This window comes from Bos mutus, chromosome 5 (assembly GCF_027580195.1).
Source record: "Bos mutus isolate GX-2022 chromosome 5, NWIPB_WYAK_1.1, whole genome shotgun sequence".
NCBI lineage: Eukaryota > Metazoa > Chordata > Mammalia > Artiodactyla > Bovidae > Bos > Bos mutus.
In genome coordinates this window covers 97,699,774-97,843,952 of record NC_091621.1, presented here as the reverse complement: position 1 = coordinate 97,843,952, position 144,179 = coordinate 97,699,774, and the positions used below count along the sequence as shown (strand labels likewise).

Here is a 144,179-nt window from a genome sequence, read left to right as displayed (position 1 = left end):
CCACCTAGCTATCCTTCCCTCATGGACAGGGTGTTTATCAGAGCTTCTACTAGGATGCTTTCAGATACAAGTATCAACAACAACAGAAATCCTGATTAATGGAATACTGTCCATCTAGTCAAAGCTATGGTTTTTCCAGTAGTCATGTATGATTGTGAGAGTTGGACCATAAAGAAAGCCGAGCACCAAAGAATTGATGCTTTTGAACTGTGGTGTTGGAGAAGACTCTTGAGAGTTCCTTGGACTGCAAGAAGATCAAACCAGTCCATCCTAAAGGAAATCAGTCCTGAATATTCATTGGAAGGACTGGTGCTGAAGCTGAAACTCCAATCCTTTGGCCACCTGATGCAAAGAGCTGACTCATTTGAAAAGATGCTGATGCTTTGAAATATTGAAGGCAGGAGGAGAGGGGGATGACAGAGGATGAGATGGTTGGATGGCATCACCAACTCAATGGACATGAGTTTGAGTAAACTCCAGTAGTTGGTGATGGACAGGGAGGCCTGGCATGCTGTAGTCCATGGGGTCTCAAGGAGTCGGACATGACTGAGCAACTGAACTGAACTGAAACCAGAAAAGTTTAAATTACGGTTAACAAAAAATGTAGAGGTAAGTGGTTCCAAAAACTTTAGTGGCTCAAAGCTGCCAGCGTTCCAAGTTTAAGTCTCTGAGATTCTCTTGACTAAGTCAAGAGAGTCAAGATGGCTACTATAGTTCCAGTCAGTACTTCTACCTACTGGTATACCTAGCAAAAATAGAGAGAAATAAGAAAGTACTTCCCTACCAAGTATATTCCATTGCCATAAATAGAACTAAGCCCAACATTTTCCCACTGGCAAAGAAGAACAAGATTAATATGACTCGCTTAATTGGTTATGGTTCACTTCTTACACCAAGTGACAGGTATAATCTCTCTAAGTCAATTGCTTTCTGTCTAATACATCAACAAAAGCAAGGATCAATTAGCTAGGAGAAAAAGAGGCATTGATTGCTAGATAAATGAATAGCTGCATAGGCCACAAAGCCACCCAAGCCTCTGAGAGGTTGTTGTTGAGCCATTCAAGACACTGGGATTCTTGGCATCCGGAGGAGAGGAATTCAATCCAGGGCCAGGGATGAGGCTTGATTTTAATATTACACAAAAGCTCTGAGCAATCAAGTCTCATCCCTGGTCCGGATTGAATTCCTCTCCTCCGGAGGCCAAGAATCCCAGCATCTTTCATGGCACAACAATGACCTTTCACCTCTCAGAGCAGGAACTAGCAGCATAGTGAGCATAATCCTATCTGCCCCACTTTATATCCATCATTTCTGCACATAGGATGTTCAGTAATATTTTGAATGGATGAAACACTTAAAGATGATGTAAGTAGGGTGGCAAAAATAAGAACAATATTATTTTAGTATCTGTATGTCTGGTGTTTGTGTTTGTGTAGTAAGAGGTATTAGGATTAAATACTTGAATCACATTGATCTTTGAAATACTGACTTTTTAAAAACTGAACAAAAATACATAATGAGTACAAAGACATAGAATAATTAATACTTATAGCTAAAACATTATATATGCAGTATATAGTAGTATATGATGTGATGATTACTTTTAGGAAAGACTTTTTAAGAACCATGAGTTTTCAAAAGGTGTCTGAAGAGAGAAAATGACAACTGAAAAAATGAGTGAGAAGAGCACCTGTGGAATGACTGAACTGGAATCAAGAATGTCCAGTAAAAACTCTGTTGTTACCCCTTTTTTCCTTAATGCCAATATTTTCCTTTCCTAGCAACCTCTTGCGGAGAAGTCAATGGCACCCCACTCCAGTACTCTTGCCTGGAAAATCCAATGGATGGAGAAGCCTGGTGGGCTGCAGTCCATGGGGTCGCCAAGAGTCGGACACGACTGAGCGACTTCACTTTCACTTTTCACTTTCATGCATTGGAGAAGGAAATGGCAACTCACTCCAGTGTTCTTGCCTGGAGAATCCCAGGGATGGCGGAGCCTGGTGGGCTGCCGTCTATGGGGTCGCACAGAGTCGGACACGACTGAATCGACTTAGCAGCAGCAGCAGCAGCAACCTCTTGTCATTCTTTCCAAACTTATTTCGTAAAGTCACTCCACACTGCCTCTACACCTCACCTCCTAGTTGACTACTCGATTCCAGGCAATTTATTGTTCTGCCAGACAGGAACAGAAAAGAAAACACTGTTAGAAGTTACTTAGTCTACAACCTACTACTCCGGTTCATCTAACCTAAAACATAGAATCTTATTCCAATAAAATAAGAGCCTTTCTCTAAATAAAAGGAGATACTGGAAGAAATTCTGAATTTTGCCCTAAAATATGTAGATGATCCAACACTGTTTGTAATATTCTTCTTCATTCCTCAATGCCAGTTTTGCTTACCAGAATTTAGCCCATTAGACTTTCATATTAACTAAATTGAAGTTATTAGGAAAGCACCTTAGCTCAGAAGACTTTTTATGGAAGACAATAATAGAAGACTATAAGACACAAGCCTGTGAAATTAAAAGACACAGCAGTAGTTTACACAAGGCAACCCCATTAATTCTATCTTCCTCTCCATTTCCCCAGCAATGATATTTGCCAGTTTCCCTACCTTCAGCCTTATCCTCTTCCAATATGTCTTACATACTACCTGTTATTTCTTCCCAAGTCCTGATAATCTCTTTTGTTTTCTTGAAAATATCCATTTATTGCTGAAGAAAATATGGATCATTTATGTTTTGAACCAGTCTACTCTTCCAGCTTTATCTCATGTTCAGTCAGTGCTTAATACATACTCATTGGAGGGAAAAAAGTATAGAAAGACCTAACAAAAGGACAACTATTATTGGCTACAATATAAATTTTTATGCTACCTCTGTTGTTCAAGTAGATATAGTTTTGTTCAATCCATTGTAACATCTGATTGGGTAAAATAAAACTGAAAACTCGGTCCTCTTATTTGGGGCCTTTAGATAATTTCATAGGGATTTATAAAATTCCCAGTATATCAATCCAGAGACAAACTCGGTTTAAAGCAGGGCAAAGCACTTTTCCTCATCTTTGAATTGTTTATTTCTCAAAAGCTAAAGAAAAATACTCATTAATCTCTCCCTATTATTCATTATATGAATGTGAAATGCAGAGGGATGCCTCATCACTTAGTCATTCACAAATTTTAGAACATTCAGCTCAAAAATAGATGATAACTCCTAAAAGTTCTCTCCATACTTATTATTTCTGATTATTAAAATGTCTATGGCAGCAAGTTCATGACACATCATGTCAGCCTACTGCTGTTTTTAGTTTTTATATATATTTTCCTCCTGCCAATTTTCTAAATGTGACAGCTTTCTACCAGTGACTTAAAATGAGTAAGCATCAGGAGTTAAACTAAGGACCAGTCCTTTCCCTGACTTATAAAGTGGTTAAATATATCCTTTTTAAATAAGATATGTTTCCTTTGCTTTTCAGATTTTAGAAGTATAGGATAGACATAATGAATAAAAATTAAGAAAAATGACATTTGAGAAATACAAAAGGAAAGCACATGTCCTGTAAATTGGTGACTTTATTCTACAGCTCTCACACTAGCACAGGGAGCCTGGGATCGGTGGCTAATCTAGATGCATACTGCTATTTCTTTTTTGAAAAAAATGTTTGTTTTTGGCTGCACTCAGTCTTCATTGTTGTGCCAGGCTTTCTCTAGTTTCGGAGAGTGGGGTCTACTCTCTACCTGTGGTGTGCTGGCTTCTCATTACAGTGCTTTTTCTTGTTGCGGACCATGGGCTCTAGGGCACGTAAGTTTCAGTAGTTGCTGCATGTGGGCTCAGTAGTCGTGGCTTGTGGGCTCCAGAGCACAGACTCAGCAGTTGTAGCTATGGGCCTAGTTGCCCAGAGGCATGTGAGATATTCCTGGACCAGGGATTGAACTGGTGTCCCCTGTTTCACAAGGTGGATTCTTAATCACTGCAGCACCAGGGAAGCCCCATGCTGTTGATTCTTTAACCAAATCTATTCATTGGTTCCACATACAAAATGATGGTCCCTGAGATGAAGAGACCAAGAGTGATCCCATTGCCTTTGTGCTTCTTCCTTAAAATTAAGTGTTCTCCTCTGCCAGTGTTTGGAAGAATCAGAGTCCAGAGTAAGTAAACACAACTCTCTTGTTTACAATTAATTGCTTAACTTCCTCTTCTTTCTTTTATTCATAATTTGGGAATGTCTTACTCTGTTTAATTTCCCAGATGGCTCAGTGTCAAAGAATCCACCTCTCATTGCAAGAAATGCAGGTTTGATCCCTGAGTCAGAAAAATACCATGGAGAAGGAAATGGCAACCCACTCCAGTATCCTTTCTGGGAAAATCCCAGGGACAGAAGACTGGAGGGCTGAAGCCCATGGGGTGGCAAAGAAGTGACTATGACCAAGTGACTGAGCATGCATGCATTCATGACTCTGTTTAAGTATCTATATAAAATGTTTATAAACTTAGTTATAGTATAAATCATGTGTCCCCAACCCCCAGGCCAGACTGACACTGGTCCATGGCCTGTTAGGAACTGTGCTGCACAGCAGGATGTGAGTGTCAGGTGGGCAAGCAAAGCTTCCTATGTATTTACAACCACTCCCCATTGCTCACATGATCTGAGCTCTGCTTCCTGTCAGATCAGTGCCGGTATTAGATTCTCATAGGCGGCCGAATCCTACTATGAACTGTACGTGGAGGAATCTAGGTTGCCTGCTCCTTATGAGAATCTAATGCCTGATGATCTGAGGTGGAACTGAGGAGGTGATGTTAGTGCTGAGTGGCAGCTGCAAATACAGATTATCATTAGCAAAGGTTTGACTACAAAGAGACCATAATAAATCAATAGCTTGCAGACTCATATCAAAGCCCTATCAGTGAGTGGCAAGTGACAATTAAGCTGCATCTGGTGGCAGGCTTTCAGTCCGAATCTGACACATTTCAGTCTGCTCGTGGCTTGCCCATTATTTTATTTACCACTTCCATCCATGCCTCTTTCCCACACTGTGCACTTGCCTCAGTCACAGTTTTGGTTAAGCCCATAGGCTAACCCTAGCCAAAATGAGCAAAAAACAAACATCACGGTAGGGCTTCTTTGAAAGGGGGGAAGATCCAATGATGAGAGATCAGAAGACTCTAAGACTGCCAACAACAACAACAAAAAAGCTGCATTTAAAAGAAAATACTTAAAGAATCCTACTTAAATTATGGGTTCATTGCAACAGGTGATTCATATTCTTAAAGCCTGTTTTGTATAATATGTGATAACTGGCTATCCAATGAAGCCACAAAACCTTCAAAACTGCTTTGCCACATGGAGACTAAGCACTCTGCATTAAAAGACAAGCCTTTGGAGTTTTTCAAAAGGAAAAAATGTGAGAAAAAAAAAAGAATTAATTACTGAAGGCCACCATTTCATCAAATGTGTCTGCACTAGAGCATCATTCTTAGTGGCTTAAGTGCATTGCTAAAGCTAACAAGTCCTTTACTATTGGTGAAGAGTTGATCCTGCCTGCCACTAAGGACATTTGCCATGAGCTTTTAGGAGAGGCTGCAGTTCAAAGTGGCACATCTTCCTCTTTCAGTTAGCACCATAATTAGACAAACTGTTGAGATAGCAGAGGATTTTGAGGCATGACTGTTAGAGAGGATTCATGAGTCACCACGGCATGCAATCCAGGTTGATGAGTCTGCCAATGTTAACAGCGGGGCAACATGGAATGTTTTTATGCGATATATTTTTCTGGAGGATGTTGTGTGCATGAGAATATGTTGTGTGCACTGTTGTTGCCAACCAACACCACAGGTACAGAACTATTCAAGTCTTTGAATGATTACTTATCAGGAAAACTGACTTGGTCATTTTTTGTGAGCATATGCATGGACAGAGCAGGTAGCATGACTGGACGGCTTTCTGGTTTCACTACTCAGGTCAAAGAGATGGATCTGAATGTGAGTCTATGCACTGTGTCATCCATAGAGAAATGCTGGCTGAACTTAACATTTTGCAGGATGTGATTATAATTATCAACCATGTTAAAGTACATGCTCTTAACTCACGTCTGTTTGCCCAGCTCTATGAGGAGATGGACAGAAAGCACACACATCTTCTCTTATACACAGAAGTGAGATAGCTTTCTAAAGGTAGATCACTGGCCAGAGTTTTTGAGTTACAAGACACTTCAGAGATTTCTTTTAGAAAAACAGTCACCACTGGCAGCACATTTCTGTGACACAGAATGGGTTGCAAAACTTGTTTACTTGTGTGACATATTCAACCTGCTCAATGAACTCAATCTGTCACCTCAGGGGAGAACAACAGCTAAGTTCAAGTCGGCAGATAAAGTGGCTGTGTTCAAAGCCAAACTGGAATTATGGAGGTGACAAGTGAATATTGGGATTTTTGACATGTTTCAAACATTAGCAGAGGTTTTGAAAGAGACTGAGGTAGAGCCTTGTTTCTCCCAGCTGGTGCATCATCACCTATCTCATCTTTTAAAAGAGTTTGAGCTTTACTTCCCAACCATGAGAGACCCCTGAACTGGGAAGGACTTAATCTGCAACCTTTTTGTGAATAAGCCAGGTGAGTCAACTTTGTCTGTGCTAGAGGGGGATCATCTGCTTGAGATCACAAATGATGGTGGCCTTAAAAGTACGTTTGCTGCTGCTGCTGCTGCTGCTGCTAAGTCGCTTCAGTCATGTCTGACTCTGTGCGACCCCATAGACGGCAGCCCACCAGGCTCCCCCGTCCCTGGGATTCTCCAGGCAAGAACACTGGAGTGGGTTGCCATTTCCTTCTCCAATGCATGAAAGTGAAAAGTGAAAGTGAAGTCGCTCAGTCGTGTCTGACTCTTAGCGACCCCATGGACTGTAGCCCGCCAAGCTCCTCCATCCATGGGATTTTCCAGGCAAGAGTACTGGAGTGGGGTGCCATTGCCTTCTCCAAAAAGTACGTTTGAGACAACTTCAAATCTCTATACATTCTGGATTAAAGTCAAGACAGAATATCCTAAGATTTTCACAAAAGAACTGAAAAGCCTGCTTCCATTTTCAACACCCTGTCTTTGTGAAGCATGGTTTTCTACAGTGACAGCAATCAAAATGAGATTACAGAGTAGACTGGACATAAGCAACACACTTCAGGTATCACTGTCTCCCTTCCTCCCCAGATGGGACCATGTAGTTACAGGAAAACAAGCCCAGGGCTCCTACTGATTCTGCATTATTATTAGTCGTACAATTATTTCACTATATATCAATATATAACAATAGAAATAAAGTGCAAAATAAATGTAATGTGCTTGAATCATCCCCAAACCATCTTACCCTCCACCCTGGTCTGTGGAAAGATTGTCTTCCATGAAATATGTCCCTGGTGCCAAAAAGGTTGGGCACTGCTACTATAACAGAGGTCACTATTTATAGGAGATCTTTGACAAATGCTATTATAAAGTAAAAATCCTAACAGCCACCTCTTAATTTATCTCCTATAAAATCTGATTTCCACTAACTGAGTTGCATAAAATGGAATGTATCAATAAACGTTTTTGGCCTTTAGAATATAAAGGCTTTTGAAATCTACTTTTACTTTGTTTAATTGAGATATTTTGAATATTGTTCTGTGAATACTAAAGATTTAGCTTACCACAATTATTATGAAGGGAGCTTTGCCCTTCATGATAGTCTATTGAGTTCTTGACATCAGTCTAGAGTATTCTCACTTTAGTCAAGTTCATAGTGCTCTCTTGTTTGTGTGTCTTATTATTTTAAACACAGTGACAGTTTCATCAGCATCATCATGCAACAATTTTTGCATTTTGAGTTTAGTTTAGGTTTTCTATCGCTTCACTGAAACTACCTGTTTCTATAAACAACTAAACAAAGGTCTATATTGGATCAGCACTCAAAGGATCGCATGGCAGGATCAAATTTTGTTTATTGTTTTTTTCATTCTTTTAGCATTTCCAGCAGTAAAATGTATAAGAACTAAAGAATGCATTCTCTAACTGTTTCAAGGAGAAAAAGGAAAACAATTCTATTTAAGTTAATTTGTTTAATATCAAAATACCAAATAAAAAAGGAAATACCCTATAACAACCACTTGATGTCACTACTTTAGCTTCTCTCTAGCTTTAGAGAGGAATAGAAGTTGCCTTCTTAAGTCACCAGAAAAGAAAAATTAGACAAACGTACTTTTAATATTTTTATGGACTTTTTTAAAAGGTAGTGGCTGTTTCAGTTTTAAATTGGGTTATTCCATTTTGTTTCTTTTTCTTGTTCTGCAGAAAGAAAGCAATTATGTGAAGAGACTGAGGCAAACATTACTGGACAAAGATAAATATTCCATTCCCATATCAGTTCAGTTCAATTCAGTCGCTCAGTCATGTCCAACTCTGCGACCCCATGGACTGCAGCACACCAGGCCTCCCTGTCCATCACCAACTCCTGTAGTTTACCCAAACTCATGTCCATTGAATTGGTGAAGCCATCCAGCCATTTCTTCTTCTGTCGTCCCCTTCTCCTCCAGCCTTCAATCTTTCCCAGCATCAGGGTCTTTTCAAATGAATCAGTTCTTCGCATCGGATAGCCAAAGTATTGGAGTTTAAACTTCAACATCAGTCCTTCCAATGAATATTCAGGACTGATTTCCTTTAGGATGGACTGGTTGGATCTTCTTGCGGTCCAAGGGACTCTCAAGAGTCTTTTCCAACACCACAGTTCAAAAGCATCAATTCTTTGGCGTTCAGCTTTCTTTATAGTCCAACTCTCACATCCATACATGACTACTAGAAAAACATAGCTTTGACTAGATGGACCTTTGTTGGCAATGTAATGTATCTTTTTTTTTATATGCACTCTAGGTTGGTCATAACTTTTCTTCCAAGGAGCAAGCATTTTTTAATTTCATGACTGCAGTCACCATCTGCTGAAATTCCCATATCAGCAGTTCTCAAATGTAGTTATGTATGAAAATTCATCTGGGGATCATTTTAAAACACAAATCACTGAAGTCCACCCAAGAACTACAGAATCAGAATCTCTGAAACGAAGCATAGGGATTTATATTTTAAATTTCTCAAAGTAATTGTGAATATCAGTAATGAAACTGAGCAGGACCCTGTATGGCTCCTGGGCACAGAAGTCATTCTGTGCCCCCTGCTCCATGTTTGTAGGGAACAGACTCCAGCCTCCATGACCCTCCCTGGGTCCCAAGGAGCAGGCTCAAACACTTGCTAATCAGGGAAAGGAGGGGATTCAGAGACAAGGAAAGAGCAGCCAAGAAATAATAGTGCAATCTTAGGGCAGGGTTCAGGTTCCAACCCAAAGGATACACATAGCAGTATCTTTCGAGTTTTTGGTAGAACTAAAACCCCCACTAAATGGAAGATGTCAGAATTTTTCACTCTGACAAGACAACCTGGGGCCAGATTAAAAGGAAACAGAGAAGCTCATCAAGAGATTGCCTGAGACCAAATTAAAGGAGTGCAGGCCCTGCACACACCCTAATCTTATCAGCAACACCACCCTTGAATTATTGCTATAAGACTCCTCACCAGATCCTCCCAGGTGGGACATACAGATTTTGAGGGCAGGAGCCTGCTGAGTCCCTCTTTGCCTGGCAAAGCACCAAAAACTCTGTCTCCAAGATTCAGTTTGGCACTGGTGCACAGGTGCCAAGTTTCAGCTTCAGGAAGGATTGGAAATCTCTGTTCCAATTCTGTCCTACACCTCTTCTGATTTATAACGTTAGAGAACATAAGTTGACCTGATATTCTATATAACTGAACAATTTTATATTTTCACATCTTCATGTGTCACCAAAATGAACTTTTTGGTTGCACTCCATTTCTCATTCAACCTTCTTTTATCTTATTTTTGTCATATTGCCTCTTTATTTTTCCCTTCTTTAAATATTACACAGCATACATTCCCTTGGGGCTTGCCAGGTGGTTCAGTGGCAAAGGATCCCCCTGCCAATGAAGAGACATTTGATCCCTGGGTCAGGAAGTTCCCCCTGGAGGAGGAAAAGGTAACCTACTCCAGTATTCTTGCCTGGAAAATCCCATGGACAGAGGAACCTGGACTCTCTCAAAGAGTTGGGCTACGACTGAGCACACACATACATTCCCTTAATTGCCATAATTTTTTATTTTGCTTTGCTGATGTATCTTTCAGATGAAGGAAAGCTGACTAGTTTGATCTTCATTTTTACGACAAGCAATAAAAACAAACTCTCTTGTCAAATTTACACAATGTTATATGTCAAATATATTTTAAAAACAACAATAGTAACACTCACTAAACTGGCCAATTACATGCCTAATCCTAACAAGACATATTAATACATACATGCATTCTCTCATAAAGCCATGTGTAAACAGTACCATTAATGTGTCTTTACAAATGAAGAAACTGAATCCAGAATATTGCCTCCTCCACCCCTGCACCTTAATCTGAAGGTCAGAAATTCTAACTCAAATACCTTCTCAGGTTTTTGCACTCTCCTTTAGATACTGCTTTGTCTTATCAGAAATATGATCACCTTGCTGCTAACCAATTTATGAAGTGCTTGATGTGCAGACCTCAAGGAAATTAGACAAGTTAAATACAAAGAGTCCCACATAATGGTGCAATATTCAGTCTTCTTGATGAGTCATACTGTTTCTGGTTACCAGGGAAGAAGGGCCAATGGCAAACCCCAGAACTGTGGGCTGGCAACTCTGCTCCAATCCATCACATATAGGACATTTCTCAAAATTCTGCTGACTGAGAGACAGAAGAACCTACCTCTTGGACAAATAACCTCATTACTGAACCCACTTTGGCTGATAAAATGAAGATTATGTTTTCTTGTGTTCTTTCAGTAACACTCAGTTCATTTCTACAGCTCTTCTCTTAAAAAAAAAAAAAAGTGAGCAATATCAAGTTTCTTGCTTGTTTTCAGACTTCAAAGGAGATTTGTGACTAAAAACAGACTTGCCCAACTGAATTATTTATATAAGAAACACTGATTCAATTTTAGCACACTGCCTAATTCTGCCTTTTTTCCTGAAAAAAAAAAAAAAACTAGGAAGGATATCAAAGGAAGAAATTGCACTGCTAATTCTGATAATAGCCAGAATAATGATTACCTAGCAACAGATCCTTGAAATACTTCCAGCAGAAACAGACATCATTGATTTTGTTTACTTAAGTACTACGGAAGAAGAGATTCTGAATCAAGGCCAAGTGAGAGGTCTTGTATCTCATTATGACCCAGTCATGATTTTTTCACTAATTAAAGTGATAGTCACATAACATAAAATTAACCATTTTAAAGTGGACAATTCAGTGGTATAAATTAGATTCACAGTGTTGTATGACCACCACCTCTAACTAGTTTCAAAACATTTCCATCACCCCAAAAATCACTGCAGATGGTGATTGAAGCCATGAAATGAAAAGACGCTTACTCGTTGCAAGGAAAGTTATGACCAACCTAGACAGTATATTAAAAAGCAGAGACGTTACTTTGCCAACAAACATCTGTCTATGGTTTTTCCAGTAGTCATGAATGGATGTGAGAGTTGATCTATAAAGAAAGCTGAGTGCCAAAGCATTGATGCTTTTGAACTGTGGTGTTGGAGAAGACTCTTGAGAGTCCCCTGGAGTGCAAGGAGATCCAACCATCCATCCTAAAGGATATCAGTCCTGGGTGTTCATTGGAAGGACTGATGCTGAGGCTGAAACTTCAATACTTTGGCCACCTCATGCGAAGAGCTGACTCATTTGAAAAAACCCTGATGCTGGGAAAGATTGAAGGCAGGAGGAGAAGGGGACGACAGAGGATGAGATGGTTGGATGGCATCACCAACTCAATCGACATGGGTTTGGGTAAACTACAGGAGTTGGTGATGGACAAGGAGGCCTAGCGTGCTGCAGTTCATGGGGTGGCAAAGAGTCGGACATGACTGAGCAACCGAACTGAACTGAACTGAAAAAGAAACCCTGTACCCATTAAGCAGTTACTTCCTGTTCCTCTCTCTCCAAGGCCCCACCAACCACCAATCTGCTTTATATCTCTATGGATTTACCTACTCCAGAAATCTCATATAAGCAGAATCATACAATACCTTTTGTGTCTGGATTATTTCACTTCGTGTGTTTTCAAGGTCTCTCCATGTTACAGCATGTATCAGTACTTCATTCTTCTTTATGACTGAGTGACATTTCACTGTGTGTCTTTGTCACAATTTGTTTACCCATTCATCTGTTAATGGGCATTTGATTTATTTCCTCCTCTTGGCTAACATGAACAGTGTTGCTTTGTAATGAACATGTGTGTACATGTATTCGAGTAGCAGTTTTTAATTATTTTTGGTGTAGCTCGAATAAGAGCTGCTAGGTCATATGGTAATTTTATGTTTAACTTTTTGAGGAGCAACTAATATTCCTTATAGCACATCTCTTCTGCCATCAACCCCCATTAAGATAGAAAATGACAGGAATTGGTGGGACAACTTCAATTAAACCAGCAGTTTTCAAACATTTTGGTCTCCATAACACTTTACACTCCCAAACTTTTTTCTTCTTTAACCGCAGGATGTTGTTAGTTTTGTTCCAGGGTGAGTGGGTTCCCATGGAGGGTAGGTAAGGATGGCCAAGGTCACCTGGTGACAGGATGCCCAGGGGTGGCCACAGGTTATGCAGGGGCCCTGCAGGGCCTGAGTCTCTGGTTTGTTTGGAACCTTCTCCTTCTGCCCCAACCTGAAGTAGGGGAGGCAGTCACTGATGCAGCAGTCTCTGTAGTTCACAGGGTTTGGTGGTGGGCATCTCGTAGGGCTTATTCTCATACCTGGTACCCAGCTGATGGAACAGGAAGCTTGAGGGGTCCCCATGGGCCAGAATCAGTACCTTGTTAGGGATGTAGATGGAATGGACACACTGCAACAGAGCCTTGGTATCCTTGGCCTGGGGGTCCCCACAGATCAAAATCTGCTTGAGGGTCTGCTGGCAGGCTGAGGGCACAGACAACTTTAGGCAATGCCATGGGGACATGGTGCATGAGCTCAGAGGAGGTGGTCAGTAGGCACACAGAGTTGTCCATCCAGTCTTTGTGGCCCATGAAGCCAAGCAGTGCAGGCTGTGCGCCAACACAGAGTTGGCACTGGGCTCTGCACCTTCCTGGTCATCCTTCAGATACAGGGGAAGGCCAGTCCCCAGCTCAGCCTCACTGCAGAAGTAGCTGCCACTCTGACCCCAAACATTTTAAAGAACCTAAAGAGCTTTTGATTTTGTTGGTCATATCTGTCAATATTTATTGTATAAGAAATTTAAATCAAGGATTTTTTAAAATAGTGGAGCCATTCCATATTAACATAAAGTAAGTCTTAGAAAGATAACTGTATTTTCCAAATGAAAATATTTAGTGACAAGAGAATTTTTTATATATTCACAGCTAATGTAAGACAGCTGGATTCTTATACCTGCTTCTATATTCAACCTGTTATGATAAGTTGTTTTATTGAAGTGTAGAAAAAAATCTAGCCACACACAGATATGTAGTTGAAAAGAGGTTCAGATATTTATAGGCATTTTCTTTGATACTACATGAAACCATAACAAATGATAGAATCTTAAAGGTTACTTGTGATGTGGAATCTGAAACTATATTAATGAAATTTTCCTAGCTGCTTACATTAAAATCCATTTTTTCTATTTAAGCACTTTGAATAGCTTTTTCATCCATGCATGATTTTAAAAATGTTGATTTACTGAGTTATGTCTCTCCTCAAACTGTTGATATATCATTATATATATATATATCATAATAACATTTATCCCATATATATGTTACACACATGTATATAACATACATACACAAATATATATAACATATATCACACATATACATATATCACAATAGCAAAAAATATTTACTTGTTAATATCATAATAAATCTCATTAGAAAAATATGCAAAGCTTTCAAAGTCCCAATGGTGGCAGAAACATTTTTCCAAAATTCTAAGTTTTACTTAAAAGTTTGAATCTTGTCATTTGCAACAAACGCTTGCAGCTGGTGTCCTTGAATTGCACACTTACTCGCTGATTTTTAAGAAAATACCTGCCAATTACCCAAATCTGAGTAATTATAGTTTGTCAATCCGCTTCTTACAAGTTGGTGGCAGTTTTCTATGATTCTCTCTGAGTCCTACAGTTTTATCAGTAGAGTCCCCAGAGATATTTTTCCCTTTTAAAAATATTCACACATTATTAAATTTAAGAAGTGCTGTTATATAAAAGACAAAACCTACTCTTAATATTTAAGGTCTTTGGAATTTATACCTCAACTAAATTTCTTGCTTTATAGTTCACTAACCGTCCTTACCTGTGGTTTCCAAACCTAGCCGTTCATCAGAATCACCTTGAAAATTTTTCAGGCTACAGACACCAGATGGCACCCCTTGAGATTCTGATTTAATTTGTATTCTAAAAGATTACATTTTAACTGAAATCTGTATAATTTTTAAAGTTCCTTCTTTGATTATAATGTCCACCTGGATCTGGGAACATGAATTGGAGTTACTCTGCTTTCCTAGTCAGCCTTCCAACTATCACAGTTTTCTATCTCCATGTGTCTGCTGCCCATCTTCTTATACGCTCTGCCCTCTTTCCACCTAATCAAGTCCTGCCCACCTTCAAGATGTAGTTCAATTAATACCCAATCACAGTCTCTACAAATATCTTTCCTGGTTGCAACAACTGGAAAATAACCTCTTACTCCCGTTAAAAAATAAAAAGAAAAGAAATACTGTTTGTCTTTCAATTTATTTGACACATCATACTGTATCACCTCCTTCATTGTTGCTTTGAATAACTTTTGACTTTTTTTTTGTTTGTTTTATTTTCCTGTCTACAATGGAAAAACCTCCAGCACAAGAATGTGTCTCATTCTTTTGATACCAAGTTCCTAGTTACTGTCTTTCACACTGCTAGCTTTAAAACAATCTGTTATTTGATGGCACATATCAAACATTCTAAGATATGCAAGATAATGTTTAACACTTGAGAGAGTCATTTCCTAGGCAGGTTGATAAGGAGTCTAGGGGTCCCCAAGGAGAGAGGGGTCTGGAATTCTCAAGGAGGAAGAAAGGACAAACTTTTTTTCCTTCTCTACATTCCTTAGGATTATATAACAATAATGTATCCTGCCTGAGGACAGTCTCTGGATTAAACCTTCTGGCCAATTCTGTTATCTTAAAATGTAAATTATGGGAGTAGACCTGATCTTTACAAGGATGTATCCTGCCTGAGGACAGTCTCTGGATTAAACCTTCTGGCTAATTCTGTTATCTTAAAATGTAAATTATGGGAGTGGGTCTGGTGAGGTCTTTATAACTTCCAGACATTCTTTGGATTCATTGGAGATTATATAACTTCATTGCTAACACTAGCAAGCGGGCACTCTTTCTGCCCCCTTCTGATGCCTATGTCAGAAGCTTTCTCTATCTCCTTTATACTTTAATAAAACTTTATTACACAAAAGCTCTGAGCGATCAAGCCTCGTCTCTGGCCCCGGATTGAATTCTTCTCCTCCAGGGGCCAAGAATCCCGGTGTCTTCGTGATTCAACAACAACCTTTCACATTCACATAATGCTTTAGGGTTTGCTAAGAAATTTTTATCAGTTATTTCATTTTTCACATTCAGTTCGGATCAGTTCAATTCAGTTGCTCAGTCTTGTCCAACTCTTTGCATCCCCATGAATGCAACACAGCCAGGCCTCCATGTTCATCATCAATTCCCAGAGTTTACCCAAACTCATACACATTGAGTCAGTGATGCCATCTAATCATCTCATCCTCTGTCATCCCCTTATGCTCCTGTCTTCAATCTTTCCCAGCACCAGGGTCTTTTCAAATGAGTCAGCTCATCATATCAGGTGGCCAAAATAATGGAGTTTTAGCTTCAACATCAGTCCTTCCATTGAACACCCGGGACTGATCTTTAGGATGGACTGGTTGGATCTCGTTGCACTCCAAGGGACTCTCAAGAGTCTTCTCCAACACCATAGTTCAAAAGCATTAATTCTTTGGTGCTCAGCTTTGGTTATAGTCCAACTCTCACATCTATACATGACTACTTGGAAAAACCATAGCCTTGACTAGATGGATCTTTGTTGACAAAGTAATTTCTCTGCTTTTTAATATGCTGTCTAGGCTGGTCATAACTTTCCTTCCAAGGAGCAAGTATCTTTTAATTTCATGGCTACAATCACCATCTGCAGTGATTTTGGAGCCCAAAAACTAAAGTGAGCCACTGTTTGCATTGTTTCCCCATCTATTTGCCATGAAGTGATGGGACTGGATGCCATGATCTTAGTTTTCTGAATGTTGAGCTTTAAGCCAACATTTTCACTCTCCTCTTTCACTTTCATCAAGAGGCTCTTTAGTTCTTCTTCACTTTCTGCCATACTGATGGTATCATCTGCATATCTGAGGTTATTGATATTTCTCCTGGCAATCTTGATTCCAGCTTGCACTTCATCCAGCCCAGCTCATGATATACTCTGCATATAAGTTAAATAAGCAGGGTGACAATATACAGCCTTGACGTACTCCTTTTCCTATTTGGAACCAGTCTGTTGTTCCATGTCCAGTTCTAACTGGTGCTTCCTGACCTGCATACAGGTTTCTCAAGAGGCAGGTCAGGTGGTCTGGTATTCCCATCTCTTTCAGAATTTTCCACAGTTTATTGTGATCCACACAGTCAAAGGTTTTGGCATAGTCTTTATTGATGTTTTTCTGGAACTCTCTTGCTTTTTTGATGATCCAGAGAATGTTGGCAATTTGATCTCTGGTTCCTCTGCCTTTTCTAAAACCAGCTTGAACATCTGGAAGTTCATGGTTCACGTATTGCTGAAGCCTAGCTTGGAGAATTTTGAGCATTACTTTACTAGCGTGTGAGATGAGTGCAATTGTGCAGTAGTTTGAGCATTCTTTGGCACTGCCTTTCTTTGGGATTGGAATGAAAACTACCCTTTTCCAGTCCTGTGGCCACTGCTGAGTTTTCCAAATTTGCTGACATTCTGAATGCAGCACTTCACACCATCATCTTTCAGGATTTGAAATAGCTCAACTGGAATTCCATCACTTCCACTAGCTTTGCTTGTAGTGGTGCTTCCTAAGGCCCACTTGACTTCACATTCCAGGATGTCTGGCTCTAGATGAGTGATCACACCATCCTGATTATCTGGGTCATGATCTTTTTTGTATAGTTCTTCTGTGTATTCTTGCCACCTCTTCTTAATATCTTCTGCTTCTGCTTCTGTTAGGTCCAAAGCATTTCTGTCCTTTATTGAGCCCATCTTTGCCTGAAATGTTCCCTTTGTATCTCTAATTTTCTTGAAGAGATATCTAGTCTTTCCCATTCTGTTGTTTTCTTCTATTTCTTTGCATTGATCACTGAGGAAGGCTTTCTTATCTCTCCTTGCTATTCTTTGGAACTCTGCATTCAAATGGGTATATCTTTCCTTTTCTCCTTTGCTTTTCACTTCTCTTCTTTTCACAGCTATTTGTAAGGCCTCCTCAGACAGCCATTTTGCTTTTTTGCACTTCTTTTTCTTGAGGATGGTCTTGATCCCTGTCTCCTGAACAATGTCACAAACCTCCATCCATTGTTCATCAGGCACTCTGTCTATCAGATCTAGTCCCTTGAATCTATTTCTCACTTCCACTGTATAATCAAAAGGGATTTGATTTAGGTCATACCTGAATGATCTAGTGGTTTTCCGCACTTTCTTCAAGTTAAGTCTGAATTTGGCAATAAGGAGTTCATGATTTGAGCCATGGTCAGCTCTCAGTCTTGTTTTTGCTGACTGTATAGAGCTTCTCCATCTTTGGGTGTAAAGAATATAATCAATCTGATTTCAGTGTTGACCATCTGGTGATGTCCATGTGTAGAGCCTTCTTCTTGTGTTGTTGGAAGAGGGTGTTTGCTATGACCAGTGCATTCTCTTGGCAAAACTCTATTAGACTTTGCCCTGCTTCATTGTACTCCAAGGCCAAATTTGCCTGTTACTCCAGGTGTTTCTTGACTTCCTACTTTTGTATTCCAGTCCCTTAAAATGAAAAGGACATTTTTTGTGTGTGTTAGTTCTAAAAGGTCCTGTAGGTCTTCATGGAACCATTCAACTTCAGCTTCTTCAGCATTACTGGTTGGGGCATAGACTTGGATAACTGTGATATTGAATGGTTTGCCTTGGAAATGAACAGAGATCATTCTGTCATTTTTGAGATTGCATCCAAGTACTCATTTCGGAGAATAAAGAGACTGAGCCAAAGTGAAAAAAACATTCAGTTGTGGATGTGACTGGTGATGGAAATAAAGTCCGAAGTTGCAAAGGACAATATTGCATAGGAAACTGGAATGTTAGGCCCATGAATCAGGTAACTTGGAAGTGGTCAAACAGGAGATGGAAAGAGTGAACATAGACATTTTAGAAATAAGTGAACAAAAATGGACTGGAATGGTCAAATTTAATTCAGATGACCTTTATATCTACTACTGTTGGCAAGAATTCCAATAAAAGAGTCCAAAATGCAGTACTTGGGTGCAATCTCAAAAATGACAGAATGATCTCTGTTTGTTTACAAGTGAAACCATTCACTATCACAATAGTCTAAGTCTGTGCCCCAAACCACTAATCCAAAGAAGCCGAAGTTGAATGGCTCTGTGATGACCTACAAGATCCTTTAGAACTAACACCCAAGAAAGATGTCCTTTTCATCATAGGGGACTGGAATGCAAAAGTAGAAAGTCAAGAAATACCTAAAGTAATAGGCAAGATTGGCCTTGGAGTACAAAACGAAACAAGGCAAAGGCTAGCAGAGTTTTGGAAGGGAATACACTGGTCATACAAAACACCCTCTCCAAACAACACAACAGATGATTCTACACATGGACATCACCAGGTGGTCAATACCAAAATCAGATTGGTTATTTTCTTTGCAGTCAGAGATGGAGAAGCTCTATACAGTCAGCGAAAATAAGATTGGGAGCTGACTGTGGCTCAGATCATGAACTCCTTGTTGCAAAATTCAGACTTAAATTGAAGAAAGTAAGGAAAACCATGAGACCATTCAGGTATGACCTAAATCAAATCCCTTATGATTATACCATGAAAGTGACAAATAGATTCAAGGGATTAGATCTGACAGACAGAATGCCTGAAGAACTATGGACAGAAGTTCATGACATTGTACAGGAGGTGATGATCAAAACCACCCCCAAGAAAAAGAAATGCAAAAAGGCAAAATGGTTGTCTGTGGAGGCCTTACAAATAGCTGAGAAAAGAAGAGAAGGTAAAGGCAAAGGAGAAAAGGAAAGATATACCCATCTGAATGCAGAGTTCCAAAGAATAGCCAGGAGAGATAAGAAAGCCTTCCAAAGTGATCAATGCAAAGAAACAAATGAAAACAACAGAATGGGAAAGACTAGAGATCTCTTCAAGAAAATTAGAGATACCAAGGGAACCTGTCATGCAAAGATGGGCACAATAAATAGGTATGGATCTAATGTCTGATAGGTATGGACCTAACAGAAGCAGAAGATTTTAGAAAAAGTGGCAAGAATACACAGAAGAACTATACAAAAAAGATCTTCTTGACTCAGATAACCATGATGGTGTAATCACTCACCTAGAGCCAGACATCTAGGAGTGCAAAGTCAAGTGGGCCTTAGGAAGTATCTTTTTGTAAAAAGCTAGTGGGGGTGATGGAATTCCAGCTGAGCTATTTCAAATCCTAAAAGATGATGCTACTAGTGCTGCACTCAATATGCCGGCAAAATTCAGCAGTGGCCACAGGACTGGAAAAGGCATTTTCATTACAATTCCAAAGAAAGGCAATGCCAAAGAATGTTCAAATTACCATACAATTGCACTCATCTCAAATCCTATCAAAGCAGTGGTCAAAATTCTCCAAGCTAGGCTTCAACAGTATGTGAACTATGAACTTCCAGATGTTCAAGTTGGATTTAGAAAAGGCAGAGAAACCAGAGATTAAATTGCCAACATCTGTTGCATCATAGAAAAAGCAAGAGAATTCCAGAAGAACATCTACTTCTGCTTTATTGACTACGCCAAAGTCTTTAACTGTGTGGATCACAACAGACTGGAAAATTCCAAAAGAGATGAGAATACCAGACCACCTTACCTGCCTCCTGAGAAATCTGTATGCATGTCAAGAAGCAACAGTTAGAACTGGACATGGAACAACAGACTGGTTCTAAATTGAGAAAGAAGTACATCAAGGTTGTATATTGTCACCTCGCTTATTTAGCTTCTATGCAGAGTACATCATGTGAAATGCTGGACTGGATTAGCACAAGCTGGAGTCAAGATTGCTGGGAGAAATATCAATAATCTGAGATATGCAGATGACAGACACCACACTTATGGCAGAAAGCGAAGAGGAACTGAGGAGCCTCTTGATGAATGTGAAAGAGGAGAGTGAAAAAGCTGGCTTAAAATTCAACATTCAAAAAACTAAGATCAAGGCATCCAATTCCATCACTACATGGCAAATAGATTGGGAAACAGTGGAAACTGAGATACTTTATTTTTGAGCTCCAAAATCACTGCAGATGGTGACTGCAGCCATGAAATTAAAAGACGCTTGCTGCTTGGAAGAAAAGCTATGACCAACCTAGACAGCGAAGACATTACTTTGCCAACAAAGGTCCATCTAGTCAAAGCTATGGTTTTTCTAGTAGTCAGGTATGTCTTTATAGTCATGGACTGTAAAGAAAGCTGAACATGAAGAATTGATGCTTTTGAACTGTGGTGTTGCAGAAGACTCTTGAGAGTCCCTTGGACTTCAAGGAGATCCAACCAGTTCATCTTAAAGGTAATCAGTCCTGAATATTCATTGGAAGGACTGATGCTGAAGCTGAAGCCCCAATAATTTGCCCACCTGATGTGAAGAACTGACTCATTTGAAAGGACCCTGATGCTGGGAAGGATTGAAGGTGGGAGGAGAAGGGGATGACACAGGATGAGGTGGCTGGATGGTATCACCAATTCAACAGACATGAGTTTGAGTAAGCTCTGGGAATTGGTGATGGACAGGAAAGGCTGGCATGCTGCAGTACATGGGGTCACAAATAGTCAGCAGGATTGAGTGACTGAACTGAACTGAAGGCTTAGAGAAGTCTAAAATATGACCAAGGTTAAATAAGTGTTAATTGGAAGAGTATGAAAAATAATCCAGGTTTATCTAATTCCAGAAGCTAAGTTCTGAGTTATTATGCTATATTTCTTTATATCTCATACCATTACTATTTACTTTTTTATCCCTTAATTTTTATCTTAAGTATATTACATATTCAGGAATACATTTGAGCTCTTAAAAATGCCATCTGTATTTCTCAGGAGCAAAAACAAATGATTCTAAAGAGCCTAGTGGGTGGAGTAAGGGGAAACCCAAGAGGGCAAATGAAATCAGCTTTGCTAAGAAGAGGAAGCATGAATTGGACCTTAAAAGATGGGTAGAAATAAACTAGGCAGCCACTGAAAATTAGAGAATGAGCACCATCAATTTTTAGAGTGTGATCACTCTACTTGAGTGATTTGAGTGAGAATTTGAGCTTGGCTACTTCAGAATGTTTGTGCTAGAGAGTCCCATACTTGTGAGGTAAACTGAGCTTGGTAGAGAGAGGTTGATGTAAAAGATCTTAAAATACCCGGAAGTTAAAGCTCTCTTAATCCCTTATGCAACCAGTTGTTAATGGGATAATTTCCTCATTTATGTGCTTTCCTAATAATGTGGAAATTTGATTTGAGTCAATTGATTTGTTATTTATGACCCGAAAGCTTGATATTTCTGCTGAAAGCTACAACACTGAAATGTTAGCAGGGTCAATCAAAACACCTGGCAAATCATTCTGAACCATTATATCAGAAGCTATTGCTACAGTCACAACTTCAGAGGGACTGCTTTCTTACCATTTCTTCTGTCTCATAGGGCCATCACTAGAATTCTTATTTGACTTTGGTTCGATGGCCAGATCCCCAAGTCAGTAGGTGCCCAATATGCTACTGGAGAAGAGAGGAGAAATAGCTCCAGGAAGAATGAGGAGGCTAAGTCAAAGAGGAAACATTAGACACTTGTGGATGTGTCTGGTAGTGAAAGTAAAGTCTGATGCTGTAAAGAACAATATTGCATAGGAACCTGGAATGTTAGGTCCATGAATCAAGGTAAATTGGAAGTGGTAAAACAGGAGATGGCAAGAGTGAACATTGACATTTTAGGAATAAGTGCACCAAAATGGACCAAAATGGGAAAATTTAATTCAGATGATCATTATATCTACTACTGTGGGCAAGAATCCCTCAGAAATAATGGAGTAACCCTCATAGTCAACAAGAGTCCGAAATGCAAACTTGGGTGCAATCTCAAAAACAACAGATGATCTCTGTTCATTTCCAAGGCAAATCATTCAATATCACAGTAATCCAAGTCTATGTCCCAACCACCTAATCCTGAAGAAGCTGATGTTGAATGGTTTTGTGATGACCTACAAGACCTTCTAGAACTTACACCAAAAAAAAAAAAGGTGTCCTTTTCATCATAGGGGACTGGAATACAAAAGTAGGAAGTCAAGAGAGACCTGGAGTAATAGGCAAGTTTGGTCTTTGAGTACAAAATGAAGCAGGGCAAAGGCTAACAGAATTCTGCCAAGAAAACACACTGGTCATAGCAAACACCCTCTTCCAACAACACAAGATATGACTCTACACATGGACATCACCAGATGGTCAATACCAAAAGCAGATTGGCTATATTCTTTGCAGTCAAAGACAGAGAAGCTCTATACAGTCAGCAAAAACAAGACCGGAAGCTGACTGTGGCTCAGATCATGAACTCCTTACTGCAAAATTCAGACTTAAATTGAAGAATGAAGGGAAAACCATGAGACCATTAAGGTATGACAATCAAATCCTTTATGATTATACAGTGAAAGTGACAAATAGATTCAAGGGATTAGATCTAACAGACAGAATGCCTGAAGAACTATGGATGGACGTTCATGACATTGTACAGGAGGTGGTGATCAAAACCATCCCCAAGAAAAAGAAATGCAAAAAGGCAAAATGGTTGTCTGAGGAGGCCTTACAAATAGCTGAGAAAAGAAGAGAAGTGAAAGGCAAAGGAAAAAAGGAAAGATACATCCATTTGAATGCAGCGCTCCAAAGAACAGCAAGGAGAGATAAGATAGCATTTCTAAGTGATCAAAGTAAAGAAACAGATTAAAACAATAGAATGGGAAGGACTAGAGATGTCTTCAAGAAAATTGGAGATACCAAGGGAACGTGGTATGCAAAGATGGGCACAATAAAGAACAGAAGCAGTATGGACCTAACTAAAGCAGAAGATATTAAGAAGAGGTGGCAAAAATGTACAGAAGAACTATACAAAAAAGGTCTTAATGACCCAGATAACCACGATGGTGTGATCACTCACCTAGAGCCAACATTTTGAAACATGAATTCAAGTGGGCCTTAAGAAGTGTAATTATGAACAAAGCTAGTGGAGGTGATGAAATTCCAGCTGAGCTATTTCAAATCCTAAAAGATGATGTTGTTAAAGAAGATGTGAGAAAGTGTCTTTCAGGAAGAGGAAAAAGCTAATGCACAAGTGTATTTCACAAAGAAAGAAAAAGGATACTACATCATTCAACCTCACCTGGAGAATTTTTAAATTGCAGTCCATGCTTCCAACCTAATAAAAGACAACAGAACACAATTGCTATGGTCTAAATGTCCCCCTAAAATTCATATGTTGAAACCTAATGTCCATTGTGATAGTATTAGGAGGTAAGGCCTTTTGGAGGTGCTTAGGTCATGGAGGTGAAGTCATGAATGAGATTAGTGTTTTCATAAAACAGACCCCAGAGAGATCCTTTCCCTGTCTGCAGTGTGAGCATGCAATGAGGAGATACCATCTATGATCTAGGAAGTGTGTTCTCAACAAGCACTGAGTCTTCTGGTATCTTGATCTTGGACTTCCCAGATAGAACTTAAGAAATAAATGTTTGTTATTCTACCTATTTCACAGTATTTTGTATAGCAGTATGAATGGACTGTGACAATAATGGAAAAGCAATGTGAAATGGGGTTGGACTAACAGTTGACTCTCTTTTCTTATCCACATGTTCTCTTGGTAAATATTGTTCTTTTGGATCACAGCAACAATATTCCAAGTGAATAGTATACTGTCCTTCTTACTATTGTAAAAGTGTTATGTATTTTTCTTTTATCATTATAAGTAGGAGTGCCACAATAAAATAATGCTATTAATCACTTTTGAGATTCAATATTTCATTTTTAATAATTAAGTATACTCTACATATAATCCAAAATGAAGATCACTGGAGCACCAGTGACATCACTGAGATGGTGAACAAACTGGAACTTCATCCACTTTTGAACCAGCAGAGGACCAACAGGGAATCCTTCAAATCCAGTGAAATAAGTCTGGATTAACAGCACTTGATTTCTAAGGGTAGCCAAGCTTCCTCTTAATAGAGTTTAAACTGTGCTGATATAATAGACAGAGAGCTACACATATCCACTAATCACAGGTGCTTTCTTTAGATTCATTCCTCCAGCCATCAAAAGGTAATAACAATCCTGACAACAATTCTGTCAACCCTCAAGACATAAGCCAGTTCTAAACAATAATGATAATAATGGCAGCTACCATTTATTGAGCAGTAAGGATGTTAGTCTGCAAAGTTGGCCACAATAAAACTTTGTGATCTCTCTCTTAAGAAGTGACTCTTCACCCTTTGAATCTGGGCTGGTCTTGTGACTTGCTTTAACAAACAGAATGTGGTCAAATGACATTGGACAGGTGTGAGAGCCTAGGCCTAAAAGGTCTATTGCTTCTGCTCTTGCTCTCTAGCAAGAGAACCAAACCAGCCACCTGGACAATAAGAGGCCACATGGAAAGAGAGAGGCAATCATCCTAGTTTTTCCAGCCATAGAAGTACAGGCCTCAGTTTCATGAGAATGGCCATCCGACACCGTCCAACCAGCCCCAGTCAAGCCACCAGCTGACTTCAGCTACATGAATGAACCCAGACAAAACCCATATAAGAATTGTGGAGTCAACAAAAATCATGAGATCAATCATTGATAAATGATACCCTAAACATGGCTTAGAAAAGCTAAGTGTTTTATTTAGTACCTAATTGATCTCAACAACCCTGTGTGGTCAAAGACACCACAATACAAATAAAGAACTGGAAGCTCAGTAAACTTGAGCAGCTTGTTCAAGGTCACCCAGTACACTGTTGGTGGAAATGCAAACTAGTACAGCCACTATGGAGAACAGTGTGGAGATTCCTTAAAAAACTGGAAATAGAACTGCCTTATGATCCAGCAATCCCACTGCTGGGCATACACACTGAGGAAACCAGAAGGGAAAGAAACACATGTACCCCAATGTTCATCGCAGCACTGTTTATAATAGTCAGGACATGGAAGCAACCTAGATATCCATCAGCAAATGAATGGATAAGAAAGCTGTGGTACATATATACAATGGAATAATACTCAGCCATTAAAAAGAATACATTTGAATCAGTTCTAATGAGGTGGATGAAACTGGAGCCTATTATATAGAGTGAAGTAAGCCAGAAAGAAAAACACCAATACAGTATACTAACACATATATATGGAATTTAGAAAGATGGTAACAATAACCCTGTATACGAGACAGCAAAAGAGACACTGATGTATAGAACAGTCTTTTGGACTCTGTGGGAGAGGGAGAGGGTGGGATGATTTGGGAGAATGGCATTGAAACATGTATAATATCATATAAGAAATGAATCGTTAGTCCAGGTTCAATGCGGGATGCAGGATGCTTGGGGCTGGTGCACTGGGATGACCCAGAGGGATGGTACAGGGAGGGAGGTGGGAGGGGGGTTCAGGATCGGGAACACGTGTACACCCGTGGCGGATTCATGTTGATGTATGGCAAAACCGATACAATATTGTAAAGTAATTAACCTCCAATTAAAATAAATAAACTTTAAAAAAAATAAAACAACAAATAAAATCAAGCTCTGTCTGGCCTCAAGAACCTATTTAGATCACTTTACTATTCAGGACAATGGCCTGGAGAAGGGAATGGCAAGCCACTCCAGTATTCTTGCCTGGGAAATCCCATGGATAGAGGAGCCTGGCAGGCTACAAGTCCATGGGGTTGCAAAGAGTCAAACACGACTGAATGATGGAGAGTGCACTCACGCAGCCACACACACCATTCTATAAGAACGTTTTAAAATATCATTCCATGACAATGTCTATGAAAGAGAAAAAGGTAAGTGGTGAGAATTTTAAATCCAAGCCAGTATTATTTTTCTACGTGGAATATAATACTTCAGTTTCTGGAATTGTAAAAACATAGTAATGTGCATGGGAAAAGGAGATAAATGTAAAGCACAGAAAATTTTGGACTTCCTTGGTGGTCCAGTGGTTAAGAATCTGCCTTCCAAATCAGGGAAGACAGGTTCGATCCCTGATCAGGAAGCAAAGGCTCCACATGTCTCAGGCCCATGCACCACAGTTAAAGAGCCTGTGTGCTGCAATGAAGACCCAGTGCAGCCAAAAATAAATAAATAAATATTTCTTTAAATACAGATAATTTATTTGTAATTGAATATGTATATTCATATATCAATCAACATCTTATACTCAAATAATTTTCAAGCACTTCAAAAAGTGTATAGTGCAATAATTTTTAAAATTTACACAATGCATGATACAAAGGCACTAGATTCTCCACAAAGTTACAAAAAGTCAATTCTACCAAATTTCTTTGATACATTCATAAGTTTAAAAAACACTAAACATTGTGCTTCCTTAGGCACTCAAGTCACTCTGAAATTTTTGTTTCATGTCAGGCCACCACCTTCAGGATCCTTTTGCTCAGCTGAACCTGGGTCCAATCAGAGGCAAGCTAATTAATCAAAATGCCTATAGATGAGAGGTTACATTCAATTAATTATTTATTGAGCACTTACTAAAAATCTCATCGCTAGGTTCTGTGGCAGAGAGAAAGAATCTTAATATTCATCTCATATGAAGCCAAGAATGTATAATGAAAATCCACGAAGTTGTTCCCTCCCTTCAGCTTCTCTGGCCATGAGACAAAAGATCTGACAACATTATGTAGCAGCTGGAGTCATCCACCAAGAACATAATATTTTAACTGATGTACCAAAAGCATACATGAAAAACAGTCATGAAAGGAACTGTTTTGCATGAACAAATTGCTCATTGCTAGCCCTCATGGTTGTCCACCTGGTTTCCATCTCCCACTCCATATTTGGTGTCTTTTAAAAATAAACACACTCATAATATATCCAAAATAACAGATAAAAATGAACATCTGCATTAAAGATAAATAGTCTAACCCTCACTGTTATTGAAAGTCCCCTTCAAAGTGTGGTGTTCAGCACTTACATGTTCAGAGCTTCCTTCTCCTCTTCTGATTCAGCCTCAATGCTTGTGGCTACTGATAAGCCTGCTACCATTGCCTTGGCAGCATATCTATTTGCTAAAACCCATGGTTTATATTACATTTTCTATCTGCTGGGTCTCTTACACTAATTTAGGAAATGTTTTACTTATTTTTTATTTAATCTGTGCTGGGCAGCTTGCAGGGATCTTAGTTCCCTGTCCAGAGATCAAACCCAAGCCCATGGCATTGAAAGCATCAAGTCCTAACCACTGGATCACCAGGGGATTTGGGAAAATATGTTTTAAGCAATAGATATCAGTAGCCTACAAACAGTAACAGGAAAATATTTCACAAGAGAAGACATTGATGAAAATGTGTTAGAGTTTATTTTTTAAATCTGAACCAAAGAGTTTGGGTGCCACTGAGGTTCTCTATGAAAATTTTATTTCTGCCATAGAAGATATACTGTGTTTAGTCTTACTTTCTGGATTTTTGCATATTGGAATTTATTTATGGTTAAAAACAGTAAAGATTATGCTGAGGAAGACCTAACTATAGTTTTGAAAACTATAAAAGAGTAGTGTTTTAAGGCTATAGTATGTAAATCAAATAAAATGCAAGTTTAAAACTAAAGAATTTTTGAATCCTTATCATAGGTTTCTTTGATGGAACCTGTAGCCTCATAATTGTTATCTGTTATTTATAGTCCACTTCAATCTTTCTGCAGTTTTACTTTTTTTCTTTTATCAGATTCTGTTGGTAAATGAAAAACAGAAGAGATGGAAGAGTTTTCAAAACTGAACCTAAATGCTAAATAGTAGCAGATTGTAGAACACCCATATACCACAAAAGTATTCATAGCATTTAATTTCCATGCTTCAATTTGTTGGGTAGAAACTACATTTAATAGTTATCTCACAGAGATTGCTCACAATTTAGGAAGTCACCTAGGCAACTTTCCCAGGAAATACAAAGAACATGAAAGGGCCTGCACTCTCCTGGAATAGAAGCACATTTAAGACTGTCTTGGAGCACAGTGCCAGAGTCTGCATTCCTTTACCCTATAATTAATTATTGATGTTGCAATAGGGTTCTCATCTCCATAGATATTCTTTCAATTAATTTATATGTTTGTCTTATTTTCAAAGGAATTATTCTAATGAATCATTGAATTCTGAAAGTATTCAAAATGACCTCATTTTAGTTGTTTTTTATTTACAGGGACTATTACATAGCTAACTAGTAGAATACCTAGAATACTAACAGTTGTTGAACACTCATTATATACCACGTAATTAAACTAAGTGCTTTTATACATGATTCATTCATTCATTCAACATATCTCTATTATCTACTATGTGCACTATTCTAGGTCTTGGAGACAACTATAAACAAAACAAAGAAACTGTTTTCAAGGAGTTTACATTCCAGTTGGAAAATAATAATCCACAGTTATAAATATAAAGCATATGTATGAAAATAAGTGCTGTGAAGGAAAATGAAGCAGAGAAGGGAGATAATGAGTGACTCTGTGTGTGCAAGCACATGTGTGTGTGAGAGAGAGAGACAGAGAAACAAAGCATCTCACCCAAATGATAAGTTAATATATGAACAAAGACCTGAAGGAGGTGAGGAATACAAAAGTGGAACTCAGTGGGATGTTTGTTAAAGAGTATTGAACAATGATTCACTGGGTTTTTCTTATGAACCACTTATTTAATTCTCACAGCAGCACTTCATGGTGGGTACTTTTATTACTCCCACTTTATAGGTAAGAGTATTAAGGCTTAAAAATGTAAAGACACTTGCTTAAGGCTACACTATAAAAGGACAAGCTAAGATTTGAACCCAGATATGCCTCATTCACAACTTGGTGCTTTTAACCATCCTGTCAAATCACCCAACTACCCATTACCAAGATTTCTACATTCTCAATAGGATATTAGGCTAGTCAACTACAACATCATACTTGAAAAAAAAATCAATTTGAGAGGAAGAAAGTAAATGAAGTTTGGACCAATCAAATAAATAAATGAGAAACATTCCTCTCCACTCCCCCACTGAAGGATCTATATGGAGGCAGAGCTGACTTTATTAGGCACAAAAACCAAGGAATGGCCCAGCTGACCCTGTGGGACAGGTACTTAAATTATCTTTCAAAGCAGCATTTACAGAGCTGCCAGAGGAGGCTACCAGGTGGGCGGTGGGGGGAGGAAGAAGAAGGGGACAGGAGGGAAATTCGATGTTGGAAGTCTCCATCATCACTTCCCCTTCAGTTCACCCCTCTCTTCTTCAGCTGAATCTCAGCATCAGGTTTGGATATTTACATCTGGCTATATAATTAAGTTCTTCACAAGGTATACGTACCTGTGTGCTAAGTCACTTCGGTTGTGTCCAGCTCTTTGCGACGCTATGGACTGTAGCGTGCCAGGCTCCTCTGTCCATGGGATTCTCCAGGAAAGAATACTGGAGTGGGTTGCCATGTCCTACTCCAGGGGATTGTCCCAAACCAGGGATCAAACCCATGTCTCTTACATCTTCCTGCGTTGGCAGGCAGGTTCTTTACCAATAGCGCCACCTGGGAAGCCCTCCCAAAACATAATCTACTTTAAGGCTATAGTCCTACTGGGATAGGACTTCCCTGGTGGCTCAGACGGTAAAGCGTCTGTCTACAATGTGGGGGACCTAGGTTCGATCCCTGGGTTGGGAAGGTCCCCTGGAGAAGGAAATGGCAATCCACTCCAGTACTATTGCCTGGACAATCCCATGGAAGGACTTGTAGTGTGCTTTAAGTGTGTGTGTAGAGACAGAAGGATATGCCATAGGAAAATGGAGCCAGGAGAAGCTCTGTTCTCTAGCCACCAGAAAACTGAATAAGTGAGTTTCTGTAATAACTGAGTGATTTGAGGGAGAGTGGACATAGAATCCCAAGTAATCAAATGGAATTTACCTTATTACTGGGGATAGATGTTTTTCCTTCTGCCTCTCAAGTCCAAAGAGGGAAAGCAGGATGAGTGACTTAATTTGAAAGCTTTAAGGTCAAGGGCTCTTTCTGTTGAGTTTAGCTCATCATGTTCCCTGTAGTTAACGAAGTGTGAAACACAACTAATAGCAATACATTGTGGAATACACGACTGAAGAGTCATAGACTCCTTCCATGGGATTCCTATGGAAGGGATGGGACCCCTATCATAAAAAGGACTTTAAAAGTATCAGCTATTGAAAGCTTGCTTGCTCTCTTATCGGAGCTTCTCTGTGTGGGAGTGTTCATAAGAGAGGAGTGGGTGAGCAAGAGTGTACTGGGTACAATTTGTGTATGTGCAAGAAAAAACAGAAACTCTCAGTAAGGAAGAACATATGTTTCCGGGACTGCATCTGCGCAAAAAGGACATAGTCCCTGAAACTGTACTAAGGGGGGAAAAAAACTATTTTAAAAAGTCATTTATTTTACACAGGTCGTCTTCTCGGCACATTTCTCTCCTACTGCCTTTTGACGCCTGATCAAATAGCCCTTCTCATCTCAGATCCAGGAAATGTTTCGAACAGTCTGACAGAGCCTGACGAACCAGACAGACTACTCCCTCGGAGATCCCAGAGGCAGACCTCGGCCCAAGAACAGCACTGACCCTCCAGGGAGCAAGTGCCTGCAGGTCGGCCCCGGCAGTCAGACGGAAATCACATCCTTCTCGAGGGCTAGGCGGAGGCCGGGCGAGACATAGAGAGCGGGGTGCGGCCCCGGCCCGCAGGATCCGAGGTGACTCGGAGAGCGTGCACGCCCTACGGCGGACCGCGCCCCTCACCCGCTTCCTTGTGAGCAAGCAGTTCAACTCGCCAGGTGTCGGCGCGCGAGGTCCGCTGGGCCCCAGCTCCGTAGCCGACTGCTAGGCGCGCTAGAGCCACGCCCCTCTCCGGCCTGAGACCCAGCTCCGGCCTCCAGAACCCCAGCTCTCCTCAGCTCGGGCCTCTCACCGGCGCGGAGGCGGGGCCGGAGGAGGGGCTGGGGCGGTGGGGCGGGGCTTGCATTGGTGCCCGAGGCTCCGCCGCAGCTTCTCCCGCAGGTCTCGCGGCAGGCAAGCGGCTTGGTCCCCAGCTCCGGCCTCATGGCTGCTCCCGGCTCTTCGGCGGAGTGCGGCTACATCCGGACAGTCCTGGGCCAGCAGATCCTGGGGCAGCTGGACAGCTCCAGCCTGGCTTTGCCCTCCGAGGCCAAGCTGAAGCTGGCGGGGAGCAGCGGCCAGGCGGTCAAGAGCCTGCGGATCCAGGAGCAGGTGCAGCAGACCCTGGCCCGGAAGGGCCGCAGTTTCGCGGGCAACGGTAAGTGGAGCCCCGCTGCCCCCTACACCGCCCTCATCCTGCCCTTTATCCCTCCCCTAACCCCCGTTCACCCTCAGCGCCCAGTTGCTTCCTCTTGCTTCTTCCTGAGGGTGCAGGACCCGGTGTTCTGCACACCTGTTGGTTGCCGGCCCATTGTACGGCCAGTCGCGCCTCCAGACTCAGACCAGCTTACTTTGGAAAAGCACTCTTTCTTAAAATAACGTCTTACTCAGATTTATCATGTATGTATCTTCGTATATTAAATGCATATACGTGTGTATATATATATTTGAAAAGAATTCAGTCCAAGATTTTCACCCCTTCCTTAACCTACTCCCCTAGGCACCCCACCCCCCACCCCAGGGGACTTCATCTGGAGGTTCCAGGAATTTGTAAACGCTTTGAAATTCTGTGCAGAAATTTGATATGATCACTTTTTTCTGGGAGAAAGCGCCCCTAGCTTTTATTAAAAATTTTAAAGGATCTGTGACCTCCATAAATATTTTTAAAAAGAAAACCTGGAAGTACTGGCTCTCCTACAACCTATAAATTGGGATTGTGGGCCTTGCCCAGATACTTCGGGGCACTCCACGCAGTGTATGGAGCGAGTGGTTTCATCGAGGAAGTGAAAGGTAGGAGACTTTGGGCTGGGGAGCCATCACACCACCCCGCGGGTTGACTAGGAGGAGGAGAAAGAAGGGGACTTTGACCCGGCCAGCAGCAGTACCCCCTGCCTTGCTTGCTGTGCCCCGCCAACGCACTCGTGAACACAGCGCTGTTATTTCCAAAAAAATTAAACTTTGGAAGTGAACAAGGTTTTGTTTTGTTTTGTTTTTTAATTATATTAGTAATTGATAGTCAAGGAAGTGGAAGGGGGAGAAGATGGCAAACCAGTTCTGAAAATTAGAAAACGTGAAATACCTTTTCTCTCTGGCTAAAAGTCATATGATCAGAGCCCCCCAGTAATTATTTTATTAGTTGTTTTAATTTTTTAATATAAAAGTATTCTAGGCTTATTGTGGAAAAGAGAAGAGGAAAGAAACAGTTAAGTTGGGTTACCAGTTGTTTTATGCAATGTTGAACTGTTTCTCTAGGAAGTTAACTTGAGAAATGACAAATGTAGAATCGATTAGGAAAAAGAAAAATGCTTGCAGATCAGATCAGAGATCTAAAATAGCAGAAACTGAGAGGCTGTATTGTTTTCCATTTGTGTAAAATAATTTTAAAGGGTCAGGCAATCAATATTGACATACGTGAAAGGTAAAGAGAAGCTGTTTAATGATTAGAGTTGATTTAATTGTATGCCTACTATGTGCCAAGAATTGGACTTTGTGGTGTCTATTCATTATGTTATTCATGTTTCCAGGGGAGGGAAAAAAAAGTGCTTGTGAGGTAGGTTGCTTTACTAAGCAGTTAAGTAACACCTAATTTCCCACAGATAGTAAGTAGCAGAAAAACTCCCAAGCCTTAATTTTTAAACTACTCATCAGTTACATTGTTAAGCTTTTTGGTAATTAATACAAAGTAGGATTTTTATTAGATCCAAGCCTGTCTATGGTCCATTCCCATTTTTCCTTTAAATATAATTGATACAGTTCTGAGAGAGCAGAGACATCTCAGTGACACAGAACTGCCATAGCACATGGAAAAAAAGAACATAATTTACATTTAGGAATCTGACTAAAGACCCCAGGACAACTGAGGCCAGTTTTTGACCACTGAGATCGTTATACCCCTTTAGTTTGTGCAGGTCCAGTGCTAAACTAGAGCCAGACTAGCTGCTTCTGCATAGGGGAACACAAGGAAGGCACATGAAATATTTTTCCTACCCTTTGAGAATGGCAAGGAAGAGCAACCAGACATCAACTATTCAGTAAATACAGGGAATGAACAAAAGGAAAGGGAGCGTTGCTGAGCATCTACTATGTGCCTAACCCTGTTCAAGATTACATTTGCATTTTATTATATCCTTCAAATAGTTATATGAGATAGATACAAGGATCCATTTCACATATGAAAAGTCTGTCAGTCTCTCAACATTTATTGGATGCTTAGTCCCAAACCCACACATGATTTGTTCTCTTGAAAATGGTGCATTCATGTTGTGTGGTGAATTCAAGAACTTTCTGTTGTGTCTAGTCTTCATTCAGGGCATTGTGCAGGTGCTGAACTAAACATACACTCTTTTTGCTTTCAAGCAAGGAGTTCAAAGTCTGTAGAAGGAAAATGGTCTCTAAAAAATGTGTTTATCAAATAAAAAATGGCAAGCTACCCAAAGGAAGAACAGCCTACAAATTATGGAGTTTAAAAGTATGAGTTAGACTGTTATCTGGAGGGAATTTTGGAAAGTTTTTTGGAGGAATTGGGATTTTAGGTCTCAAAAAATCAGTAAGATTGGACATAGGTAATGGGTTGAAGGAAAAGTGTTCAAGGGGGAACAGCATGAATATTACACAGTTCACAGAATTGATATGGTAGAACAAAGGGCCCTGTCATGATGCTTCTGCTGTAACTGCTTGAGTCCAACTAAGGAACAAAGCTTCTGAGACTCAAAGAGGAAATTAGCTTCAGAGGAATTTAGCATTAACATACTATGGGACAATTACCAGGGGTGGTTTGTGTATATCGTTAAAATTCTTTGAAAAAGTCTGGGGGCTTCTTAGGGTTGTGAGTGTTGTTTCAGTGTTACTGTCTTGTCTCTAAAGTTGAAACAGTCAGGGGATTGTTGAAACTGTGGTGGTCTGGAAAGAATCCTGTATCAACATAAATTCCAGGAAGAAGTGACCCTAATGTTAACTGCTTTTAGCTCCAGGGCCCTGGAGAATTCTGAATTGTTGACATACCTGTAAGATTGAAGCAGCAGATAATCTACTGAAAGCAGAGATGAGATAAATATGACCGATTTGTTGATAAATACCCTGCAGGGTTCTTTAACTTGTCAGCTTCTCTCTAATGCCTTTATATAAGTGAGTGGTTTTCATTGTAAATTACTCTAACTTTTTATGTTATTTTTAAATTGTGTTGAACATTTTAAAACTGGCTGTAACTCTTGGGGGTTGGGGAGACGTAACTGAGGTCTATAGCAGCATTGTAAGATGAGTCTGTATTGTAGAAAATTTTAATTTTTTTAATAAAAGTTAGAACTCATTTATGAATTGCAAGTACATTATTATATTAGCAAAGAGAAGAATTTTAAGTGTCCATATCCTATTTATTACATTTACCTTGAAAATACGACTACTTTACTTATTATAACAGTTCCCCCTTGGGTGCCTGGGTAAGGAAGTCATGTTTTAAGTTATCATATGTAATACTTATAAACACAATGAACAATAGCCTAATAAAATTTGCAACTTTGGAAATCAACCAAAGGCATGCTGTTTACTTAAACTGTTTTCCTTGCCAAGATGTTTTGAATATCTGTGATCAGAAGGATTTTGGGGGAAAGGACTGAAAATTGGCTAAGGTAGCAAAAAAGGCAATTAATAGGTATTATTGGGGCTGGGGTTGAAGGTGAGGGTTATTGGACATTGTTTAAATCCTGTGTGAATTATTTGTTGCCAAAAAAGGAATTCCAGGAATGAAGCAATTCTGGAAGCAAGGCGACTAGTCCTTTACAAAGTGGGAGAATTCTGGAGAGAAGGAAAAAAAGTTAGATGGTGGGGTGGCAGGAACATGGCCGTGTTGCTGTGAATGTAAAGTATCAGTAGTGCCACCTGATTTAATGTACTTCCTTGTCTGCCTAATATATAATATAGCCTAGTGTCTAGCAGATCAATTGCAAGGATTAAAAAAAGTGTTTTTATTTTTTTCCAGAAATTCTTCCAATTATAATTAGTCAAAGGAAATAGAATGTTAACAACATGGTGATTACAAAAAAAATTAACTCCTCATCCCTAGATAATGGTGAAAACACATCTTTTATGGACAAGGTCTTGAGTGAGGGCATGAGTAGCAATGCTTCAGAGTCAATTGATATTTAACAGTGTTTGATTATAAAAGTACATTGCTCTATGTCCCAGATAAGGTATCAGAAATTACCTTAAGAGAATACAGCTGTTCACTTAGACTTTTTAAAGACTGCATTAATGTTATTTATGTCCTGTGTTAGTAAGTTCCAGTCATGAGAACAGAGGGTAGCTCACTTGAGATAGATATTCTAGGCATATGCTGTTCACCTTCTCCTAACTGTTTTGTATATTAGCTTTAAATTTTTTTCCTATGTATTAAAATAAGGCTATACATATTATCTTCAAACATTAATTTTACATTCAAATTGAATTTCTGGTCTGATCAATAGAAATTATTAAAAACTTTTTAAAAAATTTTCTGAGAGAACAAGCATATCTTTGATAATAATGAAATACAAATAACAAATATGTTGCTAAAACCTCTGGAATTTATATATCAGACTTGATTAATATTGTCTATAACAAGATCATTTGGTACTATCTCAGATGATATTCAAGAATTTTAAATTATACAATTCTGAGGTAAATGTTGGACTCCAGCTATTTTGTGCATGTACACAAATGTATGAAGACATAAATATCATACTCCTGGGAGAGTAAATAGTAAAAAGAGTGTTGCAAATGGGAATAGACAATTAGTAGAATTACAATTAATAGAATATTTAATCTTTGTATTAGAGTGAACCATCCCCTGACTTATTAGGATAAGAACAATAAGCAGAATTTCAGGTCCTCTTATAATAGAATTACTGAAAAATCTATTGTATATCTTTTGTATAATTCCATTAATTGTGACCGGATATAGGACATAAAAACAGTTGCTCTGTTATTAAGAAAAGTGCTTAAAGATGAGCCAAGGAGCCCATTCAATATGTAGACTTAAATGAAAATGCATATTCAGAAAAAAGAACTTGAGCATTTGAAAACACAGTTTGCTATTACCATTAAAAGAATTCACATACTTGTGTTCTTGGAATAGTCAGCTTTAGGCTTAAAAGTATTAATTGGCCAAAGCATCATAACCAAAGTTCTGCAACTCCTTGATATCCAGAAGAAAATACTACTCACTAGAAGCTTAATAAATTATTCCCACTAAATCTTTAAATCTCACTAGTATGGTCACAGGATGGTGGTGAGGAAGATCACATCGTAATTATTGTATCTTGATGACCTTTTCTTTTGAAGGAGGAATATAAATTTAAATTTTTCTTGACAGATCATAGGAACTTATTATAGAATATCAAAATATTACAGATAAATAGACACACCAAAAAGATAAGAGAATGACAGTAAATATATATTATGCAAATGTAGAATCAACCTTGCCACAATGAACATAGTCCGCTTTTCTAATGACTTAGAAAGAGTCTGCCTACATTTCGGGGAAATTTTTTTCTTCTCTCTTTATTTCCAGAATGACAGAGAAACAATAGGAAATATTTGAGCACCTTCTATCCACTCTAAGACAAAAGCGTATATGCAACTGTCATCCTCCCATTTTGGCTCCACTGTGGTGATCCACAGGAAGGATTAAATGCAGATTAAATATGTGTAACTAGGATATTTTGAATGTACAAGGAAATATTGACTGATCATCCACTAACATGTCAAGTGCTGATGTAGGACTGCCAGAAATGGTAGTAAAAGATGGATTCTATGTTAAGAAGGTAAAAATTTACTTGGAACATAAGACCTCTTCCTGCTTATACTGGCCTTACTCCAATTCATTCTCCACCTAGGTAGTAAACTTTCTAATCTCAGCGCTCCATTTCCTGATTTAAATGCCTTCAGTTTCTTGCTGTTCTCTACAGGAATGAAATTCCTTATTCAGCATGGCATTTCAAGTTCTCTGTGCTCTGATGCCTGCATCTTCTCAAACTTGGTCCTATCACCACTATTCTGGCACACAACCAAACGCCAGCAATTTATCTTGCTCAGTTCCTCTCCCTACTACTACTCTGACTCCCCCTTCCCTTCTCTTGGCAGGCTTAACTCTTAAATGCCCCTCAAAACTCAGCTCAGTTTGTTCCCCTGTATAGGCAGCTTTCCCTCATCCCTCCACCTCATAGTGTCGAGTTAAAGATCCAAGTTAAAGATTTGATCACTGTGAGTCAAACAAGATGTTTCAATAGGGGAGAAACATAAAATATGCAGGGTTTTCTGAAAATACATTTGGCAGATTTGGTGGATTTAAAGAAGGGACAGAAGTTATGAATCAGCTGGGAGAGAAGAGGTTAGCACTGGCAAGTGAGAGGCAGTGGAAATATCATGATTTAAGAGTTACTACCAAAACTTGTAGATTTTTTTAAAGGAAAAAGTTCTATAAATTCATCTATTTGACTATTAGTTGCATCATTGTGAGTATAATGTGTTATTTGTCATTGCAGTTCTAAAATTTTATGAGTAATCATTATGAGATATCTCAGCAAATGAATTGGCAGGAATGCCAAAGTATGGTGATAAATTATAGGAATTCCTATAGATTTAAAAAATTCCTATAGATTTAAAAAATTCCAGGATGTATCAACTTAGTATTTTACTAATATGCTAAATTACCAGTTTATAATCACAAATTTTATAATCACATATTATGGCTACTCAAAGTATATGATATAGATGCCTGCAGTATAGAAGGAACTTTTAAATGTGTGTTTTGTGGTTATCTAAAGCAATAATTTGAGGAATACCTCCAAAATGTCATAAACTGATATCATAAACTACATAAAGGGACTCCTAAAATATAAGGACTTCTGGTGGCTGGTTAGTATATTAGTGGGTGATAGCCATTGACTAGTGACACAGTGGCACTTGGAGTTCAGGGCCCTTTCTGCCAGGATTGTTGGTCTGTCTCTGGCATATTCAACTTTGAAGCAAGCTGTGGTCACCACTGTACTGCCAACACTGACTCCTGGCATATTCCACTTGGTAAGAACTCATAGCCAGTACTTTCCAACTGTATACTCAATACACTGAGTTGTTCCTCATGGTTGATCTTGTGAGCTTTCTTAACTGCTCATTTACAGCACCACCACGTTTTGTTAACTTTTTCATAATGCAAGACATTAATAGACTCTAGTCTTCTTTAAAACAATTCTTCACCATAGTTTTTTCAACCAACAAATTACACTCATTTTCCAGCCTGAGCAAGTGCTTACCTGAGTTGTATACAGGTTTGTGGAACTGTGGTTTTCATGAATATATTTTTCTTAGAAAGTAAAAACAGAAGGTAAAAAAAATAATTTTTTTTAATGTTAACTCGGGGGAAATGAATTCTGTGTTACATGACCACACAGACAAAGAAAAGTTCTTCACTAACTCAGAAATACTGATGTATGGTTCTTAGTGAAACTGAAAGAGTTAGTCACTCAGTTGTGTCCAACTCTTTGCAATCCCATGGACTGTAGCCCACCAGGTTCCTCTGTCCATGGAATTCTCCAGACAAGAATACTGGAGTGGGTAGCCATTCCCTTCTCCAGAAGATCATTCCAACCCAGGGATTGAACCTGAGTCTGTTAATGTCTCCTGCGTTGGCAGGCAGGTTCTTTACCATCCAAGCCACCAGGGAAGTCCATTTGGTTCTTGAAGGGTCCCATTTTGTGTTTTCTTTTAGTACCTACCTTTGTTAGTAAATGATTTTAAGGAGCTTTTTAAATATGAATTGCTATACAGATTCCTTCTAATAAGTTTCAAGACGTCATGTAGTTAAATCTTTTTTAAGGTATGTGGAGAAAGAGAGATGTTGTTACCCAGAGGTTGCTATGAAAAGACCAAAGAGAAGGTGATAGCTTTTAGACTTCCAGAGTCGTCTCTTTCCATCAAAAAGACCATTGTGAATTCACACAGTGAAGGCAACTGTTTGTGATTGAGCACAATAAATTGTAGCATTTAAATCAACACCGGTAGTGAACACATACTGATTTCTATGAGTACCTGTTTTCATGGGAATTTCTTATACTGCCATCTCTACATTCTTCTTTTAGAGCTGAATGTGAACCAAATCAGTTTTTCAACCATGCTTAGCTCTTGCCTGGAAAATCCCATGGACGGAGGGGCCTGGTAGGCTGCAGTCCATGGGGTTGCTAGGAGTTGGACATGACTTCACTTTCACTTTTCACTTTTCACTTTCATGCATTGGAGAAGGAAATGGCAACCCACTCCAGTGTTCTTTCCTGGAGAATCCCAGGGACGGGGGAGCCTGGTGGGCTGCCGTCTATGGGGTCGCACAGAGTCGGACACGACTGAAGCGACTTAGCAGCAGCAGAGAGTGCTGGAGGCTTGAAAAAAAGATGCTTTTCTGAATGTGAATGCTACTCTCATCTCTCTAATAAACACAAGTTATTTAAAGGTGTTTGTTTAGCAACTGTATCACCTGTTAATGCTTGCCATAAAGGAAGCTGTGTTTGATTTTTTTTTAATGTCCCAGATACAGGTAATAGAGTCATAATTAGAGGCTTGTCAATTTAATTTCATAAATATATTGTTGTTGTTCAGTCGCTAAGTCATATCCAACTCTGCGACCCCATGAACTGCAGCACACTAGGCTATCCTGTCCTTCAACATAATAAATGTATTAGATTTATTTATCTATAATATATACAAATCAATGTATTAAATTTAACCAATTGGATATTTATATATATGTAATATATATAAGTAAATTATTAAATTAAACCAATTAGGTAATAAAGCTGGTCACAAAAGCTACAAAGAAAGAACTGATTATAGAAATTAGTTTTCAGTTTTTAACTCTAAGAGTATTTCATTATCTTAGACAATACTTGCATAGATGACCAGAAACCAAGATATTTTCCCATGAACAGCTGCTTAGGGATCACATCATTCAGATTAACATTCAGAATTGAAAAGAGAGAAAATTACATTTCCTGTGAGGTCTACACCTCTGCAATCCTCTAAGCCATTTGGAATCAAAACCAACCGCCCCAACTCTCAGCCTCCTACCCTGCCCCCGCAACTGCTTTGATCTGAATTGCTTCTTATTTGAGGAGGACTGAGTTCTGTAACTTCCTCCTTCATTTTCCTTAAATTGGGCTCCATAGATGTCTGCAGTGTTCTTAGAAGAAACAGTTTGGATAATGTTGCCTGAGTCGGTATTAATTTGAAATAGTGCCTATAAATCATTGCCTTTTTAGGAAAAAGCAAAAGCACATCATATGAATGACTATTTAAAACCACAATAATGTCATTGTGATCATCCTCAATGGCTGGGTCAATCAAAATAACCAGAAAAAGCCAAATTCAATACCTGAATAAAAACTCTTAGATACAATACAGTGTGAATTAAAGCATGCAAACCAGTTTATCCCTCTTTCTACAACAGATTAATTCATGAAAATGTGTGAAATACAAATTTTGTTATCCAAATTCTGTTTTTAAAGCCTTATCTCATTTTTGCATGTTGCTTTACAATTTTAAAAGCATTGAATATATGCTTTCTTGGGTAAATGTCTCTCACCAACTCTGTTAATAGGTGGAATTATGGGAAATAAATGTAGATAATTTGTCAAGACACACAGAAAGTGGTAGAGTTGGGGGCCTCAGACAGATTATTTCAGTTTAAAGAAGATACCCATGTCCTTTTGTGATGTAAACAAGTCCTTTGAAATAAAGGCATGACCTAATTTTCCATGTTAGAAAATACAAATTTTTATGTTGGATTTATTTAAAGCAGTATGTACCTGTATGTATAATATGTTTTTGTTGCTTTCTTATTTCTATTTTTGGGGAAGGGCATGGCTGAGTTATATGTTCAGTAGTCATATTTTTATGTGTTTTATCCTCTGAGTGAACAGAAAATAATGACTTGCCTTAAAGAGATTTGTTTAATTCCAGCCAGTTCAAAATATCTTTAAAATCTTAGATCACAGCTGCTAATTCATTAGTCCCCTATACTGATCTCAAACTCATGACTGCCTAGGTAAATTAATGTGCATTATTTATTGTTTAAGATTGGCCTTTTAACCAGAGAAACTATCTATTGAGCCATCCTGCAGTTTGAATATCAAGAGTTACAATTTTTCTTGCACAGGAAGAGAGTCTGTGGTTTAAAGTCTAATCTTATTTTATTAGATTACCAACTACCTGTTACCAACTACCTTGTAGTTATTTTGGGAACCAGTAAATCAGTCTCCATTCATCTAAAAACAGAAGAACTTCCTTATAAGGATTTATGTCAGCAAATAAAAAACTTACAGAGTATTTGGAGTTGTCCAGGTAAAGGTTCTAGAGGAAAGAGAATGATTGCTTTGGTTCTCATAAAAAACTGATGATAATTCCTCCAGGGTTTTGATAAATGACAATTTCAGAAGAGCCACAATGCAATCAAATAGTAGAATCAATAGTAAAGATCAGTGGAAAGGATGAACCCAGAGTTCAAACCTGATATTAAATCTCTTTGCAATTTAAAGCAAGTAATTTAAGTTGGCTTTGAGCAAACGCCCTCTTCCAACAACACAAGAGAAGACTCTACACATGGACATCACCAGATGGTCAACACCAAAATCAGATTGATTATATTCTTTGCAGCCAAAGATGGAGAAGCTCTATACGGTCAGCAAAACAAGACTGGGAGCTGACTATGTCTCAGATCATGAACTCCTTATTGCAAAATTCAGACTTAAATTGACAAATGTAGGGAAAACCACTAGACCATTCAGGTATGACCTAAATCAAATCCCTTATGATTATAAAGTGGAAGTGACAGATTCAAGGGATTAGATCTGATAGAGTGCCTTAAGAACTATGGATGGAGGTTTGTGACATTGTACAAGAGGCAGTGATGAAGACCATCCCCAAGAAAAAGAAATGCAAAAAGGCAAAATGGTTTTCTGAGGGAGCCTTACAAATAGCTGTGAAAAGAAGAGAAGCAAAAAGCAAAGGAGAAAAGGAAAGATATACCCATTTGAATCCAGAGTTCCAAAGAATAGCAAGGAGAGAGAAGAAGCCTTCCTCAGTGATCAATGCAAAGAAATAGAGGAAAATAATAGAATGGGAAAGACTAGAGATCTCTTCAAGAAAATTTGAGGGAACATTTCATGCAAAAATGGGCACAATAAAGGACAGAAATGGTATGGACCTAACAGAAGCAGAAGATATTAAGAAGAGGTGGCAGGAATACACAGAAGAACTATACAAAAAAGATCATCATGACCCAGATAACCACGATGGTGTGATCACTCACCTAGAGCCAAACATCCTGAAATGTGAAATCAAGTGGGCCCTAGGAAACATCACTATGAACAAAGCTAGTGGAGGTAATAGAATTCCAGTTGAGCTATTTCAAATCCTAAAAGATGATGCTATGAAAGTGCTGCATTCAATATGCCAGCAAATTTTTTTTTTTATCAAAAATGATTTATTGATTTTTTTTTTAATTCTTCCAATTTTATTTTATTTTTAAACTTTACATAATTGTATTAGTTTTGCCAAATATCAAAATGAATCCGCCACAGGTATACATGTGTTCCCCATCCCGAACCCTCCTCCCTCCTCCCTCCCCATACCATCCCTCTGGGCCGTCCCAGTGCACCAGCCCCAAGCATCCAGCATCATGCATCGAACCTGGACTGGCAACTCATTTCCTACATGATATTTTACATGTTTCATTGCCATTCTCCCAAATCTTCCCACCCTCTCCCTCTCCCAGGGTTAGTAGAAGGAAAGAAATCTTAAAAATTAGAGCAGAAATATATGCCAGCAAATTTGGAAAACTCAGCAGTGGCCACAGGACTGGAAAAGGTCAGTTTTCATTCCAATCCTAAAGAAAGGCAATGCCAAAAAATGTTCAAACTACTGCACAATTGCACTCATCTCACACACTAGCCAAGTAATGCTCAAAATTCTCCAAGCCAGGCTTCAGCAGTATATGAACCATGAAATTCCAGGTGTTCAAGCTGGATTTAGAAAAAGCAGAGGAACCAGAGATCAAATTGCCAACATTCGCTGGATCATCAAAAAAGCAAGAGAGTTCCAGAAAAACATCTATTTCTGCTCTATTGACTATGCCAAAGCCTTTGACTGTATGGATCACAACAGACTGTAGAAAATTCTTCAAGAGATGGAATACCAGACCACCTGACCTGCTTCTTGAGAGATATGTATACAGGTCAAGAAGCAACAGTTAGAACTGAACATGGAACAACAGACTGGTTCCAAATTGTATATCGTCACCCTGCTTATTTAACTTACATGCAGAGTATAACATGCAAAATGATGGGCTGGATGAAGCATAAGCTGGAATCAAATTGTTGGGAGAAATATCAATAACCTCAGATATGCAGATGACACCACCCTTATGGCAGAAAGCAAAGAAGAACTAAAGAGCCTCTTTATGACAGTGAAAGAGGAGAGTGAAAAAGTTGGCTTACAACTCAACATTCAGAAAACTGAATCTAAGATCTAAACTGAATCTAAAACTAAGATCATGGCGTCCGGTCCCATCAACTCATGTCAAATAGATGGGGAAACAATGGAAATAGTGACAGACTTTATTTTGGGGTCTCCAAAATGACTGCAGATGGTGGGTTACTGCAGCCATGAAATTAAAAGACTCTTGCTCCTTGGAAGAAAAGTTATGACCAACCTAGACAGCATATTAAAAAGCAGAGACATTTACTTTGCCAACAAATGTCCGTCTAGTCAAAGCTATGGTTCTTCCAGTAGGCATGTACGGATGTTGTACCATAAAGAAAGCTGAGCGCCAAAGAACTGAAGCTTTTGAACTGTGATGTTGGGACTCTTGAGAGAGTCCCTTTGACTGCAAGGAGATTAAACCAGTCAATCCTAAAGGAAATCAGTCCTGAATATTCATTGGAAGGACTGATACTGAAGCTGAAACTCCAATACTTTGGCCACCTGATGCAAAGAACTGACTCATTGGAAAAGAACCTGATGCCAGGAAAGATTGAAGGTGGAAGGAGAAGGGGACGACAGAGGATGAGATGGTTGGATGGCATCACCAACTGGATGGACATGAGTTTGAGTAAGCTCCTGGAGTTGGTGATGAACAGGGAAGCCTGGCATGCTGCAATCCATGGGGTGGCAAAGAGTCAGACACAACTGAGCAACTGAACTGAATTTAAGTTTCCCTCTTTTAAAGGGATATGATAATAGCTAACTGTGTATCACAAAGTATAAAATAAAATAATTTGAGTTCCTTAAATCTTGCAGTTTAAGGTGTTAATCTATGTTGCTTTAAAAAGCCTTACCACCCACAGCAACAATGTTGAGTTAAGAATGTAAGTCAAACATTTAGCCTCCTCTCCCACATGGGTGGGACTCCTCCTTGCACATTACCTCCCATGTAGTGGAGGGTGGGGTAGGGGCGAGAGAAGGAACAGTGAGACCTGAGTTGGGGACTACAGACAGCCTGAGCAGGAACCTCAGAAAGACACTGAGAGCTGAGTACTTAAGCCTCTCACAGCTTTTGAAATGGGGTCGTACAGAAGATTCCTTTCAGTGTCCAGGTTCTAGGGTTCTTCTGACATTGAAGTTAAAAATTAAAAGGCTGCCTGACCTTGTGCTAACCCTTGAGAAGAAATCAAGCCCCTGGAAACAGCTGTCTGCCTTTGTTCAACTCCCCTGATCTTTAGGGTGATATTTACAAGCCTGTACTGTCTTCCCCAGGACTCCTTGAGGCCTGAAACATGTTTACTAGCCAGATTATTTGGCTCCAGGAAATAAAATACATGTACAAAAATAATCTGGGATGGATTCTTACATTTTTAGCTTTTTGACAACAACACTCTCCATTCCACCTCTCCCTCAAAATAACTTGTGAATATATTGTTCAGATCAGATCAGATCAGATCAGTCGCTCAGTTGTGTCCGACTCTGCGACCCCATGAATCGCAGCACGCCAGGCCTCCCTGTCCATCACCAACTCCCGGAGTTCACTGAGACTCATGTCCATCGAGTCAGTGATGCCATCCAGCCATCTCATCCTCTGTCGTCCCCTTCTCCTCTTGCCCCAAATCCCTCCCAGCATGTTAGACTCTAACAATTTATTGGGAAAATATGTTGGTATGTTCCAGTTGTATTGGAAAGGGTCTACCTGTGTTATTTTATTACCAACATCTTTCACGAATGTCTGAACTCGTGACTAGAAGAGTTAATTGAGTATTTTATTTTTCCTCTAATTTCTAAAAGAATGCTACGTGACAGTAATTTTGGTTAACATTAGGAAATTAGAAATTACCTAAGTTTTAGAGATATTTTATTATTTTGTTTAGTTTTTTGGCTTTTTTATTTTTATTTTTTTGTAAAGCAGTGGGAGATTACAAAAGAACTGATTAAAAAAGTGGAAGCTTTTTAAGACATTTGAAGCTCAAAGAGGAGTATTTTAAGATGTGCCTCAGTTAGAGTCTGACACAACTTAGCAACTAAACAACAACAAATTTACTTGAGAGTCCCTGTAGTCCCCACAGACCTGAGCAGGAAGGGCTTGTCTCCTGTGCAGCATTTGCAGGAACAGGCTATCTGTTAAACCCCAAACTAAGAACCAGTCACCAGTTCTTTTTTGGTGTGGAAGTGGATTCCCTCGCCTGCCTAACTCTCACATTGCCTAATGCCCCAGGCCCAGAGTTGGCATTTTTCAAACTGACCCATGTTTTGTCTGACCACATTGACCCATTATATTTGTTGCCTCACCTACATTCTCTCAGGAAACTTCAGAGTTCCGGCCTTGGGTATTCCTCTTAACTTACAGAAACTGAGTTTTTATAGTATAGACCATGTAAGCCAACTGAGTGATTTCCAAATTCTTCAGCATTGTAATAAACATTTAGATTTTTGTGAAAAGCTCCTCTCTCCTTTCTTCCCTTTCCTCAAAAAAAAGTTTTAATTTTATTTTTAATTCAGCTTTTATTTTGAAGAGCTTGTGAAGGATGTTGCCAGAACTTGTGATCGATTGCCACATCCAAGGGTCATATTAACCTTGCATTGTATTGCATGCATGCTCAGTTGTGTCTGATTCTGCAACCCCATGGACTCTAGCCTGCCAGGCTCTTCCATCCATGGAACCTTCTGGCAAGAATACTGGAGTGGGTTGCCATTTCCTACTCCAGGGGATCCTCCCAACCCATGGATCGAACCCACATCTCTTGCATCTCCTGCATTAGCAGGCAGATTCTTTACCATTTCGTCACCTGGGAAGCCCCATGTTAGCCTGACACTGAAAAACACTAACATAGATCTAATACTTCTCACTGACTTTAATTACTTAAATTTAAAATATACTATTGTTATATATTCTTGCCTGGAGAATCCCATGGACAGAGGAGCCTGGCAGGCTACAGTCCATGGGGTCGCAAGAGTCGGTCACTACTTAGCGACTAAACCACCACCACCACTGATTGGCCCACTTATTTTATTATATGCTTGCTTTCAGGAAATCTTCACCGAACTAGCAGTGTTCCTGAATATGTCTACAATCTACACTTGGTTGAAAATGATTTTGCTGGTGTGCGTTCCCCTGTTACTAAAACCTATGACTTGCTCAAGGTAGGATACCAAAGAATATAACCGTAGTTATTAGAATACCAAGTAAACATTTTTAAACTTCTGTGGGTTGTTTTTTAATGTGTACCATTCTCAAGTATTACCATTTCCTAAATGTATTATAAGAAGATTGGTTTTGTGTGGACATCATGGAAAACTGGAAACTTTAAACCGTATCAAATCCTGGTATGGTTTTGATGGATGGATGATTGATTACAAATAACTAGACAACCAAGTCTTGTTAAAAACAGACTTTACCCAGAAAGGAGTCGACTTCTCTGTGTGATTTAGAGAAACCAACATCTTGTGTAATAGTCCTAGGATAATTAATCTTCAACAAAGATGAAAACTGATTCATGCCTCATTTAAATTTTATTTCTCTTTTGTGCAGACAGGCACAGCCCCCACTTATGAAGGTCGCTGGGGAAGAGGAACTTCGCAGTACAGCTCCCAGAAGTCGGTGGAGGAAAGGTTCTTCAGGCAGCCTCTAAGGAGACTTGAGATTTCCCCAGACAGCAGCCCTGAGAGGGCTCAGTACGCACACAGCGAGCACCATTACAGCCAGAGAAGCCAGGCCAGCCACACCTTGCGGCACCAAGAGAGCAGGAGGTCCACGCTTCTCGTGCCACCTCGCTACGCCCGCTCAGAAATTGTAGGTTTCAGCCACTCCGGGGCGGTGGGCAGGCAGCGTCACTACGACACCTACAACAGGCGCTACCAGTACGGGTCTGTGAACGAAGCCGATTTTGACGGCGCCCCTGTCCACCCTGTAGTGCTCACCTATCCCAGGCCTGGGACCAGCCACAGCCTGGGCAACCTCCTAGAGAAGGAGAACTACGTGACTGCGGGACTCGCCGCGGGGCAGGCCAGGCCGGCGCCCATGCCGCCAGTCACGCATGGCCGGGCAGAGCGGTCGTCCTGGCATCAGAGCTCCTTCCACAGCACCCGCACACTGAGGGAAGCCGAGGCGGGCGGGAGGAGGCCGCACATGACCGTGGGCCAGGTGGCGGCAGGAGGAAGTGGGATCATGCTCGCCGCCGAGAGAAGCACTTTCACCGAGGCCCAGTCTGGGTGAGTCCCCTTCTCAATCTGCAGCGCTGTCAGTGCCAGCACATTCTGTTCCCACAGCCCTCAACTGCGTGAGCTGGCGCTTCTGGGGCTGCAGAGAAAGACTTCCAGAGATAAGTGATTAAAATAATGACTTCTCAGGCAGCTGCCTAATTGACAGATTAGCCTATTTACCTCAGGGACAGGGGCCAAGCTACCTGCTTGTATGGCAGCTCTGCAGAGAAATGTGGCTTTTAGTCCATCTGTTTCAAATTAGATGATGGCTAAAGGGAGGCCTGACCTCTTGGTTATGTGAAAATCTGCTTTGAATGGAGCTAACTCCAAAGTAGACGAAGAAATGGATAATTACATGCATTTTCTCATTCCTTGAAATAAAGGAAGGAAAAAGGCAAAAATGTTTATTCTCGGTGTTAAAAGTGAACCACAAATCCTATTTTGATAACACTGCCAAAAAAGGAAGAGCTAATCAGAGGCAACTAATTGCTAAATGTCTCTTTTCCTTTGATATACCTGATACTTTTATTCAATATTATTTGACTGTAGTATAAGGGATGTATCAGAGTTTTTGTTTTGTAGTACTGAATAATTAAAATACTTGAAGTTTCAAAGTCATTCCTTTGCCTCTCCTGTTTACGTTATGGCTTGACTAATCTAGTGTTTGGAACTTAACTTTCATCAAGTTTAATGCTGGAGCACAAATTTTGTAAACTGAGGAACTCACTAAGAGAAAAATTGAGAAATGGATGGATGATTGATTACATTAGTAACTACTAAAATAATGATGTATCATTATGGTAAAACATTAAATATTTGATTTTTTTTTTAAACTGTGAAGTTGGTTAATGGAAATTATTACCTTTAATCATCCCTTTAAGTGAAATTGTGCAGTATACTCATTGATTAGGTAGGCACCGGTGAGAAAAGATTTTAGGGCTAATCTAATCTTGAAGCAAGAAATATTTTTTATAAAACAAAATTGAATATGACACATAACATTTCTTTAGAAAGTACATCTTTGTCAATATGGACACACTTATAAAAAGAAAAATGCATGAGGTAATTATTTATGGAGGGAAAAGCTGATCAATTCTTTTAAATTGATAATTCAAGATGTATTAAATGCCTACTATATAGTAAGATTTGTGCTTGGTCAGTTTTAATGAAATGATTCCAACAGTAACAGAACTGTTGCTTCACGTTCTCCACAGCTGGCACTCTTCTCTTCTTCTCTCTCTGTCCTCCTGCTTCCACCACCTTGTCACTTCCCAGTCTGTCATCCACTCACTGCAGTATGAATTTAGTCTCCAACATTTCTGAAATAGGCTCCCCACAGATCTACCAAAGACTGCCCTAATGCTACATCTGAAGCAGACACGTAATTAGCACCTATATTAGTCTGTGGGCAGCATTTAATAAATTGAAATTCTCTCTTCCCTGGGTTGTCGGGACACCAGCTTTTCCTGGTTTCTTCTAGCCATGTCTTAGTCTTCCCTGCAAGGACTTTTTTGCATGCCCAAGGAAGTCATCCAGAGAAGGCAACGGCAACCCACTCCAGTACTCTTGCTTGGAAAATCCCATGGACGGAGGAGCCTGGTAGGCTGCAGTCCATGGGGTCGGACACGACTGAGCGACTTCACTTTGACTTTTCACTTTCATGCATTGGAAGAGGAAATGGCAACCCACTCCAGTGGGATTCTCCAATCCCAGGGATGGCGGGGCCTGGTGGGCTGCCGTCTATGGGGTCGTATAGAGTTGGACACGACTGAAGTGACTTAGCAGCAGCAGCAAGGAAGTCATCTTCATCAACCCTTCTGTTTTGGTCTTGGTGCTCTTCTAAAGAAGCCCTGCATATTGCACTTACATCCTGTGATTCCCAGTGTTTCATTTTCATCTCTGTCCTCTATCCTCAACTCTAAATTTGTGTGTATTTCTAACAACCTCATGGACTCAGTATGTTCAAAATTAAATTTATCAGCTCTTCCCTACCTTCTATTCCTGACCATCTCCTCATACTAAAGTCCTGTCATTTATAAACCTGGGAGTCATTCTTGTCTTTTCCCTTCATAGTCACATATCACCAAGCTATTATTTTTAATTCCTTAATGGGTTGTAAATTTTTACCCTCTTTCTGTCTCTATTGCATAGGTCTCTCTGCCTCTGGTCTTGCTGTCAATCATTCTCTAAAACTGTTAGAAGGATCTTCCAAACTCTGATGACTCCTCTCCACAACTTATAATCTTCCCATAATTCCACCAAACCTTTGTGCTTTTTAGCATGGCATGCAAAGCCCATGTTTCCACCTCTGCTAACCTGCTAGTTAGACCTCTGCTAGTCTGATCTCTTTCTACTCTTTTTTACCCTTCATCATCATCATCCCCAAAAACACGCCTGAACACTCAAACCACCTTGAACCTCTTGCTTTTCTTGTTGTTGTTCAATTGCTAAGTTGTGTCCGACTATTTGCAACCCCATGGACTACAACATGCCAGGCTTCCTTGCCCTTCACTATCTCCCAGGGATTGCTCTAACTCATGTCCATTGAGTCAGTGATGCCATTCAACCATCTCATCCTCTATTCACCCCCCTTCTCCTCCTGCCATCAATCTTTCCCAGCTTCAGGGTCTTTTCCAGTGAGATGGCTCTTCACATCAGGTGGCTGAAGTATTAAAGCTTCAGCTTCAGCATCAGTCCTTCCAGTGAATATTCAGGGTTGATTTCCTTAAGGGTTGACTGGTTTGATCCTCCTTGCTGTCCAGGAGACTCTCAGGAGTCTTTTCCAGCACCACAGTTCAAAAGCATCAATTCTTTGGTGCTCAGTCTTCTTTATGATCCAACTCTCACATCCATACATGACTACTGGAAAACCATAGCTTTGACTACATGGACCTTTGTCAGCAAATGGATGTCCGTGCTTTTTAATACGCTGTCTAGGTTTGTCATAGCTTTTCTTCCAGGGAGGAAGTGTCTTTTAATTTCATGGCTGCAGTCACAGTGATTTTGGAACCAGAAAATGAAATCTGTCTCTGCTTCCATTTTCTTTCCCTTCTATTTGCCATGAAGTGATTGGACCAGATGCCACAATCTTAGTTTTTTGAATGTTGAGTTTTAAGCCAGCTTTTTCACGCTCCTCTTTCATCCTCATCAAGAGTCTCTTTAGTTCCTTTGTGCTTTCTGCCATTAGAATGGTATCATCTGCATTTCTGAGGTTACTGATATTTCTCCCTGCAATCTTGATTCCAGCTTGTGATTCATCCAGCCCAGCATTTCTCATGATGTACCCTGCATATAAGTTAAATATGCAGGGTGACAATATACAACCTTGATGTATATTCCCAATTTTGAACCAGTCCATTGTTCCATGTCCAGTTCTAACTGTTGCTTCTTGACCTGCATACAGGTTTCTCAGGAGGCTGGTAAGGTGGTCTGTTATTCCCATCTCGAAGAATTTTCCACAGTTTGTTGTGATCTACACAAAGGCTTTATCACAGTCAATGAAGTAGAAGTAGATGTTTTTTTGGAACTCTCTTGCTTTTTCTATGATCCAACAGATGTTGGCAATTTGATCTCTGGTTCCTCTGCCTTTTCTAAATCCAGCTTTTATATCTAGAAATACTCGGTTCACGTATAGTTGAAGCCTAACTTGAAGGATGTTGAACATTACCTTGCTAGCATGTGAAATCAGCAGAATTGTATAGTAGTTTGAACATTCTTTGGAATGATAAGTATTGATTCACTTATTTTATTTCTTTTTATCTTTGTGCCTTCTTTTCTTCTTTCCTTCCTTTCTTTCCCTCTTCCTTCCTTCTTTTCTTATCTACCTATCTAATCTATTTCTTCCCTGTAGCTATTTTTTGGCTGGCTAATCATGGCTGGATGGCATCACCGACTCGATGGACGTGAGTCTGAGTGAACTCTGGGAGTTGGTGATGGACAGGGAGGCCTGGCATGCTGCAATTCATGGGGTCGCAAAGAGTCGGACACGACTGAGCGACTGAACTGAACTGAACTGAATCATGATTCTAGATTTATCTCAGTTACCACCTGACCACTTGCCTCGCCAACTAGGTGCTCCAGATAGTTGCACTGTGTGGGTGTCTGTACTACAGAATAATACATTGTGGTTATTCATTTACCTGTCTGCTCTCCCTCTAATTTTGAGTTATTGTTTTAATAGAGAAAATTTTATTACAATAATTAATCATGTTCCAGGAATAGAATAAATACTTGGGATCAAGAAATTTAAAATAAAGGGCAAGAAATCTATTCTTAATGATTCCCAAAGTTGCCGTCCTAGAGAACAGAAATCATAGAAATGACCACTTCTTGAAAATGCTGCTATGTATGGGAAGGAAATGGGGTCAGGGATATTTCCTATAATGATCAAGGTGGCATCCATATCTGATTCTCTTCCTCCTTTGATGTGTTCCATGGTTCATTTCAGTTCCCCAGGCTGCCCCTGAGAACACATGCTCTGCTCTCCTGTGCCTTGCAGTATCTCACATTTCAAGCTCTATCTAGTGCCTATATTTGGAATTCGATTTTTTCACAAAGTCCCACGTGTGAAGAAGTGTTCTTTCACATTTGTGGAACATTCCTATGGAATAGGAATAAAACTATACTCTCTAAAACTGTAATCCTGCATAATGACAGAAGGTATTAAACAATGGGTCTTTGTTTCTAAAAGAAGAATGGCTGGTCAGTTTCTAATGTAGCTGAAAATCAAAACACTGGAGTAGAAGATAGGTAGTCAACAGCTGCTCTAAATCAGACTATTGAAAAAGAGTTAAGAAATCACTAAGTAAAACACTGTAATCGGTTTTATGAAAATATGATTTCTGTACATGTAACAGACTGGTGGTTCAGCAAATGAATCTTAGGGTGCTCCGCTGTACCCAGCACTTCAGTAAGCACCATAGAGATAAAAATTTAATGGGATATATGAAGGTCTAGAGAAGGTCTATAAAGAAAAAAATAAGACACATCAAGTACTAGATTGTACTAGTGTCTGTAGGAATTCAGAGAACAAAAGAGTGATGCTTTTGCATTGCTAGAGGGAGACAAAGGTGAGTGACTGTGTCTCTGGTATGATCGCCAGTCAAGTTTGTGATGTAGAGCAGCACAGAACAGAAAAGATGTCACATTAACTTCCCTTCACATCCTCTTAGTTACCTGCTTCTTTAGTTCTTTGATTATTCAGGTCTCTTTCAACTATATCTTTCTTTCCATTTTTAACAGTCCAGTTCACAACTTTATTGCTTCAGCTAAGACTTTTGTAATGCCCTCAAAACTGTCTCTAGAAGCTCATATCCACTCTAAAGTCACCTTTGTAAAGCAGTGCTTTCATCACACCTAAAATCTTTGTGAGGTAGGAGGGTTTGCATTTCCTAAGCATCTGACAACACAGGGGAGCTCTTCATTCATCATCTGGTGTTTGCTTGACCTTCAGAGCTGTTCTGATATCTGTGAACCAGCGTGGGGTAGGGCTGTGTTGTTATTGTCAGGAATGTGGTTGCTGAGGGATTGCATACCAAAAAAAAAAGTACATGTTTTTAATTTTTTCCTATAATTACTCATATTCTGACCAATAATACTTTACATTGCTTCCTGTTTACATTTTATGATGAATGTATTGACATCATATTAACATATTAACTAAAGTGCTTGAAAAGACTCACTATTGGAGAATACATTCAGTTGATAATGGAACCCAGGAACAACTGCTCGTCCTGATCCTTCCCTCCCCAACCCTTTCTCCCAAGCCACATTTCTATAGGCTTCAAGAAATGTTTTGTAAGTGAGCAGAAAGGGAAGGAGGAGGGAAGAAAGGGAGGCAGAGAAGAAAGTAGGGAGGAAGAGAGAGAGATTGAAGGAGACCAAAAAGGAGCCTACAGGGCCTTGCCTGGGTACAAAATTCCCTCCATGTCCCCCGTTTCTTGTTTGAAGAAAGGCTTTAGTCTCCTAGGCTTTCTCTAAGACCCAAAGAGCAAGAGCTTAAGCAGTTAATGATTAGAACACGAGTCACAGGACTCCTGGTTCACCCTCAGGATATAACAATCTGACATGTATCTTAGAGTTGTTTTGCAGAAATTAGGACCCCTAATCATGGTGGATGGTGACTACATGCTCACCACCAGCACCTTGACCCCATACTGGTTGGAACTGGAAGGCTGAGTGTTGATTCCTGGAACATCATTCTGTTACCCCACTAGGAATCAATGAGAAGAATATCCACAAGCTGATTAGGCACCCTGCAACCCTCACCGCTAGTTTTCCTTTTAAATATCCTGTCCTGACAGCCATCCTGTTTTTTGAGCATGAGCTGCCCTTTCTCCTTGCTTGGTGTCCTATAACAAACACTGTAGTTTCCTTCAGCACAACCCAGTGTCATTAGATAGGCTTCACTGTGTATTGGGTGGGCAGACTCCAATTCCATTGGGTAAAGAGAGAATAGAGGAGGAAAGGAATAGCTTTAGCTGGGGATAGGAATACAGAAAGGATGATATTTGAATTGAGTCTTGAAGAATGAAAAGAAATAGGTAGAAGGGTGGGTTTCCTAGAAACATCAGAGAGAGTGGCTTGTGAAGGGCATGCAGCAATTAGAGAAGGGTTAAAAGTCGGGTGTGATTGGAGGAAGAGTTAGTCCATTAGGGGAGGGAGAGGAGATGGGGTGGAGGATGGCAAGAGACGGAGCCAGACTGAGGTCAGAACATATGCTGTGCTATACGGTTAGACTTTACAGACAGTAACAAAAGAGAAAATTGATGCCCTGACAGCTGTGGCAGACGTTCTTGTTGAGGAAGTCTTTGTTCTGTTTGGGAATTGTTTTTAGTGATAAACTGAAGTAGCATTAGGTTGGCTGGCAGTGAATGAAGAACTTCTTTGTGAATCATGTTCAGGAAAATAAAGGATTAGAGTAATGGAATTATTTGTTGGTTGGGAAATTTTGGTTTGGATGGGAAATTTTGTTGGGAAATTCAAACTTTCCTGAGTCATTTATGACTTATGAAATGGATTAATGGCTAAATCTTAAAAAAAGAAGTATTAAACAGAAGGTTATTCTTAGCTTATGAATGCTGTCTCATCAGTTTAAACACCTATAGTGGTAGATGGTGAAAGACTTATAATTTTTTTGACTTTTGATTTCCCTGTAAAGTAATTGGAGTCCATGCCTGTGAAATATTTCCATCTCTTTTTAAAAGGGAGTTTATGTTAAATAAAAGTGATTCAGATTCTAGTTTTAATGGTAATAGCCTACATTTTTACCAATTAAATTGACTCCTGAGGCATAAAAGTTTAAAATATGAGATCATTATATAATTCTCAGTATAGATGCCAGGACTGCTTCATTTTTAATACCCTTATACTCATGATGTAACACTTCTGTGTTTGAACATGTGTTTTAGAAGCAGTGGGAATTAGTTTTTAGTCATGAGGCCCGTTACTCTTATCCTCTCACCTGTGCCACGCCCATTCACACACAGACATGCCCCTCACAACATAAAAATGCTCCGTTGGTACATAGGTGCATGTATTGGTGGGTTAGCCTGATATAAGAGAGAATTTCTTCACCATGCTTGCTAGCAGATGCTGGAAAATACCCTCCCATAATGTCTTAGAAGTCTCTGTTAATGAATCAGGTGTGATCCTCATTGACACCAAAGAGAATCCTAGGTTACTTTTAAAGCATGTCTTTAGCCGCAGTCCTGAGGTGTTGCCATCCTCAGTGTGGTTTCTCTGAGGGGATTCTTTGTTGTTGTTGTTGTTGTTGTTGTTCAGTCGCTAAGTCATGTCAGACTCTTTGTGGCCCCATGGACTGCAGTATGCCAGGCTTCCTGGTTCTTCAGTATCTCCAGGAGTTTGCTCAAATTCATGTCCATTGAATCAGTGATGCTGTCCTAACCATCTCATTCTCTGCCCCCCTCTTCTCCTTTTGCCTTCAATCTTTCCCAGCATCAGGGTCTTTTCTATGAGTGGGCTTTTCCAATCAGGTGGTCACAGTATTAGAGCTTCACCTTTAGCGTCAGTCCTTCCAATGAATATTCAAGTTTGATTTTCTTTGGAATTGACTCATTTGATCTCCTTGCAGTTCAAGGGACTCTCAAGAGTCTTATTCAGCACCACAGTTCAAAAGCATCAATTCTTTGGCACTCAGACTTCTTTATGGTCCAACTCTCACATCATACATGACTGCTGGAAAAACCATAGCTTTGACTGTACAGACCTTTGTAGGCAAAGTAATGCCTCTGCTTTTTAATATGCTGTCTAAGTTTGTCATAGCTTTCCTTCCAAGGAGCAAGCATCTTTAAAATAAATAAATAAAATTTAAAAAATAAAAAAGGAAGTACAAATACACCTTGGTAATAGGCTGCCTAAACTTAGTTACCCTCCAGGCAGAAATAAAAGGGGAAGGAGAATTAATGCCACTTTTGTGAGGCATTTGGGAGTTATTGTTTTATTCATAGCAATTTTATTTATTCTCTATAAATTATCTTCTCAGTATCAGACTATATCCGATTTCATCAATACTGTATGCATTTGCAATTAGTAGAGGACAAAGTATGTTACTTAGACTGTAGCTGAATGTCTTTACAATGGTAACAGAATGTTTATTAAATTGTATTTAAAAGGGGCTTTTTATTAATATTATTGCATTTAATCAGTATCTTTCCTATTGGATTCTGTCATAACCTATTTTAACCAAACTCAGTTTTCCTGTCTTATACCGTTTATATACTACTATATTCATTAAATAGTAGCACTTTTAGAATGCTTCTTTTAAAACTTATTCTCAGGTATAATAACAGATTTTGAGCAGCTGTGAGAAAAATCTAATAATTTTTGAGCGAAGGTATTTAACTCTCAGGTATGAGATTACCAAGGTATGGATAATTGTTAATTTCTGTGACCAAATTTCTTTTCAATTTCATGTCAGATACATTTATATTTCATGTGAGACATATATGTATCTTAAATAGAGGGAAGTTTCTTCTCAATTCAGTAGTGTCCTCAGAAGCTAGTCTGACCAGAAGTAGAGTGTTTCTGCTGCTGGATTCCTGTACCTTCTGACCTCAGAAGCTAATTTTTCCTTTGCCTAAACAGGATCCAAGGCTCAGATGTTCTAGGTGCTTCCTGATATTAGGCAGGTTATCCCCTGGAGGATCAAGTTGACAGGCAGGAGGGAGCAGGTTTGGAATCTTGCTGAATCTGTGATTGTTTGTCTAGGAATGTAGACACGGAGATGACTCTGGAGCGAGCAGTGAGTATGCTTGAGGCAGACCACACGCCACCGTCCAAGATTCCTATTGCAGCTACTTTCATACAGCATGAGTGCTTCCAGAAATCTGAAGCACGGAAAAGGGTGAGTATATCATCTCAAGTCTAGTGCAAAACAAGCATACTTTCACATCTATGATGGTGACCCTGCAAACTGAAACCAAATTTAATTTAATATTTGAAATTATTGAATTATTTGTGGGCTTCCCGGGTGAATCAGCTGGTAAAGAATCCGCCTGCAATGTGGGAAACCTGGGTTTGAACCCTGGGTTGGGAAGAGCCCCTGGAGAAGGGAACGGCTACCCGCTCCAGTATTCTGGTCTGGAAAATTCCATGGACTGTATAGTCCATGGGGTCCCAAAGAGTCAGACATGACTGAGTGACTTTAACTTTCATTTTTTTCATGTCAATCATAGCTTATTTTTTAAAGTAATTAAATAATTAAAAATAATCTTTTATTGAGACCTTTTAATCTAAAAGGAAATATACACTGATTACCAAAAAAATTTTCTGCAATCCAGAAAATTAGAACAAAAATGACTACATGTACCTCTCCTTTCTTTGTCTGACCTCTCCCTTTAGAACCATCTCCAGAGATAATTGTTTATAGCAGTCTGTGTACTTTGAGATTTTTTTGAGAGAAGAGGGGAGAGAGAGAAAATGAGTGTACATTTTAGGCTATTGTTTTCTATATTTAAAAAATATATTAAATGTGAGCGGTGTGTTCTAAGTTTTTATTTTCCTTAAACAGTTTCTTTAACATTACAACAGTGACTCAATGAATAGCTTTATACATATATCTTTTGGCATTTCCACCAGTGTTGGTATAGGACAGATACTCCAAGATAGAATCAATAGGTCACTTTGTTTTAAATGGTACATTTGTAGGGGGGAAAAAAATCATAGTTTAAAAAGGTACATAGTGAAAAGAAGTTTTTCTCCTACTCCAAACCCCAGTCTAGGCCTCCATCTCCCTCTTTTTCTCTCAACCTCCCATTCTCTATCCTCCTCCTCCCCGCCTCTCTCTCTGTCTCTCACATCAATTTTAAGGTATCAGAGATAGTTTATGCATGTAGAAGCAGTTATTGGATGGGTGGATTAAATATCCTTTTTGTTTTAAAATAAAATCACAAATAACAGGTTACTTACAATACTCAGTACTTTGTTTTAATTTAACAGTATATCTTGAAAATCTTCAGTATGTATTAGCCCTACCTTCATTCTTTAAAACTGCTACCTACATAGATTTTTTTTAAATTTCTTTTTAATTGGAGGATAATCACTTTACAATATTGTGTTGGTTTCTGCTATACATCAACGTGAATCAGCCGTAAGTATACACATGTCCTCTCCCTGTTAAACATGCTTCCCACCCCATCCCACCCCTCTAGGTTGTCACAGAGCACTGGATTTGAGCTCCTTGTGTATTTTCCATATGGTAGTGTATATGTTTCAGCGTTAACTCTCAATTCATCCCACCCTCACCCTCCTCTACTGTGTCCTCAAGTCTGTTTTTTATGTCTGTGTCTCCTTTGCTGCCCTGCAAATAGGTTCATCAGTCCCATCTTTCTAGATTCCATATATATGTTTGTGTGTGTGTTAATTAAAACTGCTACATAGATTTCTCTTGTATGAATGCACTAATTTTGTTTGTTCAGTTTTTTAACAGTTTTATTAAGGTTAAAAATGACAAAATTTTTGATACATGTTTTGATACAGTGAAACCATCATCACAATCAATACAGTGAGCAAATTCATTACCTCCAAAGTTTGCTTGTGCCCCTTGGTAATCAGTACATCCCACCCCTCCACAACCCACAGTTAATGATCTGCTTTCTGTTACTATAGATTAGTTGAATTTTCTAGAATTGTATATAAATGGTATCATAGAGTAAATATGCATTTTTTTGGTCTGAATTCTTTTATTCAGCTTAAATCTTTTAAGGTTGTATGTATCAAAAGGTGTGGGTGTGTGTGTGTGTGTGGCTGAGTAGTATTTTGTTTTGTGGTTACCATAATGTGTTTATCCACTTACCTGTCAATGGGCATTTGAGTTTTGGCTATTACAAATAAAGCTGCTATGAACATATGTTTACAAACAGATGTTTTAATTTCTCTGAGGTAAATACCTTGGAGTAGAATACCTGGATGATATTGTAGTTGTTCGACTTTTAAGGATTTGCCAAACTGTTTTACAAAGTAACTATACCATTTTACATTCCCATTAACAATGTATGAGAGTTCTGGTTCCCCTGTGTCCTAACACTGGATATGGTCAGTCTTGATTAGAGGCAATAGGTTTGTAGTAGTTTTTCACTGTGGTTTTAATTTGCATTTTCCTAATGACTGATGTTGAGCATCTTTTCATTTGCTTGTTATCTATATATTGATACCATCTTTGGTGAAATGTTTTCAGATCTTTTGCCTGTTTTTTTATTTGGGTCTTCTTTTCTTATTATTGAATTTTGATATTTCTTTATAGATTCTGGATATGTCTTTTTTCATATGTATGATTTGGAAATACTTTCACTCAGTTGTGTTTTGTTTTTTCATTCTTTCAACAGTTTTAAATTTTGATGGAGTATAATTTATCAGTTTTTTCCTCGTGGATCACACTTCTCATGGTGTATCCAAGAAATCTTTCTGTTCTCAAAGGTCACAAAAATAATCTCCTATTTCTTCCAGAAGTTTTTATAAGTATAAGACTTTATAGTTGAATAGTCCATTTGTGGTTAATCTTTGTATATATTGCAAGATGTTTACCAAAGTTCCTTTCGTTAAAACATGTATATCAATATATGCAGTTGTTTAGGCAGGATTTGTCAAAAAGATTATCCTTTTGATACGGAGTTATTTTTGCACTTCTGTTGAAAAGGAATTAATCATATACATGAGTTTAATTCTGGACTATGCATTCTATTCCATTGACCCCTGTCTTTATACAAATATCATACTGTCTCAATTACTATAGTTTTATATTAAGTCTTGAAATTAGGTACTGCTAGTCCTCTGACTTTGTTCTTTTTCAAATTATTTTGGCTGTTATAGGTTTTTTTGCAGTTGCATTTGAATTTTAGAAATAAACTTGTCAATTTCCATATTTTAAAACCAACTGTTGGGATTTTGTTTTGAGGTTGCATTGAATCTATAGATCAATCTGTGGAGAACTGACATCTAAGCAAGTCTTCTGACCTCTGCACATGGTATATTTTACCACTTATGTTGGTCTTTAGTTTCTCTCAGCAGTGTTTTTTACTTTTTACTCTAGAGATCTTTCATGTCTTTTGTCAGATCTGTCCTTAAAGTCCATATTTCTAGATGCTTTTATAAATGGTCATGGTTTTTTAATTTTTGATAGTTTCATGATAGTAGATAGAAATTCAGTTCATTTTTATCTGTTGATTTTGTATGTGTGTTATTACTAAATTTACTTATTAGCTCTTGTAACATATTTGTAGATTCATCATATTCCTACATAGAAGATCATACCATCTACAAATAAAGACAGGTTTTTTTTTTTTCCTTTCCAATCTTTTATTTTGTGCTGGCTAGAACCTCCAGTACAGTGTTAAAAAGAAGAGTGGATATGTTGTCCTGTTCCTGATCATAAGGGAAAGCATTCAGTTGTGCTTTCATTCTTAAGTATGATTTTTACCTATAAGGTTTTTTAGTTTTTTTTTTTTTTTTTTTTTTGAGGAATTTAATTTGGGGGATTTTTGTTGTTTTTCTTTTCTTTTTTTGGAAGAAAGGGAAAGGCTTATACTTTAATATTCTTAATAACAGTTTTTCCTGCTTTTTGTTTTGTCTTTTGTGTTTTTTTTTAATTGAGATATAATTGGCATATAACATATTAGTTTTAGACATACAATATAATGATACAATATATGAATGTATTGTACAGTGATCACCACAATAAATCTGGTTACCATTCATCACCACACATAGTTATGAGATTTTTTTTTGTCATGAGAAGTTTTAAAATCTACTGTCTAGCAACTTTCAAATACACAGTACCATATTATTAACTATAGTCATCAGGCTGTATAGTACATCCCTGGAACTATTGATTTTACAGCTGTAAATTTGTACCTTTGACCCCCTTCACCCAGTGTACCCCACCTCAAACCCCCTCCCCAACCTCTGGCAACTGCCAACCTGTTTTATGTATAGATCTATGATTTTGTTTTTGTTTCATTTGTTTCTTAGATTCCAGATGTGAGTGAGATCATAGGGTGTTTGTCTGTCCTGACTTATTTCACTTCACATACTGCCTATAAGGTCCATCCATGTTGTTGCCGTGACCATAATTGCTTCCTTTTTATAGCTGAATAATATTCTGTGTATATATGGACTATATACATGTATACACACATAACACCACAACTCCTGTATCTACTCATTCATCAGTGGATACTTAGGTTGTTTCCATGTCTCTATTATAAACAATGTTGTAGTGAACATGGGGATTCATATATCTTTTTGAGTTAGTGTTTTTGTTTCCTTAGGATAAATACATATAATTAGAATTGCTGCATCATATGGTAGTTCTTAGTTCACTTCAATTCAGTCACTCAGTCGTGTCCAACTCTTTGAGACCCCATGAATTGCAGCACACCAGGCCTCCCTATCCATCACCAACTCCTGGAGTTCACTCAAACTCACGTCCATCGAGTCAGTGATGCCTGCACTGATCACTGAGGAAGGCTTTCTTATATCTCCTTGCTATTCTTTGGAACTCTGCATTCAAATGGGTATATCTTTCCTTCTGTCCTTTGCTTTTTGCTTGTCTTCTTTTCACACCTTTTTGTAAGCCATTTCGCTTTTTTGCATTTCTTTTTCTTGGTGATGGTCTTGTTCCCTGTCTCCTGTACAATATCACAAACCTCGATGAAACTAACCATACTGTGTGGGGCCACCCAAGACGGACTGGTCATGATGGAGAGGTCTGGCAGGATGTGGTCCACTGGAGAAGGGAATGGCAAACCACTTCAGTATTCTTGCCTTGAGAACCCCATGAACAGTATGAAAAGGCAAAAAGATAGGACATTGAAAGATGAACTCCCCAGGTCAGGAGGTGCCCAATATGCTACTGGAGATCAGTGGAGAAATAACTCCAGAAAGAATGAAGGGATGGAGCCAAAGCAAAAACAACACCCAGTTGTGGATGTGACTGGTGATAGAAGCAAGGTCCAATGCTGGAAAGAGGAGTATTGCATAGGAACCTGGAATATTAGGTCTATGAATCAAAGCCAATTGGAAGTGGTCAAACAGGAGATGGCAAGGATGAACGTTGATAATCTAGGAATCAGCAAACTAAGATGGACCGGAATGGGTGAATTTAACTTAGATGAGCATTATTATCTACTACTGTGGGCAGGAATCCCTTAGAAGAAATGGAGTAGCCATCATGGTCAACAAAAGAGTCTGAAATGCAGTACTTGGATGCAATCTCAAAAATGACAGAATGATCTCTGTTCGTTTCCAAGGCAAACCATTCAATATCACAGTAATCCAAGTCTATGCCCCTACCAGTAATACTGAAGAAGCTGAAATTGAACGGTTCTATGAAGACCTACAATACCTTTTAGAACTAACACCCAAAATAGATATCCTTTTCATTATAGCGGAGAAGGCGATGGCACCCCACTCCAGTACTCTTGCCTGGAAAATCCCATGGATGGAGCAGCCTGGAAGGCTGCAGTCCATGGGATTGCTGAGGGTCGGACATGACTGAGCAACTTCACTTTCATTATAGGGGACTGGAATGCAAAAGTAGGAAGTCAAGAAATACCTGGAGTAACAGGCAAATTTGGCCTTGGAGTACAATGAAGTAGGGCAAAGGCTAATAGAGTTTTGCCAAGAGAACGCACTGGTCATAGCAAATACCCTCTTCCAACAACACAAGAGAAGACTCCACACATGGACATCACCAGATGGTCAGCACCAAAATCACAATGACTATATTCTTTGCAGCCAAAGAAGGAGAAGCTCTATACAGTCAGCAAAAACAAGACCGGGAGCTGACTATGGCTCAGATCATGAACTCTTTATTGCCAAGTTCAGACTTAATTTGAATAAAGTAGGGAAAACCACTAGACCATTCTTGTGGTTTGGAGTTCATTAAACTTCTCAAAATTGTGGATTTCTACTTTTCATCAAATTTTGAAATTTTATTTAGGAAATCTTCTGTCCTGCCTTTGAGAACTGCCATTACATATATTACATATATATTAGGCTGCTTGAAGTTGTACCACAGTTCATGTGTACTCTGTTTTTCTTTTTTAGTTGTTTTTCCTGTATGTTTCTTTTTGGGTAAATTCAGTTTCTATGCTTTAAATTTACTGACCTTTTCTTCTGCATTGTTGAATATGCCATTATTTCATTCAGTGTACTTTTTATTTTGTAAATTATAGTTTTCATATCTAGAAGTCCAATTTTAGTCTTTTTTTATATCTTCTGTCTATACTTAACATGTTTCTCAACATATGCAAGACAGTTAAAATAGCTCTTTGACTAACCTTGTCTATCTGGCTGGCTGGTGAGAATAGGCACCGTTCACAGGCCTTTGTGAGCCTGAGAAGCAGTAACTTTATTTAGGCAGTTACTTGCCTGGCCTCAGGCAGTTTCCTCACAAAGATAAAACCGGTAAATACTCTGCTGAATACTAAATGGGGACCCTCTGCAGATCTCAGGAGTTCTCCTTCTGTGCAATCCTTTTCTTACTAGTACTCGTCCTTCCTTTTCTTCTTGTACTCGTCACTCTCCTTCTCAGCTCTGCTTGCTGAATTCCACCTAAGACTTCCCTTACAACGCCACAGCCTGGGGTCTCTCAAGACTGTGGTCTGAGGCAGCACTAGCGCTCTCCTTCCTTGTTCGCCGTCTCCTAGGGATCACTGTCCATCCCTGCCTCATGTCCAGCTATTGAAACAATTATATATTTTGTCTGGTTTTTAAAACCATTTAAGTGCTAGGTAAATCCAGTCCTCATTACTGGTGAATCATTTTTAATTTTGACAAATAACTTGCTATAAATCTTCCCCTAAATTATACAAATGTACCCTCCCACCAACATGGTGTCCAAGTGCCTATTTACATGCACCATTGTCACAAGATATGATTCTTCGTTCATTTTTGCTAATCTGATAAGCAGAAAGAAAGGTATTTCTTTATATTATAAATTTTCCTCTTTTTGAAATCAAGACAATCACTGATCAGGTTATCAGAATTACAGAGAAAATCCTTTAAAAAAATTATAAACACACAGAGTTTGTCATTGTTTTTCATATATAAACTATGCCCATTATGTTTCATTTGCCATTTTTAGATTTTTTAGAGTAAAATGAGAACCTAATGGCCCTAATTCATTGGAGTTCATATCCTTCTAGATTCTTATATTTTTACCTAGCCTTTTAGGTTAATTTCTTCCAGTTACAACCAATTACAGATCTTTTCAAAGCTCTTCACCTTTATCTAGTCTTTCTAAAGCATTCAAATTAGCTTTCAGAGAGACAGAGCTTTTTCAGAATAGGTAAATAAATTACATAGAATAGGTAAATAAATTACATAATTACAGTAACAAGTACAGTTGGCATAAATGCATTGGGTAACATACCTAATTTGCTCTTGGTAAACAGAATAAATAAGAGTCCAAAGGCCAACATATACTAACCTGCCAGTTTGACGGTACTCAAAATCTGGATTTCACAGAGGAGAAAGAGCATGTGATTAATCCTACAGATTGGGTAGTAAGTCAGAGCTTCCACTGTTTTTTTTCCTCCACTTGCATGTCATTAATTATTCATGAAGATGAGCACCTTTTGTATTTTTTGACTTCGTATTTATTCAGTCGATTGTCATTGTTTAACTTATGTTATTTTTCTAAGACGTTTGCCTGTTTCTTAATGAGTTGTAAGAGTTCTTTATTATGCACATTAGCCCATTGCTACCTATGTGACAATGTTGTTTCCTGACTTTTCTTATGATATCTTTCATTATGCATGATTTTAAATTCTTATGAAGTAAATTTGTCAGTCTTTTTCTTCATGATATCTATTATGTATTGTTTCAAAAGATCTATTCCATATATTTTTACTTTTAAAAGTTATATAAGTCTTGGGTATTTCTCACTGACCCTTTGTCTATGTTTATTCCATGGAAAAAAATAAGGATTGTTTTAAAAAAATAGTATATTTAGTAATAAACCCTCTTTATACACAAATCTTTTTTTATTCCCAATTTTTAAAACTGAGCAATTTTATACATGCTTTCATTTTATAATGCGGGATTACATGAAATATTCTCTTGTTACCCAAGTTGGGCTAGATTTCCACTCTCTTAAACTACTAACTTGACTATAAATATCATTCTGCTTACATGTAAGATTAAACCTGTGCTTTCCTTCTTAGCTCTTATTCAGTGCGATAAAGCTAAAACAAAGACAGGTTTTGAGAATAATGAAACATGAAAACTATATGAAACCTAAACACATACATGCTTGATAGGAAATCTAACAATTGTGACAATATAACCCAAGGGCATTCACAAAACCCCATTAATATTAAGAATGATAATATAGTTTTTTTAATGTATTTACTAAAAACAACAACAATTTGGATATAAAGGTCAATATTTTAAATTAAAAACTTTTAAGACCACTGACAACTTTTCAGTTATTATTTTATATAAGTTTCAGCATTTAACACCATCAATTCCTCATTCCTTTTTGAAACTTTCTTCTTTTGGCCCAGAGTCTCCTGGCTCTTTTTCCATCTCTCTGGCTCCTTCAGGTTTCTTCTATTTAAAAAAAAAAAAAAATTATCCTCAACCTGTACCTTAAATGTTTATGTTTATTAGATGCTTTCCTGGGGCTTTTCTTATTTGACACCATCTCCTGACCGACCTCATCCACTCCTCTGACTTCCACTAATGTGATCTCAGTGCTAACGACTCACAGCATCTCCAGTCTTTCCCCAGGTTCCAAACCACATGTCTATTTCCTAGGCATCCTGCGTACTCAATACCAGCTCATCTAAAAAAGAACACATCGTCTTTGCTGCATTTTCTCAACTTCCCAGTCCTCCTTCTAAACTTGTTCTTTCTGCTGAGTTGAGATGTTCAAGCATTGACTCTCAAGAGTAGCTAGGGGCTGAGTCTGAATCCCAGTACCCTAATTACCTATACTTTACCAGTCTCAACCTCAGCTTTCCTACCTTTAAACTGAAAATAATAGCCCTACTACTGAGTTGTTGTGAGAATGCAGTTAGATAATCATATAACACTTGCCCTGAAATAATAGCTCTCTCCTCTCTGAGTGGTAATTCACTCAGGTAGTTTGATACCAAAATATGGACAGACTTTGAACCTTCTTTTTTCCTTACCTCTCATACTCATGCAGTCTTCAGGTCCTGTTAATGCTGCTTACACATGTCTGGAATCTACCTACACTTTCTCTCCCTTTTCGGTGCCTCCATGCTGATCCCTGTCACCATCATCTTTGTTAATACAGCTGACTCCTAATTAACCTCTCTGCCTCCATTCTTATCCACACCTAAGCCCAGCCTCTTCATAGCATCCAGGAGACCTTTCCAATATCTGTCCTGCTTGCCTATACTATAAAGAACAAATCCCATAGTTTATTCTGTAAGACCCTTCTTAGGCTGGTTTTATTTCCATGCCTACTTCAAATCTCATCACTGAAGCAGTGACTGCCATAACTCTTTTGCAAAATCTTTTTATAAGTTTATTATAAGAAATTTGAGAAATTAAAAAAGAAAAAATGTTTTAGAAGGAAATTAAGAAAGAAAAAAACCCACAGTCCATCTATTGTTATTATTTTGGTTTTACTCTCTAATTTTTTAATGCATGCATATACATAGCTGTCATCAAATTGAATATGTAGCTTTTTTATGAGAATTTTTTGTTTTGTTTTTTAAAAGCATGCATAAATACATGCTTGCTATTCAAAAAAAAATACAAAGTAGAAATCCCCATTCATACATTATAATCCCACCATTTCTCCCAAACTCCCTAGTCACATTCCCTTCCTTGTATCTGTGAGCAGAAATGCATAGGTATTCAACTTTTTTTCAGCAACATTGCCTGAATCATTTTCTTATAACATTAAAGATATTTTTTAAACAGAATTCCCTAGCGGTCCAGTAGTTTGGATGCCATGCTTCCACTTCAGGGACATGGGTTCGATTCCTGGCCGGGGAACTAAGATCTCACATGCCACTGCATGGCAAAATATATATTTTTTTATCGGTGGCATAGTCATCATAATAGTAGTAACTACTATATGTTGAGAACTACTGTGGGCCTAGCACACAATTGCCAATCTTATATAATCCCATTTAACTGATGAGGGAACTATATGACCAATAAAATCCCTGTCAGTTCAGGCATTGCTCTGCCTCTTCTGTGGATACCTCAGTATATGAATATGTGACAGTTAACTATTAGCCAGTCTTCCCCCATCATTGGACTTTTATGGTTTCTTACTTCTTGGTATTATAAATAATGTAGTTACTATTATCATGTTAATCTGTATCTGCATTTCAAATTATTTCCTAATGAAGTTTACTAAAAGTGAGTATGTTTGAAGTTTTTAACACATTGACAATTGCCTTCCTGAAAGGTTATGCCAGTTTACAAGGAGTGATTAATTGTAATGAGAGGGAAAGAAAGAGTGGCACTTTGCGGAGGGAGGTAATATTTGAGCTGGTTATGCAGGATAAGTGGGACTTCGCCAACAGAAAGGCAGAATGGCAGAGCATTTCAGACAGGAAAGGAATTGAGAGTGAAGGCACCAGGGCATGAGGAAGCCCTTATGCCAAGAGAATTTGTCTGTTCCCTCTACTTATTTGCTATCAGAAACCCTCATCATTTAAGTCTTTAAGAGTTTTCAGGGAAGAGAATCAGAATAATCAAGGAGAAAGTTAAAATTCTAGTATGCAATTCTGCCCTTTCATATATTTAGAAACCATTTCAAATGAAGTTTTTTTTGAAGTTCTGAAATGTTCGTGTAATTCTGTTTTTTTTTTCCTTTCCCCAAAGTATTTTTTCCCCGCTGAGGATACAGTGTAAAATAAACATATGCAACTTCTCTGGTCCTGCCTGTTTCCCTGAATTCAAAGGGGCAGGAACAGTGCATTTAACATTGGACCTAACGTATATAGAGCTTCCCAGGTGGCTCAGCAATAAAGAATTCACCTGCCAAGCAGGAGTCATGGGTTCAATTCCTGGGTTGGGAAGATACCCTGGAGAAGGAAATGGCAGTTAATACTGGAGTGGTATTAATTGCCTAGGAATTCTTGCCTAGGAAATCCCATGGACAGAGGAGTCTGATGGGCTGCAGTTCATGGGTTCACAAAGAGTCAAACACAACTTAGCAACTAAACAACAACAACAACAAATGTGTATAGGAGTCATTACCAGCTGTCCAAGTTACAGGCAATACACAGAATGTCATCAGCTTCTTGCACTTGATATGACTTATATTCATTTAATTGATAAAATTGGTAAAAATAGCTAAAATCTATTTTTAAATGTGAGGTAGGTGCCAAACACTAGGGAGGCACATTCTCCAGTGAGCAAAGCTGTAGCTGGATTTCAGCATTTATCCAAGTATGGTGTGTCTGAAGTTTCTTCTTTCTAGACTGGAGCAAGTGCTGAAAGCCAAGGGGATAAAGGTGACAGGGTAATGGAATGGGCCAGAGGGATGTGAGCAGAAGCCAGCCATTCATGCCACCCGGACAAGGCAGTGGAGGTTTCCACTAGCCACTTCTGACCCACGCTATCATCACAGGTAGAAATGAAATTGGGCCAGTAAGCCGTTTCACATCATATTTTGAAGAAGGCAACTTGTAAGTTATAAATTAAGAAATGAAATATCTCCATAGTTAATCTACCGTTTAAGGAGTTTATAGAATAGGAATTCAGCCATCATAAAAACTATTGACAGAATTAGGGAAACACAAGAGTTATCGGCTGTTTTCAAGTAAGTTTTGCCTTTCTGCTTTTGAAATAGATGATCAAATAGATGATCTGCTGGTCCAGATCTAATTGATAGCTATCATTAGCATTTTCTTACAAACACATTAGAATGATTTTAGACATAACCCAACAAAATTGCTGTAGCCAGTCTCCCAAGTTGACTATTCCCTCGGAAGGGAGTCAAAAGTGGAAGTGTTCTTTATTGCCTTAAAGGGACCCAAAGAGTACTAGCCTTTTAAGGTTCTTGCAACCTATTGCTTAGATAATGTATATGTTAATATATAAAATTTTTAATACTATGCCAATACCTCCTAATGATAGACATAGGAGGAAGAGTTGTTATTTTTTGTTTTATTATTGTGGTTATTATTTTTACTAGATTATCTCACAGCCTTGACTTTTATTCCTGACTTGCTAATCTCTCCCCAGTCGTGACAAAGGAAGATGTAAGACTGGAAGACAGTGTCTTAAATTCTGTTTATCTGCCTATCAGATACATAGAAAATGTGAAATGCGCCACCAAGCCAAGTGTGCAGGTCTCTCCTGTTTGGAAACGGTTGTGCAGTTAGGACATCATTCATAAAGTGATGAAATTTATCCTAAGGGGAAATGTATTCACAGCAACTTAATTCCTATAAATTTCTGCATTAAGACAGTAAAAATGACTGAGATCCTTACCAAAAGGTCTTACCAACTAAAAAGTTTTAATCAGATGCTAGTGGAAGCCTCTGAGAAAGCAAGCCCTCAGTCTGTAACTTAACATTTCTCTTCAGCAATACTGCATCCACCTCCTGATTTCTTTCAATGTTTGTAGCCTAAAACACAAAGTCACCCTGTTCAGAATGTCATTATTTGGCCTCTTCTTAAACAGCCTTAGGTTTCAGAATCAAAGCCATCATTTTTTCTTTTTCCTAGTTCTTACCCTCAGGTTCCTTCTCCAATAGCATGCCCTTTCTTGCATATTTGTATAGAAGAAATATTTTTTAAATAGCATATTAAAAATTACAAAGTTATGTTATTTACTTAAAATGCTTGCATAACTTATTTAAATGTTTTTAAATAGCCAAAACAATTGATTATAAAAATAGCTTGCATTCTTCTAATTATAAAATAAATGTCATGGGAATGTAATGTACAGCATGATAACAATAGAAAGTTGCTAAGAAAATAGATCTTAAGAGTTCTTATCAAAAGAAAAACATTTGTAACTCTGTGTGGTGAAAGTGAAAGTTGCTTAGTCCTGTTTGTCTCTTTGCAACCCCATCGACTGTGTAGCCTGCCAGGCTTCTCTGTCCATGGAATTCTCCGGGCCAGAATACTGGAGTTCCCTTCTCCAGGAGATCTTCCCAACCCAGGTATTGAACCCAGATCTTCCGCATTGCAGGCGGATTCTTTAACAATTGAGCCATCAGGGAAGTCCAATTATGTGTGGTGGTAATAGACTTATTATATACAGATATTGAATCATTATGTTCTACACCTGAAACTAACATAAATGTTATGTCATTTATATCTCAAAAAAAAAAAATTGCATTTAGGGTTGGTTTGCATTGCTACTACAATGGCCATGGTAAATGAAAAATGAATTTTTATTTCTACTACTGATGGAGGTAATTTCCATTGTATATATTGACTGTATAGCTCTGTCCTGGAAAACAAATTCATGTAATATGGTATTCTTCCATAAAACCTTCTCTACTTCTTGGATTCCTAGTTCTCTTCATCTTTATTGTGATTAAGGCTTTTCTGTCCCCTTAATTGGGCTTCCCAGGTGGCTCAGTGGTAAAGAATCTGCATACAATACAGGAGGCTCAGGTTCAGTCCCAGGGTCAGGAAGATCTCCTGGAGAAGGAAATGGCAACCCACTCTAGAATTCTTGCCTAGAAAATCCCTTGGACAGAGGACCCTGGTGGGCTATAGTCCCACGGGGTCCCAAAAGAGTTAGACATGACTGCCTAAACAGCAACAACATCCACTTAACTATCATTTATTCACCCTTTATTACTTAACTTTGCCCTTCAGTTTTCTTATGGGTTTCAGTCTTCACAGATTTATCCTGAGCCCTTGATGAGAGTTACTGCCTTAGAGCTGGGGTGTGTTGTACACTGGAGTGTCAGGTTGCACCACACATTAATTGGTGGTAGTTATCAGCAAATTCAATGAACTTCATCTGTTCATTCATATTACATTGAATATCTTTACTATCAAATAAAAATTAAAAAGTATCTGAAATATGCATCTACTTCCCAGGTTTATCAGCTTCATGGCATCCCCAAGCTTCTACAGCTCCTAAAAGTTCAGAATGAAGATATCCAGCGAGCCGTGTGTGGGGCCTTGAGAAACTTGGTGTTTGAAGATAATGACAATAAATTGGAGGTAGCTGAACTCAGTGGAGTGCCTCGGCTGCTCCAGGTGTTAAAGCAAACCAGAGACTTGGAGACTAAGAAGCAAATAACAGGTAATGCTTACTATTAACAGGGGTAGCATACTGCACCCCAACCAGATGTGTTAATGTTATTTGTTTTTCTGAAGTTTCCTGAAGCAAATGACGGATGGGCTCATTGTTATCTGTGAGATGGCTTTTAAGGAATATTATTACTGCTGGCTTAGACCCCAGATTCAAGTCAAGTCTGAATTCCTTTTTTTCTAAAGGGGAAATTTTTCTGGAGCTTTTAGTTAATATTTTTAATTAAAAATTCTATGCACCTTTTATCACCTGGACCCCTGTCAATACCAGCTTCGTAACTTCCCTGTCCCTTGACCTCCTAAAAAGAAAACATGACTAGATATGTTTTTCAGTTCTCCATTTCATATTTCTATTTAAATACTGATTTGGAAAAATAAATATCTCTTTTCTGTGTGTGGGTTGGAAAACTAATCAGAAATAAAGTAATGCTTTTAATAATTCTTGAAGCATGGAAAAACGTGGCTTAATTTTGTTTAAAGGAATAGTGCATATGATAGAAAATAACTCATTGAAAATGATTCATCAGCTCTCTGCTGAAGCTCCCTGAACTCATTACAAAGAATGTAAGAAACCATTACTGAGTATAATCATCAGTAGTATTATCTTGGGGAAACTTTTAAGTATCTTCAGTGTCCTAGGTAGTAGAAATTTTTAATTTATTCTCACAAAAACCTTAGTTTTGAGCTATTTTGAGGTACTGGGTACTAAATCTCAGTTTTACAGATGAAGAAGTTAAGTCCAAAGAAGTTAACCCTTTTTAATATATGAAAGTTTTTCTTAGTGATATAGTTGACAGTGTTCATACTTATCTAAAAGAGGTGCTCCATAAGTATTGTTTAGATTGAACTGAATATCTGTTGCACTTCGGCTATCTTTTATTATACAACAGTTGTCTTTTTTCCTGTAAAAATGTTGTCATTATATCTTCTCTACCCATTTGTATCTCAAAATATCACATTTTTCTATCTTGATATAGTTTAATTTTATAAAACTACATGAAGTTTTGTAATTGTATAAAACTGTATGAAGAGTTGCAGCATATTACCCTTCTGCCAGCATGCTGTCATGTCTTATGAGAGATTTCCTTTCATATCTGTAACTTATATTAAAGTACCTCAGAAATTAAGAGTAATCTCACTTATTCATTCATTCATTCAGCCAACATTTAGAGAGCAGCCTTCAAGTGTCAAGCAAGGCACATCACAGACTAGAGAGGTTGTGAATTTTATTTTCCATCTACTAAAGCATGAACAATTATACAGTGGTTGCCCTTAAAAGAAAAACAAAAAACAAACCTCACGTTTAGAACCTAACATTTTCTTCATTAAACTACAGTAGTGAACACAAAAGAGAATCAGATACATACACAGTCAGGACTTCATGAAGGAGATATGTTTCATTGTGGACCTTAAAAGAGGTATAGACTTTGGACTAGTGTTTTGAAAGAGAATGAAAGTTATTCCCAGCATAGTGAAAATCACTAGTAGAGCAAAGAAGCTGCTGTTCATCTAGAGGAATCTTCAGTAATAAAATGTTCAAGGTTAGGGTGCATGATAGCCAGAAAACTTAGGAGGAAGTGTTTGTAAAGGAAATAATCTGTTGTTTGTGAATGTCCTCTTCTTTTGTGTAGGAAGAAGGAAACTAAGAACAGAGAATATTCTGTGGTATTGATGCCATAGAAATCATTCAGGCTTCTTTAGATAATCTACAGAGCTGATAAATGGAATTTGTACAATTCCCAGAGTTTCTAGTATAAGCCAAACATCCCTACCAGCAAGTGCTTGTTAACATATTCATTTAACTAAGTTGATACTTGAATGTTTGATACAAATCCTTCTAAATAACCGGCTTCCCTGGTGGCTCAGTTGGTAAAAAATCTGCCTGCAATGCAGGAGACCTGGGTTTGGACCCTGAGTCAGGAAAATCCCCTGGAGAAGGGAATGGCAACCCACTCCAGTGTTCTTGCCTGGAGAATTCCATGGACAGAGAAGCCTGGTAAGATACTCTCCATGGGGTCCCAAAGAGTCGGACACGGCTGAGTGAGTCACACTACTAAATAACTTCCTTTAGCTCTATTAATAGAAGTGCTAAATAAGTGCTTTGTGGGCCTCAAAAATAAATTGTTAATTTAGACACATTTATATCTTTGTTTAGAAACATAAAGTGAGTAGCCATATATATGAATCTTTTCTTGTCTGTTTTATAAACATCTTTTTTTTTATTGAGCCTCTATTATGCGCTCAGTCATGTCTGACTTTTTGCGATCCCATGGACTGTAGCTTAGCAGATTCCTCTGTCCATAGAATTCTCCAGGCAAGAATACTGGAGTGGGTAGCCATTCCATTTGTCGAGGGAATCATTCCCAAACCAGGGATCAAACCCGAGTCTCCAGCATTATAGGCAGATTCCTTAACATCTATGCCTAGTCATAACCTTGAACTTTCTATTTTTTACCTCTGTTTTTCCTGACAGCTCCATAAGGCATGGTATTATTGACTATTTACATATGACCAGTAAGACTCAGGGGGTTACATAAGTTGCCCAACGTTGCACAGCTAGCAAAACAACAAAGCCTAAATGTGAGTCCAGTATTATCTGAGTGTTTTGCTGTATCAAAGTGTCCAAAGTTGCTCCCTTTGGCAGCAATTGACTATCTCCTGGAGTTTGCTCAAAATCATCTCCATTGAATTGGTGATGCCATCCAACCATGTCATCCTCTGTTGCCCCCTTCTCCTCTTGCCTTCAATCTTTCTCAGCATCAGAATCGTTTCCAATGAGTCAGCTCTTCGAATCAGGTATTGGAGCTTCAGTTTCAACATCAGTCCTTCCAGTGAATATTCAGGGTTGATTTCCTTTAGGATTGACCAGTTTGATCTCATTGCTGTCCAAGGGACTGTCAAGAGTCTTCTCCAGTCCTACAGGTAGAAAGCATCAATTCTTCAGCATGCAAACTTCTTTATGGTCCAACTCTCACATCCCTACATGACTACTGCAAGAACCATAGCTTTGACTATATGGACCTTTGTCAGCAAAGTGATGTCTCTGCTTTTCAATATGCTGTCTAGGTTTGTCACAGCTTTTCTTCCAAGGAGGGAGTGTCTTTTAATTTCATGGCTGCAGTCACAATCCACAGTGATTTTGGAGCCCATGAAAATAAGTCTGTCACTGTTTCCTTTATTTCCCCCATCTATTTGCCATGAACTGATGGGACCGTGATCTTAGTTATTTAAATGTTGAGTTTTAAACCAGCTTTTTCACTCTCTTTCATCTTCATCAAGAGGCCCTTTAGTTCCTCTTCACTTTCAACCATTAGGGTGGTGCCATCTGCATATCTGAGGTTATTGATATTTTTCCCAGCAGTCTTGATTCCAGCTTGTTATTCATCCAGCCTGGCATTTTGCATAATGTACTCCGCATAGAATTTAAATAAGCAGGGTGACCATATACAACCTTGATATACTCCTTTCCCAATTTGGAACTAGTCCGTTATTCCATGTTCAGTTCTAACTGTTGCTTCTTGACCTATATACAGGTTTCTCAGGAGACAGGTAAGGTGTTCTGGTATTCCCATCTCTTGAAGAATTTTCCACAGTTTGTTGTGATCCACACAGTCAGAGGCTTTGGCATAGTCAGTAAAGCAGAAGTAGATGTTTTTCTGGAATTCTTGCTTTTTCTGTGATCCAGTGCTGCTGCTGCTGCTGCTAAGTCACTTCAGTCGTGTCCGACTCTGTGTGACCCCACAGATGGCAGCCCACTAGGCTCCTCTGTCCCTGGGATTCTCCAGGCAAGAGTACTGGAGTGGGTTGCCATTTCCTTTTCCAATGCATTAAAGTGAAAATGAAATTGCTCAGTCGTGCCCGACTCTTAGCGACCCCATGGACTGCAGCCTACCAGGCTCCTCCGTCCATGGGATTTTCCAGGCAAGAGTACTGGAGTGGGGTGCCGTTCCCTTCTCTGGTGATCCAATGGATGTTGGCAATTTGATCTCTGGTTCCTCTGTCTTTTCTAAATCTAGCTTGAACATCTGGAAATTCTCAGTTCACATCCTGTTAAAAGTCTGGCTAAAGGATTTTGAGCATTACCTTACTAGCATATGAAATAAGTGCAGTTTTACAGTAGTTTGAACATTCTTTGGCATTGCCCTTCTTTGGGTTTGGAATGAAAACTGTCCTTTTCTAGTCCTGAGGCCACTGCTGAGTTTTCCAAATGTGCTGGCATATTGAGGGCAGCACTTTAACAGCATCATCTTTTAGGATTAGAAATAGCTCAGCTGATACTCCATCACCTCCAGTAGCTTTTTTGGTAGTTATGCTTCCTAAGGCCTACTTGACTTCACACTCCAGGATGTTTGGCTCTAGGTGAGATGACCGCACCATCTTGGTTATCCAGGTCATTAACACCTTTTTTGTACCGTTCTGTGTATTCTTGCCACCTCTTCTTAATATCTTCTGCTTCAGTTAGGTCCTCAATATTTCTGTTCTTTATTTTGCCTGTCTTTGCATGAAATGTCCCCTTGGTGTCTCTGATTTTCTTGAAGAGATCTCTAGTCTTTCCCATTCTATTGTTTTCCTCTATTTCTTTGCATTGTCCACTTAAGAAGGCTTTCTTATCTCTCCTTGCTATTCTTTGGAGCTCTGCATTCAGTGGGGTATATCTTTCCCTTCCTCTCTTGCCTTTCACTTCTCTTCTTTTCTCAGCTTTTTGTAAATCCTCCTCAGACAACCATTTTGCCTTCTTGAATTTCTTTCTCTTGAGATTTATTTTTAAATAAATGACGTTTGTTATAATATGATATTCCTAATAAGTTTTACAAAAGTTAGGTTAAAGAAGGAATGATCCATGTAAGGGAAATTACAGAAACACATTCCTCCTGTTCTGTGATCATTTTGAAATATAAATTTGAAAAGAATCACTTCTCCTGCTGCTCCTTGAAGATTTAATCATAAAATTTACAAGTTTTGCTATTAACATTATACAGATTTGGTTAGCTATATTTCTAGTCCTAAGGGCAATATTAATAAAACTGGGGTTTAATATCTATTAGATCCCTTTATTCAGTAACTGTATTTTGTAAATATCAGTTGGCAACAAGTTTCTCAATAATGCAGTTATCATTCTCTCACTTAAAATTGCTAATTATTCAAATTATACCCCTTACCAGAATCCTGTTCCTTTATTTTTGGCTAGAAAGAGAGCTTAGTGACAGAAAATTACAGACAGTACACCTACAATAAAGAACTGTAATAATAGAAATGAAGGCACTGTGAATAAACTGACCCAAAGTTAAAGCAAATGAAAATCTAAACCCCAAATATAATGCAGTATCAGGGAATACAGAATGTAATCATTGAAAGAGACATCTATTCAGGGTTATCTAAACCATTAATTTCCCAATGCCAAAAATGTGAATCATTTTTAAAATGGAAATTCCTGGAATCCATCCTGAGAGTCAGGCTTAGTAATTTTTATTAGGAGTATGCCTAAAAAAAACTGCAAGTGTGGCCCAAGAGTACGTGATTCTAATTTGCCACTGCTGCTGCTGCTGCTAGTCTCTTCTAATACTCTAGTTTTGAGATAAAGCACCTTGTTGATATTTTCATAAAAGATGAGCTCATTTTTGTTGGCTCCAGTGATAATGCTGGATCTTACAAGCAGATCTTTCTGTCTTCTTCAAAGTTCTTTTAGAAGTTTATGCTTTCACTGAGCCAAAATCTCCTTTCTCAGAATTTCCACTCATTGCTCTGGTTTTGCCTCCTGTAACCACAGAAAATGATATGTAGTTGTTAAATAATGCATTTTTTTTTAGTTACTAGAGAGCCTGCGTTCTTATGTGGATTAGACGCTTTTCGCTTTGGGTTGGGCTTCCCTTGTGGCTCAGCTGGTAAAGAATCCGCCTGCAATGCAGGAGACCTGGGTTTGATACCTGGGTTGGGAAGATCCCCTGGAGAACAGACCGGCTACCCACTCCAGTATTCTGGCCTGAAGAATTCCATGGACTGTATAGTCCATGGGGTCGCAAAGAATCAGACACAACTGAGCTTTGGGTTAATTTTCCTATTAATAATTTAATTTTTTAAAATTTATAAGAACTTTGTATATTAATGGTATTTAACCTTTGTCCTGTATTGTCATATACCTTTTCCCAATTGGTAATTGGTCATTTACTGATTTTGTATGTATGTGTGTGTTATGGTGTGTGTAAGGATGTACAATCCTGAATCTCTAGTGAACATTTAAGCTCTTTCCTAGCTTTGTATCATACAGAAATTTGGCAAGCATGACATTTCTGTATAATATCTTACATTAAAAATTCAAAAATTATACTGAAATTCCCCAAATGATATACTTCTCTAGTAATAATATAGCATGCCAAACTACAAAGGACATTGACTGTTGGAAGAAAATTCCATTCCCTTTGTTCAAATTAATCCTCTCTGGTTTTTATTGTAAAGTGTACTTTTCCTTTGAGTGCTCTGTGTGGTCCTTTTTAAAAAGAGGAAATGCCATTATGCTTCACATTTTTAAGCTTCTGGCAGGCAGAGACTGTTAATTTGTTTGCTTATTTAGAGCAGGAAGCTTTTATTTTCCTTTTCTCTCTTTTCTCTTCAGCTTTCTTTTGCAGCTTAGTAACCAAAACTCAACCTCAGACCTGCCCTTCAGTTGTTTTCAGCCACCTTAGTTTTCTGGAATTTTATTCTGTCTCTCCCTTTCCAGGGCCTCTTAATATGAGGTGTGACCAATGAAGTCATTGTGTTGCAAAGCCTGTGGTTGAGTGACACTGCTAACCCCAAATGCCAGTTTGATCAGGAAAAGACCTCATCAGCCAGAATTCTAGTCCTCATGAAACACTAGACCCCGTATTGCTTTGTCTAATGGAAGCTAGGTGTAAGCTGTGGTGGATATTTGGTGATTTAAATAAAAAATTAGTTACTTGTACACAGCTAAAGTAAACTGTTTGGAGAAGGCAATGGCACCCCACTCCAGTACTCTTGCCTGGCAAATCCCATGGACGGAGGAGCCTGGTAGGCTGCAGTCCATGGGGTCGCTGAGGGTCGGACACAACTGAGCGACTTCACTTTCACTTTTCACTTTCATGCATTGGAGAAGGAAATGGCAACCCACTCCAGTGTTCTTTCCTGGAGAATCCCAGGGACGGGAGAGCCTGGTGGGCTGATGTCTATGGGGTTGCACAGAGTCAGACATGACTGAAGCGACTTAGCAGCAGCAAAGTAAACTGTTTAAGCCCCAAAAGACTACATCAGGCCTAGAATGCTCTAATTGAATGGCCAGATACAAGTATGGTTGATTAACTACTAAGCTTTAATCACAAGCTAGTATTTCTGTAATTGATATCAGGGGAGGTAATATCACTACATAATTTAGCTGAGACCACCATGTTTGCTTTATTCATAAAGTGGCTGCCCTGTATATCTGTGCTTCCTCTGTTCTTCATGCAGACAAAGCAATAAATTTAAGAAGTCAAAATTACTGACTGGGCGGTGGGGCATGAATAGGAAGAAAATTCTCTTTCTGTCCCTTCTCTCTTTCTGCTTTCTTGGATGATAGTGAGTTATAGTAATTTACTGAAGAATGAAAGATGGCACAGGAACTTGACACCTGCTGGGAGTCACTGGAATAGCAAGCAGTAGGTATATAGTCCTTCCACTGAATCAGAGGTATTTGAGCACCAAATTTGTGAGAAAAACAAATCCTAAATGTAAATGCATGCAACTTTGTATTCTCTCTCAATACCCAGCTTCAGTCCCTGTGGATGTCCCTGGAAGTACAGTATTCTGTTATCTTAATTTCTTCCTGAGTTGGCTGATACGGCCTTTCTTTTTAATTGGAGGTTGAGGGGATTCAAGAGGACAGGAAAGTTAAGTGAGTAAATGTGGTACCAGTCTTAGACCAATGCTTAGCCCCTGCAAGTTGGCAAGTAGAGTAAATACTCTTATCTCTCCTTCTCTGCTAAACTGTAATATAAGATGAGGTAGCACTAGCATCAGAGAAGGAAATGGCAACCCACTCCAGTATTCTTGCCTAGAGAATCCCGTGGACAAGAGAGCCTGTGGGCTGCTGTCACGGGGTCACACAAGTCGGACACAACCGAAGGGACTTAGCATGCATGCATGCATTGGAAAAGGAAATGGCAACCCACTCCAGTGTTCTTGCCTAGTGAATCCCAGGGACAAAGGAACCTGGTGGGCTGCCGTCTATGGGGTCACACAGAGTCGGACACAACTGAAGCGACTTAGCAGCAGCAGCAGAGCTAGCATAAGTTCTGGGAGGACATAAAGTTTACCATTGGGTAGGAGTTAATAAATATTCATTGGTGATATTGATCGGCCTACTCTTGACAGGCATAGGCAAAGGCTTTCTACAGGCTTTTCCTGCTGTTATCGGAAAGCGAATGTCAGGTGGGAGTTGTGGGTAGTAGGGAAGCAGGAGGCAGGCAGAGATATTCTTAGATATGTATCTAAGGGAGAAAAATATGAGTCTTAAAATGTTGAACTCTTAATTATAGTAGGATCGTTTCAAGCTTTCCTGTTGATGAGCCCAAAATTTATTATCCTAATGAGGTCAGCTTTGTGGTAGGATCTTTTAAGAGAATAGTACTAACAATTTTTGGCATTCATTTATGTTCTTGATTAATTTAAATATGTATAGTTTCACATTGTAAGTTCTCTTTGTTTTATATATATTTTAATTTTTCTTATGGGATAGCTTCCATTGGCATCTAATGATGTCTAAACCAGTTCTTTCCCTTGTGAAAAGGACCATCTCCCCCACCTTGTTTTTTTTTATAACCAGCCATGGATCTAAGGGTGATGGTCTTAATTGACCTTTTCAGCAGTCATTTTGACCTAGCCCTGCGCTGTTTTGATGGTACTCTTTACTTTTCTAGGTTTGCTGTGGAATTTATCCTCTAATGACAAACTTAAGAATCTCATGATAACAGAAGCCTTGCTTATCCTCACTGAGAATATCATCATCCCCTTTTCGGGATGGCCAGAAGGAGACTACCCGAAAGCAAATGGTTTGCTTGATTTTGATATATTCTACAATGTCACAGGATGCCTAAGGTAACGCCAGTCTACATCTCCCTCAACATTTTCTCTGTTGACTCTAAATACTGCATCCAGATCTGTCTTAAACTCTACCCAATTACCTGGAAATACAGTTAAAAATTATAAAGATCACTCTTAAGTACTAGAAGCACAATATAGAAAAGAGTACTGTTTTTCCTGATATGTTTGATTCCCGAAGCTACCCACAGTAGCTCAGGAAAGAGAGCATATCATTTCCGATAGGTAAACTGGAAATCCAGTCTGAACACCTACAAGTCCGTGCAGACTGGAATTCCCTATCTCACAGGATTTAAGTCAGGCTGCATGCTATTTTTCAGTTGACAAAAATATAATTTAATGACATGGTTAAAAAAAAATAGTTTTGAACCTGGTGTTTTTAAATAGGCAACAAAACCTAAAGGGATAGATTATCTTGCCACAAGAATAGCTACAAAAAAGAAGTTAGTTTGATCAGCATTTCTAAATATTGGGATGAAAAAGGTGCTTGAAATGTTTTCTGCCCTGGACTGTCAGGTGCCAACTAAACCAGGAGGAAATAGAAATGCATGAAGGAAGAGGAAATGTTAGTCTTAATTCCTCTAGAAGTGTGTGTCTCAGGCTTTCTTACATATATTTGAAAATAATCATTGTCCTTTATGTCTAAAGATTAAAAGAAACCAAACAGATATGTAATCAAAATTAGGCAGCCCAGAAGAAGCTGGGATATATTTTGCCTTTTGGTCTTTTCTCTAGTTTCACAGTTCACATTTTGAGGGAATCTGTTTGGATGATAACAGAGGGAATTTATTATGGTAAGATATTTATCTTATCTCCATAATTAATCACACTGTGTGTGCATGCACACGTGCTCAGTCGTTTCCAATTCTTTGTGGCCCTATGGACCGTAGCCTTCCAGGCTCCTCTGTCCATGGGATTTCCCAGGCAAGAGCTGTGGAGTGGGTTGCCATTTCCTCCTCCAGGGGATCCTCCCATCCTAGGAATCGAACCCACATCTCGTGTGTCTCCTGCAGTAGCAGGCAGATTCTTTACCACTAGCTCCACCTAGAAAGCCCATAATTACAGAGTAATACATATCAAATACCAGGTTTTCATGAAGAATTATGTTAGCCACTGAGAGTTTTTCAAAGATGAATGAGAAAATTCTTAAGAAACCTTTAATCTAGCAGGGGATGCAGATGAGCAAATAAACTAGAATGCAATGAAATATGTTACAGCAAATTTTTCTATAGCTCTCATTGCCTTACCACGTGCAGCAGAGTTCTTAGTGTGGCAGATTAGGTTAGGACTGTTTCACTTCATTGTGTACATGGCAGGTACACAATTCAAACTTCCTTTTTTAAATCTTTTTGCTTATTTATTTTAATTAGAATATAATTGTTTTACAATGTTCTGTTAGTTTCTGCAGTATCACAATGTGAATCACCTTCACACCCCTCTAGGTCATCACAGCACCGAGCTGAGCTCCCTGTGCTATATATAGCAGCTTCCCACTAGCTGTCTGTTTCACAGATAGTGTAAATATGGCAGTGTATATGTGTCAATGCTACTCTCTCAATTCGTACCACCCTCTCCTTCCCCTACTGTGTCCACAAATCCATTCTCTACATCTATGTCTCTATTCCTGCCCTGTAAATATGTTCATCAGTACCATTTTTCTAGATTCCATATGTATACATTAATATGTGGTATTTGTTTTTCTCTTTCTGACTTACTTCACTTTGTATGACAGACTCTAGGTTCATCCACATCCCTGCAAATGATCCAGTTTCATTCCTTTTTGTGGCTGAGTAATATTCCACTGTATATATGTACCACATCTTTTTATCCACTCATCTGTCAGTGGGCATTTAGATTGCTTCCATGTCCTGGCTATTGTAAATAGTCCTGCAGTGAACATTGGGGTACGTGTATTTTTTTCAATTATGGTTTTCTGAGGGTATATGCCTAGTAGTGGGATTGCAAGGTCATATGGTATTTTTTGTTTTTTAAGGAACCTCCATACTGTTCCCTATAATGGCTGTATCAATTTACATTCCCATCAACAGTACATGAGGGTTCCCTTTTCTCCACACCCTCTCCAGTTTGCAGAATTTTTGATGATAGCCATTCTGACCAACTTCATTGTAGTTTTGATTTGCATTTCTCAAATAATGAGCCTTGTTGAGCATCTTTCCGTGTGTTTGCTGGCCATCTGTATGTCTTCTTTGGAGAAATGTCTGTTTAAGTCTTCTACCCACTTTTTGATTTGCTTGTTTTTTTGATTTTGAGCTGCTTGAGAAGCTTTTGTATTTTGAAGATTAATGCTTTGTCAGTTGCTTTGTTTGCAGATACTTTCTCCTAATCTAAGGGTCATCTTTTCATCTTGTTTATGACTGCCTTTGCTCTGCTAAGGCGGTGGAGAAAGGATCTTGCTCAATTTATGTCAAAGAGTATTCTGCCTGTTTTCCTCTAAGAGTTTTATGGTGTCTGGTCTTTCATTTAGGTTTTTAATCCATTTTGAGTTTATTTTTGGTATGGTATTAGGAAGTGTTATAACTTCATTCTTTTACATGTAGCTGTCCAGTTTTCCCAGCACCATTTATTGAAGATGCTGTCTTTTCTCCATTGTATATTCTTGCCTCCTTTGTTAAAGATAAGGTGACCATAGGTGTGTGGGTTTATCTCTGGGCTTTATCGTATTCCGTTGATCTGTATTTCTGCTTTTTTGCCAGTATCATGCTATCTTGATCACTGTAGCTTTGTAGTATAGTCTGAAGTCAGGGAGTGTGATTCCTCTAGCTCCATTTTTCTTTCTCAAGATTACTTTGGCTATTCGGGGTCTCTTGTGTTTCCATACAGATTGTTAAAAAAAAGTTTTCTAGTTCTGTGAAAAATGCCATTGGTAATTTTATAGGGATTGCATTAAGTCTGTAGATTGCTTTGGGTAGTATAGTCATTTTCATAATATTGATTCTTCAAATCCAAGAACATGATATATCTCTCCATCTGTTTATCAGTATCTTATAGTTTTCTCCATACACATCTTTTGTCTCCTTAGCTAGGTTTTATTCCTAGGTATTCTATTCTTTTTGTTGCATTGATGAACAGGATTGTTTCCTTAGTTTCTCCTTCTGATTTTTCATTGTTAGTTTATAGAAATGCAAGGGATTTCTGTGTAATAATTTTGTATCCTATGACTTTACTAAATCCATTGATTAGCTATAGTAGTTTTCTGATGGCATCTTTAGGATTTCTATGTGTAGTATCACGTCATCTGCGAAAGTGACCATTTTACTTCTTTTCCAATCTGGATTCCTTATATTTCTTTTTCTTCTCTGATTGTCATGGCTGGGACTTCCAAGCTTCCTTAAACCAAGTGATTCATGTGGCTGAGATGTTAACAGTCACTTGTGGAAGTGAAAGAAGTACACCAGGAGCCATGGCCTCAAGGACTGGGACAGAAATTCAGCATCCCTAGGACTCAATCTCCTGTTGACAGGCATACCTCAGATATATTGTAAATTCGGTTCCACACCCCTGCAATAAAGTGAATATTGCAATGAAGCAAGTCGCACAAATTTTTTTGTTTCCCAAGTGCATATATAAGTATGTTTATATTATACTGCTACTGCTACGTCGCTTCAGTCGTGTCCGACTCTGTGCAACCCCAGAGACGGCAGCCCACCAGGCTCCCGCGTCCCTGGGATTCTCCAGGCAAGAACACTGGAGTGGGTTGCCATCTCCTTCTCCAATGCATGAAAGTGAAAAGTGAAAGTGAAGTCGCTCAGTCGTGTCCAACTCTTAGCAACTCCATGGACTGCAGCCTACCAGGCTCTTCGATCCATGGAATTTTCCAGGCGAGAGTACTACTGGGACGTCCCTGGCATTCCAGTGGTTAAGACTCATGCTCCCAAAGCAGAGGGCCCAGGTTCAATCCCTGGTTGGGGAACTAAGATCCCACGTGCTACACATGGCATAAAATAAATAAAGATTAAAAGAAATATTTAATTACTAAAAATGCTAACCATCATCTAACAACACAGAGTTGCCACAAACCTTCAATTTGTTAAAAAATACTTGTAATGTCTATAAAACTCAATAAAGCAAAGCACAATAAAACAGGATATGTCTGTACATACCATCTCTGCTTACTCTTCTTTGAAGACTACTGGGCTCATTGTCTAAAAATGCAAACAAGCCTTCTCCACATAGCAGATCCCTAAACCACAGGCCACCCAACAGAAAAAGTACACTTCTTTCTTCAAGTGTCAGTCTCAGGGAAGGTTTAACCCTGGCCCTGCTTCTGAAAAGTGCATATCATTTGAGCCTCTGTCCCCTGGATTGGACAGACCTGAATCAGATACTTGCTTCATGGCAACGATGACAACAAGGTTTGTTAAAGTAGCAAGAGGGAAGGGAACACTTGCTGGGAAAATAAAGCAAAAATAGAAGACACCTTCCTCAGTTACAGCATATGCAACCTTTCTGGGTCTGTCTACAAACTTCTTTAAAGTCTTACTTCATGTTTTTCCAAACATACATCAAAGTACAAGCAAACTACAAAATACTTGCTTTCCTTAGATATTATAGGTAATTTCATATAGTCAAGGCTTTGTTCAATTTTATTTCCTGGGAAACATTTTCCATTATCTTCCCATTAAATACTTCCCATTAAATGCTCCTAATCATCTAACACCAAAGATAGAGTTCATCTTTTCTATAAAACATTTTTGTGCCTCCTCAGACAAACACCATTACTTGTTTTTAAGAATTCAAATGGGAATTTTTACAGGTAAATCACCTGTGTACAGATTTTGCATCCATTACTGTTTTTATTGGAAGTTATTTACATACCTTTTTTTATTAGATTGTGAACTCTTAAGAGCTAAGCCTATGCATTGTTTTAATCTCTAATTCCTAGCACCTAGCAAGGTTTCTGACACATAGTAAGCAAGTGAAAAGTATTTGAGTGAAATGGGTAAATGAATGAATGAGCAAATTAAAATCCATCATAAGTTAGGTGGATAATCAAGCCTGGCAAGGTATCAAATTTGTAATGGAAAGTAATGAAACAGAAGTTAGAAACATTAGCTAAGGCCAGACTGGGGGCATTATAAAACATGCTAATGAGTTGATTTTTTTTCTTCTGTAAGCAAAATTTATAATGTGGGGAGAATAGAAATTAAGTTCTGTGTGACGTAGAAAAATTATAATATCAAAATGAAAGGTATGTTGGGAAGGTAGAAATCTAAAGACAAAGATATTGGTTACGAATCTTCCTGTAGTCTTCTTTTATGAACAAGGAATAACAGACTTGCATGGTTTGAATGAAGCACATTTTTCAGATATATTTAATCCTAAATCTACTCCCGTCATAATGATACCATTTTAAACTGTTTGCAAAGACAATCCAAACCACTGGTTTGAACTACTTTCAGAAGCAGAATATTACACAAAGACTGGGAAATTGAGCATCATGGTATTTGCTTACTAAAATAATCTATTCTTATTTCATCTATATATCTAGTTTATAATAATAATAGCTAACATTTATTGTATATTATGTTGTAAAAACTGTTCAAAATGCTTTGTGAGAATTTCCTCAATTTATTCTCAGAGTGACCCTTGTAAAGTAGGCCTTCCCATTTTATGGATAGGGAAAGTGGAGCTGAGAGAGGTTAAGTGATTTTCACAACATCACACAGCCAGTAGGAGACAAAGCTGGAATTCGCATCCAGGAAGCCTGTCTCCAAAACCGAGCTCTTCATCTAGTCCTGGATATGCTGACATTTATCAGTGTATACAAACTGTATATACCTGTTTACAAACTGCTCTGCTGTGGATTAAGCCTCTGCCCTTTACAGTCTCGTAACCACAGAGTCAGGTATGCCAGTGTACAGTCATGTTCTGTCTTATTATGGGCATTATATCTGTGTTTCAGTAATTGTCTTTTTTAAAGAGTACTATGCAAGTAGAACCTCTGCACTGAATTTCCTATTAACAAAGAAGACAGAAAGCATATGAAGTTGGAGGTCTTTCCAAGAGAGGAGTTGGCCTCGTAGACTACTTCAGGTAGATGTCACAATGGGTATAAAAGTCAGTAAGGAGATGTAAATTAGAAGCTAGGAAAAGACCTATAGGGAACCTTCAGTCAAATAGACTCGATTTCCATGAGGGTAGAGCTGTCTTGTGAATAGTTGCTTACTTCTTTTTTCTTTTTAATTTTTAAATTTGTATTGGAGTATAGTTACTTTACGATACTGTGTTATTTTCTGCTATACAGCAAAATGAATCAACTATTTATATGTATATACACACCCACTTTCTTTTTTTTGTATTTCGTTCCCGTTTAGGTCACCACAGGGCACTGAATAGAGCTCCCTGTGCTATACAGTACACTCTCATTAGTTATCTGTATTATACATAGTAGTGTAAATATGTCAAGCCCAATCTCCCAGTTCATCCTACCCTGTCTCTCCCCGTTTGGTGTTCATACATTTGTTCTTTACATCTGTGCATATATTTCTGCTTTGCAAATAGGTTCATCTGTACCATTTTCCCAGATTCCACATATATGTGTTAATATACAATATTTATTTTTCTCTTTCTGACTTCATTCTGTGACAGTCTCTGGGTCCATCCATGTCTCTGCAAATTGCACCATTTCATTCCTTTTTTTGGCTGAGTAATATTCCATTGTATTATATGTGCCACATTTTCTTTATCCATTCTTCTGTTAGTGGACATATAAGTTTCTTCCATGTCCTGACTATTGTAAATAGTGCTGCAAAAAACATTGGGGTACATATATCTTTAGGAATTATGGTTTTTCTGACTCCAACTTACTCTAAAAGATTTTTTGACTGGTGTTGACTAGCTCTGATAAAAATGAATCCTAACTACATAAAAAGGTCATAAATGTTAACAAATATAATTTCTACAAGTTCACTGGAGGTATTGTCTCCTCTGCTGAGTGTGGAACCAACAATGAATTAGCATCCTGAGTGTATTTTGACATTGTGGTTGACTTAGGTTAGTGTGGCTAAATTCCTTCAATCTACCTTAGAATAAAACTTCTGCATACCAGTGACTTTGTCTCTTGATTAATTTGATGATGAGATCAGTTCTGAGAGGGACCACCCAGGTCTTTATGTAGCAGTGGGTCAGAGTGAATATGCTCTGCAGGTAAAATCTTTGTTTCGTTAATGAACTTGTGACAGTGACTTCAGTTCGGCCCACCTGGAGCTGTTACCAGCTCCAATGCCGTACTGTGAGATGGCATTCACATAGGAGAACACACATGGGTTATCCTTCGAAAATTGTCAACTACACCATGTGCACGCATGCTAAGTTACTTCAGTCATGTGCGACTTTTTGCAACCCTATGGACTGTGGCATTTTTTTCTTAAACAATATGATAGCATAATGAATAGTTTAGTAAAAGAAAAATAAATTGTACATTCCAATTTGTGGTAGAGCTGTCAGAAGCAGTTGTTAGGATTTCTTCATACCTCCACATGCAGTGGCATCATGTTGCCCCTTGAAATCAGCCATGGTAGGAATATTTACACCACAGAAATTTGCAAATGCTACAAATCAGAACTCTCCCCACTCCCCTTCCCCTGCCTCCAGGGGTCAGACAGGCACTTAAGTGGACAGGTGTAAGACTATGGGCTGCTGTCTGACTAGAAAGTGGGGGGGAAATGCTTACCCCAAAGAGAAGTAATATTCAAAGTTCTGGAAGACACTTTAAGCCAAACACAGACTCTTCTGAGGCAGCTGCTGTTAACAGTCTCATTCTTCAGTTGAAGAAATTAAGTGCCAATGACTCTTCCACAATAATAGAAGCAGTTATCAGAAATTTGAGAAAAGCAACTAATCCATGCTTCTTGGGATTTTACCACTTGGTCTGTCTTTCCTCTTGCTCTTATCCAACCCTGTCCAGTACTCAAGTGCCTGCTGTATCCAAAGCACTGTTTAAATTTCTGAAATTTCAAAGGGGAATGGGACCTATTTTTGCCCTGGAGGAACTCCAGGTTTAGTGGGGGAAAGGCACCAGAAGAGATAACCACAATCCATTTGATAAGAAGTGTAGAAGCGGTCTGAAAGGACTGTCATGGAGGCACTGAGTTGCTTAACTGATATTTCCTGGGAGTTGGGGAAAATGTTACTGGAGAGTCACATGTGGTAAAGGATGAGTAGCTGTATGAATGAATGTCTCCTCAATCATACCTCATCATTTCATCACTAGTTCATCTCTGTCCTTTTTCAGGATAGCCATATAAAAATATGAATTCACAAAAGTCTGAAAAGTTGCTTTCCTGAAGTCCTATTATTTGTTAATAACCATTTGCTTAATTTTATCTCCACATCTGATTACCAGTTATTTCCAAGACTCACAGACTTAGAGAACCAGTATGTGGTTGGGGGGAGGGGATAGATTGGAAGTTTGGGATTGACATATACACCCTGCTACATTTAAGATAGATAACCAACAGCACAAGGAATTCTGATCAATTCTGTAATAAGCTAAATGGAAAAAGAATTTGAAAAAGAGTAGATACATGTGTATATATCGGAGAAGGCAATGGCACCCCACTCCAGTACTCTTGCCTGGAAAATCCATGGACGGAGGAGCCTGGTGGGCTGTAGTCCATAGGGTCACTAAGAGTCGGACACGACTGAGCGACTTCACTCACTTTTTGCTTTCTTGCATTGGAGAAGGAAATGGCAACCCACTCCAGTGTTCTTTCTTGCCTGGAGAATCCCAGGGACAGGGAAGCCTGGTGGGCTGCCGTCTATGGGGTCACACAAAGTCAGACACAACTGAAGCGACTTAGCAGCAGCATGTGTATATGTAACTGAATCACTTTGCTGTAAACCTAAAACTAATACAATATTGTTAATCAGCTATGCTCCATTATTAGATAAAAATTAAAAAAACACACACAACCATTTCTGCATTGTAAAGGCTACCTCAGAATTTGCCATTTTGTTTAGGATAATAGGACAAAATGACAAAACATTATGAAACATATTCCTTTTTCCTAATTGTATTTTATGCTGAAGAAGAAAAGCAATTGGTAATGCATTTCTCCTGCAAATGAATTAAAACTGAACTCTTTCCTACATGTGTCATGGTTTAATAAATGTGTTTTAATGAATGTATAATATAGTTATTTGTACTAAAATTTATAACTGTCTTAAAAGAAAATTCCATTTTCACTTATCACTGAAGATCTAGCTAGGGTGGGGAGTAATCAGAGGAAGCAAGCTGTACTTCTAGAAAGAAAAGCAATAATTATTAGCCTTAATCCTGATGAGCTTCTTGATTAAGGACAAGTTTTTTGGTAATATCAATACCAACTACTTTTTGGAAAAAGAATATCTCCATGTAAATTTTTAATATATTCAATTATATCTGCTGCTGCACAATAAAGCATGTATTTTTGAATTTCATTTTTTATAATACCTGGATATCAAACTTCAGAACTCTGCTGAATCTGTGGTTCCTTAACTGTGCTTTTCATTCTGTTTACCTTTGCTTAGTTATCCCTTATTCTGAATACTCCTGACAAAAAGATTTATCTGGTCTGTCTCTGTGCATAATCCTATTTAGTTACTCAAATAATTAAGAATTAGATAATTAAATGAGAGTACTAATTTCTCTTATTATCAAATAACTATTTTCCTTTTTCGTAAGACAGATCTTTAGTAAAGTTGATGTTCCTTGTCCTGGAAGGAACAAGACATGTAGGTTGTACAGCTTTGTTCTGTTCCCAGTGTTGCTTCTGTTTGCAGAATGAGCAGCTGACTTTGGCTGATGTTTGCGGATACCTGCAGGATCTGATGTTGACTTAGAGTAACAGACAAACCCTTCTTTTGGCATAGAGTTTTTGTTCCTCTGCCAGTTCAAGTGAGGCTCCCCTTTTGTTCTATGCAACCACAAGCTGCCTCTGCCGCTTTCTCTAGGTTAATCACAGACAAGGCCCAACTGTTTGATATGTATCAGCTGAGAGCTAAACAAAAACCCAGACCTAAATCTCAAATATCAACAGGAAGAAGGATGCCTCCTTATCAGCCAGTGTCTTATCAAGTGCCTATTGGGTCTTAGAATGGACTCAGACCAAGCTCTTAAATTGACTGGTACCACTTGGGATTCAATTTATAACGTGTTATTAGGAAGCCTATAATTGTTGGTGAAAATGAAAATATGGCCACAGTTTTTTTAAAACCATTGTGGTGATCACTAAGTATGCTGATTAGACCTTTAAGATAGGTACATTAACACACATGTAAATTTGTGTTAGTAGAAAACCACCTATTATCAGAAGTAGTCCCTCGTGTTTTTTGTTTTTTGTTTTTTTTATCTCTGCATCTTAGAATTACCAGTCGGTGAAATGTCTTGAAAAGATTCACTCCTGTCCTGTTGTTGCCTGCCATTCTCATGCCCTGGTGGCTAACTACGGCCTTTAATTCCAGTTGTCAATACACGACATTTGGACGTTCTGTGTTGTAACAAACTTTCTTTCAATGCTGATAGACTATATTTGACAGCTTGCCTGCAATAGCCCCACACAGATAACTTTTTTTGGAAGGGCCATTAAAAATCCCATTAGAAGTGGGTAATTCTGATTTTAAAGAATAGTCATAGGTCAGGAATCTGAATGAAATTCAGCACACCCTAATTTCAGGAATTTTGTGAAAGCATAATATTTGCAAAGTATACAGTAATGTCTAGCACATGCACTAAATTGCAGTTATTCTTATCATTTGACACTGTTCACATTTTGGTTTGCCATATGAATTTAAAGTTTATTGTCATTAATCTTAACAAAGACAGTTCTTTATTTTAATTCCAGCAAGGTCCTGGGTGTTTGTTTTTTGTTTTTTGTTTTTCCTCCTTTTGATTGTGACACTGAGGAATGTGTGAGATAAATGGTCCTGGAGAGAATCAGGAATCACTGATTTGCTTTCAGATAAATCACCTGAAGTCTCCAATGTGAAGTTTTGGTTAGAGACATACAGAGGTTCAGATTCTATTTTTTTCTCACCCCTTACAGGTCACATTACCAAAAAAATTCTTCTTAATATCAAACACAAGCAGCTAAAGTTTGCACTGGTTCCTCCTACTCAGGCCCAGTGGAGGTGAAGAGCTATGAACCAGCCCTGCCTTTATATTTAGAGTAGTTCACATCCTTCTCTACCCATCTCCTCCTGAGGCCCCAGCCTCTAGCCCCAAAGACCTGATACTTAAATTTTAATACATAACAGGGTACAGTTCTAATTTCCAGAAAGGTGCTCACATATTTACTCAGACTTCTGCTAAATTATACCAAGGGGAAATAAATTCATCATTTAATCAAATTCAAACCATAGACACTAAATTAAACATTTCCAATACATTCATTGGGTTTCCCTGGTGGCTCAGAAGGTAAAGCGACTGCCTGCAGTGTGGGAGACCAGGGTTTGATCCTTGGGTCAGGAAGATCCCCTGGAGAAGGAAATGGCAACCCAGTATATTCACTGGTAACTCTGATAATGAACTTTTATCGAGTAACTACTGTGGTTTTTATGGTCTTTTTTACTTTTCAACAAGATAGTTGTTTTAATATATTTCGTGAACAGTTTTGAGGTAGTTTTCCATATTAAACCTCTATTGGAAAAAAAAAAAAAAACAAACCTCTATTGGGCTACATCTAGGAAACAGTGAAACGTATTTCTCAGGACTCAGGAGACACAGTGTAAAAGGATTGATTCTTCCTAAGATTAGCCATGTTAATTCTCTCATTCCCACAAATTTATCTATTAGTTGTTGAAAAAATACTGTAAGATGAATTTCTTAATAATTTCCTAATAATTACTGATTATTTTCAGAGTGCAATAGCAAATTCCTTTCTAACTAGCGACCTCTATTCATGGATGTATTGCTGTAAAATAATCCACCCTTATCATTTATATTTCTGAGTATCTGAGTAAGGTAGGAACTATTTTTGATATGCAAGAACAAATATTGAGGTAGTAGTGTTCCATGCACTTTCTGTCAGCAAAGGTATCAGCTGTCAGGAACCCCTGATAAGTCCCGTTTCAAGCCAGTAGAGTCTGGATAATACCAAACTACAAGACAACAGTTAGTGTGTGTGAGCTGGAAGTACTGCCAAATTGAATTACCATCCTCACCCAAAATAAACAGCTGAAGTTAAACAAAGCTGAGTCATTCATCTGCACGGTGTGTAAGGGGCTTCGCTAGGAAGAAAGACCTTTTGATTTGTCAAAGCCATTTTAAAACTACTGCCATTCTCCAAGCCAGATGTTGAAAAGGTCAAAGGGAAGCTTTAAAATATGATAACACTGTCTCGGAGTTGGGGGACATACGGTACTTGCTAAACAAATGGCAGACTGAATGAATGTTAGATAAGGTTTGCTCTGCTCTGGTGCCACCCTCAGCACAGAGTAAAGAACAGCTCTCCTATCCTGACTTCACCACTAACTTAATTTCACCAGTAAAAGTAACTTCAGCTCTTTGGTTTCTCCATGTGCAATATAAGGAGACAGTGAAAGATGCTTTTTCAGTTTTGTCAAGCTTCTTAAGATCCCATGACCTTAAAGGCCTCAGAGAATAGACAAAGGATCTTGGTTCAAATAATCATTTCTTGAGAAAAAAATTATAGGAAAAAATGGTTTTATTTACAGTCTATGAGCCAATTCATAATCTTTTTTTTAATGGACAAAGTATCAAAATCTTTCAAGTACAGTGAAAATAAGGAAGTGAATAATTACATTAGAAACATCAAATGAGAACCAAAGTCATAGAGGGGATTTTGTTAAAAAATTCATTGTATTATTTCAGCAACCATTAAATTATTAGTACATGCTTAGTTTTAGGGTACTTGTCTTATCTCCTCAACTATTAGGTTGGATTCTGAAACTGCATTTTCACGGGGTAAAACAGCCGAATATAGATGTGATTTCCATGGGAGCAGGTGCAGTGCTGGGTACTCCTTCCTTGTTCCCTGCAGTTCTTTATACAATGCCAGGCACTTTTGTTCTTTGACAATATGTATTGAAAACAGTATTTGGGGACAGAAAGGCTTTTTAAAATCACTTAGTGCCGTATATTAAAGATGAAGAAAATATGACCCCCAAAGTTCTCAGAATTGTAGTTCTTTCAGTGCTCAGTATCACACTGAGACATTATACACAAAAAGAATATGCTTTGTAATGTTCTGCCTACAGTGAAAGGAGCTGGTCTGATAAATTTTATAGGAATAGCTCTTAGCCAATGAAGTTAGCAAAAGAGAATAAGGGTGGTTCTCAAAACTCTAAAAACCTGAAGTCGTTCTTTTGTCATTCTTGTTTATAGAGCTGTTAACATTTCTGGAAAAAAATATTTTTAAATAGTTAATGTTGACAAGAAAAATTAATGCAAAGGAACATAGAATTACCAGCATAAAAACATTATCTGAATCTGAAATATGATCCCTAAATATATTACTTTACTGTATTTGATAACCTTCAGTGTCTATAAGGAAGCACCTTCCACTTGTAGATTTAGTTACTGTTTATAGAAGGGTGTCGTGGCTTAGCCAAATTAGAAATAGACTAAGTGCAAAGATGTTTATAGGTCAGGCTTGTAACTTAGATCTTATACACTGTGAAACTGCATTTTTCGTGACATCTCTCTGTCATTTTAATTCTAGAATCATCACATTTTAGAGCATTTGGTTTAATATTTGTCAGTAACAGTTTATGCTGAAGCCTGGAAAACCTCCAAATGGTATAGTCTAACACTCTGTATTTACAAATGAGGAAACTAAGGCCCAGAGAATTTAAGAAATTTTAATTTAATTAGAATTAAGGCATTGCTATAGCTAATATGCCATTTATTCTACTTTTAACTGTAAGATGTTTTCCTCATATATTTATACCCTTTCAAAAATAGGGTGAAGATTAAGTAAATAATGCTCTGACCTTGTTGCTTGGAATGAAGTAGACAGAAGGCTTATATTACACAATGATGTGTTATGAATATATTTATTAAGTTGTGTCCAGAGTTGATGACTATAGGGAATTGGTGATTTTTTGAGTCTAGGACAATTCTGCCATACTTTGACAAATTTTCCAGTGTTCCCTTGGAAGAAACTTTGAAACAAAAGTAAAGCTTTGAAACAAAAACCTATTAGATACACATCCTAAGTGTATCTTAGCCTAAGCCTAAACCTTATGACTGATTGTTTGTTTGTTTTTCCTAATAGAAACATGAGTTCAGCTGGCCCTGAAGGGAGAAAAGTGATGAGGAGGTGTGATGGACTGATTGACTCACTGGTCCATTATGTCAGAGGCACCATTGCAGATTACCAGCCAGATGACAAGGTGATTTAAGAGTTAGATATCTCTCATACTAAATTACTTATTTTGTCCTACTAAGACTTCAGAGTATTCTTGAAGTAGCTGCTTGGGTTTGGCTTTATTCATTAACTCTTTGTTGAGCTTAAGATTTCCCATACATGCTCATAAATTTTAAAATCTATATAGTCCGGTTTTTCTTTCTACTTTCCAGACCCAAATTTCAAACTGTTTGACACCTCTAGATATTTGAAAGAGCTTAGATGCTACATTTTCAGCAATGAAATTCATCTCTTCCTTCATCCCCAAACTTGCGCCTCTGTATAATCCCTCTGAATAGTTATTACCATCTACCAAATGAAAATAGAAATCTAAGTAATCTAGGACTTCCTCTCTTCCATCACATCCCACATCCACTGGACAACAAATCATGTGCATTCTACTTCTGAAATACTCTTTAGTTTAACCACTCCTCTTTAATGCTACTGCTGCTATCCTAATTTGTGCATCTTTCATATTGATTATTGTAGTCAGCTCCTGATTGATCCCTATAAGTAATATCTCCTCCTGTTTTCCAACTCCACATGGCTGGTAAGCAGTATACCTAAAATACAAAATCATTCTGAGCACACTGTAAAAACCAATGTTTTAAAAATTCAGCCTCTATTTCTTAGCATTGTGCTCGTGACCACTTACGATTTAACCCTAGCCTTTCTAGCCATACTTATGTCACTCCCCCAGGCACCCTGTAGTCCAGGCACGCCCTGCTGCATCCAGTTAACCTTGTAAGATCTAAAGCCTCAGAAGTTCTGTGATATGATACCTGCGAAGTTACCTATATATACATATATATAATCAATATTCATGTCCTATTTCTCAGGCCACAGAGAACTGTGTGTGCATTCTTCATAACCTCTCCTACCAGCTGGAGGCAGAGCTCCCAGAGAAATATTCCCAGAGTATTTATATTCAAAACCGGAATATCCAGGCTGACAACAACAAAAGTATTGGGTGTTTTGGCAGTCGAAGCAGAAAAGTAAAAGAGGTATATTGGGAAGTCTTTGAAAGAATAAGTGTGCGTGTGTATTTCTAAGTACTTAGTGTATGTCAGGCTCTATTTTAAGTTCCTTTAGTCTTTGTATCAGTCCTATGAGGTGTGTATTAATATCTTCCTTTACTGATGAGGAAACAGAGATACAAAAAAGTTAATTGATTTTTCCAAAATAATCAGCAAATTAGTGGAGGAGATTGAATTCCATCCCAGGCAATCTGGCCCCAGATTTACATTGTTAGCCATCAAACCATACTGCTCTGTGCCCCGCAGTTTAGGAAGTAAACTTAATACTGTGTGGCCAGTGGTATAGCATTATCTTAACATTAAAAGAAGCCCAGACATTCAGCTTTAAATGTTCTAGAAAACAAACAAGACATCCTAAAAGCAAACCGCATAGGAAGGACACCTTCCAGACTGGCATTTTATGAAAACTGAAGGAATGTGATCTCTCCTACTCCTCAGAGTACCACAGTGTTGGTGAACTTGGAGAATACTTGGTAAATTTAGAATACTGATGCTGTCCTGGACAACTTCACAAGACTCTGTGAGAAGAGGCCCGTTTTTCTTATCTTCGGAGCAGTTGTGACTAATTTAGCTTTTAGCTTATCAGCAGCCTGAAAAATATTCTAGAACAGTCTTTGCTTAATTCTCTGTATTCTCTCTCATGGTGAGGGAAAAATAATCATCATGGGCTAAAAGTTAAGTGATTGTAAATCATACATGTGTGCCTTTTTAATGTTTAAGGTCTTATTAGTCTTTCTAGACAAGACAATACTTCTGGTCTCTTGGTTTGGGTATGGAATTGTAGAAATCACTTGAAGTCTTTACTTTTGGGTTCCATTGTGTGTGTTGTTTAGCAATACCAGGACATGCCAATGCCAGAGGAAAAGAGCAACCCCAAGGGCGTGGAGTGGCTGTGGCACTCCATTGTGATACGAATGTATTTGTCCTTGATCGCCAAGAGTGTCCGAAACTATACTCAAGAAGCATCTTTGGGAGCTCTCCAGAATCTCACAGCAGGAAGTGGACCAGTGAGTATCGTGCTACTTTTAAAAATAATGACATTATAGATATACCTACATTAAGTTCAGAAATGATAGTGAAGTAAAACCATCAGTTTTCTCGCTTTAGTCAAGAAAGTTCTCAGGAATTGCCAGAGAGTTTGGCTTTCCAGGACTTTCAGCCTCAGCTGCTGCAGAGCCAAGTCAAACTGTAAGTGAAAGACTCAGTATTTATCAGTGTTAGTCAGAGCTCTTTCAGTTAGAAGTCTCAAAATCCTACCTAAACTGGCTTAGGCAAAAGAAAGGAATTTCTTGACTCATATCACCGAAAAGTCCAGGGTGGGTTTTCCTTCTATCCTGGTGGGACTTTGGTGCCCCAGGGATTGTAACTATGATTCTCTATCTCTGGCCTCTGTTTTCTTTCTTCTGTTGGTTTCTTTCTCAAAGGCTATCCTCATATTACAGCAAAGATAGCCACTGGTGATTTCAGGCTTACCTTTCATCCAGCCCAGTGTCTCCACAAGAAAAGAAATTGCTACTATTTTCCCAATAGCTGTAAGAACTTAGCCATTTGCAAACAAGTTTCTGAGGCGAGGAGTCTGTGATGTTCTAACTGGTCAAGTCTGAGTTGTGTGCTCACATGTGAATTTCAGGGGCATGTGGTTGAGTGAGCAACGGTCACTGCCACTTGTACCATATAGAGTGACTCTCTAATGGAAAAGTCAGTGTTGTTAGCAAAAAGAAGAATGACTGCCAGAAGGCAGAGACAACATATGTCTACTGAAGTTGGAAAGGACATCTGTGCTTTTGTGTCCCAGAAAGTCAACTACAAAATGAAGAGCTACGTCTCTTTTCAGATGTACTTACTTTACACCAGCAAAATCAAAATATTAAAAAGAGTAAAAACTTACAAGGTCCTGTGATAAACCATAATGGAAAAGAATATGAAAAGGAATGTGTATATATATGTATACCTGAATCACTTTGCTGTATAGCAGAAATTAACACAGCACTGTAAATCAACTATACTCCAATAAAATTATTTATTTATTGTTTATTCTTTGGCCACTCCACATGGCATGTGGGATCTTAGTTCCCCAACCAGAGATCAAACCTGTACCCTCTGCATTGGAAGTGCAAAGTCTTAATCACTGGACCACCAGAGAAGTCTTAAAAAATTATTTTAAAAAAGAGTAAAAATTTGTTCCTTCTCCCATGTATTTTGCAACATAGTAAGGGATTCTAGAAATTTACTAATTTGAACTAAGCTTGTGTTCTTTGCCTTGATCATAAAATGATTAGAGTAAACTCTCTTCCAATAGTTCATTATAAGGCCAGCCTAATTATCCACCATCAGAGAGGAAAGCACTCTTGTACATAATAAAAATATTATTTGTTCTTTACTTGAGAAGACATGTTCATTCTTTTATGTGTTTATACAAAAGCTTGTTCAGCTTCGAATAAAACTGTGAAATACTGAAACCAGTATTTCTTTAATTTTAGCACTGTGGTTAAGAATACAACCAAACTTTAATCTCTTTGAAATTCTTTAAAACATACTTGTGCACAAGGAGAAGGAAATTGGGAGTGACCAGGGAGCCCTGACAGACAGAAAGACATAGTTTATCATCTTATCTTTCCACTTCCCCATGCTTGGTTTCCCAAAACCACTTCTTTCATTTTCCCAAACTACAGAGGCTCTCTTATTAACTAACAACCAGTCAAATTAATAGAAAAGATCAGAAATTACATTGCTGTGTATTTATGATTTAAGCTTACTGTGCTCTGCTGCTGTTGCTAATTTGCTTCAGTCATGTCTGACTCTGTGCAACCCCATAGACGGCAGCCCACCAGGCTCCCCCGTCCCTGGGATTCTCCAGGCAAGAACACTGGAGTGGGTTGCCATTTCCTTCTCCAATGCATGAAAGTGAAAAGTGAAAGTGAAGTCGCTCAGTCATGTCTGACTCTGAGCGACCCCTTGGACTGCAGCCTACCAGGCTCTTCCGTCCATGGGATTTTCCAGGCAAGAGTACTGGAGTGGGGTGCCATTGCCTTCTCCGCACTGTGCTCTGAGGGTGGTTCAATATGAGCTAATCCTTTAATATGGATTTTAGCCTCTTCCATTCTAAATTTTATGTTGGAATCAAAACCATTCAGAGGTGTTTCCATATTCCTATCAAAACAAGAATATTTGCCACCTAATATACAGGAATATGCCACTTAAATTCTGAATATGTAGTTTGTTACCTAGATTCTCATTCCTCTATTCATTTATTAAACAGTATTTCAGCACTAAAAGGCACTAGCCTAGTGCTAAGTATATAGTGATGAATAAGACAAAATCTCTGTGTTTGGTAATAATCTAGCTGGGATAAAAAAATAAATAAACAGAAATCTAAGATACCAGGAGAGTTCCAAGTCAAAAGGAATCCAGGAAATGGAGATATGTTCACAATTGTTCTAATTATGTGAAGGCATTTAAAATCATACCTAACCTTAGACCAGTCTGGTCCTCTGAAAGGAGACCTGTACTAAACTGGTATTAATCTGTACCCAAAGCTGTTGGAGTTGAATTTAAATAGAGATTTATAGGAGAAAATTATTAGCAGCATGGGACAATGATAAGAGGACTCTTTATTCTTTTAAGTTGTGAGATGCTTTTTATTAAAGTTTTGACTTATATGTATTTCTTTTCTAATTATTGCATTCCCTGATTTTCTGTGTTTAGATATATGATAAATACTTGGCTTTATAATTTATAAAAGGAATCACTGAACAGAAAAACATGAAAAGCTGGCCATTAAACATAGTTCTAGAAAATATTTCGTGCATCTACCCGTGTTCATAACACAGACATCACTGAAAATTGATGGCCATGTGTCTTAGATGGCAAAGAACCTGAACCGGACTGAATAGCTTCTAAAAGATAGAGTATGGAATTTTTTATATAAAATATGACAGTAATTTCTTGTCAGCAAGAATACCTTAATGTAAACTTTATTAGTTCAAGTATAATGGCCATTATTTTTAAATGACACAAAACATATAAGGAAAGGGGATGGGATGATAAAATTTGCCCATTTAGCAAATTCTCCAAATATAGTGTGAAGTATAAAGTACAATATAAATAACTCCTGGAGGTGTAGTGTACAGCATGGTGACTATAGTTAACAATACTGTATTTGTTAAAAGTTCTTATCACAGAAGGAAAAAAATTGTGACTATATGTGATGATGGATGTTATCTACACTTATTGTGGTAATTACTTCACAATGTATATCAATACATCAACTCATTATGTTGTATACACGTAAAATTTCAAAGTACATTGTAAAAGTTAAAATCCATTGAAATAAGCAGTTTTCAAGTTTCTAAAACACTAAAGGCACTTAATTTGATACCCACTGAAAAAAAACAAAACATATTTCTTATATCACACCATAGCCACAAATTAGTTCCAACAGCAGTATGATTTAAATGTGGAGGATACAACAATAGAGATTCTAAATGTTAACATAGAATATATTCATGACCTGAAATAGGGAAAGATTTCTTAACAGTAGACATAAAAAGCACATAAAGTAAAAGTTTCATGAATTGATTACATAAAAATTAATAGCTTATGCTAGCAAACAAGCATAAGCTGGAATCAAGATTGCCAGGAGAAATATCAACAACTTCAGATATGCAGCTGATACCACCCTTATGGCAGAAAGCGAAGAAGAACTAAGAGCCTCTTGATGAAAGTGAAAGAGGAGAGTGAAAAAGTTGGCTTAAAACTCAACATTCAGAAAACTAAGATCATGGCATCTGGTCCCATCACTTCATGGCAAATAGATGGGGAAACAGTGGAAACAGTGACAGACTTTATTTTTCAGGGCTCCAAAATCACTGTAGATGGTGATTGCAGCCATGAAATTAAAAGACATTTGCTCTTTGGAGGAAAAGCTATGACCAGCCTAGATAGCATATTAAAAAGCAGAAACATCACTTTACTGAAAAAAGTCCATACATTCAAAGCTATGGTTTTTTCTAGTAGTCATGTATGGTTGTGAGAGTTGGATTATAAAGAAGGCTGAGCGCCGAAGAATTGATGCTTTTGAACTGTGGTGTTGGAGAAGACTCTTGAGAGTCTCTTAGACTGCAGGGAGATCCAACCAGTCCATCCTAATGGAAATCAGTCCTGAATATTCATTTGGAAGGACTGATGCTGAAGCTGAAACTCCAATACTTTGGCCACCTGATGCGAAGAACTGATTCATTTGTAAAGACCCTGATGCTAGGAAAGATTGAAGGCAGGAGGAGAAGGGGACAGCAGAGGATGAGATGGTTGGATGGCATCACCGACTCAATGGACATGAGTTTGAGTAAACTCCAGGAGTTGGTGATGGACAGGGAGGCCTGGCGTGCTGCAGTGCATGCTGTCAAAAAGAGCAGGACACAACTGAGTGGCTGAACTGAATGGATGCTAGCAAAAGATGGTAAAAAGACAAAGCACAGAGGAGGAAAAGATTTCGGTAACAAAGTAATAAAGGTTGGTATCTAGGAAATATTAAAAAACAAAAACTCATCAATTTAACAATGAAAGGATAGACAACCAAATTGAAAATGAACAAGAGATTTAAACAGGCATTTCACAAAACATAATATAGAAATGGCCATTAAACATTTGTAAAGATGCTCAGCCTCATTAGTAATCAGGACAATATGAACTAGAATTGCTATGTGTAAACAGTTATAGCAGTCATTTTCACAAATTCCCTAAAACTGGAATATGAAATCTCTATTTGGTAAATCTCATTGCTTATTTTCCTTAATGAACAAATTCTAAAGGCCATTCCACATCAGCCTCTCCCATTTCCTTCAATGAATCAGAATTCATGTTTCCATAATCATTTTTATATACTAGACATTGAGATGACAGAGAAAATGGCTGTGAGAGTGATAGAGCTCAATGGCAGTGACTCAGAAGAGCAGAGCTTTTGCATATGAGGAAAGATGTAGTTACTTAGATGGACCACTGGAAAGAGAGATGAATACCTCCATCTTCGAGGAAGAGTTTTACAGAATCCTACACAGGAAGGATTTTTCTCAGAGAAGAGAAAAGAATCTAATGGAATGTTTTGCAAATTAGTGAAAGAGCGTAACTTTGGAATAAACATTGCAAAATAGTGATTATTAAACTTCCATGAGATACTCATGGATATTTTGAGTATCTAATAAAAATGATAGATTCTTTCCTTGAGAAATATTATTATAAACAAAAATAATTTTAAGGACCTCCTGTTCCCTCCCTGAAACCTATCCTTGCTCCTATATTAACTCCTTCTCTGGAAGGTATAGTGGAGAATATAAGGGGAACTGTCTGCAGGAGGTAGGGGAAGCAAGCCGTGTTAGGTAAGATAAACAGGAGATAGACACCCTCAAGAATGGTTAAGAATGTATGGATTTTTGGCATGGTGACCTAATATTAGCTTCAAATAAAAATACATAAAGTTGCAGACACAAGTTAAGGCCTCAGTATTGTTGGGGGTTTGCTGATGCCAGGTAGGGCCTACTTGGTACTCAGACCTGTGAAAGTAGGTGACCAACCTTATTCCAAGTAAGAGTTGCTTTTGGTGGACTTAGACCTGAAACAAGAAACTTGCACATGCAGCCTCCCATTACAGAGCATAGAGTTACAGGTAATCTGACTAGCCATATACTCCTTTATTTTAAAGTCCAACATATCTTTCAGAATAAACTGGCTTTTTAGAAATGAATCAGTTTATTAAAATATGTAAAATGCCAAAGTTTAAACTAGAGAAACAGAAAAGATGAATAAGCCAACAGTCAGTAAATACATTTAAATAGTAATCAAAGACATCTCCCTGTAAAATTTTTCTCAGTTCACTTGGCTTTATAGCTAAGTTCTACCAGAGCCACAAAGTTGAAAGCATATTTGTATTACACACATAGTTTAAGAAAACAGAAAAAGGAAAAAAAAGTAATAAATTTTATGACATTAGTATAAATTTCATCCTAAAACATTCTTTTCTTTTCACAACAATGAACTGAAAATGTGAGTAAAAAGCAGAATATGATGAAAAAGAAAGGAAAGGGAAAGACAGACCCATTTTATTTATTTATGAAGTGAAGTGAAGTCATTCAGTCGTGTCCGACTCTTTGCAACCCCATAGACTGTAGCCCAACAGGCTCCTCGGTCCATGGGATTTTCCAGGCATGAATACTGGAGTGGGTTGCCATTTCCTTCTCCAGGGGATCTTCCCAAACCAGGGATCAAACCCAGGTCTCCCGCTTTGTAGGCACACACTTTACCGTCTGAGCTAAACTGATGCAAAACACATTGTAGCTAACCAAATCCAATATTTTTATTTTAAAATACTGAATAAACTATCCAGTAATTGAAAACAATAAGAATTTGAAGCTAGCTTTTTAAACATATTTACATCTTATATTATATAAACATCTTATATATTATAATCTCTAGTAATCTATAGAAACTTAGAAATTTTACCCCGAAATGAAATACAGTAGTATTTATAGGACATGTCTCACAAAACAGATGCCAACATCAGTAGCTCAGACAGTTGTCCAGAAGGAAAATGGCCTTCAGCACACACGAAAGATGCTGCATGTTGGTGATCCAAGTGTGAAAAAGACTGCCGTCTCTCTGCTGAGGAATTTGTCTCGGAATCTTTCTCTGCAGAATGAAATTGGTAAGTGAGTATGTGTCTCTAGATGTAATGTGTCTGTATTGAAAATACAAATGCACTAAAACAAAAACATTGTCCTTATCCCATTCTTTTTACAATGATGAGTTTTGTGAATAAAAAGCAAAATGTGATAAATAGAACTGGGTTTTGTGTACCGAGACATCAAGAGTATACTTTCACACTGGTTTCAAATATGATTTTTCTTAGTATCCAACTTCATTTTTGTTCCAATTACTACTGAAGAGAAATTTTAAACCATACTAAAAATGAACAAGATAGGTAATATATATGATATTTCTTGGCCCTCAGCTGTGCCATCCGATGACATCTTTTTAAACCATGTCTTTCAGAATGTTCTGTGTAATCTGCTTAAGCACCACCCTTCTAAAACATTAAATAAACACACACACAGTGGTTGTTCACTTAAGAAGCTTGGCCGTTGTTATACTAGAAAAAATGGATGGACAGATAATCACAGAAAGAATGAATCACTGAATATAGCAGATTTGGCATAGGTTTTAGAATAAATACAATAAAACACATTTGCTCCCTTTTTTGTAAGCCTGTATTATTGACAAAAATGATAACATGTTACCCTTTCAAATAACATAATTTTTTATTCATTTTCTTTATATCTGAATATGTAAATGTTTGTGAATTAAGTCAAAAGCTGTAAAATGAGATAATAGGATGATAATGCTAAAATTAATCATGTTTCCTAATGTTCCATAAATTAGTCATTTCAGACTACTTAAAATTCAATTTTTCAGAAATTTCAGTATTTTTTTTATTTCTAATGAATTAGATTACTTTGGAATCTACACACAGACTCACACAGTGTGGTTGTGTTTTAATAATGTCATTTTCAAAGACAACCAACAGCACAACATTGAACAGGAGGTTTCATACGATGGTTTTGTGCCCATTATAAATGTAGAGAGCCTGGAAAATTTTCAGTGAAATCTAAAAGAAACTTTGCCAAAGGCAGTGTCTGAAAATTATGAAAGTATTCTCCTTGTTATCTTTTATGGACTTTTGTGCTGTACTTCAATCAGGTGTATTATCCTTTTTTTTTGTCTCAAATGAACGATTGACTCCATCTTTAGAACACAGCTGGTGAGAACTGTGTTCTACACACTGAGCCTGTGCCTTCAGGGCAGAAATGCTATTGTCTCAGGTTCCACGGTCCTGCAGCTGTTGGGACAATAGAGCTGTAGCCCCACAAGTTACATAAGGTGATTTCACTGATAAACCTCTCCAAGTTTTATGGACATCATAAGAAGAGGCTTCAGTAAGATAAATGCAATTTTTGAATTCCATATTGGCATTATGTCAAATATGTAATTTGAGTAAAATAACCTGTCTTGATTTAGAGTATTAATAGCCAGGAAGAAACAAAAATCAGTTTGAAAGATAAGCTTTTTATTTTTCTCGAGATTTGTAGGCCAAGTAAAACTTTCCATGTGTTAACTTGGAATGAAGTCATCACATTTTACTTTGATTTACAGAAATCAACTTAAAATTATATTTTCTTAAAAACTTGAAGATAGGCAACTTAGCATGGCAACAGAATAACGTCTCATGCAGAAGACACTGATCTGTCTTCCAATGCTACTTTGCCACATGTCACCTTGGATAGTCATTTAACTGCCCTAAGCTGAGTAAAATTAGTAATCACTATGAATAGTGTTTTTCCAGGGATCAAATAACCTAATATATGTGAAAGCACCAGCATTAAATAAAATCTCCCTCAACAATATGACATTGAGCTATGACCCTCCAATATCATAATAGGGCCCTTAATTTTATATTTCACTGTTGAAGATCTAATTTTAACTATCTCATAGTGAATGTATTTACCCAGGTCCACAGGGGGTGTGTGTCTGTGTGTATAAAGACAGAATGACCCTTTTACTATATTGTAATATTTAACTTTGTCGATGTAAGCAGTTATATTACTTTTCTAAGAAAAACAAACAAGATATAAAATGTTAAAGATTCTAATTTCCCTAATTCTCACTCCTCCTCAAACATAAGCCAAAGTTTCAACCATAAAATTGATCTGTAGAATTGGACCTTCTTGTTGGTCATACAGAGGCAGGAGAAGTAAAGCTCTCTCAGCAGGGCTCCGGCTCAGCGTGGGCAGCCTGGTCTCAGCCAGCCATAGCTGCACCCTGCAGAGAGATCAGTTAGACATTTTCTGGTGTCATTGTCTCACACTTGTTTTCATGCTGTCAACCTAAATTCAGCAAAAGGAAAATTCAGGTTCTCAAGCTTTTCATTCTGTGTTTTATCTTTCTAAAAGGAAGAAGCCTTCTGGTAATAGCTCACATCTATGGAGAACTTACTGTGTGCAGGAAACTGTGACACAGTTCACACATAGTAACTCATTTAATCCCTCAAAACAGTCCTGTGAAGTAAATACTATTATTATCCCATTTTACATATTGGGAAAATGTAGCTTAGAAGAGGTTACGTAGCTTACCCAGACCACACAGCCATGAAGTGTCAGAGACAGGACTAAAATTTTAAAAGTGTAGCTTCAGAGACTCAGCTCTGAGCTCCAACACTATGCTGTGATGCTTAGACAACAGTGTAAAAGGAAGTGTTCAGGCCTTTGAGCAGAAGGTATGTTTTTCCTGTCAATCAGTTCCAGGTATTATCAAAGGAAGACATACAGTTCATTTCCTTTTATTGAGTTTCTCTTTTAGGCATAGTGATAAATGTTGAAATCCAGAAATAAATACAATAATTATCCTCAAGGAACTCATGGCTCCATTTAGCATTCAGACAGGCATGTGACTAATTACAGTCTGGTATTAGAGAGAGGGATTACCAGGTGGCACAGTGGTAAAGAACCTGCCTGCCAGTGCAAGAGATGCAAGGAAGATCTCTGGAGTAGGAAGTGACAATCCACTCCAATAATTGTTCTTGCCTGAAAAATCCACTGGACATAGGAACCTGGCAGGCTACAAGTCCAGTGGGTCACAAAGAGTCAGATATGACAAGCGACTAAGCACACACAGCACCAGTATTCTTTCCTGAAAATTTCCATGGACAGAGGAGCCTGTTGAGTTATAGTCATGTGGTCACAAAGAGTCAGATATGACTGAGCATGCATGCATGTATCAGAGAGAGAAGTACAGTTCAAGGTGCCATGTAAACTCAAATGAAGAAACAATGAAGTTAGGCACTGGTATTTGTACAACCATCATAAACACAGCACTGTATTAAAGAGCTGTGAGAAACAACAAAAGCAATAGAACATGCTTTCTTTCAAGGCGAGTCCAAAGTAATTAGAGGTGGAGAAAAAAGAAAACCTCTGGTTACAATAGAAAAAGTGAAATGAAAACTCTGTAACCAGGATCTTACATATGTAGTAAAAAAACAAATTTTAAATAGTTTATCTTTTTTTAAATAATGGTGTTATTTTCACATTAAGGAAACTTTGGACAGTACAGATAATTTTTTAAGAATATTTTGAGATCACCATCAGTACTGTAGAAAAATAAGTCCTATTAGTATTTTAGTATATTTCTTCTCAGGTTTCTTCTGTATGAGTTTTCCTTTAAGTATATCAGTTATTTGTACATGAAATATTAACACATATTTTCTTGTTATTATACATGCTTCATATATATGTTTTGGGATACATGAGATTCTTTGAAGATATGTTTTAATTAATCATAGTCATATTACTGGGATGTTTAGACTTTGTAAATTTTTCATTTTATATAACAGTATATAAAGATCTCTGCTTTTTCAGTTTTTAAAGTGATATCTTCAGGAAGAATTCTCAAAAGTGAAAATACTGAATCAAAAAATGTGAACATTAAAAAAAAATTTGACATTTCTGTCAGATTTCTTTCTGGAAAGATTTCCAGTGCACTGAGCACAGAATATCATCTTTTTAAAAATCTTTTTTTTTTTTTTGTAATTTGAATATTAAAATGGTTGCATCCTTTCATATGTTTATTAACCAAATGTTTCTTCTTAAATGTTATTGAGATCCTAAGGTTAAGAAACAATCTTTTTAATCAAGTGTTCTTTTTTCTTAACATTTGTAGCCAAAGAAACTCTACCTGATTTGGTTTCCATAATTCCTGACACAGTCCCAAGTACTGATCTTCTCATTGAAACTACAGCCTCTGCCTGTTACACACTGAACAATATAATCCAAAATAGTTACCAGAATGCACGGGATCTTCTAAACACTGGGGGCCTGCAGAAAATTATGGCCATAAGCGCAGGTGACACGTAAGTCCTCTAGCACTGCCTGTCAATGTCTCCCCTTTTCCCACCACCAATCCCATATATAATGTCTTTGAGTACTATGGCCAAAAGATAAGATTGTAAAGCTGGGCCAGATCATGTGGCCCAGTCCTTGGTGATCAGGTAAGTGAAAACCTGAATCCTCTAAGCCAAATAGTTGGTCATTCTCTACTGAAATATCCCAAAATAGTCAAACTTCATAACTTATCTGAGGCATGCATTCCAGCATTTTATTGACCTAATGAATTGTTTCCCAGAGCCACAGCTGTGATTTAAGAAGAGAAGAATGTAGGCAAATTGGAGTCCTATGGACAAGGAATGCCCTTATCCTCACTTAACTATGTGAGACCAGGGTCACCCCAGGAGGAGAAGTAGGAGGCAGCATAACAAGAAGTTCTTGCTTCATCAGTTTTCTTTATCACATCTCTTCCACCTCTTACTCTCTTTTGAAAGTAGAAAGTTTAATGCATGTAAGTCATCTCACCTCCTTGTTTCTATGTCTTTAACTATTCTCCATTTTTAAAAAAAGATGAAGAAGAATGTAACTAATTATTACTGTTAGTTAATTTAGAGTGGTGGGATTCCAAGGAGGTATGAAGATTATTATTTTTTCTCTTTATACAATTCTGAATTGTTTGACTTGTTAAATAAAGTTAGTTTTGTAAATAACCATAAAAGAAAACCAATGTTATTATAGTCCAGACTCATACTTCTAATGGGACCTGTAGTAGACAAACGTGTGCTTGGCTGCACAGGGGCTAGCATAGGGATCTGTGGTATCCTAGAATGAGCACATCCCTTCTCCCACAGCTCCACCCAGTTTAGCCCCTTTGCTCTGTGATTTCCCTCTGGCAAAGTTCACAGGGAAGGGGGACTCCATTCAGAGTCACATGATTAAAAAGAGCACTGTTAGAATGTCAGTTTCCCAAAAGCAGGAAATATTTACCTGTTCCCATTTAGCAGTTTCTCTGCCTTTGTGGAAAGTCATCTTTGACTTTCCTTTGTGGAAATAGTCATCTAAACTTCTAACCAAATCTCCATAGACAGTATATGACTCTTTTTTTATGAGTATTCAGACATGATAATACGCACATGGGAATATACCATCACTTTTGGACATTTCTTGTATTTAGCCAGTTATGGGGTGTGCTATTCTATTACTTCTTTGTTGTACTGAGTATCCATTTGTAAGTCCGTCCTCACATGTTCCATTTCAGAAAAAAAACCAACAAGGACACCCTACCATTATGTCTGCTTCCTTGCTAGAGTGTTGCATAGCTAACCCATAATTTATAGACTAGCCTGATAACCAATCATCAATTACATTCCCTCTTTGAGTAAATGAGTTCCAAGTACCAAGCAATCAACTTACAAACAGACTTTATAACACCTTTGCAGTTTAAGAACTTTCAATAATAAATATTAGAGATCCACAGCTTTCATGGATGTCTTAATACTTCATTTATTAGCAAGTCACTCTGAAAAGCCCCTGAGATACTAAAGAATCTGTGAAGTGCTGATTTGACTTACCATCCCTATTATGCTGGTAGCTAGATACTGAATGAGCCCAACATGGGCTTCTTCATACATCTTTGCATTCTCTATTCTTGGTTGCATACTTACAAATTCCTATGATAGGAAAAATAAAATCTTTTGTTTCTTTGTTCAAAGAAGAAAATACAGTCATGTGCTAATTCAAGTGATGGAAGAGAAAAATATCTATGAAAGTAGTGATCTTTAGCCAGAAACTAGAACTTTGAGATGAATTTAAAAGAACATCAAAAACTAAGAACACATAATAATGAAGTTAAAACAAAAAAAGTAAGAGGACATCCCTGGCCGTCCACACTTTCAATGCAGGGAGCATGGGTTTGATCCCTGGTCAGAGAACTAGAATTCCTACATGCTGTGCAGTGTGGCCCAAAAAAAGTAAGCACAGTGTCAAAATCAGTGGTGACTCGGATTCATAACAGGAACACTTTTTCCATTTGTTATACAAAAAAGCATAAATTTTTAAACTATTTTAAATGCTCCAGTAGGAATTTATTAATTTGAAAAAGACACATAATTCCTATATTCATGGAGTCACTAAGTCTAAGAGTTATACATATTTTTCAATCATACTTTCATGCGTTTGTCTCTATAAATATGCATTATAGACAAATATTTTCTAAAAATATAAATACAAATATAAATTTTATTCTATAAATTCAAGGATTTATAAAACTTTTAAGAATATATGCCTTATAAATATCAGGAATTTTCTTTATAACTGTTTATTTGTTAGCACTTTGCTAGTGGTTTAAAAAGATTTGAAAAAAAAACAAAAGCACCCATGTGGCTCCTGCCTCCTAAAGCTCTCCATCCTAACCTCTTGTCATGGTGAGTGGCCTGACTTAATGGATGGCTCCTGAGCGACAGCAATTAAAGAAGATTTACAGAACATCCAGGGGCAGCATCCAGAAGCCTCACACATTCTCACTGATCATGGAAAAATGTGCTTTTCTTACTTTCAGCTATGCTTCCAACAAAGCAAGTAAAGCTGCTTCTGTTCTCCTATATTCTTTGTGGACCCATACAGAGCTCCATAATGCCTACAAGAAGGTAAGAATGCTAAAAAGAGCCAGGTAATAATGTCCCACTTGATTTGACCCTGGTGATAAGTTACTAAAACTTACATTGTCTTGGGTATAAACGTTACCTTTCACATTTCTGTTTGTTTATTCCAAAGGCTCAGTTTAAGAAGACAGATTTTGTCAACAGCCGGACTACCAAAGCCTACCACTCCCTGAAAGACTGAGGAATGTGAAAAAGTGCTCTCAGAAATTTACAAAAAGCCCCAAAGGAAAACACCTATTTTTCTACTTCCCAGCTTAAGAAACCTCAAAAAAGCATATCCTGTTTCTATACTTTTCTATTTCCATGGTCCTTGAATCCAGAAGACATTTGTGAGTTTGACACCAGTAGGTACTGGCAACAGGCTCAATTTTACCCTCTACAAATAGTGGTCTTTTTAATCAGGGCTAATGGTGCATGGCCTCCTGGAATTAAAATATGAATTTATATGGAATGGACATTAACTAAGTAAATAAGGAAGAAAGCTGTTGTATCACTAGGATTTTAAATTTTGACTTACATTTATATTCCTTTTCTGATTTCCATGTTTTGTCACTCACATGTGTGTTGTTTCACGATTGAGCCATGAGTGTATTGTTCTGCAGTGTTGAAACAGAAACAAAAAATATTTGTGGAGTTGTCCAGGAGAAAATATAATGGCAACACTGCCTGTTTGTTTACTTTGTGCTTGTTTTTATCCTCTTGGATTTTTTTTCTCGGCTTTTCAATAAATGTAAGAAATTTAGATCACAGAGCATGCGTGACTATAAGAAGAAATTGAAAGGACGTGATCATAGAAAATTTAAAAATCTTTTCTACAATTTGAAATTCGGTGTTCCCTCTAAATAATAAATAGGATTTTTACTCAAGGAAACACTTCTCCTCTAACAACACTATTAAATGCAAATTTCTCCTGACAGTAGTATTCACGATATGGTTTCCTGGATATCAGCCAGGAAATGAGCTGGTGGAAGAATGGACTTTACTGTTTGGCTACAAAAGGAACCTAGCTCTCTCAATCTGTTGGACCAGCCAGGGCCGTGAAAACCCAGCTCATTTTAATGAACTACATTATCAACCAGCCTACTTTGCCCAAAATTTTAAAAATAGTACAGAACCACTAAATCTCATGTGATCTTCCTTAAGCCATTATTTTAAGTCAAGAAAACACTAGAGAAAAAAAATAATGAAGTTATGTTGAGGAAAATAATGTGTCTAGGCCATCCAGAAATGATATGAGAAATGCTAACATTTAAAAGTTGCCAGCATCATCTATTGGAGTCTATATTAAGTGTTATTTTAACTGGACTGTGATTAATACCGTTCAGATAGAATTAGCCTTCTTAACCATAATTCTGTTATATTTTTCTTTTTAAAAAGAATCTGATAATAGTTAGTTAGTAAGTAACTAGGAAAAAAATCCTTCAGCTCCTTTTGGCCAGCAAAGTGTGATAGGAAATAAATTGCCAGTTTCAATTTGAATGTATACTTAAGTCTTTATTATATTTGGAACTTAAATTTTTTCCATTTCAAAAGCTCAGTGAAGATGACTAAGGTTACTACTTAAAAATGAAATTATTTAGATACCAATTTTTAAAATGCTGAAGAGAGAAATTATATCTCTTTTTCCAAAATTCTGATGATAAGCATTTGGAGTATATTTATTCCTCCAGATAATTAATGTATATTTAAGAAATTTCTGTGCTTTTAAGGCATAGTAGAGCCTTCAATAATATTAAACACAAAATGAGGCCAAAATAGCATTGCCTGCCTTGGTAGCTGGGTATATGTGACTTATTTGTGTATCTTGGTATCTGTGGTATGATTGACATGATGTTTGAGTATTTGACTTATAAAGTTCAACTTTAATTACTAAGAGTTTAATAAGAAATATAATTGCTTATATTTCTCCCCTAATTAGTTCTAAATTCTTTACCAAGAAACACTTCCCATAAGGAAGATGGGAGTAGCTAGTGACTAAAGATGGAGAGACATACAAATCTAGATATTGTTAGATTTTAGTAAATTGAGTGGGTCTGCAGCCATGAGAATATAGACTAATGTTTGATCCCCATGTCCTACTTTGTTTACAAAAACCTCAGTACTTTACTGTCTATGAACACATCTGAGGGAGGTCTGTATGCAGCTGAACATCTCTTTGATCACAGGGCTACATACACAAAGCTTTTCTTTTCTGTGTGTCCGAGACTGTGTCCATGTCATCAAAGGGACTGAGCTGGACCTCTGCATTTATTTCTGCTAAAAGATCTAAAGGCCTTGCTGCTGTGTCAAGAATTCTTCATGATTTTCTGGAATAGAGGAGGTTGCTGCCCTGGATTTCTATTAAATGGAAACATTGTTTATATGATGGAAATAACCAAAGGGTTATCTGACAAGATAAAGAGGGGATTAATGTGTCAAATGGGAAAATTAAGCAACATGAGTAGATAAACCATAAACCAATCTAATCACCCTATAAAGAAGCAATTCTTTGGAATAAAGAAGGAAATGGAGGGGAGATATATATAAAAACATGTATATACAATTTACATACTATAGTTACAAATGAAATTTCCTCTAAGTAAAGCACACGGAGTGAGGACTTCAATATGTATATACTTTGAAAAAAATTGCAGAAGAAGCCTCACATCACAAAATCTGAGGATTAGGAGGGAATTTAGAGGACATCTGGTCAAGTCCTCTTTAGAATATCTTCTTGTATCAGAAAAGATTCAGTTCTTATTAAGAGGACAGAGAAGAAAAATGTGCAATCATTCATTCAGTTAATGCCCAACATGACCCTATAACTGGCCCATCTTAAGATTCAGTAACTTACATTTTAAAGTATTTGTTATAGGAATGAAAATAGATTAAAAAGGAAACAAACTTTTCAAAATAAAATTCTACTTTAATGTTTTATTTATAGTAATACTGACAGTTTCATCTCTTAAGAAATAAACTTCAACCCTTTAAGGACTATGAGTAAAAGTAAAACTTTTTTATGGTCTATTCAGGAGAGAAAAATCAAAATACCACACATTGGCATGAGAGTTGTTTAAAATTTGTTAAGGGTAAGCATTCAAAGTCATGAAGACAGTTTTAAAAAACCAGCAATATTCAGTCTGGAAGAAGAGTGTCACGTTATCTGTCTTTAAATATCTGAAAGACCACTGTGTAGAAGATGACATGGTCTTCCTCTGACAGAGTAGAGGACAGACTAGGGTCAGTAGGGGGAGGCTTGTATGACTATCTTTGACTGAACAAGAATGGACATATGTTGAGCACTTCTCACAGCCTCCTCATAAAAAAACTATATACTTTTTTCTTTTCTTTTTACATTTTACATGTGAAATAACCGGAAGCAGAGAAAGGTTACGTTACATTCCAAAGCGACTTAGTTGGAAAATGCAGAGGGGCCATGTGAATCCAGGTGAGATGGCTTCTCTCTGGGGGTTCCCTGGGAGCCAAGAATGCAAGACTCTGTCTTCACTCTGGGGAAATGTGGGGGCTCTCTTTGGTTTGTCTCGTGGCCAGTTAAGAGGACTGATCCTAGGACCAGCGAGCTTGAACTCAAATTGCAATTGCTCCACTTGCTGGGAGGGTAAGGGTTAGGCTTAGTTGGGGTAAGGTCCTTACTCTCTCTGAGCCTCAGCTTTCCTTCTCCTTATACTTTGCTTCCCTGTTATACATGAATGATAGGGGTAGTTACCTCATGGGATCGCTTTAAGGATTGAATATTTTCATAATTATAAAGCACTTAATGCCTGACAGTATCTACACAATAAACACTGACTAAATTATTTGGAGTTTCCTGTGTGGATGGGCCTTTGTTTTCCTTTTTTAATCTACTTATTTGAATTTCTCTTTTTAGATAGGTTGATTTAGATAAAAGCCCAATCTTCCCCCAGTCAACCATTTTATACACACATAGACACTTGACGCATCCCTCAGAAGGCCAGGTAGAATGAGGAAGATAAACATTGCCCAGACAAGTGTTCGTGAAAGTCTGTTCTTCAGAACACAGGTTCTTTGAGGATATTTATACATGTAATGTGAGAAGATGGCTCAGTTATACAAAGATTGAAAAGATCTAGATTATAAGATTTCTCAGTCCCTAATATGCAGCATGCATTGTGAAATCTCTAAGAAGGAATAGAGTATGCTGCATGTCACCAATCTTTTTGAATCAATAAACCCCTTTTTTCCTAGATGATTCTTGAAGCTGTGCCTCTGTTGTAAACACTGTGACATCAGTGATCTGAGCCATAGTCAAGAGGAGAAAAGGCATTTATCTTATGTGCAGTCTGCCCAGGCTTCCCTGGTGGCTCAGTGGTAAAGAATCTGCCTGTAATGCAGGAGACACAGGTTCAATCCTTGGGCAGGAAAAATCCCCTGGAGAAGGGCATGGCAATCCACTCCAGTATTCTTGCCTGGAGAATCCTATGGACAGAGGAGCCTGGTGGACTATAGTCCATATGGTCACAAAAGAGTCAGACACAACTTAGCCACTAAACAACACAACAGTCTAGCCCAGTTCATCCAGCTAAAGCCTGGACTACTGGTAAATCAGACCTGGGCCTAATCATGATTTAGTAAAATCAGTGATTTCAATAGATTTAGGATTAGTTCCTGAACATTTTGTCTTACTCCCACCTGGAGTGCTGCATCTGTGGATGGAAAGACAACTCAGAAGATATAGATTAGTCCAGAGAAACAGATTGAGGCAGCCACAGACATTCCTTCATCTTGACTGATCAGACCTTCTAAGAACCCACTTCAAGAGGCAATTAATTCTCTCAGAAGCCTGAATTTTGCTTGTAAGCTGCTAACATACATCTGGCATTTTTATTTTGAATTAAAATGGAGTCCAAACTGTTGCAGATTTTCTTTGAACCACTGCAGGGTGTTTTCTTATGTTTAAAAGAAGTTAGGGATTTCCATTTTCATTTAGACTATCTTTCAACATACATACACTGAACACTTATTCCTAGAGCTGCGGACCAGTGAGATGTACCTTTGTTTGTTTGTTTGTTTTTAATTTAATTGGAGGCTGATTACTTTACAATATTGTATTGGCTCTGGATAGAGTGACTGATGAACTATGGACTGAGGTTTGTGACACTGTACAGGAGACAGGGATCAAGACCATCCCCATGGAAAAGAAATGCAAAAAAGCAAAATGGCTGTCTGGAGAGGCCTTAAAAATACCTGTGAAAAGAAGAGAAGTGAAAAGCAAAGGAGAAAAGGAAAGATATACGCATTGGAACACAAGTTCCAAAGAATAGCAAGAAGAGATAGGAAAGCCTTCCTCAGCGATCAATGCAAAGAAATAGAGGAAAAGAAGAGAATGGGAAAGACTAGAGATCTCTTCAAGAAAATTAGAGATACCAAGGGAACATTTCATGCAAAGATGGGCTCAATAAAGGACAGAAATGGTATGGACCTAACAGAAGCAGAAGATATTAAGAAGAGGTGGCAAGAATACACAGAAGAACTGTACAAAAAAGATCTTCACGACCCAGATAATCACGATGCTGTGATGACTGACCTAGAGCCAGACATCCTGGAATGTGAAGTCAAGTGGGCCTTAGAAAGCATCACTACGAACAAAGCTAGTGGAGGTGATGGAATTCCAGCCGAGCTATTTCAAATCCTGAAAGATGATGCTGTGAAAGTGGTGCACTCAATATGCCAGCAAATTTGGAAAACTCAGCAGTGGCCACAGGACTGGAAAAGGTCAGTTTTCATTCCAATCCCAAAGAAAGGCAATGCCAAAGAATGCTCAAATTACCAGACAATTGCACTCATCTCACATGCTACTAAAGTAATGCTCAAAATTCTCCAAGCCAGGCTTCAGCAATATGTGAACCGTGAACTTCCAGATGTCCAAGCTGGTTTTAGAAAAGGCAGAGGAACCAGAGATCAAATTGCCATCCGCTGGATCATGGGAAAAGCAAGAGAGTTCCAGAAAAACATCTATTTCTGCTTTATTGACTATGCCAAAGCTTTTGACTGTGTGGATCACAATAACCTGTGGAAAATTCTGAAAGAGATGGGAATACCAGACCACCTGACCTGCCTCTTGAGAAATCTGTATGCAGATCAGGAAGCAACAGTTAGAACTGGACATGGAACAACAGACTAGTTCCAAATAGGAAAAGGAGTACACCAAGGCTGTATATTGTCACCCTGCTTATTTAACTTATATGCAGAGTACATCATGAGAAACACTGGACTGGAAGAAACACAAGCTGGAATCAAGATTGCCGGGAGAAATATCAATAACCTCAGATATGCAGATGATACCACCCTTATGGCAGAAAGTGAAGAGGAACTCAAAAGCCTCTTGATGAAAGTGAAAGTGGAGAGTGAAAAAGTTGGCTTAAAATCAACATTCAGAAAACGAAGATCACGGCATCTGGTCCCATTACTTCATGGGAAATAGATGGGGAAACAGTGGAAACAGTGTCAGACTTTATTTTGGGGGGCTCCAAAATCACTGCAGATGGTGACTGCAGCCATGAAATTAAAAGACGCTTACTCCTTGGAAGGAAAGTTGTGACCAACCTAGATAGCATATTCAAAAGCAGAGACATTACTTTGCCAACAAAGGTCTGTCTAGTCAAGGCTATGGTTTTTCCTGTGGTCATGTATGGATGTGAGAGTTGGACTGTGAAGAAGGCTGAGCGCTGAAGAATTGATGCTTTTGAACTGTGGTGTTGGAGAAGACTCTTGAGACTCCCTTGGACTGCAAGGAGATCCAGCCAGTCCATTCTGAAGATCAACCCTGGGATTTCTTTGGAAGGAATGATGCTAAAGCTGAAACTCCAGTACTTTGGCCACCTCATGCGAAGAGTTGACTCATTGGCAAAGACTCTCATGCTGGGAGGGATTGGGGGCAAGAGGAGAAGGGGACGACAGAGGATGAGATGGCTGGATGGCATCACTGATCCAATGGACGTGAGTCTGAGTGAACTCCAGGAGTTGGTAATGGACAGGGAGGCCTGGTGTGCTGCGATTCATGGGGTCGCCAAATCGGACACGACTGAGCGACTGAACTGAACTGATAATAAGAGTGCATGAAAACTAGTATTTTGAAAATTGACACTATTTTCCTCAGGAACTTGTTTCTTTTACTCCTTGCTCGACTTGGAGATTTTTGCAGTCATAAATTTAAAAGATAGAAGTAATCTATTTTAGTGGTATTGTCAAAACAGATTTTTTAAAGATTAGGCGTGAACATATTAATAGCATAGTAACATATTTTCACTCTCGGTGGCTCATATCTAAAGTGACCCCAACTCTTCATCTCAGGTTGTGTTTCTCCTGTTTCAGTTTGTCACTTAAAATGCTTCATTTTGCAGCTGAGTAACAATAAAGTTCAATTCAAAATGGTTTACACAGTAAATGTTTTTTGCCTAAGAAACAGAAATGTCAGGTTTAGGCTCAGATTTTGTTATTTAGTGATTCATTGCGGTCAGCAAGAACTCAGATTCCTTCCATCTGCCTGCTGGGTCATTATCACTGTATTAGATTTTGTCTCTAGGTTGATTTCTTCATTTTGACAAAATGGTTACAGCAATTCCAAACACCTCATCTTCACAGAGCCATGTTTAAAGGCCAGAAAAGTAAACATTCCTTTCTTGCATTTTTTTTAAATAAAGAAAAATTTCCGAGAAGTTTCCATCAGACATCACTCATACTATCCAGTGTTAAATCACACATCCATTCCTAACTCAATTCATGGTAAGAAAAATAAAACTACAATTCGTTTACTAAACCAATCATATTTCACCAAAGGCAGGGGCTACCTTCCATAAGACTCATGAATGGTGACTACTTGAACAAAACCAGTGTTTTATTGAGCAAGGAAAAAGGGGGCTGCAGAATTGTCAACCAACATTGCCTGCCCTATGTAGAGACACTCAAAAAGAATTCAACAATTTTAGCAAACTGATTTCATCTGACTTTCAAGATAACTGTTCTTTCAAAGGCTACAGATTATCAACTATGGCTGTTTCATTGTATTCAGAACAAAGTTCATGAAAATTTATGGTTAAAGAATGGTAGGTGAGCTTAGAACTGCAGTTAAACCAATAATCATGATTTCAAGGAGAACAAGAAAAGATGATGTGTAATTAAACTACAGGGGTGGAATAAAGTCATTTCAGAAACTACTGTGCCTCTTTTTTCATTCCTTACTTTTCTTGACAGCTGCTATTCCTCATCTTTAACTGCTAATTATGGAACACAAGTTGTACCTTCATTGAGCAGATTACCTTGGAAGAAAGTTGGCTTCAGCATCAGCTGTTTGGATAATTTCCAGTTACTTCAATGAGACATTAGTTTAGCTGAGTAGAGAATTGGGTTTCGATTCTGACTTTACTTCTCAATGACTATGTGACTCTGGAGAGTTACTTTAACTTTCTGAATGTCAATTTTAACCTCATTGATAAAATGGAGTTGAAACTTACTGATTATAAGATAGTTGAGGAAATAAACTAACATGATGTTTCCAAGTGTCTGGCTCCTACTTAATAAAACAGTGATTGTTGTTGTTCAGTTACTAAGTTGTGTCTAACTCTTTGCAACCCCATGGACTGTAGCACGCCAGGCTCCTCTGTCCTCCATGATCTCCCAGAGTTTGCTTAAATTCATGTCCATTGAATCAGTGATACTATCTAAACATCCCATCCTCTGTCGCCCTCTTCTCCTGCCTTTAGTCTTTCTTAGCATAAAGGTCGTTTCCAATGAGTTGGCTCTTTGCATCCAGTGGCCAAAGTATTGAAGCTTCAGCATCAGTCCTTGCAATGAATATTCAGGGTTGAATTCCTTTAGGATTGACTGGTTTGATCTCCTTGGAATCCAAGCAACTCTCAAGAGTCTTCTCTAGCACCACAATTCCAAAGCATCAGTTCTTCAGCACTCAACCTTCTTTATGGTCCAGCTCTCACATTCTTACAGGACTACTGGAAAAAACATAGCTTTGACTATATGGATCTTTGATGGCAAAGTGATGTCTCTGCTTTTTAATATGCTCTCTAGGTTTGTCATAGCTTTCCTTCCAAGGAGCGACTTTTAATTTCATGGCTGCATTCACTATCCAAAGTGATTTTGGAGCCCAAGAAATAAAATCTGTCATTGCTTCTACTTTTTCCCCTTCTTCCTATCCATGCCATGAAGTGATGGAACCAGATGCCATGATCTTAGTTTTTTGAATGTTGAGTTTTAAGCCAGCTTTTTCACTCTCTTTCATCTTCATCAAGAGGCTCTTTAGTTCCTCTTCACTTTCTGCCATTAGAGTGGTATCTGCATGTCTGAGGTTGTTAATGTTTCAGCAGTCTTCTGATTCCAGCTTGTGACTCATCCAGCCCAGCATTTCGCATGATGTACTCTGCATAGAAGTTAAATAAGCAGGGTGACAGTATACAGCCTTGTTGTTCACCTATCCCAATTTGGAACCAGTTGGTTGTTCCATGTCCAGTTCTAACTGTTGCTTCTTGACCCGCATACAGTTTGCTCAGGAGACATATAAGATGGCCTAGTATTCCTATCTCTTTAAGAATTTTCCAGTCTGTTGTGATCCACACAGTCAAATACTTTAGCAAAATCATTGAGCAGAAGTAGATGTTTTTCTGAAATTCCCTTGCTTTCTCCATGTATGATCCAACAAATGTTGGCAGTTTGATCTCTGGTTCCTCTGCCTTTTTTAAACCCATCTTGTACATATGGAAGTTCTCAGTTCACGTACTGTTGAAGCCTAAGTTGAAGGATTTTGAGCATTACCTTACTAGCATGTGAAATGAGCACAACTGTGCAGTAGTTTGCATATTCTTTCTCATTGCCCTTCTTTGAGACTGGAGTGAAAACTGACCTTTCTAGTTCTGTACAGTATTTATTTATTTGGGAATACCAGACCACCTTACATGTCTCCTAAGAAACGTATATTTTTATACATATATAAAATATGTATATTTATATGTCTGCTTAGTCACTCAGTTGTGTCGGACTCTTTACAACCCCATGGACTGTAGCCCACCAGGCTCCTTTGACCATGGAATTCTCCAGGCAAGAATACAGGAGTGGGTTGCCATGCCTTCCTCCAGGGGATCTTCCCAACCCAGGGATTGAACCCAGGTCTCCAGCATTGCAGGCAGATTCTTTACCCTCTGAGCCACTAGGGAAGCCCATATTTAAATACATTTATTTATAAATAATTTATAATTATAATATAAATTTTATATTATAAAGTTATAATGTAAATAATTATTATAAATTATTTTATAATATTATTTAAATAATAATGAATACTTTTTAAAATAAGAGGTACAAACTTCCAGTTTTAAAGGAAATAAGGCATGGGCATAAACTGTACAGTGTGGGAAATTGCCGGGGTCCAGCCCCGGTGGATCCAGGGAATTCGAAGCGGGGATGGCGTCGGCGAGGATCAGGAAACAATTGCTTAATTAAATGTTAATTAAGGATATAAAGAGTAATAGAATAAGGATAGCTCAGTGAGGAAATTCAGTGGAGAAAAGAGGCTGAAATAAGGATAGCTCAGTAGGAAAATTCAGTGAAGAAAAGAGGCTGAATAATTCAGCCAGAAGGTAAGAGAAAGAACGACATGGGGAGACCAAGTTTCGGTGAACAAGGCCCGCACTTTATTTTCCAAAGTAGTTTTTATACCTTAAATTATGCATAGAGGATAATGGGGGAAGGGGTAGAGTCCTGCAGTAAGCCAGGCTTTCTTCCTGCAAACTTATCATATGCAAAAGCTTAGGTGATTTGCATCATCTTCTGGCCCGGAGGCTTGTTAACATTTTAAGAAACTTATTTTTCTCTAAAGGTGATTATTCTAAAGTCAGGCGCCAGCCTCCAAAAAGCATTAGATAAAGTTGCATTCCTACAGAGCAAAGGTGTGGTGGGCTATAACAAGAAAAAGAATTAACTCAACGGTCCCAGGTTACAAACATTAAAGCTACTACTTACACCAATTATATTAATCAATACACTGCCAGGGACACAGCAGGTAAGGGATATGGAAACTTAGCAGCAAACATTGGCCCAACAAGTGAAAATCCCTTCACCAATACAATTTCTAATCAATCTTTTAACTACTCAAAAGAATCTGTGTTTAGACAGTTTAGAACATCTCCTGCCTCTCACAGCTGGGAGGCTCTGAACAATCACATGTGGCTAGAAAAACCTATTCAGGCAGGCTAGAAGATTTCCAAAGGAGTTTGTAGGTTGAAACACTGTCACACCCAGGAATTATTAACTGGAGCTGTAAGCTAACTCTTTTTTGAGAGAGGTAGTGGGGGACAGCCCCCCGTAAAGTCAGAGGTGTAGGTGAAAGCACAAAGCAGAAAGTAGGCAGACTCTGGTTTTGGGGGTAGATGGGGGACTCCTGAGGCTCGATCCCGCCTTTACATATAGGCGGAGTTCCTCACGCTGGCTCCCGGCAGTGATAGAATTCCAGTTAAGCTATTCCAGATCCTGAAAGATGATGCTGTTGAAAGTGCTGCACTCAATATGCAATATGCCGGCTCCCGGCAGGAAATATTGGCAATAACTATTTAATATCTTCAGTGACACTGTAACTAGACTTATTTTGGTGATCACTTTGAAATGCTTCCCTGGTGGCTCAGACGGTAGAGTGTCTGCCTGCAATGCAGGCGACCTGGGTTCGATCCCTGGCTTGGGAAAATCCCCTGGAGAAGGAAATGACAACCCACTCCTGTATTCTTGCCTGGAAAATCCCATGGACAGAGGAGCCTTGTAGGCTACAGTCCATGGGGTCGCAAAGAGTCGGACATGACTGAGTGACTTCACTTCACTTCACTTGAAATGTGAAGTGAATAGAAATACTGAATCATTATATTGTGTATTAAGAACTAACATAATGTTGTAAGTCAATTATATTTCAAAAGCAAACATAGAAAAAGATTTGTGGTTACCAGAGGCAGGGGTGGGAGAAAGGGGAATTGAATGAAGGCAGTCAAAGGTACAAACTTCCAGATACAAGATAAATAAGTACTAAGGTTGGTGCCTGCAGCCATGAAATTAAAAGATGCTTACTCCTTAGAAGGAAAGTTATGGCCGACCTAGATAGCATATTGAAAAGCAGAGACATTACTTTGCCAACAAAGGTTCGTCTAGTCAAGGCTATGGTTTTTCCAGTGGTCATGTATGGATGTGAGAGTTGGACTGTGAAGAAAGCTGAGCCCTGAAGAATTGATGCTTTTGAACTGTGGTATTGAAGAAGACTCTTGAGAGTCCCTTGGACTGCAAGGAGATCCAACCAGTCCATTCTGAAGGAGATCAGCCCTGGGATTTCTTTGGAAGGAATGATGCTAAAGCTGAAACTTGAATACTTTGGCCACCTGATGCGAAGAGTTGACTCATTGGAAAAGACTCTGATGCTGGGAGGGATTGGGGGCAGGAGGAGAAGGGGACGACAGAGGACGAGATGGCTGGATGGCATCACTGACTTGACATGAGTCTGAGTGAACTCCGGGAGTTAGTGATGGACAGGGAGGCCTGGCGCACTGTGATTCATGGGGTCGCAAAGAGTCAGACACAACTGAGCGACTAAACTGAAACTGAAGGTTATAATTTATAACATAAATAGAGTTAACATTGCCAAATGTCATATATGAAAGTTGCTAAGAGAATAAGCCCTAGTTCTCATCACAATAAATTTTTTTTCTATTTTTCTATTTTACTCTATTTTGTACCTCTATGGGATGATGGATGTTCACTAAACTTATGTATAAACTTATGTATAAACTTATGTATATCACTTCATGATATACATAAATCAAATTAGTATTCTGTATGCCTTAACTTCGGAGAAGGCAATGGCACCCCACTCCAGTACTCTTGCCTGGAAAACCCCGTGGATGAAGGACCCTGGTAGGCTGAAGTCCATGGGATCACTGAGGGTCAGACACGACTGAGCGACTTCACTTTCACTTTTCACTTTCATGCATTGGAGAAGGAAATGGCAACCCACTCCAGTGTTCTTGCCTAGAGAATCCCAGGGACGGGGGAGCCTGGTGGGTTGCCGTCTATGGGGTCACACAGAGTCAGACACGACTGCAGTGACTTAGCAGTTAGCAGTTAGCATACCTTAACTTATACTGTATGTCAGTTATATTTCAATAAAACTGGAAAAATAAGAAACCACTATGCAATGTCACCTCATGGCTGTTAGAATGGCTGTGAGTGCTAAGTCACTTCAGTTGTGTCTGACTCTGTGCAACCTATGGACTGTAGCCCCCCAGGCTTCTCTGTCCATGGGATTCTCCAGGCAAGAATACTGGAGTGGGTTGCCATGCCCTTCTCCAGTTAAAATGGCCATCACCAAATGTGTGAATGTGGAGAAAATGGAACCTGGTACACTGTCGATGAGAATGTAAATTGATACAGCTCATATATAAAACAGTATTGAGGATCCTCAAGACATTAAAAATAGAACTACTGTATGCCAGCAATTCTACTAATGAGAATATATCCAAAGTAAATGAAAATACTAGCTCAAAAAGTTATCTGCTGCCCCATACTCATGGCAGCATTATTTACAATAACCAAGACAGATAAGCAACCTAATTCATCATTGGATGAATTGATAAAGAAGCCATGATACATATAGATACTATACACATATACTATGAAATATTATTCATCCATGAAAATGAGGAAATCCTATCATTTGCAACAACATGGATAGATGGTAAAGGTATTATACTGAGTGAAATAAGTCAGACAAAGAAAAATAGTGCACGATCTCATCTATGTGTGGAATCTTTTTTAAAAAGAACAAGCAAACTCATAGAAAAAGAAACCAGAATTATGGGTACCTTAGGTAGAGGTTCAAGGGAGAGAAAGTGTAGGAAGGTGGCAGAAAGGTATAAACTTCCAGTTATAAATAAATATTGTGGATATAATGTATAACATGATGACTATAGTTAACACTTCGATGTGATATATAGAAAAGAGTATATTCTATGAGTTTTCATCAAAAAAATAAAATTTTTCCTTTCTTTTTTTTCTTTTCTTTGTATTGTATGTTTATGAGAAAATGGATATTTGCTGAATATATTTCACAATATATGTAAATCAAACCATGATTCTGTATGTCTAAAACTTAAATAGTGATCAATTATTTCTCAATAAAACTGGAGAAAAGTAGAATCATTATAAGAAATGGCAGAAGGTAGCCTTAATAATGGTCCTCAGACTTGAAAGGTTTTTGCCAAAAACAGTAACAAACGATCTGGTATTTTTCTTGGGTTCAGAAAAAGAAAACTCCCCTTTTGAGGAGAGTTTAGTGTTAGCAAAGAAGCTCAGTGTTAGCAAATAAACCTGTTACATTTCCTTATGACCCTTTGTACAACATATTCTGATGTCATCGGTAGTTTTCTTGGTCTGTACATTAACTGATGTTTATTGGCCTTCTCAATGTAATAATTTCACAATGAAAAGATGATTTATAATTTGCTTCCCTCTTCATACTGTATTATGAAATACAAAGATAATGATAAGGAACATGCAATGTGAGCTCCATGCTGAAAGTTTGCATTTTCTTAGCCAGGAAGACCCCTGTTAAAGGCCATTTCTAGGACTAAAAAGAGAATTCAGGCTGAGACCTCCCCTAGGATATCTCTTAATTTATGACAGGATTGACTGAGCCACACCCCAACATGGCACTTGAGAAAACTTTTAATCATTTTAATCAGGATCAATTATACAGTGGAAGTGGGGAATAGATTTAAGGGACTAGATCTGATAGAGTACATGATGAACTGTGGACAGAAGTTTGTGACATTATACAGGAGACAGGGATCAAGACCATTCCCCAAAAAAAGAAGTGCAAAAAAGCAAAATGGCTCTCTGAGAGGCCTTAAAAATAGCTGTGAAAAGAAGAGAAGTGAAAAGAAAAGGAGAAAATGAAAGATATACCCATTGGAATGCAGAGTTCCAAAGAATAGCAAGGAGAGATAAGAAAGCCTTCCTCAGTGATCAGTGCAAAGAAATAGAGGAAAACAATAGAATGGAAAAGACTAGAGATCTCTCCAAGAAAATTAGAGATACCAAGGGAACATTTCATGCAAAGATGAGCTCAATAAAGGACAGAAATGGTATGGACCTAACAGAAGCAGGAGATATTAAGAAGAGGTGGCAAGAATACACAGAAGAACTGTACAAAAAAGATCTTCACAACCCAGATGATCACGATGGTGTTATCACACACCTACAGCCAGACACCCTGGAATGTGAAGTCAAGTGGGCCCTAGGAAGCATCACTACAAAGACAACTAGTGGAGGTGATGGAATTCCAGTTGAGCTATTTCAAATCCTGAAAAATGATGCTGAGAAAGTGCTGCACTCAATATGCCAGCAAATTTGGAAAACTGGAAAAGGTCAGTTTTCATTGCAACCCTAAAGAAAGGCAATGCCAAAGAATGTTCCAACTACTGCACAATTGCACTCATCTCACATGCCAGTAAAGTGATACTCAAAATTCTCCAAGCCAGGCTTCAACAATACATGAACCATGAACTTCCAGATATTCAAGCTGGTTTTAGAAAGGGCAGAGGAACCAGAGATCAAATTGCCAACATCCGCTGGATCATTGAAAAAGCATTAAGTGAAGTTGCTCAGTCGTGTCTGACTCTGCTACCCCGTGGAGTATAGTCCACCAGGCTCCTCTGTCCATGGGATTTTCTAGGCAAGAATACTGGAGTGGGTTGCCATTTCCTTCTCCAGGGGATCTTCCCAACCCAATGATCAAATCCAGGTCTCCTGCATTGCAGGCAGATGCTTTAACCTCTGAGCCACCAGGGAACCCCTGGGAAAAAGCAAGAGAGTTACAGAAAAACATCTACTTCTGCTTTATTGATTATGCCAAAACCTTTGACTCTGTGGATCATCACGAACTGTGGAAAATTCTGAAAGAGATGGGAATACCAGACCACCTGACCTGCCTCTTGAGAAACCTGTATGCAGGTCAAGAAACAACAGTTAGAACTGGACATGGAACAACAGACTGGTTCCAAATAAGAAAAGGAGTATGTCAAGGCTGTATATTGTCACCCTGCTTATTTAACTTATATGCAGAGTACATCATGAGAAATGTTGGGCGGGAGGAAGCACAAGCTGAAATCAAGATTGCTGGGAGAAATATCAATAACCTCAGATATGCAGATGACACCACCCTTATGGCAGAAAGTGAAGAGGAACTAAAAAGCCTCTTGATGAAAGTGAAAGAGGAGAGTGAAAAAGTTGGCTTAAAGCTCAACATTCAGAAAACTAAGATCATGGCATCTGGCCCCATCACTTCATGGCAAATAGATGGGCAACAGTGGAAACAGTGTCAGACTTTATTTTTGGGGGCTCCAAAATCACTGCAGATGGTGACTGCAGCCGTGAAATTAAAAGACGCTTACTCCTTGGAAGGAAAGTTATGACCAAACAAGATAGCATATTCAAAAGCAGAGATATTACTTTGCCAACAAAGTTCCATCTAATCAAGGCTATGGTTTTTCCAGTGATCATGTATGGATGTGAGAGTTGGACTGTGAAGAAAGCTGAGCGCCAAAGAATTGATGCTTTTGAACTGTGGTATTGGAGAAGACTCTTGAGAGTCCCTTGGACTGCAAGGAGATCCAACCAGCCTATCGTAAAGGGGATCAGTCCTGAGTGTTCATTGGAAGAACTGATGTTGAATCTGAAACTCCAATACTTTGGCCACCTGATGTGAAGAGCTGACTCATTTGAAAAGACCCTGATTCTGGGAAACATTGAAGGTGGGTGAGAAGGTGATGACAGAGAATGAGATGGTTGGATGGCATCATCGATTCAATGGACATGAGTTTGGGTAAACTACGGGAGTTGTTGATAGACAGGGAGACCTCGCATGCTGTAGTCCATGGGGTCGCAAACAGTCAGACACTACTGAGCAACTGAACCGAACTGAACTGATGAAGAGAAAGAGTCATATTGGGAGAGAAGAAAAAGGAATGCTTCCTCTTCATCTCCTTAGAGGCATACAAGTTATCAAGACTGTGACAGCCCTCAGTGATTGGAAGGAGAAAGCAGGCTCTGGTCAAAGGTGGCTGCATAAACTAATAAAGTGCATAAAATAATAGCCCGTATTTTACCAAAAGTGTATCGCATATTACTGCTTCTAGTCTTGTCAATAAAACCTCAGAAAATAGACTCTATTCTCACTTTATTACAGATGAGAAAGGCAAAACTCAAAATGGCTAAGTAACTTGCTCAAGTCACAGCCAGAAAGAATTTAAGCTGAGATTCAAGACCATGTTTGTCTTCTTAACTGCACTATATAGCTCCCCGGATTCAAAAGAACTCTAATTAGAACTCTGCCAGGAAAGCTGCTAGAACAGGATGCAGGCTGCCGAGGTCAGCATGCACCAGCTCTAAGCACATGGTTACCTTGACTTCCAACAGCAAAAGCAGAGATTCAAAAGCAAGTGTTAAGCTACTCCTCATCTGAGGCGCCTGCAAAATTCAAACCCTGGGTAAGCAGGTCAGAGTGAAGAATTAAAGCCCCTAAGACTAGGATCATAGATAAGAGGTCAGCATGAAGCAGCCTATTGTGGAATGCAAGATGCAGGCTGACACAAGGCTTAAGCCAACTCTGAAAAAACAGGAGTAGAATTGAGTTTAGACCTGTTTGGATCAGCATCACAGACTCTTTTAAAAAAGTAGAGGGTACCCACTGAGAAGTAACATTCATCAGGGTTGACTCATTATCCCAAGAACAGGGTCTTTCTATCCTCTGCTGTCACTTTAAATTGCTATTATATGTGAGTGAATACAGCTAAGTCCGTGTGTTCAGCTATCAAATCAAGGTTCTCTGTATGCCCTTTAAAGAAGACTTGGTCTTCTGCAGAACCGTCTTAGTTCTAATAGAACAAATGTAACCATAAAAGAGATGACATTTATAATAATCCTCACCATTTGGGTAAAAGTACAAATAATGCAAACCCCATTGTAAGAGCACCAACTTTCTTGCCCCGTAATTGTAACTACAATCTATTCCTTAGTCTTCCTATATTTTCAGTTCAGAGCTCTGGACATACTGTTGCCATCTTCTCTGCCATTAGGACTTCATTTACACCCTAAATGCTTTCAACTTGAGAGAACGCTGAACTGTATGTTTGCTAAGTACATTGACTTCATTTGAGGCATTAACAAGAATATGTTTTTATCCAAAGATGCACACCTGGAAGAACAAAGTTTTGTTTCTCATCTGAACAAAGAAGTCCAGTGAAAATGACTTATTTTTGCTTTTTGGGTTGTAAAACCTAACATTACCCTTCTATCTTAAAGTGAATGTTACTTTGAAGCCAGAGCCATTGCAGTTTAGGGTGGAGTTTAGATGGATAGCTTATCTCTGTTATCTCACTGTGCCCACATCAGGACAAGGAAGCAATAAACCCAGATTATTTGTCAAACATGAGCTGATTGGATTTATTATTGAAAATAGTCGTAATGCTTTAGTCTTAAAGATTGTATATTTCACATTTCCATCACATATACTGCTTTATGTGATTTTACAAAGGTAAATTGGCTCAACAAATGAATATATGAGTTCTCAAACAACTATAAAGCACTGTACGCAGTATTGTAAAGGACACATTATTCAATCTCACATTCCTGGAAAAAATTGCCAATAACTATAAAAGTTAAAATTACATATCCCCTGATTAGCAATTGAATTTCTAGGAATTCATACTACAGATGTATTTGTGCTATGTAAAATAGCATGTGTAAGATGATTCATGCAGCAGAATTTATACTGTCTAAAGATTAATGCTATTGATCATCAGCAAGTATTGGTTAAACAAATTAAACAACAGACAAGCCATGAAAGCAACCTAACTGTCCATCAATAGATGACAAAGAAAATGGGGTATATATATATATATATATGATACAATATTATTCAGCCATTTTTAAAAAAGGGACTTCCCTAATGGTCCAGTGGTTAAGACTCTGAGCTTCCACTTCAAGGGGCACAGGCTTGATTCCTGGTTGGGAAAGTAAGATCCCACATGCTTTGTGGCATGGTCAAATAAATTAATAAAATTATGCTTAAAAAATGAATGAAATCTTGATATTTGTGGCAACAGCAACATGGGTGAACCTAGAGGGCGTTATACTAAGTAAAATGAGTCAGAGAAAGATGAATTCCATATCATCTCACTTATATGTTGAATTAAAAACAAAACCAAGCTCATAGATACAGAGAGCAGGTTGGTAGTTGCCAGAGGCACAGTTGAGGGTGGGCAAAATGGATGAAGTGGGTTAAAAAGTACAAACTTCCAGTTATAAAATAAATGTTAGGACTTCCTTGGCTGTCCAGTGGTTAAGACCCCATGCTTCCACTGAAGGGGAATCATGGTTCAATCACCAGGTTCAATCCCTGGTCAGGGAACTAAGATCCAGCATGACACACAGCACAGCCAAATAAAAAAATAATAATAATAAATAAGTCATGAGAATGTAATGTTCCTCGTGTGGCTACAGTTAGTAATACTGTAATGGATGTGTTACAGTTGCTAAGAAAGTAGATCATAAGAGCTCTCATCACACAAAAAAAGACCTTTGTAACTATGGTGTGTGCTTAGTCGCTCAGTTATGTCCAACTCTTTGCGACTCCATGGGCTGTAGCCTGCGGGGCTCCTCTGTCCATGGGGATTCTCCAGGCAAGAATACTAGCATGGATTGCCATAGCCTCCACCAGGGTTCTTCCCAACTCAGGGATTAAACCCAGGTCTCCCGCATTGCAGGATTCTTTACTGTCTGAACCACCAGGGAAGCCCTGTAACTATGGTGTTGGATGCTAACTTATTGTGGTAATCATTCCACAAATATACAAATATCAAAACATCATGTTGTACACCTGAAACTAATATAAAGTTATATATCAATTATATTTCAACTAAAAAAGAAAACAAATTAGGTTACAGCTTTTCCTTAGACTATGAAAAAAGAATAATGGTGTTGCTCTTTCTGTACTGACTAGCAACTTTGCCAAGATACAATGTCAAATGAAAAAAGAAAGATGAAGAACGTCATTATCAGTGTTATATACAGTATATTTGAAAAGACGTGAAAGAAACTGATAACAATGGTTGTCTTTTGGAAGAAAACTGGACCTATCTAAATGCCTCAAATTTGACTATTGGGTTTTTACATTGATCCTAAGAAATAATGGCCACGTGGCTGAGATCATAGGCCTCATTATGCAGTGAAGAGTTACCCTTCTAGTTCTTAGAGCTCCTCATATGTGTCTCTTCCCTTGGGTGGATTCTTGGCTTTTCTTGTTGCACAGACCCCAAACACCATTCTTCACTTCCACCCCAAGTGAAAAAACTGAAGAAACTGAGACTGACTCCTGCCTCCAAGCCAAAGGAAACATCTGCTTTTCTGAACTTGCCTAAGGAAGGAAAAGAACAGCAAGAAGCAATTGAACATACTGATGAAGAAAATAAAACAGACCTGATGAACAAGCCAGTGAGGAGATTTTCAAAGCAGAACAGAAATATAACAACTTCTCCCAAACATTTTTTCAGAAGAGGTCGAAATTGATTGCCAAAATACAAAATTTTAGGGTGACAACATTTGTTAACCATCCACAAGTATCTGTACTGTTTGGGGGGGAGGACAAAGAGATACTGCGTTATTTGACAAGAGCTGAAGTGACAGAATTTGAAGATATTAAATCAGGTTATGGAATAGATTTTTATTTTGATGAAAACGCTTACCTTGAAAATAAAGTTCTATTCAAAGAATTTCATCTGAATGAGTGTGGTGATCCATCTTCAAAGTCCACTGAAACCAAACAGCAATCCAGAAAGAATCTGATGAAATGTTCAAGTCAAACACAGAAAAAAGCCAGCAGGAAGAGACAGCATGAGAAACCAGGGAGTTTCTTCACCTGGTTTACTGTTCATTCTGATGTAGGTGCAGATGAGTTAGGAGAGGTCACCAAAGATGATATTTGGCCAATCTCCATTACAGTAATACTTGATTCCTGACAAGGATGATGAGAAAGGGAAAGGAGAAGAAAAAGGAGATGATAACGAAGAGGAAGGATTGGAAGATACTGTTGAAGTGGATGAGGATAAACATGAAGATGAAGATGATGGTGAGTGGGAGGAAGGAAAGGAAGTGGAAGGAGAAGACAAATGGAATTCCAATAGTAGTAGTCACTCAGTCATGTCCAACTCCTTGTGACCCCACAGATTGCAGCCCACCAGGTTCCTCTGTCCATGGAGTTCTCCAGGCAAGAATACTAGAGTGGATTGCCATTCCCTTCTCCAGGGGATCTTCTGACCCAGAGGTCGAACCCAGGTCTCCTGCACTGCAAGCAGATTCTTTAATGACTGAGCTGCAAGGAAGCCCTTCCTTATTTAATTTTCTTCAGTCTGTGGAAGCAAGTTGCAACCTTTTTTTTTTTTCCTCCTCTTGTGCTTGGTTGTTCTGTTTTTAAGGTCTCTTTTCTCCTTTATACCATGGTCCACAACTTATTTTGGGGAGTAGATACCTTGAGCAGAACTCAGTTGAAAGAAACTTTTTACCCTCTTTCTGTTCCAAATTCATTTTAATCCCTTCCAGTCTCAATAAAAACTTTATGTGATCAATACCACCATGTTCTATGAGAAAACAGAAAAATCTTCTGCTCCCTCAGTTCTGTTGGAAGCTGGAGAGTGCTAGCTCCTATATAGTAGTGTACAGAGTTCTAGCTTTTTTACTCCTTTCTCTGAATATTGGACTCAGAGATTATACTGTGTATCTATGTGAATATGGGCAGTTAGCATTTACCAACATGTATCTGTCTATTTTTCTCTTGCTTAAAACAAAAAATATTTTTTAAATGGGGTTATAGAGGTCAGCAAAGTATGATTTTGAAATGATTGGGTGAGTTAAGTAGACATTTTCATTACATGGTTCTTCTCTGGCATGTTTAATTATAAGGTTTAATGGACATCTTTGCAGTGTAAGATAACACTTTTTAAATAAAATTTTATCTTAATGAAAAAAATATAAAAATATCCACCTTTCTAGGGAAAAGTAAGAAATGTCTTATTTCTATTCATGTCTCTTTTATATAAATATTTTACATGTGGGAAATGCCAAGTTATTTTCCAATATTCCAGCCAATTAGCAATTATCCAAGACTTTGAGTGGCTTCCAGGTCCTTTCCATCTTGGGCTGAATCCAGGTGATGTCTAAAAGAAATCATTCTTTCTTACTTGCATGTATATCTTGTCAATTTTTCCGGGAACAATATTTCGTAAAATTAGTGTAAGTGTGGGAATTTTCTGGCTGTCCAGTGGTTAAAACTCTGTGCTTTTATTGCTGAGGGTCCAGGTCCAATCCCTGGCTGAGGAACAAAGATCCTGTAAGCCATGTAGCATAGACAAAAAAAAAAAAGAAAAATCAATGTAAATGCATGTCTTTAAATAAATATTAAAAGGTGATGGAAAATAGATTCCCTGAGAGAAAACAAGACTGAGAATAAGAAGAGTGAGCAAAAGAACAAAAGTCAAAGGAAAAAAAAGAGAGAAATCAAGGATTAAGTTAGTTAAGGCTTGAAGTAAGAAGGGTTACATGTATGCAGTGAGAAACTAAAAAGTCATTTTTTTTTTAATCTTAAGAAACTTAGTGTCATTCTGAGGGTGATTTGGGATCCAGCAGCTGCAGAGAAAAGATCAAAAGGACAAGAATCTCTTAACATTTTATCCCCAGTGGAAGAGCCATCTTCAATACCTGAGAGACCACAAAAGAAATTAGGTAGAAAATCATAGATTATATTCTAATATTTCCTCTCAAATTACATGATTCATTCAATCAAGAATATTTATGGAGGCATTTCTAATCCTACAAAGATGGAATAACTGTTAGCAGACTTGTCCTTTCACTGTAAACAACTGGAAAATTAAACGAAAATATGTGAAACACCTGGTTTTAGACCTGAGACAATAGACATTCAGAACTTTGATCACTGAGGGAAAGAATAAAATGAGTGATCGCTATGATCACCTCAACTTTCTGCCTGGAGGCATTTTCCAATCCATAGCATAGGGAGGAAGGATCCAACCAGAGAAGAGCAGTTGCCAACAAGTAAAGGGAGAAAATTATTCAGAAAGTTTGAAAATGTCATCATCAGTCAAGCAGTGAGAAAATAGAAATGTATAAAATTTTGTGAATCATTTTGCTGTTATTTAACAAGTTATAGCATAAACAAATACATATATACATAGATGTATTGCAATAACAATATCATTTTTACTCATGTGAATTCTAATATGCTTTCTGGAATGCAAGGTAAAAGCATAGATTATACCCTCAGGTCATGGTTTTCATGCATGCAAATGTCAATCATTATGCATGTTGTGAAAGGTTGTTCTAAAAGATTATTTTAATGAATACAGAATATATCATCTTATCGTATATAGTAACAGTGATGTCTAAGAACAGGGCTTTGATTAGGTCATGAGGACCTGCTTTGAGAATCCAAAGAAAGAGTGTGAAAGTCAGACACACAGTAGTAATAGCAACAATGATAACAATAGGAATAACATAACTGTCATTTATCAACTTTCATTATGTATACAGCACTTACACAAGGTGGCATTTAATCTCCATGACAATCCTGTGAGGTGTATTATCATCACTATTAATATTTTACAGTAAGGAAACTGAGACTCCTAAAGGTTAAATGACTTTCCTATGGTAATTGAAGAAAATTTGATACCAAACCTGATTCCAGAGATTATACTCTTATCCATTACACAGACTGTCTATCAAGTCATGATAGGATGGCTGCCTAGGGAGTGTGAAACTAGAACCATGAGAGTGAAATAAGTCAAATGAGAATTGAGTTGTCAGTCAAGACTCAGTGCAGGAAACAAATAACTCCAGAAAATTTATGGGCAAGGGATTCAATAAGGAATCATTACTGTTGGAAGGAACAAAGGAGTAGGAGTGTAGGGGCTGCCACTGGAATTTCTGTGGTCTAGTAATAAGGAAGATCAGAAAGCTAGAGCCAGAAAACCATAGCTGCTTCTACTATTTCTATAATTCCTTCACAACACCCATGAAGCTGGACACTAGATGCCAGAACACAGTCTGGCTCCTTATAGTCACCCTTTCAAACTCTTGACACATTTCCATGACTTGCTTGCCAGGAGAAATAGCATCAGAAAGACATGTTCAAAGACTATGCAATAGGGAAAGGATAATCTCTTTAAAAAATGGTATTGGGAAAACCAGACAGCCACATGCAAGAGCTAAAATGGAGGGGGTGAAGTCAAAATGGTGGAGTGTTACGGTGTGAAGTTCATGTCTCCTCACAACTAGGGCACCTACTTGACGTTGGTGGGGGATAGATATGGACACCTAAGAGAATGAGAGGAATGCCCAAGCTACTAAGTAGAATGTAGGGGTGGGGGCGAGCAGGGAGTGGGGATAGATGGAGGCAGGAAGGGACAGGTACCCTTGAGAGGGAACTAGGAGAGAGAAGGGGGGGTCCCACTACTGGAGGAGTCCACTCACCATGAGGAGAGCAACAGAGACAGGAAGGGACCCTCAGGGCATTGGGGGATGGGAGGGGAATGTGGCCAACATTTCTCCTGTCCACCTGAGCCCCAGAGAGCCTTCTGGGTTCCAAGACTGGTCCTCCACCCTCTGATGCTCCCTCCAATGCCCCCTTCAGGTCCTGGGAGCATGGGAGGGAGGAGGAGGAGAGGAAGAGTAGAGGTAAATGGGGTGACAGGGAGGGACCCTTAGGGATAGGAGGATCAAAGGGGAACACAGCCAGTGTTTCCCCAATCCACTTGGGCCCCAGCAAGCCTGCAGCTGTCCTGGTCCTCATCCTCCACACTTGGAGATGCGAGGCTGCACCCTGCCCCCCACCCCTAGGGCCTTTTCCAGACCCCTGGGTCCAGAACCTAGGCCCCGGCCCCACCAAACATGAGCCCCACCTAATCCATACACACACCTAAGCTCCAGCCCCACCACCGCCAAGGCCTTTTCCAGAGTTTTGGGGGGTTTTATTTTTTGCCATTGTGGTTCTGTTTTATCTTGATGTTATTTTGTTTCATTTCTATTTTTATTTTTTCTAATATATCTGTTATTTTTCTAATTTTATTTTTTATTCTTTGTTATTATTCTCCTTTTTTTTTTTTTCCTTTGTGGTGTCATACAGTTTGCAGGATCTTGGTTCAAAGGCCAAGGGTCAGGCCTGAGCTCCTGTGGTGGGAGCATCAACCTGAAACCACTAGACTAACAGAGAACCTCAGACCTCCAAAAATGTTTATCAGAGTGAGGTCTCCCAGAGATCCTCATCTCCGCACCAAGACCTGGCTCTACCCAATTGTCTGCAAAGTCCAGTGCTGAAAGCCTCAGGCCATATAACCAGTAAGACAGGAACATGTTCCCACCCATCAAAAGAATGAAACAACAACAACAAAAATATGTTACAGATGAAGAAGGAAGGTAAAAATGTACAAGACTAAATAAATGGAAATACACAATCTACCTGAAAGTGAATTCAGAATAATTATAATAAAGATGATCCAAAATCTCAGAAATAGAATGGAGGAACAGATTAAAAATATATATGAAATATTTAACAAAGACCTAGAAGAACTAAAGAACAAACAGATGAACAACACAAAAATTGAAATAAAAAAGAAAAATACACTAGAAGGAATCAATAACAGAATAGCTGAGGCAAAAGAATGAATAAGTGAGCTGGAAGATAGAATGATGGAAATAACTGCCAAGGAGCAGAATAAGGGGGAAAAATTTGAAAAGAATTGAGGACAGTCTCAGATACTCTGGGACAACATTAAATGCACCAATATTTGAATTATAGGGGTCCCAGAAGAAGAAGAGAAAGAAAAAGGGTGTAATAAAATATTTAAGAGATTATAGTTGAAAACTTCCCTAACATGGGAAAGGAACATTCACACAAGTTCAGGAAGGACAGAGAGTTCCATACAAGATAAACCCTAGGAGAAAAACACACATATTAATCAAACAAGCAAAACTTAAATTCAAAGAAAAAATATTAAGAGCAGCAAGGGAAAGCAATAAATAGCATACAAGGGAATCCCCATCAAGTTATCAATTGATTTTTCAGCAGAAACTCTGTAGGCCAGAAGGCAGTGGCATGATGTATTTAAAGTGATGAAAGGGAAGAAAAAAAAAAAACCTACAATCAAGATTATTCTATAAAGCAAGGATCTCTTCCAGATTTGACAGAGAAATCAAAAGTTTTACAGAATAAGTGAGCTGGAAACTAAGAGAATTCAGCACCACCAAAACAGCTTAACAACAATACTAGGGAGACTTACAGACTGAACGTGAGGATAGGGAAAAAGAAACTACAACAGTCTTCTGAAATCTCACCTCAGGAAACAAGAAAAATCTCAAATAAACTGTCTAGCCTTACACCTAAAGCAACTAGAGAAACAAGACTAAAGACAACTGAAAATCAGTAGAAGGAAAGAAATCATAAAGATCTGAAGAGAAAGAAATGAAGAAAACAATAGCAAAGATCAATAAAATTAAAAGTTGGTTGTTTGAGAAGATAAAATTGATAAGTCTCATCAATTTTGATGAGCCAGACTCATCAAGAAAAAAAAAAGGAGAACTCATATCAATAAAATTGATTTGGAGAAATTACAACTGATGCTGCAGAAATACAAAGGATCATAAAAGACTACTACAGACAACTATGAGTATTACGCTGGTGGCTCAGATGGTAAAGAAGCTGCCTGCAATGCAGGAGACCTAGGTTCAATCCCTGGGTCAGGAAGATCTCCTGGAGAAGGAAATGGCAACCCACTCCAGTATTCTTGCCTGGAAAATTCCACAGACAGAGGAGCCTGGTGGGGTACAGTCTACGGGGTTGCAAAGAGTAGGACACGACTAAACAACTGTCACTTTCATTTTCACAAGCAACTACGTGCTAACAAAACGGACAACTTGGAGGGAATGGAAAAATTCTTGGAAACGTACAACTTTCCAAGACTGAATCAGGAAGAGTTAGAAAATATAAACAGGCCAATCACAAGTAATGAAGTTGAAACTGTAATTAAAAATCTTTCAACAAGCAAAAGTCCAGGACTACACAGATTCACAGGCAAATTCTATCAAGTATTTAGAAAAGAGCTAACATCCATCCTTCTTAAACTCTTATAAAAAATTGCAGAGGGAAAAACACTCCCAAATTCATTCTACAAGGCTACCTGATATGAAAACCAGACAAACATCACACATACACACTAAAGACAACTACAGGCCAATATCACTCAAACACAGATGCAACAATTCTCAACAAAGTACAAACAAACAGAATCCAACAACACATTAAAAGGATCATATATGATGATTAAGTGGGATTTATCTCAGGGATGCAAGGATTCTTCAATACGTGAAAATCAACCAATATTAACAAACTGAAGAATAAAAACCATGTGATCATCTCAATAGATGCTGAAAAAACTTTTGATAAAATTCAACACCTATTTATGATTAAAAGCTCACCAGAAATTGGGCATAGAGGGAACCTATCTCAACATAATAAAGGACAAATATGACAAACCCACAACATCATTATCAATAGTGAAAAACTATAAGCATATCCTCTAAGATCGGGAATAAGACAAGGGTGTCCACTCTTGCCACTATTATTCAACATAGTTTTGGAAGTCCTAGCATGGCAATCAGGGAAGAAAAAGAAGTAAAAAGAATGCAAATTGGAAAAGAAGTAAAACTGTCTGTGTGCATTTATGATACTATACATAGAAAATCCTAAAGATGACATGAGAAAACTGCTAGAGTTAATCAATGAATTTGGTAAAGTTGCAGGATACAAAATTAATGCACAGAAGGCTCTTGCATTCCTATACACTAACAATGAAAAATTAGAAAGAGAAATTAAGAAAGCAACCCCATATACCATCACAACTAAAAGAATGAAATATCTAGGAATAAACCTACCTAAGAAGGCAAAAGACCTGTACTCAGAAAATTACAAAATATTGATGAAAGAAATCAATGATGACACAAATAGATGGAGAAATATACCATATTCTTGGATTGGAAGAACCAATACTGTGAAAATGACTATGCCACGCAAAACAATCTACAAATTCAGTGCAATCTTTATCAAATTACCAATGGCATGCTTCACAGAATTAAAACAAAAAATTTTACAATTGGTATGGAAACAAAAGACCCCAAATAGGCAAAGCAATCTCAAGAAAGAAAAATTGAGCTAGAGGAATCAGGCTCCCCAGTTTCGGCCTATACTACAATGCTACAGTAATCATGACAGAATGGCACTGTCACAAAAAACAGAAATATCGATCAATGGTACAGGATAGAAAGCCCAAAGATAAACCCACACACACCGATGGTCACCTAATCTATGACAAAGGAGGCAAGAATATTCCATGGAGAAAAGACAGTTTCTTCAGTAAGAGGTACTGGGAAAACTGCACAGCTATATGTAAAAGAATGAAATTAGAACACACCCTAACACCATACAGAAAAATAAATTCAAAATGGATTACAGACCTAAATGGAAGACTGAACACTACAGTACTCTTAGAGAAAACACACAGAATACTCTTTGACATAAATCATAGCAAGATCTTTTTAGATCCAACTCCTAAACAAAATAAAAATAAACAAGTGGGGCCTAATTAAACTTAAAAGAATTTGCACAGCAAAGGAAATCATAAAGAAGATGAAAAAACAATCCTCAGAATAGAAGAAAATATTTGCAAACAAAACAACTGACAAAAGATTAATCTCCAAAATATACAAACAGCACATGAGGCTCAATATCGAAAAACCAAAAAACCCAATCAAAAAATGGGACTCAGACATGGAGACAAGTAGCAGTGAGACATCTGATGACGATGCCTGGAAGTAGGCGTATAAATGCTCACAGTTAAATCTGACCCAGTAAACTCAGCTTGTGTGTTTAGGGGTTATACAGAAGAAATCGTTCTTCGCCTTTTCCTTTTCTTATTTTATTGTTGAATACTTCATGCACAAGGGAAATAATCATATCCCAAAGAGAGAGCGAGCAATTGGCTTGTTTAGCTTTTGTTGTTGTTCTTCCCTGTTATCTGCTTAATAGAGAGAATTTTGTGTGGTGGGAAAGATTTTTAAAACACACATACACACAGTATATATGGGGCAATGCACAGGTGGGAGCTGGCAGTGCAGAGAGGAGGAGACACTGGTCTGCAGCAGCAGCTTCTACTACCAGCCCTTGGGGCACTCACCCCTGTGCTCAAGCAATCATCGTCAATGACAAAGTGACTGTTGAAGTTATAATTGTATTAAATTAATGCTAATAATTTGGATATTTTATTTTATTTCTGGCTGCTCAGGTAACGTTAGTCCTTAACCAAGCACATGTGGCTTTTTCCATTTTTTTTTTCTTTCTGGGTACAGCTGTAAAATATTTGGATATAGGAAATGTTGTGTTATTCTTGCAGCCTTGATATTCAGGGTGGATTGTAAAATATAAATTTTTGTGAGATTTCAAAGATTAAGATTATTTTGATAACATTATTTACAGATTTAAAAGATGTGGTTATCACAAGTCTGTTGAGGGGGAAAACTATTGCATAAAATAACTAACTTGGAATAAATATTTTGCAACAGTAAAAAAAAAAAAATGGGTGAAAGATCTAAATAGACATCTCTCCAAAGAAGATATAAAGATGGCCAAAAGACACAGGAAGAGATATTGATCATTAATTATTAGAGAAATGCCAATCTAAACTACAATGAGTTATCACCGCACATCAATTAGAATGGCCATAGCTGAAAAATCTACGAACAATGAATATTGGAGAGGATGTGGAGAAAAAGGTACATTCTTGCACTGTTGCTGGGAATGTAAATTGATACAGCCACTGGAGAGAACAGTATGGAAGTTCCTTAAAAAACTAAAAATTATCATATAACCCACCAATCCCATTTCTGGCCAAATCCCCTGAGAAAACCATAATTCAAAATGACACATGTACCCCAATGTTCATTGCAGTACTCTTTACAGTAGCCAGGACATGGAAACAATCTAAACATCCAATGATAGATGCATGGATAAAGAAAATGTGGTACGTATATACAACGGAGTATTACTCAGCCATATAAAGGAATGAATTTGAGTCACTTGTAGAGATGTGGTGGGACCTAGAGCCTGTCATACAAAGTGAAGTAAGTCAGAAAGAGAAAAACAAATTTTAACGCATATGAGGAATTTAGAAAAACGGTACAGATGAACCTATTTCCAGGACACAAATAAAGACTCAGATGTCAAAAATGGACATGTGGACACAGGGCAGAAGAGGAGCGTGGGACAAACTAGGAGATTAGGATTGATATATATACACTACCATGTGTAAAATAGATGGCTAATGAGAACCTGCTCTAAAGCACAGGGAGCTCAGCTTGGTGCTGTGATGACCTAGAGGAGTCTGATGAGGGGGTGGGGTGAGAGGGAGGTCCAACAGGAAGATATATACATACAGCTGATTCACTTCGTTGTACAACAGAAACTAACACAACATTATAAAGCAATTATGTCCCAATTTTTTTTAAAAAAAGAACTAAAGTGGACACTCTCTTATACCATACAGAAAAACAACTTTAAATGGATTAAAACTCTCTAAGAATAAGAGTCACATGTCCTCCTATCTGTTAAATTCTCATAACCTATTACAGGGTTTAATACATATTTCTTGAAGGAAAAACTACTTAAAAATGTTTTTTGTTGTCAGAAAAATCTGCACTCAAGTACTGGTGTCTCATCGTCTCTCAACTAAAAACAAAAATGAAATTTCTCTCAAAAATGTTGGTGAGAATTAAATAATATATGTAAAGCACTTACCACAAGACCTAACACACAACATTCAATAATGTTTGAATAGAATTCTCCAGGCTGGAATACTGGAGTGGAGTGGGTAACCACTCCCTTTTCCAGAGGATCTTCCTGATCCTGTGGCTAAGTGAGAATTACTAAAGTTCTCTGCTTTTTTTGTTTTTGTTTTTAGATGCTAAGTCATGTCTGACTCATTGCAACCCCATGGACTGTAGCCCACCAGTCTCCTCTGTCCATGGGATTTTCCAGGCAAGAATACTGGAGTGGGTTGCCATTTCCTCCTCCAGGGAAGGAGCTATCTCTTGTTTTGTTGGAAAGGGGTGTTTTCTATGACCAGAGTATTCTCTTGACAAAACTCTGTTAGCTTCATTTTGTATTCCAAGGCCAAACTAGGCTGTTATCCTGGGTATCTTTTGACTTCCTACTTTTGCATTCCAATCCCCTACAATGAAAGGGACATCTCTTTTTTTTTTTCTTTTCTTTTCTTTTTTTTTTTTTTGGTGTTAGTTCTAGAACTTGCTGTAGGTCTTCATAGAACTGGTCAACTTCAGCTTCTTCAACATCAGTAGTTGGACAACAGACTTGAACTACTGTGATGTTGAATTGTTTGCTTGGAAATGAACTAAGACCACTCTGTCATTTTTGAGATTGCACCCAAGCACTGCATTGTGGACTCTTTTGTTGACTATGAGGGATTCTTGCCCACAGTAGTAGATATAACAGATTCCATAAATATACACACATTTATACACTCACACACAGACACACTCTTAGAAGAATCATTTTTCTCCACACAATACTAATTCATTTTTTAGAAGAGTAGCTTCTGATTCCTCTATTTTGTTTTTAGTTGCAGGGCATCTCTGTGTTAAACACATTATATAAAGAGCAATCTAGCACCAGTGATTGGAAAGCTGTCTGACTTTCATTTTTGAATGATTTAACTGAGCCATGAAGGAAGCCCTTAACATTTAGTTAGAATTTCTTAATATATATTGTGGAGGATTTTTAGATATTAATTTATTCTCTTTATCCTTTTCATAGATCACAGCCTTGTTGTAGTGAAATGGCTTCCATAATTCAATGACGCTATGAGCCATGTTCTGCAGAGTCACTCAAGACAAATGGGTCATAGTGAAGAGTTCTGACAAAACATGGTACACTACAGGGGGAAATTGCAACCCAATCCAGTATTCTTGCCTGGAGAACCTCATGAATAGCAGGAAAAAATAAAAAGATATGACATTGGAAGATGGGCTCCCTGGGTCAGAAGGTATCCAATATGCTAAGGGAAAGAGCAGAAGGCAATTACTAAAAGCTCCATAAGAATCAAGCGCTAGGCCAAAGTGGGAACAAACGCTCAGCTGTGGGTGTACCTGGGGATGAAAGTAAAGTCCAACACTGTAAAGAAAACTATTGTATAGGAACCTAGAATATTAGGTCCATGAATCAAGGTAAATTGAACATGGTCAAGCAGAAGATAGCAAAAGTGAACATCAACATCTTATGAATCAGTGAACTCAAATGGACGGGAATTGGGGATTTTAAAAAGCACAGACATTACTTTGCCAACAAAGGTCCATCTAGTCAAAGCTATGGTTTTTCCAGTAGTCATGTATGGATATGAAAGTTGGACTATAAAGAAAGCTGAGAGCCAAAGAATTGATGCTTTTGAACTGTGGTGTTGGAGAAGACTCTTGAGAGTCCCTTGGACTGCCAGGAGATCCAACCAGTTCATCCTAAAGGAAATCATTGGAAGGACTGATGCTGAAGCTCAAACTCCAATCCTTTGGCCACCTGATGTGAAGAACTGACTCATTGGAAAAGACCCTGATGCTGGGAAAGATTGAAGGCAGGAGGAGAAGGGGACAACAAAGGATGAGATGGTTGGATAGTATCACCGACTCAAGGGACATGAGTCTGAGTAAGCTCTGGGAGTTGATGATAGAAGGAAAGCCTGGCATGCTGCAGTCTATGGGACCACAAAGAGTCAGATATGACTGAGA

General features: G+C 38.3%; 1 protein-coding gene, 1 non-coding gene and 1 pseudogene across 2 annotated transcripts; all 3 read left to right on the top strand.

The window, feature by feature from the left end:
- The first annotated feature begins 31,577 nt into the window (after positions 1–31,577).
- On the top strand, positions 31,578–115,140 carry PKP2 (plakophilin 2). The gene is made up of 13 exons (XM_070371336.1): positions 31,578–31,855; positions 47,231–47,343; positions 47,732–48,411; positions 57,631–57,766; positions 71,926–72,133; positions 81,048–81,225; positions 95,466–95,583; positions 96,437–96,601; positions 97,468–97,641; positions 104,177–104,330; positions 108,395–108,584; positions 111,116–111,203; positions 111,331–115,140. Exons 1-13 carry the CDS (start codon positions 31,642–31,644, stop codon positions 111,397–111,399), a joined length of 2,487 nt encoding a protein of 828 aa, XP_070227437.1. The 5' UTR covers positions 31,578–31,641; the 3' UTR covers positions 111,400–115,140.
- Positions 115,141–121,573: 6,433 nt separating this feature from the next.
- On the top strand, positions 121,574–132,488 carry LOC106700883 (protein SET-like; annotated as a pseudogene).
- On the top strand, positions 122,849–122,920 carry TRNAC-GCA (transfer RNA cysteine (anticodon GCA)). The gene has a single exon. It is a non-coding gene; the product is annotated as a tRNA-Cys (tRNA).
- Positions 132,489–144,179: the final 11,691 nt, after the last annotated feature.

Coding starts and splice junctions, on each gene's coding strand:
- PKP2 (XM_070371336.1), top strand. CDS start 31,642: ATGGCTGCTCCCGGCTCTTCGGCGGAGTGCGGCTACATCCGGACAGTC. Junction 57,767..71,925: donor AATCTGAAGCACGGAAAAGG/GTGAGTATATCA, acceptor TCTACTTCCCAG/GTTTATCAGCTTCATGGCAT. Junction 97,642..104,176: donor TCACAGCAGGAAGTGGACCA/GTGAGTATCGTG, acceptor CTCACAAAACAG/ATGCCAACATCAGTAGCTCA.